At 36.6% G+C, this 140,691-nt stretch overlaps 12 protein-coding genes across 12 annotated transcripts in view; all 12 read left to right on the top strand.

Moving 5' to 3' along the window:
• The first annotated feature begins 2,528 nt into the window (after positions 1-2,528).
• On the top strand, positions 2,529-3,467 carry LOC100522543 (olfactory receptor 140-like). Its single transcript, XM_003124201.1, has one exon. The coding sequence runs from the start codon at positions 2,529-2,531 to the stop codon at positions 3,465-3,467; it is 939 nt and encodes a 312-aa protein (XP_003124249.1).
• A 12,324-nt stretch (positions 3,468-15,791) lies between these two features.
• On the top strand, positions 15,792-16,730 carry LOC100522729 (olfactory receptor 140-like). Its single transcript, XM_003124202.1, has one exon. The coding sequence runs from the start codon at positions 15,792-15,794 to the stop codon at positions 16,728-16,730; it is 939 nt and encodes a 312-aa protein (XP_003124250.1).
• Positions 16,731-28,875: 12,145 nt separating this feature from the next.
• LOC100522923 (olfactory receptor 140-like) lies at positions 28,876-29,820 on the top strand. Its single transcript, XM_003124203.1, has one exon. The coding sequence runs from the start codon at positions 28,876-28,878 to the stop codon at positions 29,818-29,820; it is 945 nt and encodes a 314-aa protein (XP_003124251.1).
• A 14,011-nt stretch (positions 29,821-43,831) lies between these two features.
• Positions 43,832-44,776, top strand: LOC100523117 (olfactory receptor 140-like). Its single transcript, XM_013987261.1, has one exon. The coding sequence runs from the start codon at positions 43,832-43,834 to the stop codon at positions 44,774-44,776; it is 945 nt and encodes a 314-aa protein (XP_013842715.1).
• A 6,302-nt stretch (positions 44,777-51,078) lies between these two features.
• LOC100517394 (olfactory receptor 140-like) lies at positions 51,079-52,005 on the top strand. Its single transcript, XM_003124179.1, has one exon. The coding sequence runs from the start codon at positions 51,079-51,081 to the stop codon at positions 52,003-52,005; it is 927 nt and encodes a 308-aa protein (XP_003124227.1).
• A 15,802-nt stretch (positions 52,006-67,807) lies between these two features.
• Positions 67,808-68,752, top strand: LOC100523306 (olfactory receptor 140-like). The gene has a single exon (XM_003124205.1). The coding sequence runs from the start codon at positions 67,808-67,810 to the stop codon at positions 68,750-68,752; it is 945 nt and encodes a 314-aa protein (XP_003124253.1).
• A 1,691-nt stretch (positions 68,753-70,443) lies between these two features.
• Positions 70,444-77,235, top strand: LOC110259075 (olfactory receptor 140-like). Its single transcript, XM_021082369.1, has 2 exons — positions 70,444-70,552; positions 76,292-77,235. The coding sequence occupies exons 1-2, from the start codon at positions 70,444-70,446 to the stop codon at positions 77,233-77,235; spliced, it is 1,053 nt and encodes a 350-aa protein (XP_020938028.1).
• A 1,705-nt stretch (positions 77,236-78,940) lies between these two features.
• On the top strand, positions 78,941-85,778 carry LOC100523488 (olfactory receptor 140-like). The gene is made up of 2 exons (XM_003124206.4): positions 78,941-79,049; positions 84,835-85,778. Exons 1-2 carry the CDS (start codon positions 78,941-78,943, stop codon positions 85,776-85,778), a joined length of 1,053 nt encoding a protein of 350 aa, XP_003124254.4.
• A 4,502-nt stretch (positions 85,779-90,280) lies between these two features.
• LOC110259074 (olfactory receptor 140-like) lies at positions 90,281-93,918 on the top strand. Its single transcript, XM_021082368.1, has 2 exons — positions 90,281-90,299; positions 92,975-93,918. Exons 1-2 carry the CDS (start codon positions 90,281-90,283, stop codon positions 93,916-93,918), a joined length of 963 nt encoding a protein of 320 aa, XP_020938027.1.
• Positions 93,919-118,803: 24,885 nt separating this feature from the next.
• LOC110259081 (olfactory receptor 4C15-like) lies at positions 118,804-119,754 on the top strand. Its single transcript, XM_021082377.1, has one exon. It carries the CDS (start codon positions 118,819-118,821, stop codon positions 119,752-119,754), a length of 936 nt encoding a protein of 311 aa, XP_020938036.1. The 5' UTR covers positions 118,804-118,818.
• Positions 119,755-128,558: 8,804 nt separating this feature from the next.
• Positions 128,559-131,305, top strand: LOC110259078 (olfactory receptor 4C11-like). The gene has a single exon (XM_021082373.1). It carries the CDS (start codon positions 128,803-128,805, stop codon positions 129,715-129,717), a length of 915 nt encoding a protein of 304 aa, XP_020938032.1. The 5' UTR covers positions 128,559-128,802; the 3' UTR covers positions 129,718-131,305.
• Positions 131,306-139,920: 8,615 nt separating this feature from the next.
• The window catches only part of LOC110259068 (olfactory receptor 4C11-like), a 915-nt gene continuing 144 nt past the window's right edge, over positions 139,921-140,691 (top strand). Inside the window, exon 1 of the mRNA XM_021082359.1 lies at positions 139,921-140,691. This exon is cut by the window's right edge and continues 144 nt beyond it. Coding sequence (XP_020938018.1) covers positions 139,921-140,691 — 771 coding nt within the window.

The raw sequence follows: 140,691 nt of genomic DNA, 5'->3' as shown, positions 1-140,691 counted from the left end.
GGAACTAACAGCTGCCAGGTGCCCTCTCCCTGGAGCTCTGTCAGAAAATTCATAGGTGATATTTTTTTTTTTCCAGCAAATCATATTCAAAGGCTCTTGGGTTTAGCCATGGATCTTACAAATGTGTATAATCCCTTCACATGCTCACTAATCTGAGCTTTAAATCCCTTATCCAGCATGCAAGACATGAAGAACGGTAGACTCAAGTATTTATATTATGAATTTAGAGGCAAAAATATTTGGAGTAGTTTTCTCAGTGATATGTATTTAAATTATTTAGAAAAAGTAATACAGTGAGACTTAAATTATGTAGCGTAATTATACAATTCAAATTTGCATCCGAAATGTTCTCCAATTCACATTGCACTTTAAGAATATTCCTAGATATTGCATGAGATTTGAAAACACTTCTGTTTAAAAGTACATATTGATCAAAGAAATGCACTCTATTTTAATAATTCATTTCTCCAATATTGATCATTCCATGTCTTTCTAAATTTTCCATAGCTCTTAACAATTGTATCAAAACACACACACACACACATATATAGTGATTTATATATTTACACATTGTATTGACACACACACATATATAAAATCAATATATATGTATATATAATGATTTTTCTCCTTTAGAAATGTTTTCCTTTTAGGTTTGTTCCTAGAAAGAGTATTGTGGAGCCAAAGAAAAAAGCAGCAGTGATTTTTATTTCTTCACAGTTATTTCTAAATAACTTTCAGCAATTATATCTAATTCTTGTTTTATTAATGCGATACACTTCTCTGAAATGTTGAGGGAGTCCATCTCAGAATAAAGGAACGCAATGAAGTTGCCGCACTTTGTTTCCACGTATGTATAAAATTTCATCTCAGAAAATTTAAAAAATAAAGGTAATTACTCAATTATCTTTGAAAGAAAAAAACGTGCTTTTCAAAGGAATGCATTAATTATGTTCATATTTTTCTTCCCTCCTCATTGGGTAATCTATGTCCCCCAAAATTTCTCAGTCAATTAGTAACTCAGCCACCTACAACCAGGAATGATGGCGGATGGATGCTCTAGGAAGATGGGAGAAATAGGCAGGAGAATGCATGTGGCAGAAATATAAAGGGGTGGGATGGTCATTTATATCCTGGATGGATGACTTGCTGTTATTCGGTAATGAAATTTCAGGCAATAAGGGCATTTAACAGGGAGATGATTCATAACTTTTTGTGAACAAACATACATTCATATGTATAGCTAGCATGCAATAAATATTTGTATGATGAGGGAGCTTTTAGCAGGTGTTTATAGTAAGTAAAAGTCTTTATATGTGTTTGTGTATGCATGTATATGTTTATATATGTATAGTGCAATACAGACGTGACCTAGTAATCTATTTCTTTTTGCTTTTCATGTTAAGTTTCTATTCTTAGAACTTTGAAAATAAGGATTTCCTTTGCTCGATAGATCCTTGCATATTGAACACCTATGCAAGAATTTTGTTTTGTTTTTATCCTAATCTATGGAAACAATAACTTTATGGACTATTACAATGTTAAATTGTTTGTGGCACAGAATTTAAAATGTAATAAACATATTGACTACTAAATATTATAATATCTTATAAATAAAAAGACCCAGTAACACCCTCTCCCTAAAAGCAAGTGGTGTTTTCACACTTACAATATATAATGTGTAAGAAAAACCTGAAATGCCGCTTCCTTTCAAATATTTATTTCTGTTTTTCATAAGACAGAGAGTAATGTTAAACAGAGTAGAAGGACGGAAAACTTGAATTCCTTCTGGGTTTATGGTCTAGAGAAGCATGCATATTCTCACCCATGGAGAATGGCAATTCATAAGTATTTTCTTAACATCTCACAAGTTTCAGACACTGTAGGCATTATTCCAGGCACTACGGTAATTGAGGAAACAGTTGAATAGAGCATATGTGTTTGGGTAGGTACCATGGAGAGTGTTGCCAACAACATATACATCTCCCTCAACTGGCTGTTTATGGCAGATATTTACTGACTGTGCCTTTCTTTCCACATTTTAGAGCTGAGGGTTCAGTTTTTAATTCTCGTGTAAGAGACAAAAACTCTTAGCTGTATGAGGGACCTCTCACTTTACAAGATACATATGAGAATTACAGTGCATAAGTTCACAAATGCACAAGAGGGCTCAGAATCATGGGACACTGAGATGATATAATATGTCACCTGGAGTTTGAACCAAGAGGAAAACCTAGATCTCACAAAGATTGCACAGTGTTTCCTCAATACATTACACACTCAATGTTGCCCCATAGATGTTTCACAGGTGACAGGTACTAGGTGTCTGAAGACATATAAATCATTGTGGAGAAAGTAAGAAAAAATTGAAACAAGGACTGGGACAAGTCTGCCAAGAACATGCTCCTGACTGATGGTGACTATTTTACTTCTCAAAAATTGAGATTGCAATTCCTTCCTAATTAATAGTTGTCATCCTTTAATCCTTTGTAGATAATTTAGGTCTCAGGAAGGTGTTCCCTTGTCAAATGGATCTCCCCACATCTCCCAACAATGTGACTGAATTTGTTCTCTTGGGATTCACACAGAATCCACACTTGCAGAAAATACTCTTCACGGTATTTTTGTTCATATTCCTGGTTACCTTGCTGGCAAATCTGTTCATTGTCATTATCATTTCCCTCAGCCCCACACTCTCAACTCCCATGTACTTCTTTCTCACTTACTTGGCTGTCATAGATGCCTCCTTCTCCTCCGTCACCACCCCCAAAATTGACCTGCTCTATCAGAGGACAACCATCTCCTGGGGTGGCTGCATGACTCAGCTCTTTTTGGAACACTTCCTGGGAGGATCAGAAATCATTGTTCTCATTGCCATGGCTTATGACCGCTATGTGGCCATCTGCAAGCCTCTGCACTACACAACCATCATGCGCCATGGGCTCTGCCAGCTCCTGGTTGTGGTGGCCTGGATTAGTGGGATACTCCATGCCACTGTGCAGATTCACTTTGTGCTTGACTTGCCCTTCTGTGGTCCCAAAGTCATTGACCACTTCATGTGTGAATTCTTCTCACTGTTGGAACTTGCCTGCACTGACACTTACTGGCGTGGAATAGTGATATCGGTTAACACTGGGGGCATGTGCTTGCTCTTTTTTTTCTTGCTAATCATCTCCTACATGGTCATTCTGAACTCTCTGAAATCCCATGCCTCTGAAGGAAGACGCAAAGCCCTCTCCACCTGTGGCTCCCACTTTACAGTAATGGTACTCTTTTTCGTCCCTTGTATATTCATCTACATACGTCCTGTGGCCACCTATCCTGTGGATAAGTTGGTGAGTTTGTTCTATGGAACCTTCACTCCCTTGTTAAATCCTATCATTTATATAGTGAGAAACACAGAGGTGAAAAATGCCATGAAGTGTCTGTTAAAGAGGAGAGTAACTTGGGTTTTGCCTAATGCCTAGAAATTGATAATTATGTACATAGGTTGATATCTGTTGTGAACTGTGAAAGAAAACTAAGAAATCTTGTAGATCATTGACAGAAAAAAAGGTCAAAACTAATATTGTTGATAATTTAATAGGAGCTAGGCATTCATTAGGCATTTTCATTACATTTAATGAAATGTTTAATTCATATTCTTAGCAAGGCTGCAATGTTCATGTTCACAGGTTCAGAACAGACAGGGGAAAAACAACTATATAACCCTAGTTTTATTAGCACAGAGTATGTTTTACTGCAGAGTCTTATACTACTTTACTAAACTCTTGTGTTACTTGGATGAGATTGGCTTTTCCAGGGCACCTTGGTCTCAGAACTTCTTCCATTCTTGCTAAACCTGTGTTGAAGCAAAGAAGCAATAGAAATTCTTAGTAGTTCATAAGAAAGAACAGTTTCAAAAAGGAATCATAGTGGATTTTTTCTAATGTGATTCTACCAAAAGCAAAAAGAGAGTCACTCTTAAAAGGTGAAAATAATAATTCATAATCAAGTTGTATACATGGCATAAAATATAAGCCAGAAAATTTGAAATTATTCTAAATTTGCTCTATGTACTTAAATACCTTATGGCTCACAGCTTTGAACATAAAAGAAATATTTTCATTTTCCATACCATGACATGAGACATTTGAGATAAGATTAAGCATCTTTTATTAAATTTGAACATGAAAGGCATTTGAGTAGTATCCAGAGCTATTGTTCTGTATGTTTCATACATATATTTATATTAAATTAATGCTATATTGACCATCAGGCATAATCACATCAGTTGATTTACCCCTATAAAAACTGGTATTTCCATTACAAGTATCCCCATTTTACACAAAGAGCAAATTACAGCCAAAAGTGTTTTACTAATTTGCTTGCCTTTCACATGACCCATGCTTCCTCCATAAATTATGCTAGGAAATGTGACACTAGAATGCAGCTTCTTTTCAATGTTTTAGCTACAACCTTCCAATCCAAGTCTTTAAAACTCAAAACTACTTTCTTTCTAATGAAATATGATTATCTGTGTTATGTTTAAGTTTATAAACAAAAAAGCTAACTGCAGTCATAATACTTAATTCACTTTGAACTTCAAGGAAATAGCATCCATAAGATGTAGACTTTCTCACATGTAGCAATATATTTCATCACTGTAATTATTGTCCTCTCTTTGAACATTCAAGCTACACCACTTCACTTTCACAAAAGACCAGCACTAGTATGGTAACTATTTTGTTATGTTGTTGTTATTTTGGGATTTTTTGGGGGGAGGTTATGTAAAAGCAAAAATCCCCTTCAGATTTCTTTCTCATAAGTGAAAAAATGCACTAACATGGACCTTCATAAAGTCAAAATGGCTGAGTTGAACCTTCAGAAAGTGGGAGATACTTGCAATGTGCTTCTCACCATCTGGAAAATACCAGGAAATTCCAAGTTATTACATCTCTGTTCATCCAAGCCTCTCTGCCTCCAACACTCCAACTCACGTTACTTCTCACAAAATCACTGTCTCCAAGTCAGTGGTTATCCTGAGCTCTTTCTTCCATCCTCTGACCATACCTTAATGCCCCAGAATGGCACTGGGGAGAACATGTTTATGAGGTTGTGCATGGCGTTCTCCAAAGACGCAAGAATATACAATAGAGAAAAGAGAGTCTCTTCAACAAGGGGCGCTAGTTTCAACCCCAAAAGTGTACAAGCTAACATTGGAGAGTTATGCTGTATTTGGTGGGTATTCTGAGAACTCAAGCCTGTGAGAGTGCATCTCAGATAATGCAGAGCAACTGTTTTGAAGAGGCAAGGGGAGGAGCCAGGATATATGGGAGGTTTTGCAACAAAAGATCAGGAAGTCAGAATACTAAAATCGCTATTAACAAATGAAAGCTTTGCAAATCGATTTGAGGAACTTAGAGCTTTTCCGTGTAGGGGAAGGTGCACCAGTCTTGGCTCACTGAAATCATTCCTTGGACAGGCACCTCAGGTCTCTGCGTCAGTGTCCTGTGCTTTCTCATCCTGAATCTCTTCATGGGGCACCATCCAGAATCTCTGCAGCAGGTGGCTGCTAAATGGCTGGTCCTTTTTGTTTCCATCCTGAGTTCCCTCAGGGCTTACCATCAAAGTGGCTATAATGTGGTGGCTTGATGGCTGCCACATCCTTTGTTTACTCACATGGCCTGCAACATTCTAGTCCACAGTCCCTTCCTTTGCCCCCCAACATTCAGCTAATATCTGAACAACTTCTGTCCTATGTCACTAGGAATTTCATCCCAAATCAGATGAAATATATACTGTTGATGTGCCACTGCTGGTGATAATTTATGGATTAGGCCATGTTGAGAAGTTAAGATTCTCTGAATCCTCTATCTTACCAGTCTAATATGATCCAGGAAATGTTTTTCCTTCTTTCTCTTTATCATACCTAGAATCACATGCTTACAAATTATTCTCTGAGTCATAAATATGGTCTTTTTCTTCAAGATGTTCAGATGTGCTCAATTTTATTTAAGTCTTAGATACACACTTGTTTATGTAGTAGAAACATCTTATAAAACAGATAGGATATAAGTCATGCAGCTGGTAACATGGACAAATTCATAGCACAGTGGGGAGACACAAAGCAAAATAATTTGGAAACAAATACAATACAATTAATGTAATGAGTTGTAATCTGGGAAATCCATAGGAGACCTAGTTGAGAGAAGCCACATTCTGGAGAGATCAGCTAGAGAGAATAAGATGGTCCGTCTTTGTACACCTAGGTTTACTTTATCAACTTGTTTTGGGACATAGCATGAAATGAAAACTTTTTCTGGAAATCAAAGATCAAAGTCCAGCATATTTCCCCCCAAATACCATGAAGTTATTATTGATACCTATGAATTCCTGTTGGCTTTAAAGAAGTCAAGTCAGCATCCACAACAACTCTCAGCCCAGACTCTTCTTGAATAAATTCATAAATATGATCTGGATGAACTCTTCAGGTTTTCCATTAGAGTTTTGCCTTTTGTTATTAAGTTCAGTGATGTTGTCCAAATAAAGACCACCAGAACCTTGAATTTTTCAAAACAAACCTTTTATGAATTTTCTGGAAGACCTTCATTTTATGAAAGCCTTAATGTAAAATAAAGATTGCTCATAAAGGACAAAACTTAAAATGGCATGGTTAAACATTTGAAAACAATGTAATTTTCAGGAAACTGGGAGATTTCCGTGATGTATAACATTGTAAGAGAGTAACAAGGATTATGACTGATGTATATATATTCCATTGGGACATGTCAAATTTTAGGAATCGCATATGCATTTCGGAATATCTGTAATAAACACATTTATCTATACACTACAACCAAAAGTTTATCTCTAGTCACTTGACAATGTTCCTCATGTAATTTAACAAACCAAAAAAGCCTAATTAAAGTTCCTGTCTGAGATGTCTCAGGGTTCCTTTGAAAGATCCCAGAGTTAGCTGGAAGCTAAAAGAATTTTGCTTAGATTTTGTAATTTGAGAAAATTGTAAAAATATCCAAAAGTCTTAAAACAAATAAGATCACATGTCACTGTGAAACAAAATTTATTTATTGCACCAAAATCACAAGATTAAAATAAAAAAGCAAATACAGATCATTTAAGGACACAGAAATCCATATAATGTCTTATCAATGGCAGTGCTCAAAGAAAACTTTATTCTCTTAATAGAGATAGAAAATTAAAGTCTTTTGTTAGCTTCCTTTTTTTATATTTTTTTAAAATAAAATTTATGGCCCAACCAAGTACATATAAAAGTTCCCAGGCCAGGGATTGAATCCAAGCCACATCTGCACCCTAAACAGCAACTGTGGAAATTTAACCCATTAAATGAGGGCAGGGATTGAACCCATATCCTCACAGAGATGACATTGTGTCCTTAAACAGCTGAGCCACAATGAGACATCTAATGAGATATATATCAACAGTGATTCAAACCAATAGAACACAAGAGGCTTCCCCGTAAGAGAATGGGGAGGATGCCACGAAACAAGATCCTGAAAATTTACAAGTGTACTCCTCAAAATAGTATGACAGAGGTCAAGTTTTCAACACACGCAAACACACAGAAGGGCGCACACACACACACACACACCACACTCTAAAAAGATCAGGTAGAACATTTAGAACTCAAAAACACAGGAAGAGAAATATGTTTCCCCGAAAAGGCTTTTGGTTGAGGTCAGAAGCCTGTAAAAATATTTTTATCAAGTCAACATCTTTATTTAGCTGCATACCATTCCACCCAAACAAAATCAACCCAAATTGTCCCTTCAGTGCTGAGATCTCTTTTAGTATAATTTAGGTATTTATAAGAGTGAGCTCTGTAAATATTGTACATGGATGGATCTGGATATTTGGAGGTTGGCTTTTTTTTTTTTTTTTTTTTTTGTCTTTTGTCTTTTTTGTTGTTGTTGTTGTTGCTATTTCTTGGGCCGCTCCCGCGGCATATGGAGGTTCCCAGGCTAGGGGTCAAATCGGAGCTGTAGCCACCAGCCTATGCCAGAGCCACAGCAACGCGGGATCCGAGCCGCGTCTGCAACCTACACCACAGCTCACGACAACGCCGGATTGTTAACTCACTGAGCAAGGGCAGGGACCGAACCTGGAACCTCATGGTTCCTAGTCGGATTCGTTAACCACTGCGCCACGACGGGAACTCCTGGAGGTTGGCTTTAAAGCGGTCAGGTCAGCATCCACAACAAATCTCAGTCCAGACTGTTCAGATTTTTAGCATATCCAGGCTCCACTAATACCTTTCATTCCGGAGCATTTTTCTCCCAGGTTTTTCTCAACCATTCTCCAATGATATCTTTAAATTGGGGTGGGGCACTTCCCAATGTCTTTCAACTAGGGGTCCAGGTACCTGTTAAACACTGTCAAATAAACTCAGGATCATCCACAAATACTAGGAAAATCCAAAAACCAAGAGAACTTTGCAAAAATATTTTGGAGAAGGATGAGCACAAGAGGACTCTGCTGGTACCAGGGCTCCAGACACTCACAGAGATCAGGCGTAGGAGAAATGACGTTCTCATTCCCTTTGTAATTGGTCATCAAAACTGTCAATTGTAGAAAAAAAAAATCACACCTAAAAGGTGAGGGTTATGTTTTATTTGGTGGGCAAAACTGAGGACTTATGTATGGGACAGTATCTCATATAATTCTGAGAGACTACATGGATGAGGGAAATGCGTAGGAGGGCAGAATATATGGGACTTTTTTCAACAAAATACCAGGTATTTGGAATCAAAACATTATTGTTAATTAAAGAAAACTCAGTATCTCAAGTTAAGGAATTAATCCCTTTGCTATGTATGGGAAGATGCAGCATCTGAGCTCCTTGTACTCATTCCTTTGGTAGCTCTCTAGGGCCAGTATTCCATGTTCCCTCATCCTGTGTCTCCTCAGGGTGCAGCATTGGGGGCTGGCTGCAGTGGTGGGCATTGTTTCCATCTTGAGTTCCCTCAAAGCTCACTGTCCAGGTACCTGTAATGTAATGCTTGATGGCTGCCACTTCCTTTGTTTACTGCTGTGGCAGGTAATATTTCTCATTCACCAGTCTAAAGGAAAATGCAATGTGCCACTCTTAATGTTTTTAAATCAGAGATGAGTAATAAACTTACAAATAAATAAAAAACTGGCTTTGTTGGCCTTGTTCAGGGAAATCAATCTTTCAGTAGATGGGTGTCCTTGCAGTCATAGCCTGTGATCACTAGGTGGCGATCTGCCACGTGTGACCCTCATGAACCAAGACGCATGCTGCCTCCTGGTGGAAGTGGGTTTTCTTCTCTTGACTGTGCAGACCTTGTCACTTTCTGGCTTCCATGCTGTGGTCCAGACATCATGGATCACTTATGTGTGACATTTTCCCCTAATACCGATGCCAGCATTGACTCTCCTTGTTCATCTGTTGGTTGCTGCAGTGGTGGGGTAAATATGTGATCACATTTGTAATGTGGTTGGTATCCAGTGTGTTCATCCTGTGTGCCTTGGAGACTCACAGCTCTGCAGGCAGGAAAAAGTCCTGTCTACAAGTAGCTCCTTCATCACCATTTTGTCTTTTTTTTTTTTTTTTTTTGTCTGTCTTTTTTTGGAGGGCTGCACCCACAGCATATGGGGAATCCCAGGCTAGGGGTCTAATCGGAGTTGTTGCTGCTGGCCTATGCCAGAGCCCAAGCAATGCCAGATCCCAGCCGCAACTGCGACCTCCACCACAGCTGATGGCAATGCCAGACCTTTAACTCACTGAGCAAGGCCAGGGATCCAACCCACAACATCAAGGTTCCTAGTCAGATTCGTTTCTGCTAAGTCATGAAGGGAAACTTCTGTCTTGTTCTTTGTGTCTGTACTTTCACGATTCTGAGACCAGTAGCTCCTTTTCCCATGGAGAAATCCATAGCAGTATTCACTAGTATTGTTACTCCCATGTAAAACCCTCTTCCTTACACAGTAAAAACACAGAGATCAAAAGTGCAACTGAAATGATATTAAACAGATATGCCATTTCAGATAGTAAATGACCCCAAATGAAAATTTTATGTCTCTCATGATCTTTACATTTTCATATTTTATTGCTCTAAATTTCTTCCCATACCTCTCACTTGACACTAAAAGCACCTAAATGATATGATGATTATCCCCATTCCACCCGCGACAAACAGTGAATTTCAAAGAAGTTCAATAACCCACCCACTAGCAGAGACAGAGCTAGTATTCAGATCTCCATTCTTCTAAAAGCAAAGTTGATACTCTTTCCATAGTTTCAGTGCTGTCAGAGACAAGACCTTTCCTTCAGACCCTCTCTCATTTTGTAGCAGTGTAAAATTTCCTTTCAGGAAGTTCCCATTGTGGGTCAGTGGGGTATGCATGGGACTAAGATCAATGAGGTCGTGGGTTCCATCCCTGTCTTTGCTCAGTGGGTTAAGTATCCAGCATTGCCATGAACAATGTGGGTATGGAGGTCATAGACCCGGGTCAGGTCTTGCCGTGCTGTGGCTGTGGCATAGTTGGCAGCGGCAACTCCAATTCGACCCCTTGCCTGGGAACTTCTATATGCCACAGAGGCAGCCCTTAAAAGCAAAAACAGTCATAAAAAATTTGTTCTAATATACTGTGCCTACATAAAAAAAATCAGCGGGTTCTCAAAAGCTGTATGACCTACTGGTATCTAGGATGAAGTGGGATATGAAATAGAAAGAAGATACTTGTCAGTACTCTCTTGACACATAACTGATACAACTATCCAAAGGTCATTGGAGTCCTTCTTCTGAAGAGTTCTCAGTGAATATAAAATTTAATGGCACACTATTTAAACGGATGTGAAACTTATGAAGTGTTCTGAAATGGTTACAACAATGTTATCAAATTAAAATTTTGTGTTCTTAATTTATAGAATTAAATGGAATATCAGAAAGTTGAATTAGATCATAGGATCTGTAAGTCCATTTGAGCCTATACACACTTCCTCTATATCCTTTGATCTTTACATTGCATAGAAAGTTTTGGTGCTGGAGTTCCTGTCGTGGCGCAGAGGTTAACGAATCCGACTAGGAACCATGAGGTTGCAGGTTCAATCCCTGCCCTTGCTCAGTGGGTTAAGGATCTGGTGTTGCCGTGAGCTGTGGTGTAGGTTGCAGATGTGGCCGGGATCTGGCATTTCTGTGGCTGTGGTGTAGGCCGGCAGCTACAGCTCCGAGTAGACCCCTAACCTGGGAGCCTCCATATGCCACAGTGCAGCCCTAGAAAAGACAAAAAAAAGGGGGGGGGAGTTTTGGTGCTTATATTTGATTATATTTTGGTATATAGAGATATTTGTGAGTATATACCATAGGCAGTGATAATTTTTAGATTAACCTTTATCACTAGCAGTTAAGTGCGGATACTTTTCAAAAGCACACAGTAAAATGTATCTATAAAATAATTTCACCATTATACATTTGGCTTTTCACTTAGTTCCTTGAATCTGGAATCCTCTTTGAAAACTGAGGAGAGGAGTAGATAATCTCAAATCCTCATTCTAACTGTCTTTGTTTTCCACCATCACAAATACTCTTTTGGCACTAAAATATTGGAGTGTTTAATCACACTGGGCTGAGTCCTGTGGCTTCAGCTTTCTCTACCTATTTTCCTTCATGACACTTGCTGCTCACAGTGACTACATTCTCTGGAGCCCATCCAGAGTTACGTACAATTTATTTTTCTTCTTCTTCATGCAAGCATGTTGGAATATGGTGAGTGAGTGAATTTCTATATAGGAATATTCCCGAGGTGAATTGAATTATATTTATTTACACAATAATTTCAAATATTGGTATTTATTTATTCAATATACTATTGTTGTAGGCCTTCTAATCGGTGGCAATGTAAGAGTATCCTGACACTTTTGTCATCAACCAACAATTTGAAGATGAGGAAACTGGCCCAGGATTTAGTGATCCAGCTTCTAATTTCCTCTTGGAAAATGGTGCTCTTATCCCATGTGTTGTGTTTTCTACCTATAAATTGTGTATATCATTGCCTAATATTTCTTTTCCATAGGCATACATTGAGATTAAATTTAAATGACAAATAAAGGCATTTTACCATCTTTGAAACTAATTTAAAAAAGGAAAAATTTCCATCATCGCCTTGTATATCTAACTCCAGAATTGGCATAAGAAATAAGTATTTTGAAGATGTAGTGTAGTTTTTACTTGGTGACAGTATTACAATAGGGTTCATGATGATCACCTACTGTTCATCAAAAAATGACATTTAAATATTATGATGAGCACGAGTGGTAGGAAATTAAAAATAAAGTATTGGAATTCCTGTGGTGGCTCAGCGAGTTAAGAATCCAACATAGGAGCTCCCACCATGGCGCAGCAGAAAAGAATCCGACTAGGAACCATGAGGTTGTGGGTTCGATCCCTGGCCTTGCTCTATGGGTTAAGGAACCGGCATTGCTGTGAGCTGTGGTGTAGGTCGCAGATGTGGCTCGGATCTTGCATTGGCATGGCTGTGGTGTAGGCCAGCAGCTGTGGCTTTCATTGGACCCCTAGCCTAGGAACCTCCATATGCCTTGGGTGCAGCCCTGAAAAGCAGAATAAAATAAAATGAAATAAAATAGAGAAAAAATAAAGAACCCAACATAGTATCTGTGAGGTTGCAGGTTTGAGCCTTTGCATTGCTTAGAGGGTTAAGGGTCTGGCATGGCTGTGGCTGTGGCATAGACCAGCTGCTGCTGTTCTGATTTGACCCCTGGCCCAGAACTTCCATATGCTAAGGGTGTGACCGTTAAAAGAAGGAAAAAAAATGTAGAGTGAAAAAATTTAAATCAGATAGTTACCTACACAAGTGTTTAATGTATACATTAGTCAATATTCAGACTCCACACTATGCACACTTCTCATGAAATACCAGATTTCAGAGGTGATTCACTTGCTGTTTGTTTTTTTTTTTTTCTCATCATATTATTTTGTACTTATGTAGAGCTAAGGAATAATTCAAAATTAGATATGAAAAGAGTGAAAGTTCTTTGCATTTTTGTAATGTGAAATAATTGGGTTGTTGTCATGATCTGCTAAGGGTGATGAAACAGCCCTGAGGTCCAATTAGCCACAGTTTAGAAACTTCTCAGCATTTTCTTAAAAAGAGAACATAGGGTAGCCCTTTGAAGGCTCAAGAGAAAGCCCTCGTGCAAAGGTACTATTTATTAATCAACAAAGACACTTATTGTAGATGAGCTAGTTGGCATGTTTAATCTTACAACCTCTTTCTTGGGGAACTAACAGCTGCCAGGTGCCCTCTCCCTGGAGCTCTGTCAGAAAATTCATAGGTGAGATTTTTTTTTTTTTCCAGCAAATCATATTCAAAGGCTCTTGGGTTTAGCCATGGATCTTACAAATGTGTATAATCCCTTCACATGCTCACTAATCTGAGCTTTAAATCCCTTATCCAGCATGCAAGACATGAAGAATGGTAGACTCAAGTATTTATATTATGAATTTAGAGGCAAAAATATTTGGAGTAGTTTTCTCAGTGATATGTATTTAAATTAGTTAGAAAAAGTAATACAGTGAGACTTAAATTATGTAGCATAATTATACAATTCAAATTTGCATCCGAAATGTTCTCCAATTCACATTGCACATTAAGAATATTCCTAGATACTGCATGAGATTTGAAAACACTTCTGTTTAAAAGTACATATTGATCAAAGAAATGCACTCTATTTTAATAATCCATTTCTCCAATATTGATCATTCCATGTCTTTCTAAATTTTCCATAGCTCTTAACAATTGTATCACAACACACACACACACACATATATAGTGATTTATATATTTACACATTGTATTGACACACACACATATATAAAATCAATATATATGTATATATAATGATTTTTCTCCTTTAGGTTTGTTCCTAGAAAGAGTATTGTGGAGCCAAAGAAAAAAGCAGCACTGATTTTTATTTCTTCAGTTATTTCTAAATAACTTTCAGCAATTATATCTAATTCTTGTTTTATTAATGCGATACACTTCTCTGAAATGTTGAGGGAGTCCATCTCAGAATAAAGGAACGCAATGAAGTTGCTGCACTTTGTTTCCACGTATGTATAAAATTTCATCTCAGAAAATTTAAAAAATAAAGGTAATTACTCAATTATCTTTGAAAGAAAAAAACGTGCTTTTCAAAGGAATGCATTAATTTTGTTCATATTTTTCTTCCCTCCTCATTGGGTGATCTATGTCCCCCAAATTTCTCAGTCAATTAGTAACTCAGTCACCTACAACCAGGAATGATGGCGGATGGATGCTCTGGGAAGATGGGAGAAATAGGCAGGAGAATGCATGTGGCAGAAATATAAAGGGGTGGGATGGTCATTTATATCCTGGATGGATGACTTGCTGTTATTCGGTAATGAAATTTCAGGCAATAAGGACATTTAACAGGGAGATGATTCATAACTTTTTGTGAACAAACATACATTCATATGTATAGCTAGCATGCAATAAATATTTGTATGATGAGGGAGCTTTTAGCAGGTGTTTATAGTAAGTAAAAGTCTTTATATGTGTTTGTGTATGCATGTATATGTTTATATATGTATAGTGCAATACAGACGTGACCTAGTAATCTATTTCTTTTTGCTTTTCATGTTAAGTTTCTATTCTTAGAACTTTGAAAATAAGGATTTCCTTTGCTCGATAGATCCTTGCATATTGAACACCTATGCAAGAATTTTGTTTTGTTTTTATCCTAATCTATGGAAACAATAACTTTATGGACTATTACAATGTTAAATTGTTTGTGGCACAGAATTTAAAATGTAATAAACATATTGACTACTAAATATTATAATATCTTATAAATAAAAAGACCCAGTAACACCCTCTCCCTAAAAGCAAGTGGTGTTTTCACACTTACAATATATAATGTGTAAGAAAAACCTGAAATGCCGCTTCCTTTCAAATATTTATTTCTGTTTTTCATAAGACAGAGAGTAATGTTAAACAGAGTAGAAGGACGGAAAACTTGAATTCCTTCTGGGTTTATGGTCTAGAGAAGCATGCATATTCTCACCCATGGAGAATGGCAATTCATAAGTATTTTCTTAACATCTCACAAGTTTCAGACACTGTAGGCATTATTCCAGGCACTACGGTAATTGAGGAAACAGTTGAATAGAGCATATGTGTTTGGGTAGGTACCATGGAGAGTGTTGCCAACAACATATACATCTCCCTCAACTGGCTGTTTATGGCAGATATTTACTGACTGTGCCTTTCTTTCCACATTTTAGAGCTGAGGGTTCAGTTTTTAATTCTCATGTAAGAGACAAAAACTCTTAGCTGTATGAGGGACCTCTCACTTTACAAGATACATATGAGAATTACAATGCATAAGTTCACAAATGCACAAGAGGGCTCAGAATAATGGGACACTGAGATGACATAATATGTCACCTGGAGTTTGAACCAAGAGGAAAACCTAGATCTCACAAAGATTGCACAGTGTTTCCTCAATACATTACACACTCAATGTTGCCCCATAGATGTTTCACAGGTGACAGGTACTAGGTGTCTGAAGACATATAAATCATTGTGGAGAAAGTAAGAAAAAATTGAAACAAGGACTGGGACAAGTCTGCCAAGAACATGCTCCTGACTGATGGTGACTATTTTACTTCTCAAAAATTGAGATTGCAATTCCTTCCTAATTAATAGTTGTCATCCTTTAATCCTTTGTAGATAATTTGGGTCTCAGGAAGGTGTTCCCTTGTCAGATGGATCTCCCCACATCTCCCAACAATGTGACTGAATTTGTTCTCTTGGGATTCACACAGAATCCACACTTGCGGAAAATACTCTTCATGGTCTTTTTGTTCATATTCCTGGTTACCTTGCTGGCAAATCTGTTCATTGTCATTACCATTTCCCTCAGCCCCACACTCTCAACTCCCATGTACTTCTTTCTCACTTACTTGGCTGTCATAGATGCCTCCTTCTCCTCCGTCACCACCCCCAAAATTGACCTGCTCTATCAGAGGACAACCATCTCCTGGGGTGGCTGCATGACTCAGCTCTTTTTGGAACACTTCCTGGGAGGATCAGAGACCATTGTTCTCATTGCCATGGCTTATGACCGCTATGTGGCCATCTGCAAGCCTCTGCACTACACAACCATCATGCGCCATGGGCTCTGCCAGCTCCTGGTTGTGGTGGCCTGGATTAGTGGGATACTCCATGCCACTGTGCAGATTCACTTTGTGCTTGACTTGCCCTTCTGTGGTCCCAAAGTCATTGACCACTTCATGTGTGAATTCTTCTCACTGTTGGAACTTGCCTGCACTGACACTTACTGGCGTGGAATAGTGATATCGGTTAACACTGGGGGCATGTGCTTGCTCATTTTTTTCATGCTCCTCATCTCCTACATGGTCATTCTGAGATCCCTGAAATCCCATGGCTCTGAAGGAAGACGCAAAGCCCTCTCCACCTGTGGCTCCCACTTTACAGTAGTGGTGCTCTGTTTTGTCCCTTGTATATTCATTTACATACGTCCTGTGGCCACCTATCCTGTGGATAAGTTGGTGAGCTTGTTCTATGGAACCTTCACTCCCTTCTTAAATCCTATCATTTATACAGTGAGAAACACAGAGGTGAAGAATGCCATGAGGAGTTTGTTGAAGAGGAGGGTAACTTGGGTTGTCCATGATGCCTAGAAATTGATAATTTATATACACAGGGAGTTGTGAATTCTGAAAGAAAACTAAGAAATCATGAACATCATTGACAGAAACAAAGGCCAATTCTAATATTTGTGGATTATGTAAATGTGTCTAGGCCTTGATAAGGAATTTTGACAACATTTAACATTTTTAGCAAGCCTTTAATATTCATGTTCATAGCTTCAGAATTGACAATGGGAAAAAACCTATGTAACCCTAGTTTTATGAGTATAGAGTATGTTTTACCTCAGAGTCTTCCATGACTTTACTAAACTCTTTACTTGTGTTACTTGGATGGAATTGGCTCTTCCAGAGCACCGTGGTCTCAGAACTTCTTCCATTTTTGCCAAGCCTGCATTAAAGCAAAGAGGCTATGGATATTCTTAGTAGGTGCCTAGGAAGGGGACAGTTGCAAGAAGGAATCATAGTAGACTTTTTCTAATGTGGTTTTACCAAAAGCAAAAAGAGAGTCACTCATCAAAAGATAACTCATAATGCATTTGCATACTTGGCATAAAATATAAGCCATAAAATTTGAAATTACTCTAAATTTGCTCTGTATGCTTAAGTATCTTATGGCTCATGGCTTTGAATATAAAAGAAATGTTTTCATTTTCCATACCACCACATGAGTCATTTGAAACAAGATTAAGCACCTGGAATTCCCATGTGGCTCAATGGTTAACGAATCTGACTAGGAACCATGAGGTTGCAAGTTCGATCCCTGGCATTGCTCGGTGGGTTAAGGATCCGGCATTGCTGTGAGCTGTGGTGTAGGTTGCAGATGCAGATCCCAAGTTGCTGTGGCTCTGGCATAGGCCAGCGGCTACAGCTCTGATTGAACGCCTACCCTGGAACCTCCATATGCTGCGGGTGCAGCCCTAGAAAAGACCAAAAAACAAAAACAAAAAAAAAGTTTAAGCATCTTTTATCAAAGGTGAACATTTAAGACATATGAATAGGATCCAAAACTATCTATGTCTGATATTTATATTTACATCAAATTAATGTTTTATTGACTATCAGGCATATTCACATCAGTTGATTTACCCATATGAAAACTGGTATTTCCATTATAAGTATCCCCATTTTACAAAGAGCAAATTAAAGCTAAAAGTGTTTTTCTAATTTGCTTGCCTTTCACATGACCCATGCTTCCTCCATAAATTATGCTAGGAAATGTGACACTAGAATGCAGCTTCTTTTCAATGTTTTAGCTACAACCTTCCAATCCAAGTCTTTAAAACTCAAAACTACTTTCTTTCTAATGAAATATGATTATCTGTGTTATGTTTAAGTTTATAAACAAAAAAGCTAACTGCAGTCATAATACTTAATTCACTTTGAACTTCAAGGAAATAGCATCCATAAGATGTAGACTTTCTCACATGTAGCAATCTATTTCATCACTGTAATTATTGTCCTCTCTTTGAACATTCAAGCTACACCACTTCACTTTCACAAAAGACCAGCACTAGTATGGTAACTATTTTGTTATGTTGTTGTTATTTTGGGATTTTTTGGGGGGAGGTTATGTAAAAGCAAAAATCCCCTTCAGATTTCTTTCTCATAAGTGAAAAAATGCACTAACATGGACCTTCATAAAGTCAAAATGGCTGAGTTGAACCTTCAGAAAGTGGGAGATACTTGCAATGTGCTTCTCACCATCTGGAAAATACCAGGAAATTCCAAGTTATTACATCTCTGTTCATCCAAGCCTCTCTGCCTCCAACACTCCAACTCACATTACTTCTCACAAAATCACTGTCTCCAAGTCAGTGGTTAACCTGAGCTCTTTCTTCCATCCTCTGACCATACCTTAATGCCCCAGAATGGCACTGGGGAGAACATGTTTATGAGGTTGTGCATGGCGTTCTCCAAAGACGCAAGAATATACAATAGAGAAAAGAGAGTCTCTTCAACAAGGGGCGCTAGTTTCAACCCCAAAAGTCTACAACCTAACATTGGAGAGTTATGCTGTATTTGGTGGGTATTCTGAGAACTCAAGCCCGTAAGAGTGCATCTCAGATAATGCAGAGCAACTGTTCTGAAGAGGCAAGGGGAGGAGCCAGGATATATGGGAGGTTTTGCAACAAAAGATCAGGAAGTAAGAGCACCAAGATTACTATTAATAAAGGAGAACTTCATGAATAGAGGTAAGGAGCTTTTCCATGTACAGGAAGTTGTGAGGTCTGGGCTCCCCGAGATCATTCCCTGGTTAGGCACCTCAGCTCTCTGGGTCAGTGTCCTGTGCTTTCTCATCCTCAGTCTCCTCAGGGTGCCCCATCTGGGATCTCTGCAGCAGGTGGCTGCTAAATGGCTGGTCCTTTTTGTTTCCATCCTGAGTTCCCTCAGGGCTTAGCTTCAAGGTGGCTGTAATGTGGTGGCTTGATGGCTGCCATATCCTTTGTTTACTCACATGGCCTGCAACATTGTAGTCCACAGTCCCTTCCTTTGCCTCCAAATTTCAACCAATATCTGAACAAGTTATGTCCTATGTCACTAGGAATTTCATCTCAGATCAGGCGAGATATATACTGTTGATGTGCCACTCCTGGTGGTACTTTATGGAGTAGGCCCTGTTGAGATTGTAAATTCTCCAGATCCTCTATCTTACTAGCCAAATATGATCAAAGAAATATTTTCCTTTCTTCCTCCTTCTCATACCTAGAATCACACTTAGGATTGTGGTATAAGAGTCAGAAATATGGTCTTTTTCCTCAAGATGTTCTGCTGTGCTCAATTTTATTGGACTCTTGGATACACATTTGTTTGTATAAGAGGAACATCTTATAAAACAGACTGGATATAAGTCATGCAGCTGGTTACATTAACTATGTCATAGCACAATAGGGAGACACAAAGCAAAACATTTGGAAAACAATAAAATGAAATTAATGTAATGAGTTTTAATCTGGTTGCAGTGAACCATTAAATCCACAAGAGACCTCGCTGGAGAAGCCTCATTTTGGACAGATCATCTCGAGAGAATAAGATGGCTCATCTTTGTTCTCATATGTACACTTTATCAACCTGTTGGTGGACAGAGTACAAAGGGAACATTTTTTTTCTGGAAAACAAAGATCAAAGGCCAGGGTATTTCAAAAAAATATAAAGTTATAAATGATATTTGTGACTTCCTTCAGTCCCCTTCAGTATTTAAGGAATGCTGATCTGGATGAACTCTTCAGGTTTTCCATCAGAGTTTTGCCATTTGTTACTCAGTTCAGTGATGTTCTCTAAATACAGCCCACCAGAACCTTGGATTTCTCAAAATGTTCCTTTTAAGAAAGCTGTTATATAAAATAAAGATTGCCCATGAAGGATAAAACTTAAAATGGCATGGTTAAACTTTTGAATACAATGTAATCGGTAGGAATGAGGGAGACTTCTGTGATATACAACACTGTAAGAGAATAAAAAGAATTATGACTGATATATATATATATTCTATTGGGGCATGTCAAATTTTAGGAATCGCATATGCATTTCGGAATATCTATAATAAACACATTTATCTATACACTACAACCCAAAGTTTATTTCCAATCCCTTGATAGTGTTTCTCATTGTAATTTAGCAAACCAAAAAAGCCTAATTAGTTTAAAATTCCTCTCTGAGATGTCTCAGGGTTCCTTTGAAGGGACCCAGTGTTACCTGGAAAATAAAAGAACTTCAGTTATATTTTGAGATTTGAGAAATTTGTAAAAATATCCAAAAGTCTTAAAACAAACAAGATCACATGTCACTGAGAAACAACACTTGTTTATTCGACCAAGCTTGCAAGATTAAAATAAAAAAGCAAATACAGACCATTTAAGGGCACAGAAATCCACATAATATCTTATCAATGGCAGTGCTCAAAGAAAACTTTGTTCTCTTAATTCTAATCTTGTGTTAGCTTCCTTTTTCAAATTGTTTAAAAAATGAAACGTATGGCCATTCCAAGGGCATGTGGAAGTTCCAGGCCAGAGATTGAATCCAAGCCACATCTGCGACCTACAGAGTAGCTGTGGAAATTTACCCATTAAACACACATCCTCACAGAGCCAATATTGGGTCCTTAACCAGCTGAGCCACAATGAGAAGTCCAACAAGATATTTATTAACAGTGATTCAAACCAATAGAACACAAGAGGCTTCCCCGTAACAGAATGGGGAGGACGCCATGAAACAATACCCTGAAAGTTTACCGGTTTACTCCCCAAATATATGACAGACGTCAAGATTTCAAAACACACACACATACACACACACACACACACACACACACACACACACACACACACAGAAAGAGAGAGAGAGAGAGAGAGAGAGAGAAACACTCTAGAATCAGGTAGAACATTTAGATCTCAAAAATATGGGAAGAGAAATGTAAGTTCCCCCTACAAGGCTTTCGGTTGAGGTCAGAAGTCTGTAAAATAATTTTATCAAGTCAGTGTTTTTATTTAAATGTGTAAAAATCAGCCCACGTTGGCCCTTCAGGGCTGAGATCTCCTTTAATATAATTTAGGTACTTACAAGAGTGAGCTCTGTAATTATTGCACAAGGACGGATCTAGTGTGATTTTTGGAAGGTGGCTTTAAAGAGGTCAGGTCAGCATCTACTACAACACTCAGCAGAGACTGTTCAGTTTATTAGCACATCGCAGGTGCTGCTACTATCATCTTTCAATCAGGGTCACTTTCTCCCAGTTTTTTTCTCAACCATTCTCCAATGATATCTTTAAATTGGGGTGGGGCACTTCCCAATGTCTTTCAACTGGGGATCCAGGTACTTCTTAGACAATGCCAAATAAACTCAGGATCATCAACAAATACTGGGAAAATCCAAACACCAGGAGAACCTTGGCCAAAATATTTTGGACTCTCCAAGGAGATGGATGAGCACAAGAGGACTCTGCTGGTACCAGGGCTCCAGACACTCACAGAGATCAGGTGTAGGAGAAAAAACTGCTCTGAGTCCCTTTGTAATTTGTCTCCAAAACTGTCAATTGTAGAAAAAAAATTCACACCTAAAAGTTGAGGGTTATGTTTTATTTGGTGAGCAAAACTGAGGACTTAATCAAGGACATGACATCTCATATAATTCTGAGAGACTACACAGACGAGGGAAGTGTGGTAGATGGGCAGAATATATGGGACTTTTTTCAACAAAAGACCAGGTATTTGGAATCAAAACATTATTGTTAATTAAAGAAAACTCAGTATCTCAAGTTAAGGAATTAATCCCTTTGCTATGTATGGGAAGATGCAGCATCTGAGCTCCTTGTACTCATTCCTTTGGTAGGCACCTCCGCTCTCTAGGGCCAGTATTCCATGTTCCCTCATCCTGTGTCTCCTCAGGGTGCAGCATTGGGGGCTGGCTGCAGTGGTGGGCATTGTTTCCATCTTGAGTTCCCTCAAAGCTCACTGTCCAGGTACCTGTAATGTAATGCTAATGGCTGCCACATCCTTTGTTTACTGCTGTGGCAGGTAATATTTCTCATTCACCCGTCTAAAAGAAAATTCAATGTGAGACTCTTAAAGTTGTTCAATCAGGGATGCATAATGAATTTACAAATCCCAACAAAACTGGCTTTGTCTGCAATGGTCTGGGATATAAATCCATCTTTCAGCAGATGGATGTCCTTGTAGTCACGGCCTGTGATCGCTAGGTGGCGATCTGCCCTCATGAACCAAGACATATGCTGCCTCCTGGTGGAAGTGGGTTTTCTTCGCTTGATTGGACAGACCTTGTCACTTTCTGGCTTCCATGCTGTGGTCCAGACATCATGGATCACTTATGTGTGACATTTTCCCCTAATACCGATGCCAGCATTGACTCTTTCCTTGTTCATCTGTTGGTTGCTGCAGTGGTGGGGTAATCCATGTGATCACATTTGTAATGTGGTTGGTATCCAGTGTGTTCATCCTGTGTGCCTTGGAGACTCACAGCTCTGCAGGCAGGAAAAAGTCCTGTCTACCTGTAGCTCCCTCATCACCATTTTGTCTTGTTTTTTGTTTGTTTGTTTGTTTTGTTTTTGTCTTTTTTTGGAGGGCTGCACCCACAGCATATGGAGATTCCCAGGCTAGGGGTCTAATCAGAGTTGTTGCTGCTGACCTATGCCAGAGCCACAGCAATGCCAGATCCCAGCCACGTCTGCGACCTCCACCACAGCTCACGGCAACGCCAGACCTTTAACCCACTGAGTGAGGCCAGGGATCAAACCCGTAACCTCATGGTTCCTAGTCGAATTCGATTCTGCTAAGTCACGAAGGGAAACTTCTGTCTTGTTCTTTGTGTCTGTACTTTCATGATTCTGAGACCAGTAGCTCCTTTTCCCATGGAGAAATCTATAGCAGTATTCACTAGTATTGTTACTCCCACGTAAAACCCTCTTCCTTACACAGTAAAAACACAGAGATCAAAAGTGCAACTAAAATGATATTAAACAGATATGCCATTTCAAATACTAAATGACCCCAAATGAAAATTTTATGTCTCTCGTGATCTTTACATTTTCATATTTTATTGCTCTAAATTTCTTCCCATACCTCTCACTTGACACTAAAAGCACCTAAATGATATGATGATTATCCCCATTCCACCCACGACAAACAGTGAATTTCAAAGAAGTTCAATAACCCACCCACTAGCAGAGACGGAGCTAGTATTCAGATCTCCATTCTTCTAAAACCAAAGTTGATACTCTTTCCATAGTTTCAGTGCTGTCAGAGACAAGGCCTTTCCTTCAGACCCTCTCTCATTTTGTAGCAGTGTAAAATTTCCTTTCAGGAAGTTCCCATTGTGGGTCAGTGGGGTATGCATGGGACTAAGATCAATGAGGTCGTGGGTTCCATCCCTGTCTTTGCTCAGTGGGTTAAGTATCCAGCATTGCCATGAACAATGTGAGTATGGAGGTCATAGACCCGGGTCAGGTCTTGCCGTGCTGTGGCTGTGGCATAGTTGGCAGCGGCAACTCCAATTCGACCCCTTGCCTGGGAACTTCTATATGCCACAGAGGCAGCCCTTAAAAGCAAAAACAGTCATAAAAAATTTGTTCTAATATACTGTGCCTACATAAAAAAAATCAGCGGGTTCTCAAAAGCTGTATGACCTACTGGTATCTAGGATGAAGTGGGATATGAAATAGAAAGAAGATACTTGTCAGTACTCTCTTGACACATAACTGATACAACTATCCAAAGGTCATTGGAGTCCTTCTTCTGAAGAGTTCTCAGTGAATATAAAATTTAATGGCACACTATTTAAACGGATGTGAAACTTATGAAGTGTTCTGAAATGGTTACAACAATGTTATCAAATTAAAATTTTGTGTTCTTAATTTATAGAATTAAATGGAATATCAGAAAGTTGAATTAGATCATAGGATCTGTAAGTCCATTTGAGCCTATACACACTTCCTCTATATCCTTTGATCTTTACATTGCATAGAAAGTTTTGGTGCTGGAGTTCCTGTCGTGGCGCAGAGGTTAACGAATCCGACTAGGAACCATGAGGTTGCAGGTTCAATCCCTGCCCTTGCTCAGTGGGTTAAGGATCTGGTGTTGCCGTGAGCTGTGGTGTAGGTTGCAGATGTGGCCGGGATCTGGCATTTCTGTGGCTGTGGTGTAGGCCGGCAGCTACAGCTCCGAGTAGACCCCTAACCTGGGAGCCTCCATATGCCACAGTGCAGCCCTAGAAAAGAGAAAAAAAAAAGGGGGGGGGAGTTTTGGTGCTTATATTTGATTATATTTTGGTATATAGAGATATTTGTGAGTATATACCATAGGCAGTGATAATTTTTAGATTAACCTTTATCACTAGCAGTTAAGTGCGGATACTTTTCAAAAGCACACAGTAAAATGTATCTATAAAATAATTTCACCATTATACATTTGGCTTTTCACTTAGTTCCTTGAATCTGGAATCCTCTTTGAAAACTGAGGAGAGGAGTAGATAATCTCAAATCCTCATTCTAACTGTCTTTTTTTTCCACCATCACAAATACTCTTTTGGCACTAAAATACTGGAGTGTTTAATCACACTGGGTTGAGTCCTGTGGCTTCAGCTTTCTCTACCTATTTTCCTTCACGACACTTGCTGCTCACAGTGGCTACATTCTCTGGAGCCCATCCAGAGTTACGTACAATTTATTTTTCTTCTTCTTCATGCAAGCATGTTGGAATATGGTGAGTGAGTGAATTTCTATATAGGAATATTCCCGAGGTGAATTGAATTATATTTATTTACACAATAATTTCAAATATTGGTATTTATTTATTCAATATACTATTGTTGTAGGCCTTCTAATCGGTGGCAATGTAAGAGTATCCTGACACTTTTGTCATCAACCAACAATTTGAAGATGAGGAAACTAGCCCAGGATTTAGTGATCCAGCTTCTAATTTCCTCTTGGAAAATGGTGCTCTTATCCCATGTGTTGTATTTTCTACCTATAAATTCTGTATATCATTGCCTAATATTTCCTTTCCATAGGCATACATTGAGATTAAATTTAAATGACAAATAAAGGCATTTTACCATCTTTGAATCTAATTTAAAAAAGGAAAAATTTCCATCATCGCCTTGTATATCTAACTCCAGAATTGGCATAAGAAATAAGTATTTTGAAGATGTAGTGTAGTTTTTACTTGGTGTGAAGTGACAGTATTACAATAGGGTTCATAATGATCACCTACTGTTCATCAAAAAATGACATTTAAATATTATGATGAGCACGAGTGGTAGGAAATTAAAAATAAAGTATTGGAATTCCTGTGGTGGCTCAGCGAGTTAAGAATCCAACATAGGAGCTCCCACCATGGCGCAGCAGAAAAGAATCCAACTAGGAACCATGAGGTTGTGGGTTCGATCCCTGGCCTTGCTCTATGGGTTAAGGAACCGGCATTGCCGTGAGCTGTGGTGTAGGTCGCAGATGTGGCTCGGATCTTGCATTGGCATGGCTGTGGTGTAGGCCAGCAGCTGTGGCTCTCATTGGACCCCTAGCCTAGGAACCTCCGTATGCCACGGGTGCAGCCCTAAAAAGCAGAATAAAATAAAATGAAATAAAATAGATAAAAAATAAAAAAGAACCCAACATAGTATCTGTGAGGTTGTAGGTTTGAGCCTTTGCATTGCTTAGAGGGTTAAGGGTCTGGCGTGGCTGTGGCTGTGGCATAGACCAGCTGCTGCTGTTCTGATTTGACCCCTGGCCCAGAACTTCCATATGCTAAGGGTGTGACCGTTAAAAGAAGGAAAAAAAATGTAGAGTGAAAAAATTTAAATCAGATAGTTACCTACACAAGTGTTTAATGTATACATTAGTCAATATTCAGACTCCACACTATGCACACTTCTCATGAAATACCAGATTTCAGAGGTGATTCACTTGCTGTTTGTTTTTTTTTTTCTCCTCATATTATTTTGTACTTATGTAGAGCTAAGGAATAATTCAAAATTAGATATGAAAAGAGTGAAAGTTCTTTGCATTTTTGTAATGTGAAATAATTGGGTTGTTGTCATGATCTGCTAAGGGTGATGAAACAGCCCTGAGGTCCAATTAGCCACAGGGACCTTAGAAACTTCTCAGCATTTTCTTAAAAAGAGAACATAGGGTAGCCCTTTGAAGGCTCAAGAGAAAGCCCTCGTGCAAAGGTACTATTTATTAATCAACAAAGACACTTATTGTAGATGAGCTAGTTGGCATGTTTAATCTTACAACCTCTTTCTTGGGGAACTAACAGCAGCCAGGTGCCCTCTCCCTGGAGCTCTGTCAGAAAATTCATAGGTGAGATTTTTTTTTTCCAGCAAATCATATTCAAAGGCTCTTGGGTTTAGCCATGGATCTTACAAATGTGTATAATCCCTTCCCATGCTCACTAATCTGAGCTTTAAATCCCTTATCCAGCATGCACGACATGAAGAACGATAGACTTAAGTATTTATATTATGAATTTAGAGGCAAAAATATTTGGAGTAGTTTTCTCAGTGATATGTATTTAAATTAGTTAGAAAAAGTAATACAGTGAGACTTAAATTATGTAGCATAATTATACAATTCAAATTTGCATCCGAAATGTTCTCCAATTCACATTGCACTTTAAGAATATTCCTAGATATTGCATGAGTTTTTGAAAAACACTTCTGTTTAAAAGTACATATTGATCAAAGAAATGCACTCTATTTTAATAATCCATTTCTCCAATATTGAATATTCTATGTCATTACTAAATTTTCCATAGCTCTTAACAGTTGTATCAACACACATACTTATATGTAATTTATTTATTTATATAATGTATTGACACACACACTATTATATACATATGTATATAATCAATATATATAGTGACTTTTCTCCTTTAGAGATATTTTCCTTTAGGGTTTTTACCTAGAAAGAGTATTTTGGGGAAAAAGAAAAAAGAAGCTGTGATTTTTACTTCTTCATAGTTATTTCTAAATGACTTTCGGTATAAAGGAATGGAAAGAAGTTGCTGCACTTTGTTTCCACATATGTATAAAATTTCATCTCAGAAAATTAAAAAAATAAAGATAATTAATTATTTTTGAAGGAAAAAACAGGCTCTTCCCAGGAATACATTTTTATGTTCATATTTTTCTTCCCTCCTCTTTGGGAAATCTATGTACCCCAAATTTCTCAATCTATTAGCAAAACAGTAACCTATAACCAGGAATGATGAAGGAAGGATGCTAAGGAAAGATGGGAGAAGTAGGCATGAGAATGAAGGTAGCAGAAATATAAAGGGAAGGGGAGGTCATTCATATCATGCATAGATGACTTGCTGCTATTTGGTAGTGAAATTTCAGACATTAAGGGCATTTAACATGGAGATCTTTGAGGCTTTTTGTGAACATACCTTCATATACATAGAGGCCCATAAATATTTGTATGATGAGTGAACTTTTAGTAGGTATTTATAGTAAGTAAAAGGCTTTATATGCTTTTGTGTATGCATGTTATGTTTATATATGTAGAGTGCATTACCTATGATACCTAGTAATCTATTCCTTTTTGCTTTTCATGTTAATTTTCTATTTTTAGAACTTTGAAAATAAGGATTTCCTTTGTTTGATACATCCTTGCATATTGAACACCTATGAAAGGGATTTGTTTTGTTTATGTCCGAATCTACAAAGCAGTAAGTTTACTGAATGTGACAATGTTTGTGTTGCACAGAATTTTTAAAAAATAAACATATTGTTTACCAAATATTACAATATCTTTTAATTTAAAGATCCAGTAAGGGTCTCTCCCAAGAGTCAAATAGTATTTTCACACTTACCATATAAAATGTGTCAGAAAAAACTGGAATGCCTCTTCTTTTCAAATATTTATTTCTGATTTTTATAATGTGGAGAGGAATGCTAAACAGAGCAGGAGGATGTAAACACTTGAATTCCTCCTCCTTATGGTATGGAGAAGCATGGTCTCACCCATGGAGAATGGCAATTCATAAGTATTTTCTTAACATCTTACAAGTTTAAGACTCTGTAGACATTATTCCATGCACTATGGTAAGTGAGGATAGAGTTGAATAGCATATGTGTTTGGGTAGGTATCAGGGAGGGTGTTGCCAACAACATATGCATCTCCCTAAACTTGCTGTTTATGGCAGATAATTATTGACAGTGTCTTTCTTTCCACATTTTAGAGCTGAGGGTAAGTTGTCATTCTCATGGAATAAGAGAGAATAACTCTTACCTATATGAGGACCTCTCAGCTTACACAATATATCTGAGAATTAAAATACGTAATTTAACAAACTCAGAAGAGGGCTCAGAAATAGGAGACACTGAAGTGACATACAACATCACTTGGTGATGGAACCAAGAGAAAAACCCAGATCTCTCAAAGATAGCACAGTGTTTTCTCAGTAAATTACACATCTGGTGTTGCCCTATAGATGTTTCACAGGTGAGAGGTACTCGGTGTCTGAAGATGTATAAATCATCATGGAGAAATCAAGAAAGAATTAAAACAAGGACTGGGGCAAGATGGCCAACAACATGCTCCTGACTGATGGTGACTATTTTACTTCTCAAAAATTGAGACTACATTTCATCCCTGATTAATACGTATCACCTTTGTACCTTTGTAGATAATTCAGGTCTCAGAAAGGTATTCCTTTCCTGAATGGATCTCCCCTTGCCTCCCAACAATGTGACTGAATTTGTTCTCTTGGGATTCACACAGAATCCACACTTGCGGAAAATACTCTTCATGGTCTTTTTGTTCATTTTCCTGTTTACCCTGCTGTCAAATCTGTTCATTATCATTACCATTTCCCTCAGCCCCACACTCTCAACTCCCATGTACTTCTTTCTCGCTAACTTAGCTGTCATAGATGCCGCCTTCTCCTCTGTCACCACCCCCAAAATTACCATTGACCTGCTCTATCAGAGGACAACCATCTCCTGGAGTGGCTGCATGACTCAGCTCTTTTTGGAACACATCCTGGGGGGATCAGAAATCATCATTCTCATTGCGATGTCTTATGACCGCTATGTGGCCATCTGCAAGCCTCTGCACTACACAACCATCATGCAACATGGGCTCTGCCGGCTCCTGGTGGTGATGGCCTGGATTGGAGGGATACTCCACGGCATTGTGCAGATTCACTTTGTGCTTGACTTGCCCTTCTGTGGTCCCAATGTCATTGACCACTTCATGTGTGAATTCTTCTCACTATTTGAACTTGCCTGCACTGACACCTACTGGCGTGGAATAGTGGTATCAGCTAACAGTGGGGGCATGTGCTTGCTCTTTTTTTTCATGCTCCTCATCTCCTACATGGTCATTCTGAGATCCCTGAAATCCCATGGCTCTGAAGGAAGACGCAAAGCCCTCTCCACCTGTGGCTCCCACTTTACAGTAGTGGTGCTCTTTTTCGTCCCTTGTGAATTCATCTATATACGTCCTGTGGCCACCTATCCTGTGGATAAGTTGGTGAGTTTGTTCTATGGAACCTTCACTCCCTTGTTAAATCCTATCATTTATACAGTGAGAAACACAGAGGTGAAGAATGCCATGAAGTGTCTGTTGAAGAGGAGAGTAACTTGGGTTGTGCATGATGCCTAGAGATTGATAATTTATATACACAGGGAGTTGTGAATTCTGAAAGCAAACTAAGAAATCATGAAGATCATTGACAGAAACAAAGGCCAATTCTAATATTTGTGGATTATGTAAATGTGTCTAGGCCTTGATAAGGAATTTTGACAACATTTAACATTTTTAGCAAGCCTTTGATATTCATGTTCACAGCTTCAGAATTGACAATGGGAAAAAACCTATGTAACCCTAGTTTTATGAGTATAGAGTATGTTTTACCTCAGAGTCTTCCATGACTTTACTAAATTCTTGTGTTACTTGGATGGAATTGGCTCTTCCAGAGCACCTTGGTCTCAGAACTTCTTCCATTTTTGCCAAGCCTGCATTAAAGCAAAGAGGCTATGGATATTCTTAGTAGGTGCCTAGGAAGGGGACGGTTGCAAGAAGGAATCATAGTAGACTTTTTCTAATGTGGTTTTACCAAAAGCAAAAAGAGAGTCACTCATAAAAGGATAACTCATAATGCATTTGCATACTTGGCATAAAATATAAGCCATAAAATTTGAAATTACTCTAAATTTGCTCTGTATACTTAAGTATCTTACGGCTCTCGGCTTTGAATATAAAAGAAATGTTTTCATTTTCCATACCACCACATGAGACATTTGAAACAAGATTGAGCATGTTTTATCAAATTTGAACATGAAAGACATACGAGTAAGATATAAAGCTATTGCTCTGTATGTCTGATACATACATTTATACTAAGTTAACACCGTATTGACTATCAGGCATAATCACATCTCTTGATTTACCCTATAAAAACCTGTAGTTCCATTACAAGTATTATTACAAATACAAAAAAAGTAAATTAAAGCCTAATGTGTTTTACTAATTTATTGCCTTTCACATCACCCATGTTTCCTCCATAAATTATGCTAGGAAATGTGACACTAGAATGCAGCTTCTTTTCAATGTTTTAGCTACAACCTTCCAATCCAAGTCTTTAAAACTCAAAACTACTGTCTTTCTAATGAAATATGATTGTCTGTGTTATGTTTAAGTTTATAAACAAAAAAGCTAACTGCAGTCATAATAATTAATTCACTTTGAACTTCAAGGAAATAGCATCCATAAGATGTAGACTTTCTCACATGTAGCAATCTATTTCATCACTGTAATTATTGTCCTCTCTTTGAACATTCAAGCTACACCACTTCACTTTCACAAAAGACCAGCACTAGTATGGTAACTGTGTGTGTGTGTGTGTGTGTGCAAAAGCAAAAATCCCCTTCAGATTTCTTTCTCATAAGTGAAAAAATGCACTAACATGGACCTTCATAAAATCAAAATGGCTGAGTTGAACCTTCAGAAAGTGGGAGATACTTGCAATGGGCTTCTCACCATCTGGAAAACACCAGGAAATTCCAAGTTATTACATCTCTGTTCATCCAAGCCTCTCTGCCTCCAACACTCCAACTCACGTTACTTCTCACAAAATCACTGTCTCCAAGTCAGTGGTTAACCTGAGCTCTTTCTTCCATCCTCTGACCATACCTTAATGCCCCAGAATGGCACTGGGGAGAACATGTTTATGAGGTTGTGCATGGCGTTCTCCAAAGACGCAAGAATATACAATAGAGAAAAGAGATCTCCTCAACAAGGGGCACTAGTTTCAACCCCAAAAGTGTACAAGCTAACATTGGAGAGTTATGCTGTATTTGGTGGGTATTCTGAGAACTCAAGCCTGTGAGAGTGCATCTCAGATAATGCAGAGCAACTGTTTTGAAGAGGCAAGGGGAGGAGCCAGGATATATGGGAGGTTTTGCAACAAAAGATCAGGAAGTCAGAACACCAAGATTACTATTAGCAGGCCCCACTGAGAAGTTAAAATTCTCAAGAGCCTCTGTCTTACCATACTGATATGATCCAGGAAATATTTTCCTTTCTTCCTCCTTCTCATACCTAGAATCACACTATTAGAATTATTCTTTGTTATAAATGCATTTGATTTATTCATGATGTTCAGACACATTCAATTTTACTGGAGTCTTGGATACACATTGGTTTATGTAAGAGAAAACATCTTACAAATCAGACAGGATATAAGTCATACAGTTGCTAACATTGAAAATGGCATAGCAGAATAGGGAGACACAAAGCAAAACAATATGAAAACATTAAAATTAAATTAATGCAATGAGTTTTAATCTGGCCGCAATGAACCATCAAATCCACAGGAGATCTAGCTGGAGAATTCACATTTGCAAAGATCAGCTAGAGTGATTAGGATGGTTCATCTTTGATCACATAGGTATAACTTATCAGTCTGTTGGGGGGCATAGCACAAAAGGAAACCATTTTCTGGAAAATAAAGTTCAAAGACCACTGTATTTCAAAAAATATCATCGAGTTATAAATGATATTTATGACTTCCTTCAGTCCCCCATATTTAATTTATGTTGGTGTGGATAAACTCTTCAGGTTTTCTATCGCCATTTGTTTCTCAGTTCAGTGATGTTCTTTAAATAAAGGCCACAGAACCTGGAATTTGTCAAAATGTTCCTTTTATGAATTTTCATGAAGATCTTCATTTTATGAAAGCCTTAATGTAACATAAAGATTGCCCATAAAGATAAAACTTAAAATGGCATTGTCAAACATTTGAATACAATGTAATCAGTAAGAAAGGGGGAGATTTCCGTGATATATAACATTGTAAGAGAGTAACAAGAATTATGACTGATGTATATATGTTCCATTGGGACATGTCAAATTTTAGGAATCTCATATACATTTTTGAATATCTATAATAAATACATTTATCTTTCTTCTATAACCAAGAGTTTATCTCCAATCACTTGACAATGTTTCTCATGTAATTTAACAAAACAAAAAAAAGCTTAATTAGTTTAAAGTTCCTCTCTGCAATGTTTCAGTGTTCTTTTGAAGGATCCCAGATTTAGCTGAATGCTAAAAGAACTTCAGTTAGATTTTGCAATTTGAGAAATTTGTAAAAATATCCAAAAGTCTTAAAACAAACAAGATCACATGTCTTTGTGTGAAACAATATTTCTTTCTTTCTTCCTTTCTTTCTTCCTTTCTTTCTTCCTTTCTTTCTTCCTTCCTTTCTTTCTTTCTTTCTTTCTTTCTTTCTTTCTTTCTTTCTTTCTTTCTTTCTTTCTTTCTTTCTTTCTTTTGCCATTCAGAATCTTTTATTGTTCACATTTGGAAGATTTAGGGATTCATTACTATTCTATTGAACAAAAATTCAGGAGATAAAATAGTCTGTTATGTTTGACAAATGAATGCATAAAACCATACATTACCCTAGTATAAGCACCTACTATTTAAAAGTATTTTTTGCAGTTATTATTAGTTGAGATCCTCAGAACAATCTTGTACAATAAGCACTGCAGGAATCATTATTCCCCTGTCTTGTATCTAGATGTTTTAGACATTGAGAAATTAAATGGCTTTCATGATAATATTTATTTATTGAAGCAAAATCACAAGATTAAAATAAAAAAGCAAATACAGATCACTTAAGGGCACAGAAATCCACATAGTATCTTATTAATGGCAGTGCTCAAAGAAAATTTGTTCTCTTAATAGAGATAGAAAATTAAATCTAGTCTTGTGTTAGCTTCTTTTTTAATCATTTAAAAATAAAATGCATGGCCATTCCAAGGGTATATGGAAGTTCCCAGGCCAGAGATTGAATCCAAGCCACATCTGTGACCTACAGACTAGTTGTAGAAATTAATGCATTAAATGAGGGCAGGAATTGAACATGCACCCTCACAGAGACAAACAACATTGGGTCCTTAACCATCTGAGCCACAATGAGAAATCCCATGAGATATATATTAACAGTGATTCAAACCAATAGAACACAAGAGGCTTTCTATAGAGAATGGGGAAGATGCCACGAAATGAGATCTTGAAAATTTATGTTTACTCCCCAAAATAGTATGACAGAGTTCAAGTTTTCAAAACACACACACTCACAGAGAACACTCTAAGAACACCAGAGAACATTTAGATCTCAAAAACACAGGAAGAGAAAAATACGTTCCCCCATACAAGGCATTTGTTTGAGGTCAGAAGTTTGTAAGAGTATTTTTTAAGTCAGTGTTTTTATTTAACTGCCTACAACACCCCCAAAGCAAAAATCAGCCCCAGTTGGCCCTTTAGTGCAGAGATGTCTTTTAGTATAATTTAGGTATTTATAAGAGCGAGCTCTGTAAATATTGTACATGGATGGATCTAGAGTGATATTTGGACGTTGGCTTTAAAGAAGTCATATCAGCATCCACAACACTCAGCCCAGACTGTTCAGTTTTTTAGCATATCCAGGCTCCACCAATATCTTTCATTCAGGGACATTTTTCTCCCAGGTTTTTTCAACAATTCTCCAATGATACCTTTAAATTGGAGTGGGGCACCCCCCAATATCTTTCAACTGGGGATCCAGTTACCTGTTAGACACTGCCAAATAAACTCAGGATCATCAACAAATACTAGGAAAATCCAAAAACTAGGAGAACCTTGACCAAAATATTTTAGACTCGCCAAGGAGAAGGATGACCACAAGAGCCCTTGGCTGGTACCACGGCTGCAGACTCTCACAGAGATCAGGTGTAGGAGAAAAGACTGCTCTGGTTCCCTTTGTAATTGGTCACAAAAACTGTCAAATGTAAAAAAAAATAAAAATCACTCCTATAGTTCTGAGTTATATTTTATTTGGTGGACAAAACTGAGAATGTAAGTTGGAGACACAGCATCTCATATATTTCTGAAAGACTATTTGGAAGAGGCAAGAGGGGTAGGTGGGAAGAATATACAGGGGTATTTTTCAACTAAAGACCAGGTATTTGGAATCAAAAGATTATTGTTAATTAAAGAAAATTCAATATCTCATGTTAAGGAATGAATCCCTTTTCTATGTTTGGGAAGATGCAGCATCTGAGCTCACTATACTCACTCCTCGTGTATGTACCTCAGCTCTCTAGGGCCAGTATGCTGCATTCCCTCATCCTGTGTCTCCTCAGGTTGTGCCATTGGGGCTGGCTGCAGGGGTGGGCATTGTTTCCATCTTGAGTTCCTTCAAAGCGCACTGTCCAGGTATCTGTAATGCAATGTTTGATGGCTGCCACATCCTTTGTTTTCTGATATGGCAGGTAATATTTCTCATTCACCAGTCTAAAGGAAAATGCCATGCACCACTCAAAGTTTTTTATTCAGAGATGCATAATAAATTTACAAATAAATACAAAACTGGCTTTGTCTGCAATGGTCAGGGAAATCAATCTAACTTACAGTGGATGGTTCTCCTTGTGGCCATGCCCTGTGACAACTATGTGGCCATCTGTCAACCTCTGCATGGTATGACTATCATGAATCATGACACATGATGCCTCCTGGTGAAGTGGGTTTTCTTTGCTTGATTGAGATCCTTGTCACTTTCTAGCTTCCATGCTGTGGTCCAGACATCATGGATCACTTCGTGTGTGACATTTTCCCCCTGATACTATTGCCTACACTGGCTCCTTGGTGGTCTCTTGGTGGTTGCAATGGTGGGGTAATCCATGTGATCGGTTTTACAATGTTGTTGGTATTCAGTGTGTTCATCCTGTGTGCCTTGGGGACTCAGAGCTTTGCAGAGTCTTTCTATCTGTAGGTCCCTCATCACAGTTTTACCTTATTCTTTGTGCCTGTAATTTTATGTGTTCGTGTCCAGTAGCTACATTCTCATGGATAAAGCCATCGCAGTATTCACTATTATTCTTACTCCCATGAAAACCCCTGTTCCTTACACAGTAAAAATACAGAGGTCAAAAATGCAACTAAGATGTTATTAAACAGGAATGGAATACAGACAATAAATGACCCAAAGTGTAAATTTTTTTTTGTCTTTTGCCTTTTCTAGGGCTGCTCTATGGAAGTTCCCAGGCTAGGGGTCCAGTTGGAGCTATAGCACCAGCCTACACCAGAGCCACAGCAATGAGGGATCCGAGCCATGTCTGCAACCTACACCACAGCTCATGGCAACGCTGGATCCTTAACCCACTGAGCAAGGCCAGGGATCAAACCCGCAACCTCATGGTTCCTAGTTGGATTAATTAACCACTGCTCCATGACGGGAACTCCACAAAATGTAAATTTTGTTTCTACCATGATCTTTACATTTTCATATTTTATTACTCTAAATTTCTTCCTTACATCTCACCTGACTCTAAAAACACCTAAAAGACATTATGATTATTCCTATCCCACACATGAAGAACATGCCTTTCAAAGAAGTTAAATAACCCACCCAGTATCAGAGACAGGACTAGTATTCATATGTCCATTCTTCTGAAAACAAATTTGATTCTTTTTCAATAGTTTCGATGCTGTCACAAAAGAGACCATTTCCTCAGAACCTCTCTTATTTTGTAATAATGGAAAATTTTCCTTTCAGGGAGTTCCCATTATGGGTCAGTGTGTTACAGACCGGACTAGGATACATGAGTTGCAGGTTCCATCCCTGGCTTTGCTCAGTGGGTTCAGTATCCAGCATTGCTATGAATGGTATGTAAGTCACAGATGTGGCTCTGATCCTGCCTTGCTGTGGCTGTGGCATAGGCTGGCAGCTGCAGCTCCAATTTGACCCCTAGCCTGTGAATTTATGTATGCTGCAGGTTCAGCCCTGAAAATAAAAACAAACTAAAATATTCTTTCTCATTATGTAGTTATATACTGTACCTACATACAAAATCAGCGGGCTCTCAGAAATCTGTATGGCTACTGGTACCTAGGATTCTGTGAGATATGAAATGGAAAGAAGACACTTGCCAGTACTCTTTTGACACATAACTGGTAAAACTATCCAAAGGTTATTGGAGTTCTGATTCTGTGGGATGAGTTGTCAGTGATTATAAAATTTAATGGCACACTATTTAAACTGATGTGAAAATTTTGAGGTGTTCTGAAATGATCACAGCATTATAAAGTTAAAATATTGTGTTCTTAATTTACAGAAATAAAAGGAGTATAAGAAAGTTAAATTAGATCATAGGATCTGTAAGTCAGTTTGAGCCTAAATACTCTTCCTCTGCATCCTGTGATCTTTACATTGCACAGAATGGTTTGGTGTTTGTATTTGATTATATTTTGTTATATAAAGATTTTTTATTTGTCTTTTTAGGGCTGTACCTGTGGCAGATGGAGGTTGCCAGGCTAGGGGTCTAATTGGAGCTGTTACTGCTGGCATATGCCATAGCCACAGCAATGCCAGATCTGAGCTGTATCTGCAACCTACACCACAGCTCACCACAACACCAGATCCTTAACCCACTGAGCAAGGCCAGGGATAGAACCCTCAACCTCATGGTTCCTAGTCAGATTCATTTCCCCTGTGCCACGATGGGAACTCCCAATATATTTTTGATTATATGCTATAGGAAGTGAACTTTTGTTTGCTTGGTTTTTACCTTTTCTTTTTTTTTTTTTTCAACTGTACAGCATGGTGACCCAGTTGCACATACATGTATACATTCTTTTTTCTCACATTATCCTGTTACATCATAACTGATTAGACATAGTTCCCAGAGCTACAAAGCAGGATCTCATTGCTAATCCATTCTGAAGGCAATAGCCTGCATCTATTAGATTAAGAGTTATTAGTAGCAATTATGTTTGGGTGCTTTTCAAAAGTACCCAGTAAAACATATCAGTGAAATAATATCACTATTTTACACATTTGGATTTCCACTTATTTCCTTGAATCTGGAATCCTCTTAGAAAACTGAGGAGATGAGTTATAAGAAATATGTATATTAAAAAACACCAAAAAAAAACAGGAATCATTACTCCACAGTTGACCAAGTAAAGAATTTCTCAACAAATACCTAACTTATAAAAGTTTTTTTGTGAATTAATCGAGGCTCTTTTCATAAATGAAGTCTGCTTCTAAAATAAAAATGAGTACAAATGTGTGTATATATCGTAGATGTGTGCAAGTTTCCTCTTTTGACATGAAGATGCAGCTCCCATTTCCTGGCCTCTGTATGCTGTGCTGAAGAAATCAATGGACTCTGGATGGAGCAATGCTTAGCAAGTGTAAGGTGGTCAGGAGAACATGATGAAGAACAGCTTCGGGATCAGGAGACATGGGACTTATTTCACACTATGCCATCACCTCTGTTTTATCCTTTAAAAACTTGCCCTATTTCTACAAGTCATTTACTTCGGTAAATTAGAAGGAGTTTCTAAGTTCTGAGATTCTGCCCAGGCCATTGTGTTTATTGCCATAAAATTGGTCTATTTGCTTTTGCTTCAATTACAAGCAAAATTTGAAGAGTTCTGAGACCTCATTCCACCTCTCATTCCTGGCAAACAGTTTAGGGGATGTCCTTATGGGATGGAAGACTTTTAGAATAAATTAAAACAGTGTGAGCTCGGCGCTCGAGCACTTTGTTATTATGAGATTGATTCTCTGCCTATTGAAATGTATGAAACTGCCCCTAAGAACAATGTAACAGGTACCTGATTTTTATGAATTAGCCTCTGAATCTACCAAATATCATACCATTCCTCAGTTAGTTTCTGATATACAGTTCTGGGATCCATATACAATTTCTCCTGCTTCTTTCTGGTTTACCCTTCAAGTTTGAGATCCTGTGTTGCTGTCTCTTTAAGGTTATAAACCACTCTATCCCTGGATTTATATTCTGGAAACACTCTTTTCTGGTATTTCTCTAGGAACTCATCTTATGAAAACAGTGTTTTCATGGACACTGATTTAGATCTAAACATGACTGTTTTCCATTCCATGCCACTCTAGGGCTTAGGGCCAGACTGGATGAGTGTAAGGGTTCTAAAGCAATCTCTATACCCAGCCATGTGGCTATTTAAGTAGAGACTGGATCACCATTTAAGGAATGGATTTCAATCTTTCATGAGGTTGGGAATGATGACTTTTTTGGTACATGCAAAGTCTTTGAACTGTGGCTCTCATTCCAGAGTTAAGAGGCAAGTTCAAGATATTTCCAGGATGACACTAAGTTAAATCCACATTCCTTATAATTTATTAGATAATCTCAAATCCTCATTCAAGCTATCTTTGTCATCTACCATCTAAAATAGTATTTTGGAACTAAAATATTGGAGCATTTAATCACACCAGGTTGAATCCCATGGCTTCGCTTTCTTAAAGTATTTTCCTTCATGACACGAGATGCTCACAATGACCACATTCTCTGGAGCCCATCCAGAATTGCTACACCTGTGGCATATGGAGGTTCCCAGGCTAAGGATCGAATTGGTACTGTAGCCACCGGCCTACACCACAGCCACAGCAACACAGGATCCTTAACCCACTGAGTGAACCCAGAGATCAAACCCACATCCTCATGGATGCTAGGCAGATCCATTTCCACTGAGACATGATGGGAACTCTCAATTTATTTCTCTTCTTATTAATGCAAGCATATTTAAATAAGGTGAATGAGTGAGCTTCTTATATATAAGAATATTCCTGAGTTGAATTGAATTATATTTATTTACAAAATAAATAAATATCCATGAGCTACCACATACCAGTCAGAATGGCCATCATTAATAAGTCCACAAATAACAAATGCTGGAGGGGTGTGGAGAAAAGGGAACCCTCTTGCACTGTTGGTGGGAATGTAAGCTGGTACAACCACTATGGAGAACATTATGGAGGTACCTTAGAAAATTATACATAGAACTACTTTATGACCCAGCAATCTCACTCTTGGACATATATCCACACAAAACTCTAGTTAGAAAAGACTTGTGGTTGCCATGGGGGAAGGGGAGGGACTGGGAGCTTGGGGTAAATAGATGCAGAATGTTGCCTTTGGGATGAATTCGCAATGGGATCCTGCTGTGTAGCACTGGGAACTCTGTCTAGTCAATTATGATGGAACATGTAATGTGAGAAAAAAGAATGTATACATGTATGTGTAACTGGGTCACCATGTTGTGCAGTATAAAAAATACATATATGTAAAGAAATAATAAATAAATAAATAAATAAAAAATAAATAAGCCCAGGGTCTAACCCCTGAAAAAAATAATTTCAAATATTGATATTTATATATTTAACACAGAATTGTTTTAGGCCTTACAGTTGGTGGCACTTTAAGAGTACTGTGACTCTTTAGTGGTAAAACAACATTTGAAGTTAAGAAATGAGACGTGGGTTTTGGTCTCAGAACTCTTCCAATTTTACTTACATTTGAAGTAAAAGCAAGGCTCAAGATTTAGTGAACTACCTTCTTATTTCCCCTTGGAAAATGGTGCTCTTATGCCCTGAGTTGTTTTTTCTACTTATAAATTGTAAATATTACTGCCTAATTTTTCTTTTCCATAGGTATCCTTTGAGATTAAATTTAAATGACAAAGGCCTTTTACCATCTTTGAATATAATTTAAAAATGGAATTCTTTCTATCATTATCTTATATATCTAATTCCAGAACTGGCACTGGAAATAATTACTTTGAAGAGGTACTCTAATTTTTACTTGGTGTGAAGTGCCAATATTATAATAGGGTTCATAATGTAATCGATACTGTACATCAGAAAATGATGTTTAAATGTTATGATGATCATGAATGTTAGGAAAATAAGAATAAAATATTTGAATTCCTGTTGTGGCTCAGCAGGCTAAGAATCCAACATTGTATCTGTGAGGATGTTAGGTTTGACCGCTAGCCTTGAATACAGGGTTAAGGGCCTGGCATTGCTGTGGATGTGGCATAGGCCAGTAGCTGCTGCTCTGATTTAACCCCTGGCTTGGAATTTCCATATGCCACAGGTATGACCATTAAAAGAAGAAAAAAATGTATAATGAAAAAAAATTTAAATCAGATAGTTACCTACATGTTTAATTTATTCAAAAGTCAATATTCAGATTCTAAATTATGCACATTTCTTTTCAAATACCAGATTTCAGATATGATTCACTTGCTGTTTTTTTTTTTTTTTCTCATCTGTTTTCTTGTGCTTATGTAAACCTAAGGAATAAATCAAAATTAAAAATGACTAGAATAAAAGAACTCTGCATTTAAGTTATGTGAAGTAATTGGATTGTTGGCATGATCTGCTAATGGTGAAGTTGCCCTGAGGTCCAATTAGCCACAGTTTAGAAACTTCTCAGAGTTCGCTTACAAAGAGAATATATGGGAGCACTTTTAAGGCTCAAGAGAAAGGCCTTAGGCAAAACACTATTTAAAAATCAACAAAGAAACTTATTGTAGCTGAGTTAGTTGGCATTTTTAATCTTAGAACCTCTTTCTTGGTGAACTAACAGCTGCCAGGTGCCATTTCCACGGAGCTATGTCAGACAAATTCATAGGTGAGATATTTTTTTTCCCAGAAAATCATATTCATAGACACTTGGGTTTAAATGGATCTTACAAATTTATATAATCACTTCTCATCCTCACTAGTCTGAGCTTTATATCCCTTTCCCAGAATGAACATGAAGAAAGATAGACTCAAGTATAATACTATGAATTTGAGAAGTAAAAATATTTGAAGTACTTTTCTCAGGGATATGTATTTAAATTATTTAGAATAATAAAAAGAGAATTATATTAGGTAGAATAATTATGCAATTTAAATTTGCATCCAAATTTTCTCCACATCATATTACAACTTAAGAATATTCCTAGATATTGCACAATCTTTTTTTTTTTTTTTGTCTTTTTGCCATTTTATTGGGCCGCTCCCACAGCACATGGAGGTTCCCAGGCTAGGGGTCGAATAGGAGCTGTAGCAGCCAGCCTACGACAGAGCCACAGCAGCATGGGATCCAAGCCACGTCTACAACCTACATGAGAGCTCATGGCAATGCCAGATCCTTAACCCACTGAGCAAGGCCAGGGATCCATTCCAAAACCTCATAGTTCCTAGTCGGATTTGTTAACCACTGAGACAAGAACTCCAGTACAATCTTTTGAAAGACACTTCTGTTGTAAAGTACACATTACTCAAAGAAATGCACTGTATTTTAATTATTCCATTTCTCCAATGTTGAACACGCCATGTCATTCCTAAATTTTCCACAACCCTTAGCAATTGTATAGACATATATGTAAATTATGATTTTTTCTTCTTTAAAAATATTTTCCTTTAGGATTTATTCCTAGAAAGAGTATTGTGGAGCCAAAGAAAAACGAAGTAGTAATTTTTATTTCTTCATAGTTTTCTCTAAATCACTTTCAGTAATTATATATAATTTTTATTTTATTAACACTGTACTTTTCTCTGAGTTGCTTGGGGGGATTCCAACTCAGAATAAAGGAATTCAGTGAAGTGGATGCACTTTGTTTCCACTCATGTAGACCATTTTCATCTTAGAAAATTAAAAAAATATAGATTTTTATTCAGTTATCTTTGAAAGAAAAAAATACATGCTTTTTGGAGGAATACATTTTATTATATTCATATTCTTTCTTCACTTTTCATTGAGAAATCTATGTCCCCAAAATTTCCCAATCACTTTCTTAATCAACACAGTAGCCTGTTACCAGGAAAGATGGAGGGAGGATGCTGTGGGAAGATGGGAGCAGTCGGCATGAGAATGCACGTAGCAGAAATACAAAGGAGTGGGAAGGTCTTTCATATCATGGATGGATGACTTGCTGCTCGTTGGTAATGAAATTTCAGGCATTAAGTGCATTTAACAGGGACAATCTTCACAATTTGTGTGATCAAATATACATTCATATCCCTACTTGAGTCCAATAAATATTTGTATAATAAGTGAACATTTAGTAGGTATTTGTATTAAGTAAAGGGATTATAAATGTTTACATAAATGTACACATGCATATATATGTAGAGTGCATTTCCTATTTTACCAAGTAGAATATATCTTTTGGCTTTTCATATTAAATTTCTATTTTTAAACTTTGAAAATAAGGATTTTCTTTGCTTGATAGATCCTTGCATATTGAATAACTACGCAATAATTTTGTTGTGTTTTTATCCACATCTATGGAGCAGTAGGTTTATTGAATATGGCTACGTTAAGTGGCATGTGGCACAGAATTTTAAAGAATAAACATTGATTAATAAATACAATAATATCTTGTAAGTAAAAAGACCCAGTATCATTATCTTACCTAGAAGCAATTATTATTATCACACTTACAATATTAAATGCGTCATAAAAAATCTGGAATGTCACTTCCTTTCAAATGTTTATATCTATTTTTCATAAAGTAGAGAGTAATGCTAAGCAGAGCAGGAAGATTAAAACACTTGAATTCCTCCTAGGTTTATGGTCTGGAGAAGCATGCATGTTCTCACCCATGGAGAATGGCAATTCATAAGCATTTAATTAACATCTAACCGGTTTCAGACCCTGTAGACATTATTGCAGGAACTATGGTAAGTGAGGATACAGTTGAATTGCATATGTGTTTGGGTAGGTACCAGGGAGGGTGTCACCAACAACATGTACATCTCCCTAAACTGGCTGTTTATGGCAGATAATTATTGACAGTGCCTTTCTTTCTACATTTAGGAGCGGAGGGTTCAGCTGTCAATTCTCATGGAAGAGACAATAACTCTTACCCGTGTGAGGGACCTCTCAGCTCACCTGATACATCTGAGAATCACAGTGTGTAAGTTTGCAAACACAAAGGAGGGCCCAGAATCATGGGACCCTGAGATGACTTACAAAGTCACCTAGAGATGGAACCAAGAGGAAAAGCCAGATCTCTCAAAGATAGCACAGGTTTTCTCAGTAAAATACACATCCAATATTTTCCTGTAGTTGTTTCACAGGTGACAGGTACTAGGTGTCTGAAGAGATGTAAATCATCATGATGAAAGTAAGAAAGAAAGGAAACAAGGGCTGGGACTAGTCTCTCAAGAACATGCTCCCAACTGACAGTGACTACTCTATTATAGTTCTAAGGTATTGAAACTAAAATTCCTTTCTGATTAATAGGTATCATTCTTTCTTCCATTGTAGACAATTCAGAAACCTGGAAGGTGGTACTTAGCTGAATGGATCTCCTCATGCCTCCCAACAATGTGACTGAATTCATTCTCTTGGGATTCACACAGAATCCACATTTGCGGAAAATACTCTCCATGGTCTTTTTGTTCATGTTCCTATTTACCTTGCTGGCCAATCTGTTCATTGTCATTACCATCTCCCTCAGCCCCACACTTTTAGCCCCCATGTACTTCTTTCTCACTTACTTGGCTGTCATAGATGCCGCCTTCTCCTCTGTCACCACCCCCAAAATTACCATTGACCTGCTCTACCAGAGGACAACCATCTCCTGGGGTGGCTGCATGACTCAACTCTTTTTGGAACACTTCATGGGGGGATCAGAAATCATCGTCCTCATTGCCATGGCTTATGACCGCTATGTGGCCATCTGCAAGCCGCTGCACTACACGACCATCATGAGACATGGGGTCTGCCAGCTTCTAGTGATGGTGGCCTGGGTTGGTGGGATACTCCATGGCATTGTGCAGATTCACTTTGTGCTTGACTTGCCCTTCTGTGGTCCCAATGTCATCAACCACTTCATGTGTGATTTCTTTGCACTGTTTGAACTTGCCTGCAGTGACACTTACTGGCGTGGAATGGTGGTATCTGCTAACAGTGGGGGCATATGTTTGCTCATTTTTTTCATGCTCCTCATCTCCTACATAGTCATTCTGACCTCCCTGAAATCCCATGGCTCTGAAGGAAGACGCAAAGCCCTCTCCACCTGTGGCTCCCACTTTACAGTAGTGGTGTTCTTTTTCATCCCTTGTATATTCACCTACGTACGTCCTGTGGCCACCTATCCTGTGGACAAGTTGGTGAGTTTGTTCTGTGGAACCTTCACTCCCATGTTAAATCCTATCATTTATACAGTGAGAAACACAGAAGTGAAAAATGCCATGAAGTGTTTATTGAAGAGGAGAGTAACTTGGTTTGTACATGATGTATAGAAATTAATAATTTACATAAATATGGAGGTTTATATCTGTTGTGAACTGTGAAAGAAAACTAAGAAATCTTACTGATCATTGACAGAAAAAAAGGCCACACAGATATTTGTTAATTCTTTACTAGGGGCTAGGTATTTATCAGGCATTTTCATAACATTTTATATTCTTAGCAATAGTCATAGAATATTTGATATTCTTCAATAGTCATGTTCATAGCTTCAGAATAGACAGTAAAAAAATAACTATATTCCATAGTTTTATGAGCATAGACTATGTTTCATTCCAGAGTCTCATACTATTTTACTAAATTCTTTTTTCTTTTCTTTTTTTTTTTTTGTCTTTTTGCTATTTCTTGGGCTGCTCTTGCGGCATATGGAGGTTCCCAAGCTAGGGGTCGAATCGGAGCTGTAGCCACCAGCCTACACCAGAGCCACAGCAAGGTGGGATCCAAGCCATGTCTGCAGCCCATACCACAACTCACAGGAAAGCCAGATCCCCAACCTGCTAAGCAAGGCCAGGGATCAAACCCGCGACCCCATGGTCCTAATCGAATTCATTAACCACTGCACCACGATGGGAACTCTGGAAAAGAAAATTAAAGCCAAAAGAGTTTTACTAATTTACCTGCCTCTCACAACACACATGCATCCTCCATAAAGTATGCTAGGAAATATTACACTGGAATGCAGTTGATTTCAAAGTTTCAGCTACAAAGCCATCAAAATTCAAACCTACTTTCTTTATAATGAAATATGATTACCTGTGGTATGTTTAAGTCTGTAGACAACAACATTATTTGCTTTCTTAATAATTCACTTTGAACAACATGAGATATCATCCATGTGTTGTAGAATTAATCTCACATAGAGCAATATATTTCAGCACCGTAAGTATTTTTCTTTCTTTGAAAGTTCAAGTTATGCCAGTCCACATTTACAAAAGACCAACACTAGGATGGCAACAGGTTTATGTGTGTGTGCATGTGTGTGTGTGTAAAAGCAAAAATACCCTTCAGATGTTTTTCTCACAAGTGAAAATATGCACTAACATAGACCTTCATAAAATCAAAATAGCAAATGTGAACCTTCAGAAAGTGGGAGATGCCTGCAATGTGTTTCTAAGTGTGTGGAGAATACTGGGTGAGTCTACGTTATTACATCTCTGCCTACAACATTCCACCTCATGTGACTTCTCTCAGAATCACTTTCTCCAAGTCAGTGGTCAATCTGAGCCATTTCTTCCATAATTTGAACATACATTAATGCCCCAGGATGGTATGGGGGAGAACGTGTTTACTAGGTTGTGCATGGCGTTCTTCAAGGATGCAAGAATATACAATAGATAAAAGAGACTCCTATGATAGATAAAAGAGACTCCTCCTAATAAGTGGTGGGTCTACAAAGTATCAACCAAAAAAAAAATAAAATTTGAGAATTATGTTTTATTTGGTGGATATTTTGAGGACTCAAGCCTGGTATAGAGTATCTCAGATAATGGAGAGAAACTGTTATGAACAGGCATGGGTAGGAGGACAGATACATGGGAGTTTTTGCAAAAACAAGAGCGGGAAGTCATAACATCAAGATTACTATTAATAAAAGAAACCCCCCTATCTTGAGTTAAGAAACTTAGAGCTTTTCCATGCATGGGAAGATGCAGGGTCTGGGCTCACTGCAATCATTCCCTGGTTAGGCACCTCAGCTCTCTGGGTCAGTGTCCTGTGCTTTCTCATCCTCAGTCTCCTCAGGGTGCCCCATCTGGGATCTCTGCAGCAGGTGGCTGCTAAATGGCTGGTACATTTTGTTTCCATCCTGAGTTCCCTCAGGGCTTAGCTTCAAGATGGCTGTAATGTGGTGGCCTGATAGCTGCAGCAACATTTGTTTATTCACATGGCCTGCAATATCTTAGTTCACAGCCCCTCCCTTTGTTCCAAAAGTCAACCAATATCCATCACACATTTCATGAACAATTTTTGTCCTATGGCACTTGGAAATTTATCCCAAATAGGGTGAAATACATACTGTTGGCATGCCACTCCCAATGATAATTTATGTATTAAGCCCTGTTGAAAATGTAACTTCTTGGGATCCTCTGTCTTACAAGTCTTATTGATCCAAGAAATATTTTCCCTTCCTCCTTCCTATACCTAGAATCACACCATTACAATTATCTTCTAAGAGTCATCTTAGGCAGCTAGACTAAATATGTAAGGGTTTTATCCTTATTCTCTACCCAGCACTGTAACTCTTTAACTAGAAGCTGGATGACCATTTAATGAAAAATTGTGAATGGATTTCAATCCTTCATAAGGTTGGGAATGATGACTCTATACATTCTTATTCTCTGATTTGACTCTGGCTTTCATTTCAGAGTAGAAACGCAAGTTCAAGGCATTTTCAACATGACACTTCAGCTAAATCCATATTCCTTATAATTCTTTAGATAGTTCCAAATCCTCATTCACACTGTCTTTGGCATCAGCTGTCACTAATATTATTTCAGCACTATAGTATTGACGTGTCCAGTAAAACTAGGTTCAGTCCTGTGGTTTCAGATTTCTTCAGCTCTTTTCCTTCATGACTCATGTTGCTCACTAGTGGGCTCCACATTCTCTGGAGCCCATCCAGAGTGATGAACAGTTTATTTTTCTTCTTCTTAATGCAAACATATTTGAATATGATTAAAGTGCATCTATACAGGGAAGTTTATGAGTCAAATTAAATTTATTTACAAACTATTTCAAATTTTGGAATTTATTTCTTTTACTAGGTAGGTATAATTGGCCTTAATAGTTGGTAGCATTATAAATATGTCATGCAAATTTAGTTGTAAAACAATACTTTTAAAGATGAAAATCCTGGCCCAGAATTTCATGGCCTGGTTTCTTTTTTGCCTCTGGCAAGTGACATTCTTATTCCCTGTCTTATATTAATTTATTATAAATTGTGAATATTATCACCAATTCTCTCTTCTATTTGTATATTGTACAATTACTGTTAAAGGAATGAAATAAATGCAACATCATCTCTAAGTATAATTGAAAAATAAAATGATTTTACTCATTATCATGATAATTTAATTTCAGAATTGGCACAAGAAATAACACTTTGAAGAAGTGCTGTAAACTTTCCCTCATGTGAAGTGCCAATATTTTAATAGAGTTCATAATTATCACTTAATTTATACTTGAAATCCATATTTAAAAATTATGATGCATGAGTTGTAGATCAATTTAAAATGTTATTGTAATAACATTTAAAAATCAGGTAGTTGCCACCCTAAATGCTTAGTTTGCACAATACTAAATATCCAGACTCCATAATAAGTCCATATGTTTGCAAATACCTAAATTAATTAAGGGTCAACTTTTTTGTTTTTCTTACACCATTTTTGTGTTCATGTAAACTCAAGGATGCATTTGAAACTAAAGAGGAATGCTATAAAAGTTCTCCTCTGCTGTTTGCTTATCTTATATGAAATGATTGGGTTGTCAGCAAGGTCTGCTAATGGTGGTAAAATACCCCTGAGGTCCCATTAGCCACAGCTAAGAAACTTTAGAGAATTTATCTGCAAAAAGTATATGCAGTTGCTCTTTTAAGGCTTATCCAAAGATATCATTTATAAATTAACAAAGAATCATGTAGCTGAGTTGTAGTTGGCATTTGTAATCTTACACCATCTTTCCTGGTGAACGAATACCTTTCTGGGGCCCTGGCCATGGAGTTATGCCAGACAAGTTTATAGGTAAGATTTTTTTCTAGGAAGTTGAATAATTATAGACTCTCAGGTTTACATGGATCTTACAAATCATAATATTACCATTCATCCTCAACCATCTCATGGCAAAATCTCTTTTCAGCACACAAAACATCATGATAAAAATACTCAAGTATAATACTACCAACTTAGAAATAAAAATATTTTGGGATTTTTTTCTTATTGATATAAATTTAAAATAGAATAATAACAAAAGTAATTAGGTTTAAATTGGAATAATTCTACAATTCAAATTTGCATCCAAAATGTTCACCACTTAAGAATAAAACATAAATGTTTTCTTACAATATTGCACAATTTTTAAACACCTCTGTTAACAACTAAACATTAATCAAAGAGACACACTATGTTTTAATTATCCATTTCTCCAATGCTGAAATTTTCACTAGCTCTTAATAATTGCATTGACATATATGGAAATAATGATTTTTCTCCTTGAAAAAATGTCCCTTTGGGGTTTATTCTTAGATGATGTATTATGGAGCCAAAGAAAAATGAAAAAAATGATTTATATTTCTTCATAGTTTTTTCTAAAACACTTTTCTTAATTATGTCGAACAGTTATTTTATGTACACTGTATTCTTTTCTGATCTGTTAGGGGAGCCAACCTTAGAATAAGAGATTGCAATGGAGCTGCTACACTTTGTTTCCACATATGTATAGAATTTTCATACTCATTTATCTTTGAAATAAAATAGTTTTGTTGAATATATTTTATTACATTTATCTCTTCTCTTTTCTTAGGAAATTAATGTTCCCACATTTATCATTCTATTAGTAATGCAGTAACTTGTAACCAGGAATGATGGAGGAAGGATATATTGATGATGGGAGAAGAATGCATGAGAATGCATGTAGCAGAAATATGAAGGTGTGGGAAGGTCATTCATATCATGGATGGATGCCTTGCTGCTCTCTGGTAAAGAAATTTCAGCCATTTAGGGTATTTAACAGGCAGACTCTCCAAGGCTTTCTGTGAACACATTCATATACAAAGCAAGTGTCCAATAAATATTTTTTGAATGAGTAGACTTTAGTAGGTATTTATACTAAAGAGTAGATCTTATATGTGTTTGTGTTAATCTGCGCATATATGTATAGTACATTATCTATCTCATTATTTACCTATCAGACTAATTCTCTCTGTTCTCCACATTTAATTTTTATTTCTAAAACTTTGAAAGTAAAGATTTCTTTGCTCCAGAGATCCTTCAGTAAAGAACACCTATGCAAGAGGTTTTTGTTTGTTTTAATTTATATGTCTGTACCACAGCACATGGAAATTCACAGGTTAGGGATTGAACCCAAGTCACAGCTGTAACCTGTGACCCAGCAGTAGCAATGCTTGATCTTTAACCCAGTGTGCTGAGCTAGGAATTGAATCTCCTGATTGATCTGAACTGCTGACACATGATCAGAACTTAACCTAGTTTGCCAGAGTGGGAACTCCAGCAAGAGTTTTGTTTTGTTTGTTTTATTTTGTTTTGTTTTAAGCAAGTATACAGAAGTTGTACATGTACTGAATATGACTATTTAAAATTGTATGTTGAACATAATTTTGAAGAATAAAAAATAATTAACACACTAATTATCTAAAGTAAATGATTCAGTAGTGTAGTTTTTCCCACTGGCAATTAAATATTTTCATATTACCCCATAAAGTGTATCAGAAACTATTAAACTGGAGAGCAGCTTCCACACAGTGTTCATTTATGTAACTCATAATGTAAAGAGTAATGATAAACAGAGCAGGAGAACTAGAGCACTTGAATTCTCCCCGGGTTTACTGTCTGGAGAAGCAGTCTTATTCTTACACATGGAGAATGGGAATCCACTAAGCATTTACTCATCACCTAATAGGTTGCAGACACTGCAGACACCCAGAATTACTCTATGTGAGAAAACACACTTGAGTAAGTTATATGTTCTTGGGGGGTACCAGGGAGAGTGTGTCACTGATGACTTATATATATTTCTAGTAATACTCTGCTTATGATAGATGTTTACTGATGGTGTATTTCTTTGCACATTTAGAGCTGAGAGATCAAATGTCAATTAACATTGAAGAGGGAATAATTCTTAAATCCTGGGGCAACTCTCAGCCTATAAGACACATTTGAGAATTACAATGTGTAAGTTCACACACACACACACAGAGGCTCAGGAGTATGGGGCACTGAGATGACTTGGAAAAGTCATTTGGATTTAGAATCAGGAGGGGAAACCTGATCTCTTGTAGACAGCACAGTGTTTTCTCAGTAAATTGCACATCCAATGTTCCCCTATAGAAATTTCTGCAGTGACCGGTAGTATATTTCTGAAGAGATGTAAATCATCATGAAGAAAGTAAGAAAAATAGGGGAAAAAAAAGTGCTGGGGAAAAAGGCCAAAGACATTTGGCACAGTGGTTACTGTAGTTAATTTCTCAGAAATGCATGCTACATCTTTTCATAATTAAGAAATGTCATTTTCTTTTATTCTGTTATAGGTAATTCAGGCCTCTCAGGAAGGTGTTACTTCCTAAATGGATTTCCTCACACTTCCCAACAATGTGACTGAATTTGTTCTCTTGGGACTCACACAGAATCCACACTTGCGGAAAATACTCTTCATGGTCTTTTTGTCCATTTTCCTATTTACCTTGCTGGCCAATCTGTTCATTGTCATTACCATCTCCCTCAGCCCCACACTTTCGGCCCCCATGTACTTCTTTCTCACTTACTTGGCCTTCATTGATGCCTCCTTCTCCTCTGTCACCACCCCCAAAATGATTTTTGACCTGCTCTATCAGAGGACAACCATCTCCTGGGGTGGCTGCCTGACTCAGCTCTTTTTGGAACACTTCCTGGGAGGATCAGAGATGATTGTCCTCATTGCCATGGCTTATGACCGCTATGTGGCCATCTGCAAGCCTCTGCACTACACGACCATCATGAGACATGGGTTCTGCCAGCTCCTGGTTGTGGTGGCCTGGGTTGGGGGGATCCTGCATGCCACTGTGCAGATTATTTTCACATGTGAGTTGACCTTCTGTGGTCCCAATGTCATTGACCACTTCATGTGTGAGTTCTTCTCACTGTTGGAACTTGCCTGCAGCAATACCTACAGGCTTGGAATTGTGGTGGCAACTAACACTGGGGGCATGTGCTTGCTCATTTTTTCCATACTGATTGTCTCCTACATTGTCATCCTGAGCTCCCTGAAATCCCATGGCTCTGAAGGAAGATACAAAGCCCTCTCTACCTGTGGCTCCCACTTTACAGTAGTGCTACTCTTCTTTGTCCCTTCTTTCTTCATCTACATACGTCCTGTGGCCACTTACCATGCAGACAAGTTGGTGTGTTTGTTTTATGCAACCTTCACTCCCATGTTAAATCCAATCATTTATACAGTGAGAAACCAAGAGGTGAAAATTGCCATGAAGAGATTATTGAAGAGAAGAGTAACTTAAGATGTTTATGATACCAAGAATTTGATGTTTTATGTACATAGGGAGGATTATATCTACTTTAAATTATAAAGGAACACTAGGAAATTTTACAGATTAGTTAGAGAAAAAAAAGCCCCAAACTATCATTTCTTGATTACTTAATAGTGGCTAGGCATTATTAGGCATTTTGATAAATTTTACTGTACTTTACCAAGGCTTCCATGTTCATGTTCATAGCTTCAGAACAGACAATGGAAAGAACAACTATAAAACCCTAGTTTGATGATGATAGAGAATGTTTTTCTCCTGTCCTACTTCTACTTTTCTAAATTCTTCATATATGTTACTTGGATAAAATTGGCTTTTCCGTAGGATCTTAATCTCAGAACTTCTTTTAATTTTGCTTAGCTTGTGTTCAAGCAAATTGGCATAAAAATTCTTAAGTAGGTACATAATGAAGTTGCATGAAGGAATCACTGCTGATTTTTTTTTTTTTTTGTAATGTGAATTTACCAGAAACAAAAGGGAGGCACTTAGAAAAAGGGATAAGAGTAATTCAGAATCAAATATTTTCTTGGCACAAAAAATAATCCAATAATTGTGAAATTACTCTTAATTTGCTCTATTTTCTTAAAAATTCTTACGTCTCAGTTTTTCTTGCATATAAAGGACACATTTTCATTTTCCATACCAGACTTTGAAGAGACATTTGAGGTAAGCATAAGCAACTTTTATCAAGTTTTGGCAATTGGTATATGACTAGGTTCCAAAACTATTGCTCTGTTGGTCTTATACACACACACACACACACACACACACACACACACACACACACAAAACTAAATCCTTACCATCAGGCATAGTCACTTCAGTTGAATTATCCACATAATAAAATGATGGTTCCATTATCATTATCCCCATTTTACAGAAAAGCAAATTGAAGACACGAGGGTTTAATTTACTTGCCTCACATCACGTGTGGTTTTCTTATAAATTGTGTCAGGATAATTAGAATGCAGCTTCCTTTTGAAAGTTTTAGCTACAAACTTTCAGTTCAGGTCTTTAAAATGCAGTCTTACTTTCTGCAATTGAAACATAGTTGTCTGTGATATGTTGAGGTCTAGAGATAAGAAAATTACCTGCAGTCTTAATGCTTTGTTTGTCATTTAAGGAGATGGTGTTAATATGTGGTACCCTTGTCTCATGTGTAGCAATATACTTCAGCAATATTGTTTTTTTTCCTCTTTTTGCAAGTTCGAGTTATGCCACTTCACTTTTACAGAAGACTAACACTAGTATAGTAACAAGTTTTTTGTTGTTGTTGTATTTTTTGCGGGGTTTTTTTGTTTTTTGTTTTTTGTTTTGTTTTGTTTTGTTTTTTGTAAAAGCAAAAATCCCCTTCAGATTTCTTTTGTTAGAGAAAACAAGTACTAATATTATTATTCATAAAACCAAGTGGCTAAAGTGAACTTTCAGAAATTGTGGAATACTTACAATGCTGCTCTGTGCATGTGGAGAATATCAGGTCATCATACCTCATCACATAACTATTTATAGATCAAAGATTCTCTGACTGCAACACTCCAACTCATGTTACTTCCACAAATATCACTTTCTCCAACTCAGTGGTCAGCAAGAGCTCTTTCTGCCATAATTTAACCAGATATTTAATGCCCCAACCATGGTATTAATGTGACTATGTTTACTCAGTTGTGCCTGGCTGACTCCAAGGAGGTAAGAACATACCATGGAGAAAAGAGTGCCAGCTAGCTCAATAAGTAATAATGGGTCAATTGGACAGCTACAAGTAAAGAATGAAATTTGAACATTCTCTAACATCATAACATCTTAATCTCACATGAAAAATAAAGACAAAGTGGATTAAAGACCTAAATGTAACCCTGATAGATAAAACTCAGCATAAAACATATGCAGAATACTTTGACTTAAATTGCAGCAGTACTTTTTTGATCCACCTCCAAGAGTAATAGGAAAAAAAAAACAGAAATAAACAAAAGGAATCTAATTAAACTTAGAAGGTTTTGCACAGCAAAGGAAACCATAAACAAGAAGAAAATACAACCTATTAGAATGGGAGACAATCTTTGCAAATGATGCTACCAAAAAGGAATTAATTTCCAAAATACATAATCAGGTCATACAGCTCGAATAAATAATTTTTTTTAAAAAAATCAGGATTTCCCATAGTGGCTCAGGGGAAATGAATCTGGCTAGTATCCATGAGGTCACAGGTTTGATTCCTGACCTCTCTCAGTGGGTTAAGGATCCAGTGTTTCTGTGAGCTGTGGTGTAGGTCATAGATGAGGCTCAGATCTTGCATTGCTGTGGCTATGGTGTAGGCCAATGGCTACAGCTCCAATTTGACCCCTAGCCTGGGAACCTCCACATGCTGCAGGTGCAGCCCTAAAAAGACAAAAAATAAAATAAAATAAAATATAAAAATATAAATAATAAGCAGAAGGAGGACATTCCAAGGAAGACATTCAGATAGGCACATCAAAAATCCTCAATATATCTAAATAGTAGAGAATGCAAATCAAAATTAATATGAGGTACCACCTCGGACTTGTCAGAATGACTACCATCATAAAGTTACAAATAATAAATGCTGGAGAGGGTATGGAGAAAAGGGAACCCTCCTTCACTCTTGGTGGGGATGGACATTGGTATAACCACTATGGAGAAAAGTGTGGAGGTTCCTTAAAAAACTAATCATAGACCCACCATATGACCCAGCAATCCCACTCCTGGGCACATATCCAGAGAAAACCATAATTTGAAAAAACACACACACCAAGTATTTATTGCAGCACTATTTACTATAACCAAAACATGGAAGTAATCAAAATGTCCATTGAGAGAGGAATGGATAAAGAAGATGTGGTAGCTATATATAGTGGAATATTATTCATCCATAAAAAGAAAAAAATAATGCCATTTGCAGCAATAGGAAGGGAGCTTGAGATTATACTAAGTGAAGTAAATTATACAGAAAAGGACAAACATCATACAATACCACATATATGGAATATAATAAAAATTATACAAAAAACTTATTTATGAAACAGAAACAAATTCACAGAGTTTGTAATCAAACTTATGTTACTATAAGGGAAACTGTGGTTGGGGAGGGATAAATTGGGAGGATGGGAATACCATACTGCTGTATATAAAATAGATATTTAACAAGGACCTACTGTATAGCACAGCAAATTTACTCAATAGTGTTTAATAATCTACATGGGAAAAAAGAATGGGTATAAGAATATGTATAACTGAGTTATTTCAATGTACACCTGTAACTAATACAAATTATAAATCACCTATGCTCCAATAAAATTAAAAAATAAAAAATTATATTCATAGTTATTTCCAGAAGTCATCCATTTGAGCATCTATTCACATTTTTTAAATGATTTGTATTCCTTTCCCATTAATTGCTTATAAATAAATCTTAGTTGCTTCTGTTTTGTGTGTGTGTGTGTGTGTGTGTGTGTTTTAAGGGCTGCACCAGTGGCATATGGAAATTACCAGGCAACAGGATGAATTCGAGTTGTAGCTGCTGGCCTAAGCCACAGCCACAGCAATGCCAGACCTGAGCCACATCTGTGACATACATTGCAGTTCATGGCAATGCAGGATCCTTTGATCCACTGAGTGAGGCAGAGATTGAGTCTGCATTCTCACATACACAAGTCAGGTTCATTACCACTGAGCCACAATGGGAACTCCCAAATCTTACTTGTTTTGATTGCTGATATTTTCTATACTGTTTTGAATTGTATTGCCATTTTCACAATATTTAGTCTTCCAATTCATGAACATGGGCTATCTTTCCATTTATTTGTGTCTTTAATTTTTTTCATCAATATTATATATTTTCATCAATGACGTATATTTTTCAGTGTACAATATTTCAATTCTTTATTAAATTTATTCCTAATTATTTTTATGATACTGAAAATAGGATTATTTTCTTAATTATTTTTTTGATCAGTTCATTGTTAATATAGACAAATGCAACTCATTTTTGTATGTTTTAGCATCCTGCAACATTTTTTGATTTTTTTTTGTTAGGTCTACCTGTTCAGGGTACAAATTTTTGCATTTTCTATATATAAGATCATGTCTGCTATGCAGTTTTTAAGTCTGGCTTCTTGCCCTTATTATCTTGTATTTGAAGTTTTTGCATATCAATAAGTCTATTAGTGGTCTATTTGTTATTGCAGAGTAATATTCCATTGTGTGGATATATCACAGTTTTTTCCCTCAACTAATAGATATTTTAGTTGTTTTTAGCTAATTGAAATTATGACTAAGACTGCTATAATATACATGTATTGTTTTTGAAAAATAAGCAAACCAGAACAAATATGTAATAATTATTTCAAAGGTACTAAATGTCAGAAACGACTGACAGTGATCACTGCAAGACGGGAAACAAGTTGAGCTCTAGGATTTTTACAGCTTGTTACCTTTAAAAATTTTCCATGTTGTGGTACAGAGAAGGATATTTTAAAAGGTTTCCTGATAGAATCCCTGAATTGAAGAGATAAAGATGAGGCTCTGAGGAGACCAAGGCAGCTAGAATTCTGAGAGTATAATTTTGTAGAGGATAGATGTCTGGACCAGGGGTGGGGGCAAGGGGCTGCAGAGGAGAAGAGAGAAAGAGAAAAGGACTGAGATTGCAAAAGCTTGGGAACAAAAGAGGATCCCTCTCCACTGCTCATCAGAGTGCTGAAACATGAATGCATTTGAGGAAATTACCTGAAGCTGGGGAAAGATTTACCCAGATGGATTAAAAAGAAGAGTGCTTGGTGCTCACACTGGACCAGGAATCGTGCCTATCCTCACCAGTTGTAAACCTCATAGTTTTCAGGACCAGTGCTTGAAGTGATTACTTAGAAAGTTTTTACTTCTGTAGTAGGACATAAGTATCCTTAGACTGGACTTTTCTCAAGAACAGACTCAAAAACAATATCAGGAAAAAAAAAAAAAGGAAAAGAAGAAAAAAGAAAGAAAAGAAAAGGAGAAAAAGAAAATATCCAAAATAATCAAACTAAATATCATGTATAGAATGTAGTGTTTTTGTTAATATGAGGTGTTAATCTAATTACTTTCCTTGTTATTGCCTTGTTCTATGCTTGTATAAGGTTTATGCTGAGTCCACTAAATATATCAGGAATTATATTAATTGCCTCCCATTTTTGAAAGTGTTTATGTTAGATTGGTATAATTTCTTGATAAGTTGTTATATAAAATTCATTTGATCAAAGTTGTTTGGTGTGAAATTTTGACAGGATAGTATCATTCTAAATAATTTATTTAGTTAGTTATTAGGTAATTCCAGTTTTTTATGATTTTTCTGAATATGTTTAGAAAGTTGTGTTTTTTCATTGCAGTAGTCTATAATGTTTTAATTGGCATTATAATCTCCTAAATTCATTGACCATATCATTTTATTATCATTTTTATTGATATTAAACTACAATCATATTATTTTATTAGCATACCTTCATCATTTAGAAGGCATTTATAGAATTCTATTAAATTCTCTTGCATTTTAAAATCAGAGAATATATCCACTGAAATTAGCTTGTGACACCTTCTTTCTTGCTTTTTTATTTTTACTTTTTAACTTTTGTGGGAGTATAGTAGACTTACAATCTTGTGTCACTTTCAGGTGTAAAGCAAGGTGAATTAAACATAAATATGTATTCATTCCTTTTGAGATTTTTTTCCCATATAGGTTATTACAGAGTATTGAGTAGATCTTTCTTTACTGTACAATGGACCTTTGTTACTTATATATTTTATGTACAGTATGTATATGTTAAGCCCAACCTCCTAATTTATCCCTCCTCTTAATGTTTCTCCTTTGGTAACCATAAGCCTCATTTCAAAATATTTGAGTCTGTTTTTTTTTTTTTTGCAAATAATCCTCTCGTATCATTTTTATTAGATTCTACATATAAGTTATATGATATTTGAGGAGCTATACTATAGTTAATATTGTGAATCTATATTAGTTAGTGTAAAATTTTCTCATGTTTCTATATCAAATAACATAATCTCTTTTTTAGAACTAATAGGACTCTACATATTTCAGAAAAACCAAACATGAAATAAGACACAAAAACTTGGCTCACTCCTTCCTAACCAAAGACAGCCCAGATTAATATTTGAAATATATATCTTATTTTTTATCTGCAAGGTATCTTACATGTATTATTTGTTTATAAGCTTAGCATGTTAAGGTGGGAGTAGAATGTTTCAGAGTTGTAATTGTAATCATAAGGAGGCTAAGTTTATAAAAGTATCTGAATGAACAAGGTGTATATGCAGAAAATTACCAAATCTTAATTATTTTAGAAATGTTCCTTTCCTTCCCCAGGTCTCAGTTTCTTATGATGCAAAATAAAGAAAATGAATTAGATACTGTCCCATAACCTGTTCATTTCTCAATGCCTAGGATCTGATTGTTTATTTATTTGTAGATCAAATGCTGAGCTCCCTGTCATTAAATTCTCAGAAAGCTCATTTATAATATTATATAAAAAACAGGATAGTTCTTCCACTTATTGTGAAACATGGCCAACACGTTGCAGAGATTTCTGATTTTGGAGATCTCTTAAATTAGGATGCTAAGAGCTTAGAACTCAAACAAGAGAATCAACCTTTTAGTTTTACATCTTACTGGTTACATAATCTTGGACAAGAGAAATAAAGTAATCTAAGCCTCAGCCTTTCTCTCTATATATTGGAGATAATGTATTCATACCTCAAAGTTAAGATGAGATTAAATGTGAAAGGGGACTGCAAAGAACAAGAGCTCGGTGCATGATACTTCCTTTCAATAGCAAATTTAGGGCAGATTAGAAATGAACAGGGTGAGTAATGGGTTATTAACTGACCTAACAGAGTAAAGAAAATATCTATCTTATTCTAAATTCCCCTAAGAAAATCATGGACATGGAGGAGAGACTTGTGGTTGCCAAGGGGGAGGGGCACAGAGTGGGATGGATTGGGAATCTGGGGTTAATAGATGCAAGCTATTGCCTTTGGAATGGAAAAGCAATGAGATCCTGCTGTATAGCACTGGAAACTATGTCTAGTCTCTTATGATGGAGCATGATAATGTGAGAAAAATGAACGTATACATGTATGTGTAACTGGGTCACTTTGCTATACAGTAGAAAATTGACAGAACACTGTAAACCAGCTCTAATGGAAAAAATAAAAATCATTATAAATTATAAAATAAATAAATAAATAAATTCTCTTAAGAGAGGAGATGGAGGAGCATTCTGAGGGAAAAACTGGACATCTTTCAAATTCCCAAGTGTTTTTTGAGTCCATTCTAATGCCTCAGGATGAGAACTAGTCTTATGATCACCTTGTTGATAAATGGATGTTAAAGAAGCCTCTTTACATTTTTGCTTGGGAGGTAATATGGGGCCAAGATCAAGATCAACACTTGAGGTTGGAGAGTCTTTATTATAACTTGAGGTCTCTTCCTCATTAACTGTATATCTTGGTGTACAAGGCTTAACTTCTTGATGTCTCAATTTTCCTGTCTTCCAACCACATATAGCTCTTTTTAAAAAATATTAAATGAGATAATTTGTTTAAAATTCTTTGCACAATGCCTAGTATATATGTAGCAGTCATTATTAATTTTTGAACATCACTCATCATAATAATCTGACCTTCAAAAAGGATTTCATCAATTCCCAAATTTCAAAAGGTAAGTAGGCTTACTTTCCTTAGTCCTTACCCATCTCAGAACTTGTAATAATGCAGACACCACAAAAATGGAGAGATGAAAAAGTGCTATTTGAACCTTTGACTTCAAAGCAAGATTTAAATTAATAAAACAGAAAACCCATGGCGAAATAACACACATGGTAAGCATATATAGATTTTTTTGTGAGTTATAGTTTATCTCTAAAATTATCTTTATATTAATATCAAAAGAAAAAAGACTTTTTAAAAAAGGGAAATCATGACATACAAATATAAAATGGACACATGAAAAGGATTTTATTTAGCTCATTGATTGATGAGGGAACTAGTAGTATGTTATAATCAGACTAAAGGGGAACCCAGTATACTACGCTTACATTGTTCAGTCAGGAATGTGTAATGAGCTTACAAATAAATGTGACACTGTCTTTTTCTATAATGATCAGCATTATCAAGCAAACTTTCACCAGACAATTTAGTTTTCTATGGACAAGAATTATTTGCATTTTATCAGTTTTCTACAACTTAATGATTTAAAAAACAGCTAAAAGGCAGTAAAAATATGTACTGCATAGAATCATCTACCAACAAAAGTCAATCAGTCAATCTAAGAAAGAATTGGAAAACATTATTAGAACCAAAGTTAAAGATTGTAACTTGAGAGCAGCATCTTAGAAGACTGAGAGCTGTTTTTGCCCAATAGAAATCAAGGTAAAGTTATGTAATGTACAGAAGGTTGTACATCAAATGATATATTATGGGCAGTTGCATAATCCAGATCTAAGTGGCATCGTAGTGGGTCATGTGACCCCTACAAGATGAAGAAAGCAGGCTATCTTTTAAGGAATTGTCTTTTCGATGCCCAGAAGAATGTTGTTCTTTACTGTGGAACAGTATTCCTGCCAACGGGGGAGGTTTGGTGGATGTATAATGCAGATACACAATGCAGAGTGGCAGGGGCAGCAGGAGGCCAAAGGACAGAGAAGAATTTCTGTGTTTAAACTTTTCTTGTTTTGTCATAAAATACGAATTTTTTCATACATACAACTCCAAATCGAGCATTACAGATAATACACAGATTTCCACAGAAGGCACCCAGTAATCTTTATATTACATTTCACTGTTTCATAATAGGCTTTCCTGATAAAAGTTAATTTTATTTAGCAGATAAGCATCATGTACACACTGGTTACTTCGGAGTTCCCGTCGTGGCGCAGTGGTTAACGAATCCGACTAGGAACCTTGAGGTTGCGGGTTCGGTCCCTGCCCTTGCTCAGTGGGTTAACGATCCGGCGTTGTCGTGAGCTGTGGTGTAGGTTGCAGACGTGTCTCGGATCCTGCATTGCTGCGGCTCTGGTGTAGGCCGGCGGCTACAGCTCCGATTTGACCCCTGGCCTGGGAACCTCCATATGCAGTGGGAGCGGCCCAAGAAATAGCAACAACAACAAAAAAAGACAAAAAGACAAAAAAAAACTCCACACTGGTTACTTCATTGGTGGAGTAATCCCTGTAATCACATATATCATATTATTAGTAACCAGTGTGTTCATCCTGTGCCCCTTGAGGACTCACAGCTCTGCAAGTAGGAAAAGCCCTGTCTACCGTAGCTCCCTCATCACAATTTTGTCTTATTCTTTGTGCCTGTATTTTTAAGTATCTGCAACATGTAACTACTTTTCCTGTGGACAAACCCACAGCAATATTCCATACTATTGTTACTTCCATGTTAAACCCCATTCCTTACACATTAAGGAATACAGAGGTCACAAAATGTCACTAAAAGGTTATTAAACAGAAATCAATTTTCAGATAATAATGACCCAAAATAATAATTTTATTTCTATCACAATATTTACATTTTTGTATTTATTACTATAAGCTTATTCCATACCTCACACCTGACAATAACAGCACCTCTGCTACATAGGTTTTATTATGTTCATTCCCCTTCTACATTTGAAGAACAATGAAGTTCAAAAAAGTTAAATAATCCACCCAATATCACAGGCAGAGCTAGCATTTGGATCTGCATTGTTCTAAAACCAAATTTGATTCTCTTTCTATCTTTTCAGTGCTGTCAGAGAAATGACAGCATTTCATCAGAACCTCTCCTGTTTGTAGTAATCAAAAACATTTCCTTTATAATTATAGAGCTATATACTGTGCCTACATATAAAACCAGTGGGTTCTCAGAAAGCTATATGGCCCTCTGGTATCTAGGATGCAATGGAATATGAAATAGAAGATACTTGTCAGTACTCTCTCGGCACATAACTGATACACCAATCCAAAGGTTATTGGATTAATTATTCTGTTGGCATAAATTGTCAGTGATTATAAAAATTAACTCTACTGTCTTTAACCCGATGTCAACATTTTGAAGTGTTCTCAAATGACCATGACAACACGATAAAGTTTAGCATCCTAATTTTACAGAAAACAAAGGTGGATCAGAAAGCTTAAATAATTAGGCCATATGACCTGTAAGTTGTCTTTGAGGACAAATACTATTCCTTTACTTTCTGTGATCTTCGCATAATGTAGAAGGTTTTGGTAGTAATATTTGATTATAGTTTAGTAAATAAAAATCTTTTTGATTATATGCCAAGGAAAGTGATAATTTTTAGATGAACAACTATTACTAGCAATTAAAGGCAGGTGCTTTTCAAAAACACACAGTAAATTATAGGCATAAAATAATTACACTATTAGAAAGTTGGCTTTACACTTTATTCCTTGTTTCTGAAATCCTCTTTAATCCATTAGATTATTGACTAGGGATATATATATATATATCCCCAGTATTATTCCCCAGCTGATCAAAATTTCTTAACTAACTAACACTTAATTTTGTTGTGAATTAGTTTTGGCTGTTTTCAAAAATGAAGTTGGCTACCAAAATGCAAATTTGTGTGAATGCCATAGGTGTGTTTGGAGTTTCCTGTTTGACAGAAAGATCCAGCTCCCTCTTCATGGCTACCATATGTTCCATTGAAGAAATCAGTGGACTAAGTGAAAATAATTAGCAAGCCTATTGTGGTTATAAAAACAATGGAAAGTAAGAGCACTAGCTTCAGGATCAGGAGACATGAGTTTTCCTTCACACTATGTCATCATCTCCTTTTTTAACCTTCAACAACCTGCTCTATTTCTACAAGTATTTTATTTAGGAACATTGGAAGCTGTTTCCACAATCTGTGATTCTACCCAAGCCAATGTTTTTACTCCCAACAATATTGTTATATTAGCTTCTACTTCAATTTGAAGTAAACGTGCAAGACTAATGAGACTGAATTCCACCTCTCATTCCTGCTAAACAACTTAGGGGATGTCCTTATGGGAGAAAAAGCTTTGGGAGTGGACTAATGCCATGTGAGTCTGCTCTTGAGTGCTTTGTTATTTGGAGAACATGGTCCTCTACCTACTGAAATGCCCGAAGCTGTCCATAAGGACAATTTGACAGATACATGGTTTTGGTGAAATTAGTCCCTGAAAGTGTCAATGGTCAAGCCACACCTCAACCAGCTTCTGATTGACTGCAATATGATCCACACACAATTTCTCTTTCTTTCCTTCTGCTGAGGCTTCCTTTTGAGAATTTATGTTGCTGTCTCTCCAGGAACTCCTCTTTGAAAAATTATGTTCATGGAAAACTTTCGCAGATTTAGACATGACTCTGCTCTCTTCCATTCCAGGCTTCTCTAGGCCTTAGGGAGCTAGATTAGACAGGTGTAAGGGTTCTACCTTTGTTCTCTGCTAGAGCTGTAGCTCTTCAATAGAAGCTGGATGACCATTTAATGAACCATTGTGAATGGATTCAAATCCTTCCTGAGGTTGGAAAAGATGACTTTGTCATCACATTCTAATTCTTTGATTTGACTCTGGCTTTCATTTCAGTATAAACACAAGTCCAAGAAGTTTTCAATGTGACACTTCAGCTAAATCCATATTACTTATAATTCTTTATTTCAAATCCTCATTCAGACTTTATTTTCTATCTGCCCTTGCAAATATTATTTCAGCACTATAACATTGAGACATCCATTCAAACTAAATTTGGTCATGTGGTTTCACTTTTCTTCAACTCTTTTCCTTCGTGACATGTGTTGCACAGTGACCACATTCTCTGGAGCATATCCAGAGTTAAGAACAATTTATTTTTCTTATTAATGCAAGCCTGTTTGAATATGATTAGTGTATTTCCATACATGAATATTTATGAGTAGAATTAAATTTATTTACAAAATAATTTCAAATACTGATTAATTATAATTGGCTTTAGGAGTTGGTAGAAACATATATGTGTCATGTGATTTAGTTGTAAAACAATACTTTAAAATGAAAATCCTGGCAAATGATGTTCTTATTCTCTGTCTTATACTAATTTGTTCTAAATTGTGAATATCATTGCCTATTTTTCTCTTCCATTGAGATATTTTACAATTACAATTAAATGACTGAAATCTATGAATTTTATAATCTCTAAGAATAATTGAAGAACAGAATTATTTGCATTGTTATCATGTTAATTTAAGGCCAGAATTGGCACAATAAACACTACTATAAAGAAACACTATAAACTTTACCTGATGTGAAGTGCCAATATTTTAATAGGCTTCATAATTATCACTTAATTTATATTTGAAAACAATATTTAAAATTATGATGCCTGAGTGGTAGATCAGTTAAAAAACAAATTATTATAACATTTAAAAATCAGGTAGTTACCCTCCTAAATGCTTAATTTGCATAATACTAAATATTCAGACTCTATAATAAGTCCATATGTTAGTAAATACCTAAATTAATTAGGGGTCAACTTTTTTGCTTGCTTTTTTTTTTGTCATATTGTTTTTGTGTTTATGTAAACTCAAGGGGCATTCAAAATTAAAGGTGAGTGCTATAAAAGTTCTCTGCTGTTCACTTATATGAAATAATTAGGTTGTTAGCAAGATCTGCTAATAGTGGTAAAATACCCCAAGGTCCAATTAGCCACAGTTAAGAAACTTTATAGAATTTGCCTGCAAAAAGGGTATGTGGTAGCACTTTTAAAGCTTATCCAATGATATCATTTATAAATTAACAAAGAAACATGGAAGCTGAGTTGTAGTTGGTGTTTTTAATCTTACAACCTGTCTCGGTGAACTAACAGCTGCCTGGGACCCTGGACATGGAGTTATGTCAGACAAGTTTATAGGTAAGATTTTGTTTCAGGAAGTTGAGTAATTACAGACTCTCAGGTTTAAATGGATTTTACACATCATGAAATCACCCTTCATCCTCACCCCTCTCATAGTTAAATCCATTTTTCAGCAAACTAAACATCGGGAAATATATATTCAAGTACAATACCACAAATTTCGAGGTAAAAATATTTTGGAATATTTTTTCTTATTGATATAAATTTAAAATAGAATAATAATAAAATTAGGTATAATTAAGTTAATAGGAAAAATACTACAATTCACATTTGCATCCAAAATTTTTTCTCATATAAGAATACAAACAAGACTTTTCCTATGATATTGGACAATTTTTAAAACCTGTTAAAAACTGTGCCTTAATTAAAGAGAAACACTATGTTTTAATTATCCATTTCTCCAGTGTTGAACAGTCGATGTTGTTTCTAAATTTTCACCAGCTCTTTATGATTGTGTTGACATATATGTAAATAGTAATTTTTCTCCTTTAAAAATTGTTCCTTTAGGGTTTATTCCTAGACAGTATATTGTAGAGCCAAAGAAAAATTAAAAAGTGATTTATATTTCTTCATAGTTACTTCTGAAACACTTTTTTTTTTTTTTTTTGTCTTTTTACTATTTCTTTGGGCCGCTCCCGCGGCATATGGAGGTTCCCAGGCTAGGGGTCCAATCGGAGCTGTAGCCACTGGCCTACGCCAGAGCCACAGCAACGCAGGATCCGAGCCGCGTCTGCGACCTACACCACAGCTCACGGCAACGCCGGATCGTTAACCCACTGAGCAAGGGCAGGGACTGAACCCGCAACCTCATGGTTTCTAGTCGGATTCATTAACCACTGCGCCACGACGGGAACTCCTGAAACACTTTCTTAATTATGTCTAACACTTACTTTTTGTACAATATACTCTTTTCCTATCTGTTAGGCAAGTAAGCCCACCTCAGAATAAGGGAATGCAATGGAGTTTCTGCACTTTGTTTCCACATATGCATAATTTTAAATTTGGATAATTAAAAAATAAAGCTCTTTACTCATATATCTTTCAAAGAAAAGATGTATTTTTGTAGAATACATTGTATTATATTTATGTCTCCTCTTTCCCTTTTCTTAGGAAATTATCATTCACAAATTTCTTATCCTCTTGATAACGCATTAACCTGTAAGCAGAAGCGATGGAGGATGGATGCTATGGGAAGATGGGAAAAGAAGTCATGGGAATGCATGTAGCTGAACTTTAAAGGAGTGGGACTATCATTAATGTGATGGATGGAGGCCTTGCTGCTGTTTGGTAATGAAATTTCAAGCATTCAGGGCATTTAATAGACACACTCCAGGGATTTTTATGAACACATTCATATACATATTAAGTGTCCAATAATTATTTATTGAATGGCTGACCATTAGTAGGTATTTACAGTATGTAATCAATTTTATGTATGTTTTTGTTAGTCTGTGTATATATGTATAGCACATTATCTATCTCTCTATCTGATCTAGAAGACAAAAATCTCTGCTCTCCACATTTAATTATTATTTTTAAAACTTTGAAAATAAGTATTTACTTTGCTTCATAGATCTCTCAGTAATGAACACTTATGCACATTTTTTCCTTTTCTTTTCCTTTTTTTTTTTTTTAATTTGTGTGGCTGCACTCACAGCATATGGAAGTTCCTGGGCCAGGGACTGAATCTGAGACACAGCTGTGACCTACACCACAATGGCAGTAAAGTTTGATCATTTAACTTACTGCCCTGAGCTGGGGTATGAACCCACACCTCCTGAGTGATCTGAGCTGATGCAGTTAGATCTTAACCTAGTTTGACACAGCAGGAACTACAGGAAGTTTGTTTTGTTTTTTTTTAACAAGTCTACAGAAGCTATATATTTATTGAATATGTCTATTTCAAATTGCATGTGGTAAATAACTTTGAAGAATAAAAAATATCAATTAAAAACACACTAATTATCTAGAGTAAAATGTACTTAGTTTTTCCAAGTGGCAATTAAATATTTTCATAAAGTGTAATAGAAACTATTAAAGGGTGGGTGGCTTCCTTTCAGTGTCCATTTATGTTTCTCATAATGTAGAGAGTAATGGTAAAAGATCAGGAGAACAAGAGCACTTGAATTCCCCCCCAGGTTTATAGTCTGGAAAAGCAGTCTTACACTTACCCATGGAGAATGGCAATCCACTAAGCACTTACTCATCACCTAATAGGTTTTAGGCACTGCAAAATCATGCCCATCACTATTGTATGTGAGGAAACACACTGGAATAATTATGTGTTCTGGTGGGTACCACGGAGAGTGAGTCACTGATGACTTATATATACTTCTAGTAATATGATAGATATTTATTTATGGTGTATTTCTTTGCACATGTAGAGCTGAGGGTTCAAATATCAATTTTCATGGCAGAGGGAATAATTCTTAAGTCTGTGGGGCAACTCTTAGTTTATAAGATACATTTGAAGATTACAATGTGTAAGCTCACAGACACAGGAAATTTTCAGAAGCATGGGACACTGAGACTACTTAGCAAAGTCCCTTGGGCTTGTAAGCAGGGGGAGAAACCTGATCTTATGTAGATAACATAGCATTTTATCAGTAAGTTACACATCAAAATTTAGCCTGTAGGAAATTCTCTGGTGACAGGTACCATGTGTCTGAAGAGATAGAAAAAATCATAGAGAAATTAAGAAAGAATTGGAACAATTACTGGAACAAGACTGCCAAGGACATGCTCCTCAGAGTAACAAGTTCTAAGAAACTGAGACTACAATCCTTTCCTGATTAAGAGCTGTAATTCTTTTTTTCTTTGTAGATAATTCAGAACCCAGGAAAGTGTTACTTCCTAATGGATCTCCACATGCCTCCCAACAATGTGACTGAATTCGTTCTCTTGGGATTCACACAGAATCCACACTTGCAGAAAATGCTCTTCATGGTCTTTTTGTTCATTTTCCTGTTTACCTTGATGGCCAATCTGTTCATTGTCATTACCATCTCCCTCAGCCCCACACTTTCGGCCCCCATGTACTTCTTTCTCACTCACTTGTCTTTCATAGATGCATCTTTCACCTCCGTCACTACCCCCAAAATTACCATTGACCTGCTCTACCAGAGGACAACCATCTCCTGGGGTGGCTGCATCACTCAGCTCTTTTTGGAACACTTCCTGGGAGGATCAGAAATCATTGTCCTCATTGCCATGGCTTATGACCGCTATGTGGCCATCTGCAAGCCTCTGCACTACACGACCATCATGCGACATGGACTCTGCCAGCTCCTGATTGGGGTGGCCTGGATTGGAGGGATAATACACGCTACTGTGCAGATTCTCTTTGTCCTTGACTTGCCCTTCTGTGGTCTCAATGTCATAGACAACTTCATGTGTGATTTCTTCTCACTGTTGGAACTTGCCTGCAGTGACACCTACTGGCGTGGAATAGTGATATCAGCTAACACTGGGGGCATGTGCTTGCTCATTTTTTTCATGCTCCTCATCTCCTACATAGTCATTCTGAGCTCTCTGAAGTCCCATGGCTCTGAAGGAAGATACAAAGCCCTCTCTACATGTGGCTCCCACTTTACAGTAGTGGTGCTCTTTTTTTTCCCTTGTATATTTACACACGTACGTCCTGTAGCCACCTATCCTGTGGACAAGTTGGTGACTTTGTTCTATGCCACCTTCACTCCCATGTTAAATCCTATCATTTATACAGTGAGAAACACAGAGGTGAAAATTGCCATGAAGACTTTGTTGAAGAGGAGAGTAAGTGAGACTGCTCATGATTCTTAGAAACTGATAATTTATATATAGGGAGAATTATTCTTGGGTAATTGTAAAAGAAAACTAAAACGTTTTACAGATCATTGACAGAAAAAAGATGCAAAACTAGTGTTTGAGTTTCTGTAGAATATTAAATAGTGGCTAGGGATTTATTAGGCATTTTGATAACTTTTAATAAACTTTGTCATTGCATTTTTCATGTTCCTAACTTCAGAATAGAAAATGTAAAAGCAACTATAAAGTCCTAGTTTGATCATTGTAGAGCATGTTTTTCTTCTGAGTTTTACTGTCACTTTACTAAATACTTCGTTTGTTTTACTTGTGTGAAAATGTGTTTTCCTAAGGACCTTGGTCTCAGAAATTCTATTTTTGCTTAACATGCAGGAAAGCAAATAGGGATAAAAATTCTTAAATAGATTCATAAGGAAGATGCAGTGCTGAAGGAATCACAGTTGAATTTTTTTGTACTACAAATTTACCAAAAGAAGAGAGAGAGCCATACAAGGAGCATACAATATTTCACAATTTAAGTCTTTACCTGCCACAAAATACATCAGAAATTTTGAAATTATTCTAAATCTACTCTCTTTTCTTTTCTTTTCTTTTTTTTACTGTTTATGTTTAGTTCTACTTTTATTCCTTCACTTTTTTTTTTCCCACTGTACAGTACTCTCTTTTCTTAAATGTCCTTATGCCTCACTGTCTTGAATATAAAATAAATGTTTTCATTTTCCAAACTATGACTTGAGGAGTCATTTGAAAAAGGATATGCACCTTTTATCAAATTTGAAAGAACGGGAATAGGATTAGATTCCAAAGCTCTTGCTCTGTGAGTCTGATACACATATTTACATTAAACTGACACTTTATTTACTATCAGGCATATTCACTTTGTTGATTTACCCAAGTTTAAATTTGTTGTTCGACCATTAACATGCCCATTTTACAGAAATGCAAATTAAAGCCTAGGATTTTAGTAATTTCTCTGTCTCACATCACACACGCTTACTCCATAAAGTGTGCTTATTATTAAGAAATCCTGCTTCCTTTCAAAAGTTTCAGCTACAAACTTCCAACCCACATCTTTCACACTCAACCTTACTTTCTTTTAATGAATCACAGTTACCTGTGTTATGTTTATAGATAAGAACACTTTCTGCTGTCTTAACAATTCATTTGGAACTTTAAGGAGATATGGTCTATATGCTGTAGACTTGCCTCATGAGTAGCAATATACTTTGGCACTGTATTTTCTTCTCCTTGAATGTTCAAGTTTTACACCACTTCATGTTACAAATGACCAGCACTGGTATATGGAATTATAAATGCATATATATAATACCCTATATGTAATATGTACATATTTATAAAATCAAAAATCTCTTTGTATTTCTTTCCCATTAATGAAAATATATACTAATATAGGACTTCCTAATATGGGAGTGGCTAAGTTGAACCTTTAGAAAAGGGGGGATACCTGCAAAGCTCTTTCATGCATATGGAGATTACCAGGTGATTCTACATTATTACATCACTCGTTGTTAATCCAAGTCTCTCTGACTACAACACTCCCATCATGCTACCTCTCATAAAATCACTTTCTCCAAGTCAATGGTCAACCTGAGCTATTTCTTCCATAATTTGACCATACCCTAACTCCAGAGAATGGTGCTGGGGAGAATGTGCTTACTAGGTTGTGCATGGCTACCGCCAAGGAGGCAAGAAGATACAATGGAGAAAAGAGTGTCTCTAACAAGTGGTGCAATTTGTCAAAAAGTTCCTTTTATGAAGATTTTGAAGATCTTCATTGTATGAAAGGATTAATGTAAAATAAAGATGGCCCATAAGAACAAAACTTAAAGAGGCATGTTAAACATTTGATTATAAATTAATTGGCAAGAAACTTGCATATTTCTGTGATATACAACATTTAAAGATAATAACAAGGATTATGATTGATCACATTATATCAAGATATTCCAATTTTAGGAATCCCTTATTCCTTTTGGAATATCTATAATAAGCACCTTGATCTATACACTGTAAACGACAGTCCATCTGCAGTCACTTGGCAATGTTTCTCAAATAATTTAGCAAGCCTAATTAGCTTGATGTTCTTCTCTGAGAGGAATTGGGGCTCCTTTGAAGTGTCCCAGAAATAGCTGGAGGCTAAAAGAATTTTACTTAAATTTTGATATTTGATAAGTGTGTTAAAAATATCAAAAAAATTTGAAAAAACAAAAAAATCATATGTCACTCTGAAAAAATACTTACTCATTGAACCCAAAACACAAGATTTCAAAAAAAAAAAAACAACTACAGATTATTTAAGGGCACAGAAAGCCACACAATGTCTTATTAATGGCAGGCAGCACTTGAAGAAAACTTTCTTCTCCTAATAGGGAATGAAAAGTAAGTCTAGACTCATACCATTTTTCTTTTTTAATTTTTTTAAAACTTTTATGGCTGCACCAATGGCATGTGGAAGTTCCCAGGCCAGGGACTGAATCCAAGCTGCAGCTGCAACCTACGCTTCAGCTGTGGAAACTTCACCCACTAAATGAGGTGAGGGATTGAACCCACATCATCACAGAGACAACATCAGGTCCTTAAACAGCTGAGCCACAATAGGAAGCCCAATGAGATGTATATTAATAGCGATTCAACACAAGGCCAGATACCATAAATCTGGCCATAAATCTTTGCAAAGGAAGTGACTGACAAGGAATTAATCTCCAAAATATACAAATACCTCATACAGCTTTACATAAAAAAAAAACCCAACCATTCCAATCAAAGAAATGGTCAGAAGATCTCAATAGACATTTCTCCAAAGACAGACAAATGGCCAAAATACACATAAAACATGCTCAACATCACAAATTGTTAGAGAAAGGCATATCAAAACTGCAATGACGGAGTTCCCGTCGTGGCGCAGTGGTTAACGAATCCGCCTAGGAACTATGAGGTTGCGGGTTCGGTCCTTGCCCTTGCTCAATGGGTTAACCATCTGGCATTGCTGTGAGCTGTGGTGTAGGTTGCAGATGCGGCTCGGATCCCGCGTTGCTGTGGCTCTGGCATAGGCTGGCGGCTGCAGCTTCCATTCGACCTTTGGCCTGGGAACCTCCATATGCCGGGGGAGCGGCCCAAGAAATAGCAATAACAACATCAACAACAACAAAAAGACCAAAAACAAAAACAAAAACAAAAAAACTGCAATGAGATATCACATCACATCAGTCATAATGACCATCACCAGAAAGTCTACAAATAATAAATGGGAAGTGGTGTGGGTTGGGAGAAAAGAGAAACCTCCTTCACTGATTGTGAGAATGTAAGTTGGTATAACCACTACAGAGAGAAGGGTGGAACCTTAAAAAACTAAATATAAAACTGCTATACAATCTAGCAATCCCATGCCTACCCAGAGAAAAGCATAACTGGAAATGATATATGCATCCCACTGGTCACTGTAGCACTACTTACAGTAGCCCAAACACAGCAGCCACCAAAATGCCCATCAGCAGAGGACTGGATAGAGACGGTGTGGTATATATATACAATGGAATGTTACTTGGACATAAAAAAAATTAATAATGCCATTTGCTACAACACGGATGGACCTAGAGATTCTCATACTAGTGAAGTAACTTAGAGAAAGGCACATATCATGAGATAGATTTTATGGGCTAAGAATGATACAAGAGAATTGATTCAAAAAACAGAAACAGACTCAAAGATTTCAAAACCAAACTTATAGTTACTAAATGGAAAATGTGGGGAGGGATGGACTGGGTGTTTGGTATTGGCATGTACGCACTGCTATATAGGGAATCAATTGGTTACGAGGACTACAATATAGAATGGGGAAATCTATTCAATATTATGTGATGGCCTATATGGAGAAAGAATCTGAAAAATAGTAAAGGTATATGTATCTGCATGGTTGATTCACTTTGTTTTACACCGGAAACTAACACAACATTGTAAATCACCTACCATCCAATAAAAATTTAAAAAACATATAAGAGGGTTGGCCCAGGATTTAGTGCCCTAGCTTCTTATTTCCTCTTGGTATATATATATATGGCATTCTTACTGCCGGTCTTATATTTTCTTGTGGTAAATTTGAATATTATTGCCTATTTTTTTCTATTCCATTTGGATATTATACAATTACAATTAAATGATTGAAATAAATTCCACTCACCATCTCTCACTATAACTGAAGAATAGAATTATGTTCATCATTATCATGGTAATCTAACTCCAGAATTGTCATGGGAAAGAACTCCTTTGAAGAGGCGCTGTAAATTTTACCTTGTGTTAAATGCTGTATTATAATAGGATTCATGATTATCACCTAATGTTCATCTGAAAATAACATTTAAAAATTATGATTTGCATAAATTCTAGTAACTTTAATATAATACAATTAAAAATAAGATTTTTACATTCCTAAATGTTTAATTTGCACAATACTAAATATTGAGAGTCCACAATCAGCTCATATGTTATCAAAACTTAAATTCATAAATATTTAAGTGAGAATCAACTTTTTTTTTTTTTTTTGTCTTGTCATAGTACTTTGTCTTCATGTAGACTCAGGGAGAGGTTCAAAATTAATGATGAATGCAAGAAAAGTTCAGCTCTGCTATTCAGTTAACTTACATGACATAATTAATTAGGTTGTGGCCAAGGTCTGCTAATAGTACGGAAATACCCCTGAGGTCCAATTAGCCACAGCTAAGAAACTTCATAGAATTCACTTGAAAACAGAATATGTTGCAGTACTTTTAAGGTTTACCATAGGTACTTTTATAAATTAACAAAGACACTGATAGCTTAGCTAGTTGAGGTTTTTAAATCTTACAATTCTACTTTTTCCTTGGTAAACTAACAGCTGCTTGAGGCCCTGAGCCTGGAGTTATGGTGGAGAAGTTAAAAGGTAAGATTTTTTTTTTTCCACGAAATCATTTGATCATAGACTTTCAGATCTTACAAATCATAATTTCCTTTCATCTATGCCAATCTGCATACAAAATGCCATGAAAGATAGACTCAAGTACAATACTACCAATGTAGAAGTAAAAATAGTGTGGGCTCTTTTTTTTCTTATTGATAAATCTTTAAAATATGTAAAATAATAACAAATATAGTTAGAATTAAATTAGAATAATTATACAATTCTAATTTTCATCAAACATGTTCTTCAATTTATAAGAATACTCCTATGATACTGCCTAATTTTTAAAAACGTCTTGTGAAAGCTGTACATCAGAGACACACTCTTTCAATTATCCATTTTTCTGAGGTTGAACATTCAATGCCATTTCTAAATATTTCACAGCTCAGTAATTGCGTTGAACATGTAAGTAAATAATAGTTTTTCTCCTTTAAAAATATAAATATATCTAGTCACTTATTATGGAACATAATGTAGGATAATGTGAGAAAAATAATGTATATAAGTATGTGTGTGTGTGTGTGTGTGTGTGTGTGTGTGAGTGTGTGTAACTGGGTCTGTAGAAAATTGACAGAACACTGCAAACCAATCTATAATGTAAAAATAAAAAGCATTAAATTGAAAAAATTTCCCTTAGGGTTTATTCCTAGAAAGAGTATTGTGGTGCCAAAGGGGAGAAAAAACTGATTTCTATTTCTTCATAGTTATTTTTAAAGCACTTTTGTTAATTATGTCTGACACTTAATTTATGTACACACTATATTTCTCCGATCTGTTAGGGGAGCCCAACTTAGAATAAGGGAATGCAATGGAGCTGCTGCACTTTGTCTCCACATATGTGTAGAATTTGCATTATGGATAATTAAAAAATAAAGTTCTTTAGCCATTTATCTTTGAAAGAAAAGACGTGTTTGTTTGTTTGTTTGTTTGTTTTTTGTAGAATCCATTTTATATATTCATTTATTCTCTTCTCTTCCCTTAGGAAATTTAAGTCCCCAAATTTCTCATTCTATTAGTAACTCAGTATCCTGTAACTAGGAATGATGGAAGATGGTCAGTATGGGAAGATGGGAGAAGGCATGAGAATGCACTTAATAGAACCATAAAGGAGTAAGAAGAAAAAATATATCATGAGTGGGTTCTCGCTGCTGTTTGTTCATGAATTTCAGGCATTAAGGGCATTTAACAGGCAGACCCTTCAGGACTTTGTGTGAACACATTCATATACATAGGAAGTATCCAGTAGATATTTGTTGAATCTGTGAACTTTGGTAGGTATTTATAAAAAGTAATAAATTTTATATCTGTTTGTATTGGTCTGTGTATATATGTGTAGTGCATTATCTTTCTGTCTTACCGAGCAGACTATTTCTTTTCTTCTCCACATTTAATTTTGATTTTTAGAACTTATTTTTTAAAACTATAAAAAGATTTTAAAATAAAACTTATTTAAACTGTAAATAAATTCAAACTTATGTTTAAACCCTTATTTTTTGGAAAAAAAAGAGAGTTTCTTTTGCTTGATATATCTTGTAATAAATACTAATGCAAGAATATTTATTTTTATCCAATCAACAGAAGCTGTACTTGGACTGAATATGACTATTTTAAATTGTATGTAGAACATAACTTTAAAGAATAAAAATATCAATTAACAAGCCCACCAATTGTCTAAAGTAAAATGAACCATTAACATAGTTTTTCCCAGTGGTAGTTTAAAATTATACCACATAAAATGTGGCAGAAACTATTAAACTGGAGGGCAGCTTCCTTTCAGTGTCCATTTGTGTTTCTCACATTGTAGAGAGAAATGATAAACAGAGCAGGAGAACAAGAACACTAGAACTCCCCCCAGGTTTCTGATCTGGGGAAGCAGTCTTATTCTTACCCATGGAGAATGGCAACTCACTAAGCATCTACTCATCACCTAAGAGGTTTCAGACACTGCAGACACCATGCCTGGCACTACTGCATGTGAGGAAGCACATTCAAATAACTTATGTGCTCGGATGTGTACCAGGGAGAGGGTGTCAAGAATTATATATATATATATATATTTCTGGTTACACTCTGCTTGTGATAGATATTCACTGATGGTGTATTTCTCTGTACATTTACAGCTGAGAGTTCAAATGTGAATTATCAGTGAAGAGGGAATAATTTTTAAATCTGTGGGCCAACTCTCCATTTATAAGATACATCTGAGAATTGCAATGTGTAAGTTCTCAGCCACAGAGGAGGGCTCGGTAGCATGAAACACTGAACTGACTTACAAAGTCACTTGGAGTTGGAAGCAGGAGGAGAAACCTGACCTTGTTTAAATAGCATACTATTTATGCACCCAATGTTGCACCATGGATATTTAACAGGTGACAGGTGCTAGGTCTGAAGAGATGTAAATTGTGGAGAAAGAAAGGAAGAATTGAAACAAGAACTGGGGCAGGTCTGCCAAGAACATGCTCTTCACTGAAAATGACAACTCTAGTTTTAAGAAAGTGAGACCATAATACTTTCCTGATTAAGACCTGTTATTTTTTATTTTTGTAGATATTTCAGGACCCAGGAAGGTGTTCCTTCGTAAGTGGATCTCCACATGTCTCCCAACAATGTGACTGAATTTGTTCTCTTGGGACTCACACAGAATCCACATTTGCAAAAAATACTCTTCATGGTTTTTTTGTTCATATTCCTGGTTACCTTGCTGGCCAATCTGTTCATTGTCATAACCATCTCCCTCAGCCCCACACTTTCGGCCCCCATGTACTTCTTTCTCACTCACTTGTCCTTCATAGATGCCTCCTTCTCCTCTGTCACCACCCCCAAAATTACCATTGACCTGCTCTACCAGAGGACAACCATCTCCTGGGGTGGCTGCATGACTCAGCTCTTTTTGGAACACTTCCTAGGGGGATCAGAGACCATTGTGCTCATTGCCATGGCTTATGACCGCTATGTGGCCATCTGCAAGCCTCTGCACTACACGACTATCATGAGACATGGGCTCTGCCAGCTGCTGGTTGTGGTGGCCTGGATTGGGGGGATCCTGCACTCCACTGTCCAGATTTTTTTCACACATGAGTTGACCTTCTGTGGTCCCAATGTCATTGACCACTTCATGTGTGACTTCTTCTCACTGTTGGAACTTGCCTGCAGTGATACCTACTGGCGTGGAATAGTGATATCAGCTAACACTGGCGGCATGTGCTTGCTCATTTTTTTCATGCTCCTCACTTCCTACATAGTCATTCTGAGCTCTCTGAAGTCCCATGGCTCTGAAGGAAGATACAAAGCCCTCTCTACATGTGGCTCCCACTTTACAGTAGTGGTGCTCTTTTTTGTCCCTTGTATATTTACACACGTACGTCCTGTGGCCACCTATCCTGTGGACAAGTTGGTGACTTTGTTCTACGCCACCTTCACTCCCATGTTAAATCCTATCATTTATACAGTGAGAAACACAGAGGTGAAAATTGCCATGAAGACTTTGTTGAAGAGGAGAGTAAGTGAGACTGTTCATGGTTCTTAGAAACTGATAATTTATATATAGGGAGAATTATTCTTGGGTAATTGTAAAAGAAAACTAAAACGTTTTACAGATCATTGACAGAAAAAAGATGCAAAACTAGTGTTTGAGTTTCTGTAGAATATTAAATAGTGGCTAGGGATTTATTAGGCATTTTGATAACTTTTAATAAACTTTGTCATTGCATTTTTCATGTTCCTAACTTCAGAATAGAAAATGTAAAAGCAACTATAAAGTCCTAGTTTGATCATTGTAGAGCATGTTTTTCTTCTGAGTTTTACTGTCACTTTACTAAATACTGCATTTGTTTTACTTGCATGAAATTGTCTTCTCCTAAGGACCTTGGTCTCAGAAAGTCTATTTTTGCTTAACATGTGGGAAAGTACATAGGGATAAAAATTCTTAAATAGATTCATAAGGAAGATGCAGTGCATGAAGGAATCACAGTTGAATTTTTTTTTTTTTTTTTGGTACTACAAATTTACCAAAAGAAGAGAGAGAGCCATACAAGGAGCATACAATATTTCACAATTTAAGTCTTTACCTGCCACAAAATACATCAGAAATTTTGAAATTATTCTAAATCTACTCTCTTTTCTTTTCTTTTCTTTTTTTTACTGTTTATGTTTAGTTCTACTTTTATTCCTTCACTTTTTTTTATTTTCCCACTGTACAGTACTCTCTTTTCTTAAATGTCCTTATGCCTCACTGTCTTGAATATAAAATAAATGTTTTCATTTTCCAAACTATGACTTGAGGAGTCATTTGAAAAAGGATATGCACCTTTTATCAAATTTGAAAGAACGGGAATAGGATTAGATTCCAAAGCTCTTGCTCTGTGAGTCTGATACACATATTTACATTAAACTGACACTTTATTTACTATCAGGCATATTCACTTTGTTGATTTACCCAAGTTTAAATTTGTTGTTCGACCATTAACATGCCCATTTTACAGAAATGCAAATTAAAGCCTAGGATTTTAGTAATTTCTCTGTCTCACATCACACACGCTTACTCCATAAAGTGTGCTTATTATAACAAATCCTGCTTCCTTTCAAAAGTTTCAGCTACAAACTTCCAACCCACATCTTTCACACTCAACCTTACTTTCTTTTAATGAATCACAGTTACCTGTGTTATGTTTATAGATAAGAACACTTTCTGCTGTCTTAACAATTCATTTGGAACTTTAAGGAGATATGGTCTATATGCTGTAGACTTGCCTCATGAGTAGCAATATACTTTGGCACTGTATTTTCTTCTCCTTGAATGTTCAAGTTTTACACCACTTCATGTTACAAATGACCAGCACTGGTATATGGAATTATAAATACATATATATAATACCCTATATGTAATATGTACATATTTATAAAATCAAAAATCTCTTTGTATTTCTTTCCCATTAATGAAAATATATACTAATATAGGACTTCCTAATATGGGAGTGGTTAAGTTGAACCTTTAGAAAAGGGGGGATACCTGCAAAGCTCTTTCATGCATATGGAGATTACCAGGTGATTCTACATTATTACATCACTCGTTGTTAATCCAAGTCTCTCTGACTACAACACTCCCATCATGCTACCTCTCATAAAATCACTTTCTCCAAGTCAATGGTCAACCTGAGCTATTTCTTCCATAATTTGACCATACCCTAACTCCAGAGAATGGTGCTGGGGAGAATGTGCTTACTAGGTTGTGCATGGCTACCGCCAAGGAGGCAAGAAGATACAATGGAGAAAAGAGTGTCTCTAACAAGTGGTGCAATTTGTCAAAAAGTTCCTTTTATGAAGATTTTGAAGATCTTCATTGTATGAAAGGACTAATGTAAAATAAAGATGGCCCATAAGAACAAAACTTAAAGAGGCATGTTAAACATTTGATTATAAATTAATTGGCAAGAAACTTGGATATTTCTGTGATATACAACATTTAAAGATAATAACAAGGATTATGATTGATTACATTATATCAAGATATTCCAATTTTAGGAATCCCTTATTCCTTTTGGAATATCTATAATAAGCACCTTGATCTATACACTGTAAACGACAGTCCATCTGCAGTCACTTGGCAATGTTTCTCAAATAATTTAGCAAGCCTAATTAGCTTGATGTTCTTCTCTGAGAGGAATTGGGGCTCCTTTGAAGTGTCCCAGAAATAGCTGGAGGCTAAAAGAATTTTACTTAAATTTTGATATTTGATAAGTGTGTTAAAAATATCAAAAACATTTGAAAAAACAAAAAAATCATATGTCACTCTGAAAAAATACTTACTCATTGAACCCAAAACACAAGATTTCAAAAAAAAAAAAACAACTACAGATTATTTAAGGGCACAGAAAGCCACACAATGTCTTATTAATGGCAGGCAGCACTTGAAGAAAACTTTCTTCTCCTAATAGGGAATGAAAAGTAAGTCTAGACTCATACCATTTTTCTTTTTTAATTTTTTTAAAACTTTTATGGCTGCACCAATGGCATGTGGAAGTTCCCAGGCCAGGGACTGAATCCAAGCTGCAGCTGCAACCTACGCTTCAGCTGTGGAAACTTCACCCACTAAATGAGGTGAGGGATTGAACCCACATCATCACAGAGACAACATCAGGTCCTTAAACAGCTGAGCCACAATAGGAAGTCCAATGAGATTCAACACAAGGCCAGATACCATAAATAGCGATTCAACACAAGGCCAGATACCATAAATCTGGCCATAAATCTTTGCAAAGGAAGTGACTGACAAGGAATTAACCTCCAAAATATACAAATATCTCATACAGCTTTACATTAAAAAAAACCCAACCATCCCAATCAAAGAAATGGTCAGAAGATCTCAATAGACATTTCGCCAAAGACAGACAAATGGCCAAAATACACATAAAACATGCTCAACATCACAAATTGTTAGAGAAAGGCGTATCAAAACTGCAATGATGGAGTTCCCGTCGTGGCGCAGTGGTTAACGAATCCGACTAGGAACTACGAGGTTGCGGGTTCGGTCCTTGCCCTTGCTCAATGGGTTAACCATCCGGCGTTGCAGTGAGCTGTGGTGTAGGTTGCAGATGCGGCTCGGATCCCGCGTTGCTGTGGCTCTGGCATAGGCTGGAGGCTACAGCTGCGATTCAACCCCTAGCCTGGGAACCTCCATATGCCTCGGGAGCGGCCCAAGAAATAGCAACAACAACAACAACAACAAAAAGACCAAAAACAAAAACAAAAAAACTGCAATGAGATATCACATCACATCAGTCATAATGACCATCATCAGAAAGTCTAAAAATAATAAATGGGAAGTGGTGTGGGTTGGGAGAAAAGAGAAACCTCCTTCACTGATTGTGAGAATGTAAGTTGGTATAACCACTACAGAGAGAAGGGTGGAACCTTAAAAAACTAAATATAAAACTGCTATACAATCTAGCAATCCCATGCCTACCCAGAGAAAAGCATAACTGGAAATGATATATGCATCCCACTGGTCACTGTAGCACTACTTACAGTAGCCCAAACACAGCAGCCACCAAAATGCCCAGCAGCAGAGGACTGGATAGAGACGGTGTGGTGTATATATATACAATGGAATGTTACTTGGACATAACAAATAATAATAATGCCATTTGCTACAACACGGATGGACCTAGAGATTCTCATACTAGTGAAGTAACTTAGAGAAAGGCAAATATCATGAGATCGATTTTATGGGCTAAGAATGATACAAGAGAATTGATTCAAAAAACAGAAACAGACTCAAAGATTTCAAAACCAAACTTATAGTTACTAAATGGAAAATGTGGGGAGGGATGGACTGGGTGTTTGGTATTGGCATGTACGCACTGCTATATAGGGAATCGATTGGTTACGAGGACTACAATATAGAATGGGGAAATCTATTCAATATTATGTGATGGCCTATATGGAGAAAGAATCTGAAAAATAGTAAAGGTATATGTGTATGCATGGTTGATTCACTTTGTTTTACACCTGAAACAAACACAACATTGTAAATCACCTACCATCCAATAAAAATTTAAAAAACATATAAGAGGGTTGGCCCAGGATTTAGTGCCCTAGCTTCTTATTTCCTCTTGGTATATATACATGGCATTCTTACTGCCGGTCTTATATTTTCTTGTGGTAAATTTGAATATTATTGCCTACTTTTTCTATTCCATTTGGATATTATACAATTACAATTAAATGATTGAAATAAATTCCACTCACCATCTCTAACTATAACTGAAGAATAGAATTATGTTCATCATTATCATGGTAATCTAACTCCAGAATTGTCATGGGAAAGAACTCCTTTGAAGAGGCGCTGTAAATTTTACCTTGTGTTAAATGCTGTATTATAATAGGATTCATGATTATCACCTAATGTTCATCCGAAAATAACATTTAAAAAGTATGATTTGCATAAATTCTAGTAACTTAAAATTAATATAATACAATTAAAAATAAGATTTTTACATTCCTAAATGTTTAATTTGCACAATACTAAATATTGAGAGTCCAGAATCAGCTCATATGTTATCAAAACTTAAATTCATAAATATTTAAAAAATATTTTTTTTTTTTTTTGTCTTGTCATAGTACTTTGTCTTCATGTAGACTCAGGGAGAGGGTCAAAATTAATGATGAATGCAAGAAAAGTTCAGCTCGGCTATTCAGTTAACTTACATGACACAATTAATTAGGTTGTGGCCAAGGTCTGCTAATGGTACGGAAATACCCCTGAGGTCCAATTAGCCACAGCTAAGAAACTTCATAGAATTCACTTGAAAACAGAATATGTTGCAGTACTTTTAAGGTTTACCATAGGTACCTTTATAAATCAACAAAGACACTGATAGCTTAGCTAGTTGAGGTTTTTAAATCTTACAATTCTACTTTTTCCTTGGTAAACTAACAGCTGCTTGAGGCCCTGAGCCTGGAGTTATGGTGGAGAAGTTAAAAGGTAAGATTTTTTTTTTTCCAGGAAATCATTTGATCATAGACCTTCAGATCTTACAAATCATAATTTCCTTTCATCTATGCCAATCTGCATACAAAATGCCATGAAAGATAGACTCAAGTACAATACTACCAATGTAGAAGTAAAAATAGTGTGGGCTCTTTTTTTCTTATTGATAAATATTTAAAATATGTAAAATAATAACAAATATAGTTAGAATTAAATTAGAATAATTATACAATTCTAATTTTCATCAAACATTTTCTTCAATTTATATAAGTTAAGAATACTCCTATGATACTGCCTAATTTTTAAAAACGTCTTGTGAAAGCTGTACATCAGAGACACACTCTTTCAATTATCCATTTTTCTGAGGTTGAACATTCAATGCCATTTCTAAATATTTCACAGCTCAGTAATTGCGTTGAACATGTAAGTAAATAATAGTTTTTCTCCTTTAAAAATATAAATATATCTAGTCACTTATTATGGAACATAATGTAGGATAATGTGAGAAAAACAATGTATATAAGTATGTGTGTGTGTGTGTGTGTGTGTGTGTGTGTGTGTGTGTGTAACTTGGTCATTTACTGTACAGTAGAAAATTGACCGAACACTGTAAACCAATCTATAATGTAAAAATAAAAAGCATTGAATTGAAAAAATTTCCCTTAGGGTTTATTCCTAGAAAGAGTATTGTGGTGCCAAAGGGGAGAAAAAAACTAATTTCTATTTCTTCATAGTTATTTTTAAAGCACTTTTGTTAATTAGGTCTAACACTTAATTTATGTACACACTATATTTCTCTGATCTGTTAGGGGAGCCCAACTTAGAATAAGGGAATGCAGTGGAGCTGCTGCACTTTGTCTCCACATATGTATGGAATTTGCATTATGGATAATTAAAAAATAAAGTTCTTTAGTCATTTATCTTTGAAAGAAAAGACGTGTTTGTTTGTTTGTTTGTTTGTTTTTGTAGAATCCATTTTATTATATTCATTTATTCTCTTCACTTTCCTTAGGAAATTTATGTCCCCAAATTTCTCATTCTATTAGTAACTCAGTATCTTGGAACCAGGAATGATGGAAGATGGTCAGTATGGGAAGATGGGAGAAGGCATGAGAATGCACTTAATAGAACCATAAAGGAGTAAGAAGAAAAAATATATCATGAGTGGCTTCTCGCTGCTGTTTGTTAATGAATTTCAGGCATTAAGGGCATTTAACAGGCAGACCCTTCAGGACTTTGTGTGAACACATTCATATACATAGGAAGTATCCAGTAAATATTTGTTGAATCTGTGAACTTTGGTAGGTATTTATAAAAAGTAATAAATTTTATATCTGTTTGTATTGGTCTGTGTATATATGTATAGTGCATTATCTTTCCGTCTTACCGAGCAGACTATTTCTTTTCTTCTCCACATTTAATTTTGATTTTTAGAACTTATTTTTTAAAACTATAAAAAGTTTTTAAAATAAAACTTATTTAAACTGTAAATAAATTTAAACTTATGTTTAAACCCTTATTTTTTGGAAAAAAAAGAGAGTTTCTTCTGCTTGGTATATCTTGTAATAAATACTAATGCAAGAATATTTATTTTTATCCAATCAACAGAAGCTGTACTTGGACTGAATAAGACCATTTTAAATTGTATGTAGAACATAATTTTAAAGAATAAAAATATCAATTAACAAGCCCACTAATTGTCTAAAGTAAAATGAACCATTAACATAGTTTTTCCCAGTGGTAATTTAAAATTATACCACATAAAATGTGGCAGAAACTATTAAACTGGAGGGCAGCTTCCTTTCAGTGTCCATTTGTGTTTCTCACATTGTAGAGAGAAATGATAAACAGAGCAGGAGAACAAGAACACTAGAACTCCCCCCAGGTTTCTGATCTGGGGAAGCAGTCTTATTCTTACCCATGGAGAATGGCAACTCACTAAGCATCTACTCATCACCTAAGAGGTTTCAGACACTGCAGACACCATGCCTGGCACTACTGCATGTGAGGAAGCACATTCAAATAACTTATGTGCTCGGATGTGTACCAGGGAGAGGGTGTCACCAATTATACATATATATATATATATATACATATATATATTTTTTTTTTTTGGTTACACTCTGCTTGTGATAGATAGTCACTGATGGTGTATTTCTCTGTACATTTACAGCTGAGAGTTCAAATGTGAATTATCAGTGAAGAGGGAATAATTTTTAAATCTGTGGGCCAACTCTCCATTTATAAGATACATCTGAGAATTGCAATGTGTAAAAGTTGTCAGCCACAGAGGAGGGCTCAGTAGCATGAAACACTGAACTGACTTACAAAGTCACTTGCAGTTGGAAGCAGGAGGACAAACCTGATCTTGTTTAAATAGCATACTGTTTATGCATCCAGTGTTGCACCATGGATATTTAACAGGTGACAGGTGCTAGGTCTGAAGAGATGTAAATTGTGGAGAAAGAAAGGAAGAATTGAAACAAGAACTGGGGCAGGTCTGCCAAGAACATGCTCTTCGCTGAACATGACAATTCTAGTTTTAAGAAAGTGAGACCATAATACTTTCCTGATTAAGACCTGTTATTTTTTATTTTTGTAGATATTTCAGGACCCAGGAAGGTGTTCCTTCGTAAGTGGATCTCCACATGTCTCCCAACAATGTGACTGAGTTCGTTCTCTTGGGATTCACACAGAATCCACATTTGCAAAAAATACTCTTCATGGTCTTTTTGTTCATTTTCCTAGTTACCTTGCTGGCCAATCTGTTCATTGTCATTACCATCTCCCTCAGCCCCACACTTTCGGCCCCCATGTACTTCTTTCTCACTCACTTGTCCTTCATAGATGCCTCCTTCACGTCTGTTGCTACCCCCAAGATTACCATTGACCTCCTCTACCAGAGGACAACAATCTCCTGGGGTGGCTGCATGACTCAACTCTATTTAGAACATTTCCTTGCAGCATCAGAGATCATTGTCCTCATTGCCATGGCTTATGACCGCTACGTGGCCATCTGCAAGCCTCTGCACTACACAACCATCATGCGCCATGGACTCTGCCAGCTCCTAGTGGTGGTGGCCTGGGTTGGGGGGATAATCCATGCTACTGTACAGATTCTCTTTGTGATTGACTTGCCCTTCTGTGGTCCCAATGTCATTGACCACTTCATGTGTGACTTCTTCTCACTGTTTGAACTTGCCTGCACTGACACCTACTGGCGTGGAATAGTGATATCAGCTAACACTGGGGGCATGTGCTTGCTCATTTTTTTCATGCTCCTCATCTCCTACATGGTCATTCTGAGCTCCCTGAAATCCCATGGCTCTGAAGGAAGACGCAAAGCCCTCTCCACCTGTGGCTCCCATTTTATGGTAGTGGTACTCTTTTTTGTCCCTTGTATATTCACCTTTGTACGTCCTGTGGCCACCTATCCGGTGGACAAGTTGGTGACTTTGTTCTATGGAACCCTCACTCCCATGTTAAATCCTATCATTTATACAGTGAGAAACACAGAGGTGAAGAATGCCATGAAGGGTTTACTGAAGAGGAGAGTAACTTGGGTTGTACATGATGCCTAGAAAGTAATAATTTATGTACATAGGGAGGTGGATATCTGTTGTAAATTGTGAAAGAAAACTAAGAATTCTTGCAGATTATTGACAGAAGAAAGGCAAGAACTAATATTTGTTGATTATTTAATAGTGGCTAGGCATTTATTAGTCGTCTTGATAACCTTCAATATTCTTAGCAAGGCTTCAATATTCATGTTCATAACTTCAGAATAGACAACAGAAAAACAACTATATAACCCTAGTTTTATGAATATGGAGTATGTTTTACCCCGGATTCTTATACTGTTTTACTAAATTGTGCTACTTGGATGAAATTGGCTTCTCCACCTTGGTCTCAGAGTGTCTTCCATTTTGGTTAAACCTGTATTAAAGCAAATAAGGGATAGAAATTCTTAGTAGATGCATAGAAAAGGGACAGTTGCAAGAAGGAATTACAGCAGGGTTTTTTGTTTTTGCTATTGTTTTTGTTTTGTAACATGAATTTGCCGAAAGCAAGGAGAGAGTCACTTATAAAAGGGGAAAAGATTAATTCACAATCTATTTCTTTACTTGGTACAGGGAAAATCTGAAATTACTCTGAATTTGCTCTATTTTCTTAAAATCCTATGGCCAACAGCGTTGAATATAAAAGAAATGTTTTCATTTTCCATAACATGACTTGAGTCATTTGAAACAAAGTTAAGTATCTTTTATCAAATTTGAATGAATAGCCATATGATTAGGTTCCAAAGCTATGGTTCTGTAATTCTGATACATACATTTACCATAAATTAATGCTTTATTGACTCTTTAGTGTATTCACTTCATTGATTTACCCATGTAAGAACTGGTGTTTCCATTATTAGCATCCCCACTTTACAGAAAAGCAAATTAAATCCAAAAGAGTTTCACTAAGTTACTTGCCTCTTACATCATGCATGCTTCCTCCATAAAGTGTGCTAGGAAATGTTACACTGGAAGGCAGTTTCTTTTCAAAGTTTCAGCTACAGCTTCCAACCCAAGTCTTTAAAACTCAACCTACTTTCTTTCTAATGAAATATGATTATCTCTGGTATAAGTCTACAGACAACAACATTATCTGCAATCTTAATAATTAATGCACTGAACATCGTGGAGATACCATCCATATACTGTAGGATTGTCTCACATGTAGCAGTGTATTTCATCACTATATTTTCCTCTCTTTGAAAGTTCAAGTGATGCCACTTCACTTTTTAAAAAGATCAACACTAGTATGGTAACTTTTTTTTTTGGTAAAGGTAAAAACTCCCCTTCAGATTTCATTCTCATAAGTGAAAAATGCACTAACATAGAACTTCAAAAAATCAAAATGGCTAAGGTGAACCTTCAGAAAGTAGGACATACTAGCAATGTGCCTCTAAATATGTGGAGATTACCAGGTGATTCTACATTATTACATCACTCTGTGTTAATCCAAATCTCTCTGACTACAACACTCCAATCATGCTACCTCTCATAAAATCACTTTCTCCAAGTCAATGGTCAACCTGAGCTATTTCTTCCATAATTTGACCATACCCTAACTCCAGAGAATGGTGCTGGGGAGAATGTGCTTACTAGGTTGTGCATAGCTACCGCCAAGGAGGCAAGAAGATACAATGGAGAAAAGAGTGTCTCTAACAAGTGGTGCAATTTGTCAAAAAGTTCCTTTTATGAAGATTTTGAAGATCTTCATTGTATGAAAGGACTAATGTAAAATAAAGATGGCCCATAAGAACAAAACTTAAAGAGGCATGTTAAACATTTGATTATAAATTAATTGGCAAGAAACTTGGATATTTCTGTGATATTCAACATTTAAAGATAATAACAAGGATTATGATTGATCACATTATATCAAGATATTCCAATTTTAGGAATCCCTTATTCCTTTTGGAATATCTATAATAAGCACCTTGATCTATACACTGTAAACGACAGTCCATCTGCAGTCACTTGGCAATGTTTCTCAAATAATTTAGCAAGCCTAATTAGCTTGATGTTCTTCTCTGAGAGGAATTGGGGCTCCTTTGAAGTGTCCCAGAAATAGCTGGAGGCTAAAAGAATTTTACTTAAATTTTGATATTTGATAAGTGTGTTAAAAATATCAAAAACATTTGAAAACACAAAAAAATCATGTCACTCTGAAAAAATACTTACTCATTGAACCCAAAACACAAGATTTCAAAAAAAAAACAACTACAGATTATTTAAGGGCACAGAAAGCCACACAATGTCTTATTAATGGCAGGCAGCACTTGAAGAAAATTTTCTTCTCCTAATAGGGAATGAAAATTAAGTCTAGACTCATACCATTTTTCTTTTTTAATTTTTTTAAAACTTTTATGGCTGCACCAATGGCATGTGGAAGTTCCCAGGCCAGGGACTGAATCCAAGCTGCAGCTGCAACCTACGCTTCAGCTGTGAAAACTTAACCCACTAAGTGTGGTGAGGGATTGAACCCACATCATCACAGAGACAACATCAGGTCCTTAAACAGCTGAGCCACAATAGGAAGCCCAATGAAATGTATATTAATAGCGATTCAACACAAGGCCAGATACCATAAATCTGGCCATAAATCTTTGCAAAGGAAGTGACTGACAAGGAATTAATCTCCAAAATATACAAATATCTCATACAGATTTACATTAAAAAAAACCCCAACCATCCCAATCAAAGAAATGGTCAGAAGATCTCAATAGACATTTCTCCAAAGACAGACAAATGGCCAAAATACACATAAAACATGCTCAACATCACAAATTGTTAGAGAAAGGCATATCAAAACTGCAGTGAGATATCACATCACATCAGTCATAATGACCATCACCAGAAAGTCTACAAATAATAAATGGGAAGTGGTGTGGGTTGGGAGAAAAGAGAAACCTCCTTCACTGATTGTGAGAATGTGAGTTGGTATAACCACTACAGAGAGAAGTGTGGAACTTTAAAAAACTAAATATAAAACTGCTATACAATCTAGCAATCCCATGCCTACCCAGAGAAAAGCATAACTGGAAATGATATATGCATCCCACTGGTCACTGTAGCACTACTTACAGTAGCCCAAACACAGCAGCCACCAAAATGCCCAGCAGCAGAGGACTGGATAGAGACGGTGTGGTGTATATATATACAATGGAATGTTACTTGGACATAACAAATAATAATAATGCCATTTGCTACAACACGGATGGACCTAGAGATTCTCATACTAGTGAAGTAACTTAGAGAAAGGCAAATATCATGAGATCGATTTTATGGGCTAAGAATGATACAAGAGAATTGATTCAAAAAACAGAAACAGACTCAAAGATTTCAAAACCAAACTTATAGTTACTAAATGGAAAATGTGGGGAGGGATGGACTGGGTGTTTGGTATTGGCATGTACGCACTGCTATATAGGGAATCGATTGGTTACGAGGACTACAATATAGAATGGGGAAATCTATTCAATATTATGTGATGGCCTATATGGAGAAAGAATCTGAAAAATAGTAAAGGTATATGTGTATGCATGGTTGATTCACTTTGTTTTACACCTGAAACAAACACAACATTGTAAATCACCTACCATCCAATAAAAATTTAAAAAACATATAAGAGGGTTGGCCCAGGATTTAGTGCCCTAGCTTCTTATTTCCTCTTGGTATATATACATGGCATTCTTACTGCCGGTCTTATATTTTCTTGTGGTAAATTTGAATATTATTGCCTACTTTTTCTATTCCATTTGGATATTATACAATTACAATTAAATGATTGAAATAAATTCCACTCACCATCTCTAACTATAACTGAAGAATAGAATTATGTTCATCATTATCATGGTAATCTAACTCCAGAATTGTCATGGGAAAGAACTCCTTTGAAGAGGCGCTGTAAATTTTACCTTGTGTTAAATGCTGTATTATAATAGGATTCATGATTATCACCTAATGTTCATCCGAAAATAACATTTAAAAAGTATGATTTGCATAAATTCTAGTAACTTAAAATTAATATAATACAATTAAAAATAAGATTTTTACATTCCTAAATGTTTAATTTGCACAATACTAAATATTGAGAGTCCAGAATCAGCTCATATGTTATCAAAACTTAAATTCATAAATATTTAAGTGAGAATCAACTTTTTTTTTTTTTTGTCTTGTCATAGTACTTTGTCTTCATGTAGACTCAGGGAGAGGTTCAAAAGTAATGATGAATGCAAGAAAAGTTCAGCTCGGCTATTCAGTTAACTTACATGACATAATTAATTAGGATGTGGCCAAGGTCTGCTAATGGTACGGAAATGCCCCTGAGGTCCAATTAGCCACAGCTAAGAAACTTCATAGAATTCACTTGAAAACAGAATATGTTGCAGTACTTTTAAGGTTTACCATAGGTACCTTTATAAATCAACAAAGACACTGATAGCTTAGCTAGTTGAGGTTTTTAAATCTTACAATTCTACTTTTTCCTTGGTAAACTAACAGCTGCTTGAGGCCCTGAGCCTGGAGTTATGGTGGAGAAGTTAAAAGGTAAGATTTTTTTTTTTCCAGGAAATCATTTGATCATAGACCTTCAGATCTTACAAATCACAATTTCCTTTCATCTATGCCAATCTGCATACAAAATGCCATGAAAGATAGACTCAAGTACAATACTACCAATGTAGAAGTAAAAATAGTGTGGGCTCTTTTTCTTCTTATTGATAAATCTTTAAAATATGTAAAATAATAACAAATATAGTTAGAATTAAATTAGAATAATTATACAATTCTAATTTTCATCAAACATTTTCTTCAATTTATATAAGTTAAGAATACTCCTATGATACTGCCTCATTTTTAAAAACATCTTGTGAAAGCTATACATCAGAGACACACTCTTTCAATTATCCATTTTTCTGAGGTTGAACATTCAATGCCATTTCTAAATATTTCACAGCTCAGTAATTGTGTTGAACATGTAAGTAAATAATAGTTTTTCTCCTTTAAAAATATAAATATATCTAGTCACTTATTATGGAACATAATGTAGGATAATGTGAGAAAAACAATGTATATAAGTATGTGTGTGTGTGTGTGTGTGTGTGTGTGTGTAACTTGGTCATTTACTGTACAGTAGAAAATTGACCGAACACTGTAAACCAATCTATAATGTAAAAATAAAAAGCATTAAATTGAAAAAATTTCCCTTAGGGTTTATTCCTAGAAAGAGTATTGTGGTGCCAAAGGGGAGAAAAAACTGATTTCTATTTTTTCATAGTTATTTTTAAAGCACTTTTGTTAATTAGGTCTAACACTCAATTTATGTACACACTATATTTCTCTGATCTGTTAGGGGAGCCCAACTTAGAATAAGGGAATGCAATGGAGCTGCTGCACTTTATCTCCACATATGTATGGAATTTGCATTATGGATAATTAAAAAATAAAGTTCTTTAGCCATTTAACTTTGAAAGAAAAGACGTGTTTGTTTGTTTGTTTGTTTGTTTGTTTGTTTGTTTTTGTAGAATCCATTTTATTATATTCATTTATTCTCTTCACTTTCCTTAGGAAATTTATGTCCCCAAATTTCTCATTCTATTAGTAACTCAGTATCTTGGAACCAGGAATGATGGAAGATGGTCAGTATGGGAAGATGGGAGAAGGCATGAGAATGCACTTAATAGAACCATAAAGGAGTAAGAAGAAAAAATATATCATGAGTGGGTTCTCGCTGCTGTTTGTTAATGAATTTCAGGCATTAAGGGCATTTAACAGGCAGACCTTTCAGGACTTTGTGTGAACACATTCATATACATAGGAAGTATCCAGTAGATATTTGTTGAATCTGTGAACTTTGGTAGGTATTTATAAAAAGTAATAAATTTTATATCTGTTTGTATTGGTCTGTGTATATATGTGTAGTGCATTATCTTTCCGTCTTACCGAGCAGACTATTTCTTTTCTTCTCCACATTTAATTTTGATTTTTAGAACTTATTTTTTAAAACTATAAAAAGTTTTTAAAATAAAACTTATTTAAACTGTAAATAAATTTAAACTTATTTTTAAACCCTTATTTTTTGGAAAAAAAAAAAGAGAGTTTCTATGGCTTGATATATCTTGTAATAAATACTAATGCAAGAATATTTATTTTTATCCAATCAACAGAAGCTGTACTTGGACTGAATAAGACCATTTTAAATTGTATGTAGAACATAATTTTAAAGAATAAAAATATCAATTAACAAGCCCACCAATTGTCTAAAGTAAAATGAACCATTAACATAGTTTTTCCCAGTGGTAATTTAAAATTACACCACATAAAATGTGGCAGAAACTATTAAACTGGAGGGCAGCTTCCTTTCAGTGTCCATTTGTGTTTCTCACATTGTAGAGAGAAATGATAAACAGAGCAGGAGAACAAGAACACTAGAACTCCCCCCAGGTTTCTGATCTGGGGAAGCAGTCTTATTCTTACCCATGGAGAATGGCAACTCACTAAGCATCTACTCATCACCTAAGAGGTTTCAGACACTGCAGACACCATGCCTGGCACTACTGCATGTGAGGAAGCACATTCAAATAACTTATGTGCTCGGATGTGTACCAGGGAGAGGGTGTCACCAATTATACATATATATATATATATATACATATACATATATATATATATATATATATGTATGTATGTATGTATTTTTTGTTACACTCTGCTTGTGATAGATAGTCACTGATGGTGTATTTCTCTGTACATTTACAGCTGAGAGTTCAAATGTGAATTATCAGTGAAGAGGGAATAATTCTTAAATCTGTGGGCCAACTCTCCATTTATAAGATACATCTGAGAATTGCAATGTGTAAAAGTTGTCAGCCACAGAGGAGGGCTCAGTAGCATGAAACACTGAACTGACTTACAAAGTCACTTGGAGTTGGAAGCAGGAGGAGAAACCTGATCTTGTTTAAATAGCATACTGTTTATGCATCCAGTGTTGCACCATGGATATTTAACAGGTGACAGGTGCTAGGTCTGAAGAGATGTAAATTGTGGAGAAAGAAAGGAAGAATAGAAACAAGAACTGGGGCAGGTCTGCCAAGAACATGCTCTTCACTGAAAATGACAATTCTAGTTTTAAGAAAGTGAGACCATAATACTTTCCTGATTAAGACCTGTTATTTTTTATTTTTGTAGATATTTCAGGACCCAGGAAGGTGTTCCTTCGTAAGTGGATCTCCACATGTCTCCCAACAATGTGACTGAATTCGTTCTCTTGGGATTCACACAGAATCCACATTTGCAAAAAATACTCTTCATGGTCTTTTTGTTCACTTTCCTATTTACCTTGATGGCCAATCTGTCCATTGTCATTACCATCTCCCTCAGCCCCACACTTTCGGCCCCCATGTACTTCTTTCTCACTCACTTGTCCTTCATAGATGCCTCCTTCACGTCTGTTGCTACCCCCAAGATTACCATTGACCTCCTCTACCAGAAGACAACCATCTCCTGGGGTGGCTGCATGACTCAACTCTATTTAGAACATTTCCTTGCAGCATCAGAGATCATTGTCCTCATTGCCATGGCTTATGACCGCTACGTGGCCATCTGCAAGCCTCTGCACTACACAACCATCATGCGCCATGGACTCTGCCAGCTCCTAGTGGTGGTGGCCTGGGTTGGGGGGATAATCCATGCTACTGTACAGATTCTCTTTGTGATTGACTTGCCCTTCTGTGGTCCCAATGTCATTGACCACTTCATGTGTGACTTCTTCTCACTGTTTGAACTTGCCTGCACTGACACCTACTGGCGTGGAATAGTGATATCAGCTAACACTGGGGGCATGTGCTTGCTCATTTTTTTCATGCTCCTCATCTCCTACATGGTCATTCTGAGCTCCCTGAAATCCCATGGCTCTGAAGGAAGACGCAAAGCCCTCTCTACCTGTCTATCCCACTTTACAGTAGTGGTACTCTGTTTTGTCCCTGGTATATTCGTCTACGTACGTCCTGTGGCCACCTATCCTGTGGACAAGTTGGTGACTTTGTTCTATGGAACCCTCACTCCCATGTTAAATCCTATCATTTATACAGTGAGAAACACAGAGGTGAAGAATGCCATGAAGGGTTTACTGAAGAGGAGAGTAACTTGGGTTGTACATGATGCCTAGAAAGTAATAATTTATGTACATAGGGAGGTGGATATCTGTTGTAAATTGTGAAAGAAAACTAAGAATTCTTGCAGATTATTGACAGAAGAAAGGCAAGACTAATATTTGTTGATTATTTAATAGTGGCTAGGCATTTATTAGTCATCTTGATAACCTTTAATATTCTTAGCAAGGCTTCAATATTCATGTTCATAACTTCAGAATAGACAATGGAAAAACAACTATATAACCCTAGTTTTATGAATATGGAGTATGTTTTACCCCGGATTCTTATACTGTTTTACTAAATTGTGCTACTTGGATGAAATTGGCTTCTCCACCTTGGTCTCAGAGTGTCTTCCATTTTGGTTAAACCTGTATTAAAGCAAATAAGGGATAGAAATTCTTAGTAGATGCATAGAAAAGGGACAGTTGCAAGAAGGAATTACAGCAGGGTTTTTTGTTTTTGCTATTGTTTTTGTTTTGTAACATGAATTTGCCGAAAGCAAGGAGAGAGTCACTTATAAAAGGGGAAAAGATTAATTCACAATCTATTTCTTTACTTGGTACAGGGAAAATCTGAAATTACTCTGAATTTGCTCTATTTTCTTAAAATCCTATGGCCAACAGCGTTGAATATAAAAGAAATGTTTTCATTTTCCATAACATGACTTGAGTCATTTGAAACAAAGTTAAGTATCTTTTATCAAATTTGAATGAATAGCCATATGATTAGGTTCCAAAGCTATGGTTCTGTAATTCTGATACATACATTTACCATAAATTAATGCTTTATTGACTCTTTAGTGTATTCACTTCATTGATTTACCCATGTAAGAACTGGTGTTTCCATTATTAGCATCCCCACTTTACAGAAAAGCAAATTAAATCCAAAAGAGTTTCACTAAGTTACTTGCCTCTTACATCATGCATGCTTCCTCCATAAAGTGTGCTAGGAAATGTTACACTGGAAGGCAGTTTCTTTTCAAAGTTTCAGCTACAGCTTCCAACCCAAGTCTTTAAAACTCAACCTACTTTCTTTCTAATGAAATATGATTATCTCTGGTATAAGTCTACAGACAACAACATTATCTGCAATCTTAATAATTAATGCACTGAACATCGTGGAGATACCATCCATATACTGTAGGATTGTCTCACATGTAGCAGTGTATTTCATCACTATATTTTCCTCTCTTTGAAAGTTCAAGTGATGCCACTTCACTTTTTAAAAAGATCAACACTAGTATGGTAACTTTTTTTTTTGGTAAAGGTAAAAACTCCCCTTCAGATTTCATTCTCATAAGTGAAAATATGCACTAACATAGAACTTCAAAAAATCAAAATGGCTAAGGTGAACCTTCAGGAAGTAGGACACACTAGCAATGTGCCTCTAAATATGTGGAGAATAACAGGTGATTCTACATTATTACATCTTGTTAATCCAAGCCTCTCTGACTACAGCATTCCAACTCATTTTACTTCTCAGAAAATCCAAATCCGTGTTCAACCTGAACTATTTCTTCCATAAATTGACCATACATTAATGCCCCAGAACTGTACTGGGGAGAACATGTTTACTAAGTTGTGCTTGGATGTCTCCAGGGAGGCAAAAATATACAACAGAGAAAAGAGAGTCTCTTCAACAAGTGGTGCCGGTATTGACAAAAAAAAAAAAAGCACAACCTAAAATTTGAGAATTATGTTTTATTTGGTGGATGTTCTGAAGACTTGGGCATGGGATAGATCATCTCAGATAATACAGAGAAACTGTTTTGAAGATGCAAAAGGAGGAGCCAGGATATATGAGCAGGTAGTCAGAACACCAAGGTTACTATTAATGAAAAAGAAAAACTCACATCTCAAGTTAAGGAACTTAGAGCTTTTCCATGCATGGGAAGATGCAGGGTCTGGGCTCACTGCAATCATTCCTTGGATAGGCATCTCAGCTCTCTGGGTCAGTGTCCTGTGCTTTCTCATCCTCAGTCTCCTCAGGGTGCCCCATCCGGAATCTTTGGAGCAGGTGGCTGCTAAATGGCTGGTACTTTTTTTCCCATCCTGTGTTCCCTCAGGGCTTACCATCAAGGTGGCTGTAGTATGGTGGCTTGATGGCTGCCACACCCTTTTCTTACTCACATGGCAGGCAATATTTTAGTTCACAGTCCATATCTTTGGTCTGAAAGTCAAACAATATCTGGCAGACATTTCATGAACAATTTATATCCTATGACACTAGGAAATTCATCCTCAATCAGGTGAAATATATACTGCTGATGTGCCACACCTAATGATAATCTATGTATTAGGCCCTATTGAGAATTTAAAATTCTCTGGATCCTTGTATTACCAGCCTAATATAATCCAGAAAATATTTTCCCTTCTTTCTCCTTCTCATATCAAGAATCACACTATTATAATTATTCTCTAGGTGTCATTAATGTGATCTATTTCCTCAAGATGTTGGCTGTGCTCATTTTTATTGAGGTCTTGGATACATATTGGTTTAGGTAAGAGAAAAAAACTTATAAATAGACAGGATATAAGTCATACAGCTAGTATCATTGACAAAGTCATAGCACAGCAAGGAGACACAAAGCAAAACACTTTGTAAGCCATAAAATTAAATTAATGGTTAATATAATGAGTTAGTTATAATCTGGTTGCAATAAGCCATAAAATCTGCAGGAGACCTAGCTGGAAAAGCCGCATTATGGACAGAACAGATAGAATAAGATGGTCCATCTTTGTTCACATAGGTATATTTATCAACTCGTTGTTGGTCATAGCACAAAGGGAAACTTCTTCTGGAAAACAAAGATAAAAGGCCCAGTCTATTAACCCCAAAATGTCATAAAGTTATAAATGATATGTACGAGTTCCTTCAGTACCACGTAATTAATTAATGTTGAACTGGATGAAGTCTTCAGATTTTCCATTAGAGTTTTGCCATTTGTTACTCAGTTCAGTGATATTATCTAAATAAAGGCCACCAGAACAATGTAATTGGCAGGAAAGTGGGATATTTATGTGGTAACTTATGATATTTTAAGAAAGTAGCAAGGATTATTACTGAAAACATTATATTAGAGCATGTTAAATTTTATGAATTTCATATACAGTTTGGAAAATATATAATAAACACATTTATCTATACACTATAACCAAAAGCTTATCTCCAATCACTTGACAATATTTCTCAAGTAATTTAACATACCAAAGAAGCTTAATTAGTTTAAAGTTCCTCTCTGAAATGTCTCAGTTTTTCTTTGAAGGATCCCAGCTTTAGCTGGGGCTTAAAAGAACTTAAGTTAGCTTTTGATATTTGAGAAATTTGTTCAAAAAACTGAAAGTTTTTTTAAAAAAACAAGATCACACGTCACTGTGAAGCAATATTTATTGAACCAAAATCACAAGATTTAAATTAAAAAGCAAATACAGATCACTTAAGGGCCCTGAAACCCACATAATGTCTATCAATAGTAGTGCTCGAAGAAAACTTTAATAGTGGAAAAAAATTAAATCTAGTCTTGTACTAGCTTCCTTTTTAAATTTTTTTTTTAAATTATGGCCACACCCAGGGCATATGGAAGTTCCCAGGCCAGGGACTGAATCCAAGCCACATCTGCAACCTACAATGCAGCTGTGGAAACTTAACCCACTGGATAAGGTCAGGAATTGAAGAGACATCCTCCAGGGACAACATCAGGTCCCTAACCAGCTGAGCCACAATGAGACATCCAATGAGATATATATTAACAGTGATTTAAACCAACAGAACACAAGAGGCTTCCCCATAAGAGAATGTGGGGGATGCCACTAAATGAAACCCTGAAAGTTTTTTAAGTTTACTCCCCAAAATAGTATGGCAGAGGTCAAAATACACACGCATAGACACACACACACACACACACACACACACACACACAGAACATTCTAAGAAGATCAGGTAGAATATTCAGATCTCAAAGACCAAGGAGGGGAAATGTAAGTTCCCCCTACAAGGCATTTGTTTGAGGTAAGAAGCCTGTAAAAATATTTTTATAAAGTCAGTGTTTTTACTTAACCGTATACTACCACCCCCCCAACAAACAAAATTAGCCCATTTTGGCCATTTAGGACTGAGATGTCTTTTAGTATAATTTAGGAACTCTCAAGAGTGAGCTCTGTAAGTATGGTACGTGGATGGAGCTAGAGGGAAAATTGTAGGTTGCCTTTAAAGAGGGCAGATCAGCCTCCTCCCCAAACTCTCAGCTCGGACTGTTTAGTTTCTTTAGCACATCTCAGGCTCCACTAATATCTTTCAATCAGGGACATTTTTCCCCGTTTATTATTATTATTATTATTATACCAGGCACCCATGATAAATTTAAATTAAGGAGGATTACTCCCCAATATCTTTCAACCAGGGATCCAGGATCCAGGTGTCTGCTAGACACTGCCATCTAAAAATCAAGATCATCAACAAATGCTAGGAAAGTCCAAAAACCAGGAGAAAATTGGCCAAAATATTTTGGCCTCTCCAAGAATGTGGATGGGCAAAAGAGGCCTCTGCTTGTACAAAGGCTCCAGACTCTCACATAATTCATGCATACTAGAGAAGTCTGCCCTGAGTCTCTTTGTTACTGATCACCCAAACTGACAACTGAAAAAAAAAAAAAAAAAAAAAAAAAAACACCCATAAAAGTTGGGAATATATTTTATCTGGTAAACAAAACTCAGGACTTAAGCCCGGGACACAGTATTTCAATTTCAGATAATTCTGAGACAATTCTCTGAAGAGGCAAGTGGAGTGTGAAGGCAGGACATACAGGAGTTTTTGCAAAAAAAGACCAGCTAGTTGGAACCAAAAGATTATTATTAATTAAAGAAAACTCAGTATCTCAAGTTAAGGAATTAATCCCTTTTCCATAGATGGGAAGATACAGTGTCTTAGCTCATTGTAATCATTCCTTAGGGATGCACCTCCGCTCTCTAGGGCCAGTATGCTGTGTTCTCTCACCCTGTGTCTCCTCAGGGTGCAGCATTGGGGCTGGCTGCAGTGGTAGGCATTGTTTCCATCTTGAGTTTCCCTCAAAGCTCACTGTCCAGGTATCTGTAATGTAATGCTTGATGGCTGTCACATCCTTTGTTTACTGATATGGCAGGTGATATTTCTTATTCATCAGTCTAAGGGAAAATGCAATGGACCACTCTTAAAGTTGTTCAATCAGGGATGCATAATAAATTTACAAATACCTACAAAACTGGCTTTGTCTGCAATGGTCAGGGAAATCAATTAAATCGTTAATAGATGGTTCTTCATGCGGTCGTGGCCTCTGACTGCTACGTGGCCACCTGTTGACCTCTGCACTATGGGACCATGATGAACCAACACACAAGCTGCCTCCTGGTGGAAGTGGGTTTTCTTTGATTGATTGGACAGATCCTTGTCACTTTCTGGATCCCATTCTGTGGTTCAGACATCATGGATCACTTCATGTGTGAGCTTTTCCCCTGAGTTGCCTGCATTGACTCTTTCCTCGATGGTTCCTGAAGTGGTGCGGTAGTCCCTGTGATCACTGTTGTAATGTTGTTGGTATCCAGTGTGTTCATCCAGAGGACTCAGTTCTGCAGGGAGGAAGAAGTCCTGTCTAATGGTAGCTCCATCATCACAGTTTTGCCTTGTTCTTAGTGCCTGTATTTTTGTGATTCTATGACCAGTAGCTACTTTTTCCCGTGGGTAAAGCCATAGCAGTATTCACTATTATTGTTACTCCCATGTTAAATGCTATTCCTTATACAGTAAAAATACAGAGATCAAAAAGGCAACTAAAATGATATTAAACAAGTATACAAATTCAGATAATGAATGACCCAAAATGAGCCTTTTTTTTCTATCATGATCTTTACATTTTCATATTTTATTACTCTAAATTACTTTCCATACCTCTCACTTGACTCTAAAAGCACCTACAAGAAGTTATGCTTACCCCATTCCACACCTGAAGAACAATGAAATTCAAAGAACTTAAATAATCCACCCACGATCAGAAACAGAGCTAGTATTCAGATCTCCATTCTTCTAAAACCAATTTTGATTTTCTTTCAATAGTTTCAGTGGTGTCAGAGAAAAGACCATTCCCTTAGAACCTCCCTTATTTTGTAGTAGTATAAAATTTTCCTTTCAGGAAGTTCCTATTCTGGATCAACAGGTTATGCATAGGACTAGGATCCAGAGGCTGTGAGTTCCATCCCTGGCTTTGCTCAGTGGGTTAGGGATCCAGTGTTGCCATGAATGGTGTGTAGGTCCAGACCCAGCTCAGATTCTGCCTTTCTGTGGCTATGGCATAGGCTGTCAGCTCTAGCTCCAACTAGGCCTCCAGCCTGGGAACTTCCACATGCCACAAGTGGGGTCCTAAAAGGCAAAAACAAATGAAAATTTTTTTCTCATTATGTAGTTATATACTGTGCCTATATAAAAAATCAGTGGGTTTGCAGAAAGCTGTATGGCCTACTGGTACCTAGGATGCTATGGGATATGAAATAGAAAGAAGATACTTACCAGTACACTCTTGACAAATAACTGATACAACTTTCCAAAGGTTATTGGAGTTCTTATTTATTCTGTCAGGAAGAGTTGTCAGTGATTAAAAAATTTATTGGCAAACTATTTAAAGTGATGTGAAAATTATGAAATGTTTTGAAATGGTTATAACAATGTTATAAAATTAAAATTTTGTGTTATTAATTTACAGAAATTAATGGAATATCAGAAAGTTTAATTAGATCATAGGGCATGTAAGTCATCTTTGAGCCTAATACTCATCTTCTACATCCTCTTATCTTTTTTACATAGAATGTTTTGGTGCATGTGTTTGATTATATTTGGGTATATAGAGGTATTTTTGACTATATGCCATAGGCAGTGATAATTTTTAGATTAATGGTTATTGCTGGCAATTAACTGCCTGTGCTTTTCAAAAGCACACAGTAAAATAAATCTGTAAAATAATTTCACTATTAGATATTTGGTTTTCCACTTAGTTCATTGAATCTGGAATCCTCTTTGAAAACTGACTAGATGAGTTATAAGGAATATGTATATTAAAAAAAAAGGAATCATTACTCCACAGTTGACCAAAGAAAGGATTTCTCAACTAAACAAATACCTAACTTATAAGACTTTGTTGTGAATTAGTTGTGGCTCTTTTCATAAATGAAGTCTGCTTCTAAAATAAAAATAAATACAAATGTGCATGTATGTCATAGATGTATTTATAGTTTCCTCTTTTGACAGAAAGATCCAGCTCCCATTTCATGGTTATCATATGCTGTGCTGAAGAAATCAGTGAACCATGGATAGAGCAATATTTACCAAGCATATCGTAGTTATGAAAACATGATGGAGAATAAGAACACTAGCTTCAGAATGAGAAGACATGAATTTCCTTTTACACTATGCCATCTTCTTCTATATTAACCTTAAACAACTTACCCTATTTCTACAAGTAATTTGTTTAGGTAAATCGGAAGTTTTTTCTAAGTTCCGTGATTCTGCCCAAGCCAATTGTTAATTGCCATAAATATTGTCCTATATGATTTTCTTCAATTATAAGTAAAATTAGAAGAGTTCTGAGACCACATTCCACCTCTCATTCCTGGTAAACAACTTAGAGAATGTCCTTATGGGATGAAAGGCTTTTGCAATGGATTAATACCATGGGAGCTCTGCTCTTGAGTGCTTTGTTATTTTGAGACTGTTTCTCTACCCATAAAAATGCATTAATCTGCCCGTAAGAACAATGTAGCAGGTACCAGGTTTTTGTTAATTGGTCTCTGAACCTACCAAATATCAAACCATACCTCAGTTAGTGTGTGATCATCTGTGCCAAGATACATAAACAATTCCTCCTGCTTTCATTCTGGTTTACCCTTCAAGTTTGAGATCCTGTGTGGCTGTCCTTTTAAGGTTTTAAACTACTCCATTCTTGCATTTATATTCTGGAAACAGCTTTTTCAGGTATTACTCCAGGAACTTATCTTATGAAAATGGTTTTCATGGGCAAATGTCACTGATTTAGATCTAAACTTTACTCATTTTCCATTCTTGCTACTATAGGTCTTAGGGCTAGACTAGATGCATGTAAGGTTCTAAAACAAACTTTATATCCAGCACTATAGCTATTTAAGTAGATACTGGATCACCACTTAAAGAATGAATTTCGATGTCTGATTTCAGTACATGCTAAGTCTCTGAACTATGACTTTCATTCCAGAATTGAGAGGCAAGTTCAATATATTTCCAGGATGACACTAAGTTAAATCCACAATCCTTATTTATTAGATAATCTCAAATCCTCGTTTAAGCTGTCTTTGCTGTCTACCATCACAAATACTATTTTGGCACTAAAATACTGGAGTATATAATCACACTGGGCTGAGTCCTGTGGCTTCAGCTTTCTTAACCTATTTTCCTTCATGGCACATGCTGCTCACAGTGACGACATTCTCTGCAGTGCATTCGGAGTTATGTAAAATTTATTTTTTTTCTTATTAGGGCAAGCATATTAGAATGTGGTGAGTGAGTGAACTTCTGTATAGGAATATTCCTGAGTTGAACTGAATTATATTTATTTACAAAATAATTTCAAGTATTGATATATATTTCTTTAATATAGAAGTGCTTTAGACCTTACAACTGGTGGCACTATAAGAGTATCATGACACTTTAGTTGTAAACCAACAATTCGAAGATAAGAAACCTGGCCCAGAATTCAGTGACCTAACTTCTTATTTTCCCTTTGAAAATGGTGCTCTTATTCCCTGTGTTGTATTTTCTACTCGTAAATTGTGAATGTTATTGACTAATTTTTTCTTTTCGGTAGCTATACTTTGAGATTAAATTTAAATGATGAATAAAGGCATTTTACCATTTTTTTTTTTTTTTTTTTTTTTTTTTTATCGTTTTGTCTTTTGTTGTTGTTGTTGTTGCTATTTCTTGGGCCGCTCCCGCGGCATATGGAGGTTCCCAGGCTAGGGGTTGAATCGGAGCTGTAGCCGCTGGCCTACACCAGAGCCACAGCAACATGGGATCCGAGCCGCGTCTGCAACCTACACCACAGCTCACGGCAACGCCAGATTGTTAACCCACTGAGCAAGGGCAGGGACCGAACCCGCAACCTCATGGTTCCTAGTCGGATTCGTTAACCACTGCGCCACGACGGGAACTCCGGCATTTTACCATTTTTGAAAATCATTTGTAAATGCAGTTATTTCCATCATTGTCTTATTCATCTAATTCCAGAATTGGCACAGGAAACAACTGATTTGAAGATGTACTGTAATTTTACTTGGTGTGAAGTGCCAGTATCATAGCAGGGTTCAGAATGATCACCTACAGTACATCAGAAAATGATATTTAAATATTATGATGAGTGTGAATGATAGATCACCTATAAATAAAGTATTTGAATTCCTTTTGTGGCTCAGAGGGTTAAGAACCCAAAATATTGTCTGTGAGGATGCAGTTTTGATTCCTGGTCTTGCTTAGTGGGTTAAGGATCTGGTGTTGCCACAAGCTGTGGCATAGATAGCCACTATGTGGGTCCGTGTGCCATTGCTATGGCTGTGGCATAAGCCAGCAGCTACAGCTCTGATTTAACCCTTGGCTCAGGAACTTCCATATGCCATGGTTGAGGTTGTAAAAAGCAAGTAAATTGTAAAGAAAAAAATTTAAATCAGATAGCTACCTAAGTGTTTTTTTAAAATACAGTAGTCAATATTCAGACTCCATATAATGCTCATTTGTTAACAAACACCAGATTTCAGATGTGATCCACTTGCTGTTTTTTTTGTTGTTGTTGTTTTGTTTTTTTCCTCATCATGGTATTTTGTCCTCATGAAACCCTAAGGGAAAGTTCTAAATTAAAGTGAATAAAATAAATGTTCTCCTCTGCTTTTCAGTTATGTGAAATAATTGCGGTGTTGGCATGATCTGCTAATGGTGGTGAAATAGCCTTAATGTCCAGTTAGTCACAGTTTAAATCTTCACAGCATTTGCCTACAAAGAGAATATGTGGTAGCACTTTTAAGGCTCAAGCAAAAGGCCTTATGCAAAGGTAATATTTATAAATCAACAAAGTTACTTATTTCTTGGTGAACCAACAGCTACTGGGGGCCCTTTCCATGGAGCTGTGTAAGACAAATTCATGGGTGAGATTTTTTCTTTTCCTGGAAATCCTACAATCATAGACTCTCAGGTTTAAATTGATCATACAAATTTATATAATCTCTTATCCTCAAACACACATTCATATACATAGAGTCCAATAAATATTTGTATAATGAGTGAACCTGCAGCAGGTATAGTCAGTGAAAAGCTTTATGTCTGTGTGTGTATGTGTATGTACGTATATATGCATATTGCATTATCTATATTACCTAGTAGATTATTTATTTTTGCTTTTCGTATTAAATTTCCATTTTTAGAATTTTGAAAATAAGGATTCCTTTGCTTGATAGAACCTTGCATACTGAACACCTATGCAATGGTTTGGTTTTGTTTTTATCCAAATCTCTGGAAGCGATAGGTTTACGGGATATGACTATGTTAAGCTATGTGTTGCACAGAATTTTAAAGAATAAGCATATTGAATAATAAATATTCTAATATCTTGAAAGTAAAAAGACCCAATAATACTCTCTTACCCAGAGGCAATTAGTATTTTCACACTTATCCTATAAATTAGTCAGAAAAACCTGGAATGCCACTTGGTTTTCAAATGTTTATTTCTGTTTTTCATAGAGAGTAATGCTAAACAACATGGTAGGATGAAAACACTTGAATTCCTCCTAGGTTTACAGTCTGGAAAATCATGCATATGCTCGCCCATAAAGAGTGGCAATTCATAAGCATTTACTTAACATGTAACAGGTTTCAGACACTGCAGACATTATGCCAGGCACAATGGTAAGTGAGAAAACAGCTGAATAGCATATAAGTTTTCTTCTTTTTTTTAATTGTTATTTCCCCAATACGATTTTTTTTTCCTGCTGTACAGCATGGTGACCCAGTTACACATACACGTACACATTCTATTTTCTCACATTATCATGCTTCATCATAAGTGATTAGACATAGTTCCCAAAGCTATACAACAGGATCTCATTGCTAATCCATTCCAAAGGCAATAGTTTGCATCTATTGTTTTGGTAGTAATAATATATGTATTTCCCTAAACTGGCTTGTTTATGGCAGATATTTACTGACAGGGTCTTTCTTTCATTTTATTTTTATCTTTATTTGTTTGTTTATTTATTTATTTTAGGGCTGTACCAGTGGCATATGGAGGTTCCCAGACTAGAAGTCAAATCAGAGCTGTAGCCACTGGCCAATACCACAGCCAAAGCCATGCCAGATCCGAGCTGCACCTGTGACGTACACCACAGCTCATGGCAACACAGGATCCTTAACCCACTGAGCAAGGCCAGGGATCAAACCTGCATCCTCATGGATACTAGTCAGATTCGTCTCCACCAAGCTACAATGGGAATTCCCTCTTTCCACATTTGAGAGCTGAGGGTTCAGTTGTGAATTCTCATGGAAGAGAGAGTAACTCTTACCTGTATAACAGAACTCTCAGCTCACAAGATATATCTGAGAATTACAATGTGTAAGTTCACAAACACAGAGGAGGGCTCAGAATCATGGGACACTGAGGTGACTTACAAAGTCACTTGGAGTTGGAGCCAAGAGGAAAACCCAGATCTCACGCAGATGGCACAGTGTTTTCTCAGTAAATTACACACCCAATTTTGCCCTATAGATGTTTCACAAGTGACAGGTACTGGGTATCTGAAGAGATGTAAATCATTATGGAGAAAGTAAGAGAGAATTGAAACAAAGACTTAGGCAAGACTGCCAAGAACATGCTCCTCAATAACAGTGACCATTTTATTTTTAAAAAAAAAAAATTGAGACTATAATTCTTTCCTCATTAATAGTTACCATTCTTTATTCCATCGCAGACAGTTCAGGCCTCAAGAAGGTGTCCCTTTGCTGAATGGATCTCCACATGCCTCCCAACAATGTGACTGAGTTCATTCTCTTGGGATTCACACAGAATCCACACTTGCGGAAAATACTCTTCATGGTCTTTTGTTCATTTTTCTATTTACCTTGCTGGTTGTGGTGGCCTGGATTGGGGGGATCCTGCACTCCACTGTCCAGATTTTTTTCACACATGAGTTGACCTTCTGTGGTCCCAATGTCATTGACCACTTCATGTGTGACTTCTTCTCACTGTTGGAACTTGCCTGCAGCGATACCTACACACTTGGAATTGTGGTGGCTACTAACAGTGGGGGCATGTGCTTGCTCATTTTTTTCATGCTGCTCATCTCCTACATTGTCATTCTGAGCTCCCTGAAATCCCATGGCTCTGAAGGAAGACGCAAAGCCCTTTCTACATGTGGCTCCCACTTTACAGTAGTGGTGCTCTTCTTTGTCCCATGTATCTTCACCTACATGCGTCCTGTGGCCACTTACCCTGCAGACAAGTTGGTAACTATGTTCTTTGCAATCCTCACTCCCATGTTAAACCCTCTCATTTATACAGTGAGGAACACAGAGGTGAAAACAGCCATGAGGATTTTGCTGAAGAGGAGAGTAACTCCGGCTGCTCATGATGCCTAGAAAGTGATGATTTCTATACATACACAAAATTATACTTGTAAATTGTGAAAGAAAGTTTAGAAATTTTGCATCTCATTGATTGGGAAAAAAAATGACTAGAACCTAACATTTGTTGAATCTTGAATAATAATGGCTAGTTATTTAATAGGTACTTTGACAACTTTTAATCTACTTTACTAAGGCTTCAATATTCATATTCATAGCTTCAGAATAGACAATGGAAAGAACTTCTTTAAACGCCTAGTTCAATGATTGTAGAATATGTTTTTCTCAACTGTCTTACTCCTTCTTTACCAAACTCTTTGTATATGTTACTTGAATGAAATTGGCTTTACTATAGACCTTCATTTGCGCATACTTGATTTGCTTAACTTGTGGTAAACCAGATAATGGGTAAAAACTCTTTGATAGGTACCCAAGGAAGGGAAGGAACAGTTGGGGAGTGAAAGTATCACTTTTGATTTTTGTTTTTTTATTTTTTTTGCTGCACTATGAATTTACCAAAAGTGAAAAGGGAGACATTCACAAAATAAGGAAAAGAATATTCATAATCTAGTTACTTTCATGACTCAAAAATTAAGCCAGACATTTTGATATACTTTTTTCTTAAAGCTAAATTTAGTTGATTAAAAATACTATTCTTTATTATATTCTGTACTTCTGATTTTATAATATTAAAAAGTATCCTTTCTTTTATGAAAAAATAGTGAGAGTACATGATGGTTGGTGTCTTATGAATTTTATTTCTTAATGAAAACTTATTTTCAAAGTTGTTTGTATATGTGAAATTACAAACTCTGGAAAGCACCTCCCTGCATTATCTGCCTCCTGTTAGGAGTTCTAGGAGACCTGTGATGATTGCATGATTCCTCTGCATGATACGGCTCCTGGAATGAGGGGATGAAGAGGTAGAGAAAGACTAAAGTTTACTTTATTTGTTTTACTTTATTTTATTATTAAAGTATAGTTGATTTACAATGCCATGCCATAATTTGCTCTTGTTACTTCAATAGCCTTATGGCACACTTTTTTTTTTCTTGAATATAAAGAAAATGTTTTCTTTTTCCATACTAATACTTGAGGAGCCATTAGAAACAAGAAGGGTAACAATATTTCATCAAATTTCAACAGAAAGGCATATGGTCAGGTTCCAAAGCTATTACCCAGTTGTACTCAGTTGGTCTGATACATTCATTTACATAAAACAAACCCTTTACCATCTATCAAGCATTGTTCTTTCAACTGATTTACTCAAATACTAAACTGGTATTTTCATTTTGTTATCCTTTTTTTTTTCTTCAGAAAAACAAACTGAAACCAAGAGAGGTTTACTAATTTACTTGCCTTACATCATATGTGCTTACTCCATAATATGTGTGAGGAAAACCAGAATGAAACTTCCTTTCAAAATTTCAGCTACAAACTTCCAACTCAGGTCAACAAAACAGTCTTTCCTTCAAAGGAAACATAGTTTCCTGCTTTATGTTTAGGTCTAGAGATAAGAAAATTATCTGTTATCTTAAAGATTCACTTTATCCTTCTAGAAGATGCTGTTAAATTTGTTGTATCCTTGTTTCACAGGAAGTAGTACATTTTAGTACTACAATTTTTTTCCTCTCTTTGAATATTTGAATTATGACACCTCACATTTACGAAAGACTAACATTAGTATGGTTATATATATATTTATTTATATATATATATATATATATATATATATATATACACAAAAATCCCCTTGAATTTCTTTCTATTAGTGAAAACAAGTACTAACATTGGTCTTAAAGGCAAAATGGATGACGTCAATGGGGGATACCTGAGATGCTCCTGTATACATATGGAGAATATCAAATCATTCTACATTATTTACATCTTTTTTTTAATAAATCAAATCTTCTCTGACAGCAATACTCCAACTCATTACTTCTCACAAATGTCCCTTTCTCAACTCACTGTACATCTGGGGCTATTTCTTCTATAACTTGAACAAACAGTAATTTCCAAGCATGGTACTGGGGTGACTCTGTTTACTAAGTTTTGCATGGCTGTCTCCACTTCCTAAGAAACAGAACTTTTTGGAGTTCCCATTGTGGTGCAGTGGTTAATGAATCCGACTAGGAACCAGGAGGTTGTGGGTTCGATCCCTGGCCTTGCTCAGTGGGTTAAGGACCAGGCATTGCTGTGAGCTGTGGTGAAGGTTGCAGATGCTGCTCGGATCCCACGTTGCTGTGGCTCTGGTGTAAGCCGGCGGCTGCAGCTCCGATTACACCCCTAGCCTGAGAACCTCCATATGCCCCATGGGAGTGGCCCTAGAAAAGGCAAAAAGACAAAAAAAAAAAAAAAAAAAGAAAGAAAGAGAACTTTTCCCCACAAGGTCAAGTCATGGAAGATGATATAATCCATACTTCATCTATTAAAATGATCAAGTTTGCAACTGTTCATGAGAACAAAACATTTCAACAGAACCTAGACTGAATGATATATGGCTCATTTTGTTTTATGACTGTTAGGGGACACAGCAGCCAATGGCATCTTTTAATCAGGCAAATCAGGGTTAGAGATTACAAAGCTGTCACTGCCCATGTCTCCAGTACATTTCCTTCCCCTTCCTTCTTTTCACAGGACTATAGCTGGTCTCTCTCTCTGTCTCTTTATCTCTCTCACTTTTTACCCTGTATTTTGAATAATTCAAGCCTTTCTCAGTTCAAGGTTTTTATATTATTCTGCTCACTGCTAAAATTCCCTTTTCCAGAATTTCAGCTTGGCTGGATCCACTCCATTTTATCTACTTTCAGATGAACTCCCACCTCCTTAGACAAGTTTTCTCTGTTAACTTTTTTTTACTTTTCTTGAGTTATTCTCTAATCCATCTGGTTATACCCTTAATATGAAGGGTCACAAGCTAGACTTTAAAAATTATGTCTTGGAGTTCCCATCGTGGCACAGTGGAAATGAATCCAACTAGGAACCATGAGGTTGCAGGTTTGATCCCTAGCCTCACTAAGTGGGTGAAGGATCCAGCATTGTCATGAGCTGTGGTGTAGGTTGCAGAAGCAACTTCAGATCCCGGGTTGCTGTGGCTGTGGTGTAGGACCGTGGCTACAGCTCTGATTTGATACCTGACCGGGGAACCTCCATATGCTGTGGGTGCGGCCCTAAAAATAAACTATAAAATAAAATAAACCAAATAAAAATTATGTCTTGACTTTTATTTTCTCTGTGTTCTCCACAAGTTTGTACTCCCTGTAAGGCCAGGTATTATGTTTATTTGTTCATGCTGAGGGTAGAACACTGCCAGTCACCTTGTAGGAGCATAATAAGTATTACTGAGTAACTCTAAGTCTAAAAGTAACTTAGTTCTTTTTGATATTTTCAAATTCATAGATCTGGTAAAAAGAAGGGCAGAACAAATAAATATAAGTGATAGAGGAGTTAGAATTATCCAGTTTTCATGCCTCCAAATGTCTTTTTTTGGAAGCAAGTACGATCTCACATTAGCAGTTGACTATTCTATGTAGAAGACAACACTGCAAAACTCTCTACTACCAGTTTTCCTTGCTTAGAGAAACAGAATGAGAATCACTCATTCTGGAATTAACATACTTCAGAATCTAGGGTCTCTGTCTATATCTAAATATAGTGTCTATATCTACACCCTTTATGAGAAAAGAGCAAGTCTATAGACCTGTATTTTTTAACTATGGGATAAAGATTCTTTTTTTTTTTTTTCTTTTTTTTTTGGCCACACCCAGGGCTTATTGAAGTTCCAGGGCAGGGGATGGAACCCCCTGGAACTCAGCAGAGACCCAAGCCACTACAGAAACAAGTGGGATCCTTAACCTGCTCTGCCACTGCCAGAACTCCAGGATAAAAATTTTTGCTGTTACAACCTAGAGTTGGGTTTCTAAATCCAAAGGATGTTTATTTTCTCCAAAGTCTTACTTTGTCTGTCACTAGAGAGACTCTGACACTGATCAGAGTCTGACTTCAATCTGCTTCTTTCCTTGGGGTGTGAATACACACAAAAATAGGAGGGACAAACACCTTGGTATGGACTCTCTCTGAAGGGAACTCATGAGCTAAGTCCAGATTTTCCCTAATCTTCAATCCCAATGCTTCATTCCTTTAGAGTAAACAGACCTGTCATCCCTTCTTTTCCAAAAAAAATGAAAAAATCCTTTAATCTCTAGAAATTGTGCTCTTAATTTTAAAGATATGGCATATCAAGCTCAGGTTCCAAGAGGAGAAAAGCACATTTGGTATGAATGCATACATGTTTGCATATTTATACATAAAATTTGTTATTCTTTAATAAATATGGACTGCTGCTCTAGTACCCAAACTGTACACTTCTTTATAGACTGATGCTGTGCCTTACCCCAGAACTATTTTTTTTCCATTTAATAAATACACAGGTATTTCACCCCAATTCTGCAAAGGCACTGTGTGTCATCCCAGTATACACCATTTTCTATTTCTGAATATGAAAGGAAACAAAAGCATGTTCCAACAGAAGTTCAGAAGACGTTTAAAAAAAAAAAAAAGGAAGAAAGAAAGAAAGAACTCTAATTGGTTAGGGACATAAAATTTTTACAAACAGTTGAGCAAGTCAAACTGTGTTTTGGAAAATTGTAATGATGGGAAATTTCCAAACCCTAAGGAGAACTGAGAAGCTATTCTGCAGGTTCATGACCTCTCAGGGAAACCTCTTTAAATTCCAGTTTGAGGTCACGCTGGAAACTTTTGCTCCTTTACTTTTTCCTTGAGATCATGTTGAAGATAGTGCTTGAGAAACAGTGGGGGAAATTATCTTTCTCATCTGCCAGAGTGTTCTTTTTCTCTCTCTTAAATGCAGAAGTAAGCCTGGGAACCCTACTTCATATTTTGGCCATCTGTTGAATGGACTTTTCTCCGTAGAGAATAGAAGATTGCCATTACCAGAATTTTCAAGGAACAGACGTGGTGAGATTAATAATTCATATTTTTGCATTTTTGGAGGATTTTAAATTGGGATGTAGTACTTAAAACACAGATATTGTGATTAGGCTACCAAGTGTAAGGCAAGCTAGGCTCTATCACTTACCCTGTTATACTCAGGACAGTTACATATAAATTTTTGCCCTAAGAATGTTCATTTTTAATGGGATCCTATGTTAGCAAGGTCAAAGGATTTGGAAAAAAAAAAAAATAATACACCTCGAGTTAACCAGACAGAACTTGACACAATTTAAGTGCTCAGTAAATAGCAGCTGTCTGACTGCAAACTTTTTTTTTTTTTATTTTGGTGAGATAGGAGGACCTATTCAATTCTAATGAAATTAGACCAGAGTTCAGTTTTTCATCTTTAAGTCCAAATAACTGAAATACAATAAGTGAAGATTCCTGTCATAGCTACTCAATAGCATTTTATGTATTTGTTCTTAATATTTTTGCACTTAACATTCACCCTCTAAATCTGTCCTTCATCCTGGTGTTTTAGATTAAAACAAATGGAATTTTTTTGAGGCGACACAAATAATACCAATATAGAAGCAATGTTATTCAATTCTGTTTGTCATTTAGGGAGTTATTGATATGTAAATGTAGCACTTAATATTCCCACAACAAAACGTTAAGGAATGGCCCCGGGGAAGGACATGAAAAGTAGGAAAAAGTCTCTTGCTCAAGTCACAGAGTATAGTCTTTCGATTTTAAATTTGCTCATTTATTTTTTTCTACATGTACTTGTCATAAATAGCATTTGATTTCTGCTTCTAACTGTTTCAGAATATTTAAATGGCTGAAGCTCTGGACTGGCTTAGTGCTAGTGGTTGTGGCTCATCTCACTCTTAAAAGGAGCTAAATTGCTGAGATAACAAGTAGAAAGAAGTCTCAGGCATCCATCAGGAGGAACGCGGGTGGAAACATAGAAAACTTATTTTTTTCCAAATTCCAGAAATAGTAAGAGTAGAAAGGTTGAGACATTTAAAGAAGTCAGCAGAGAATATTGAGAGGAGAGAAAAGGTTTGAAATCTGAAGAGAACACATTTTTCAACCTGTAAAGGAAAGGAATATGCTTAGCTAGATAGACAAAGAATAAATCTTTTTTTTTTTTTTATCTTTTTGCCTTTTCTAGGGCCGACCGCTTGGCACATGGAGGTTCCCAGGCTAGGGGTCTAACCGGAGCTGTTGCTGCTGGCCTACGACAGAGCCATTGCAATGCAGGATCCTAGCTGCATCTGCAACCTACACCACAGCTCTCGGCAATGCTGGATCCTTAACCCACTGAGCAAGGCCAGGGATTGAACCCACAACCTCATGATTCCTAGTCAGATTTGTTAACCATACACCACCAAGGGAACTCCTTTTTTATTTTTTTGACAAAGAATAAATCTTTTATTGCTGAAGTAAATAATAATAATGGATCAAAAATTCAAGGAAATTAAGTGAGGGTAATGAGAATGAGGTTTCAATTTATTTAATATTAAAATATAATCAGGAGCTCCCATCATGGCTCAGGGGTAATGAACCAGACTAGCATCCATGAGGATGTGGGTTCGATCCCTGGCCTTTCTCAGAGGGTTAAGGATCTGGCGTTGCTGTGAGCTGTGTAGGTCGCAAACATGGCTCGGATCCCATGTTGCTATGGCATAGCCCAGCAGATGCAACTCCAATTCAGCCCCTAGCCTGGGAAATTCCATACGCCACAGGTGTGGCCTTACAATGCAAATATATAAATAAATAATAAAGAAAGGAAAGATCATGGAAAACTTCTATGAGCAATATAAACAGAATAAGATATTTCCTCTAGGACTATATGCAACGAAAAGTGATATTAGAGTGAATACATAGGATAGGGAGGGCTGGGCCCCTGGTTTGGCTATTTGTGGATGGTTTATAGCAGATTCATTTTTTTTGTCTTTTTGCCATCTCTTGGGCTCTTCCCAAGGCATATGGAGGTTCCCAGGCTAGGGGTCGAATTGGAGCTGCTGGCCTACGCCAGAGCCACAGCAATGCAGGATCCGAGCCGTGTCTGCAAACTACACCACAGCTGGTGGCAAGGCCAGATCCTTAACCCACTGAGCAAGGCCAGGGATCGAACCCTCAACTTCATGGTTCCTAGTCGGATTCGTTTACCACTGAGCCATGGAGGGAACTGCTACAGCAAATACTTTTAATATGATACTCTGTGTTATGTTAGCACGTTGGTTCCATCTAGGCAAATTAGTTACACTGGCTAGATAATAAAATTTTCTTCAAACCTCATCTTTTTTTGAACAAATATATTAGGTGATGCGTAATATGGTTTTGTGGGTATTAAAGTTGATTTGTAATATTAGATTTTCTTGTATATATATATTAAAACACATATTGAAAATAAAAAGTCTCTACCACTTTCATATATTCCTTTCTTGATATTAAAATTATATTAAAATGTCTGTATAAATGAGCAAAGTTGTTACAATACTTTTTGTGTTTTTCTCATTTAACATATTGTAAAAATTCTTCACTTCTATGTCTTTGTATTTTAATTAGTGTTTATGCCTAACACACTTGGCTATTAATTAATGTATTAATTAATGTGTTATTAATAATATTAATGTATTATTATTCAACAATTACTACTTCTGAATTTTCACTATATGACACAGCATCATCTATTATAAAATTTATACCACCTCATTTTACCTACAGAATAATTTTTAAGGTTGGAGTTACTAGTATAAAGAATACAAACATATTTAGGATTCTGGAAATATTTGATAAAACATTTCCCAATAAGATTACATGAATGAAGCCGTTTCATTGCAATTTAGAATTTAGAATTAAAAAAAAAACATGATTTAGCAACATTTTATTATTTTGATAGATTCAATTCTCCAGTTCACCTCGTGCATACAGATACTATTTAAAAATAATGCTTATGAAGTTCCCATTGTGGTGCAGTGGTTAACAAATCCGACTAAGAATCATGAGGATTCAGGTTTGATCCCTGGCCTTGCTCAGTGGGTTAAGGATCAGGCATTGCCCCGAGCTGTGGTGTAGGTTGCAGACGCGGCTTGGATCCTGCATGCATTGTTGTGGCTCTGGCGTAGGCCTGTGGCTACAGCTCCGATTCGACCCCTAGCCTGGGAATCTCCATGTGCCGCAGGAGCGGCCCAAGAAATGGCAAAAAGGCAAAAAAAATAATAATAATAAAAAAATGTTTATATCAATATTTCACATCTTTCTCTTGAATTATACATTACAAGGTATGTTCATAAATACTGCCTTATTTGACTCTGAGAGGCCAGCAGCTTGAACAAGTGTTACTCTATCTGTTTCATGGGAGAGAACTCCAAGGATTGTGTTTTATTCAATAACACAAGGTTATGAAGCTGTAATAGCCAGATTTTTGATATCAGGGACTGAACGATTATTATATTACTTTAATTAACTTCTATTTTGGAATAATTTTAAATTAATAAAACAGTTCTCAGAGTTCCCATCGTGGCGCAGCGGAAACGAATCTGACTAGGAACCATGAGGTTACGGGTTCTATCCCCGGCTTCAATCAGGGGGTTAAGGATCTGGTGTTGCCATGAGCTGTGGTGTAGGTCGCAGACTCAACTCGGATCTGGTGTTACTGTGGCTGTGGTGTAGGCCAGCAGCTGTAGCTCTGATTCGAACCCTAGCCTAGGAACCTCCATATGCTGCTGGTGCGGCCCTAAGAAGGACAAAAAGACAAAAAAAATTCCCAAGATATTACAGAGTTCCTGTCTACTGCTCAGTTATTTTTCCCTGATAATTATTATATAATATTTCCAGGAGTATATCTGTCAAAATTGTGAAGTGAACCTTGATATATGGCTCCTAAAAAAACACCAGATTTTTTTCACATTTCACGAATTTCCCCGCTATTTTTTCTTTTATTTTCTGGGATTAAAACCAGGACAAAAAATGCATTAGGACCATTCCCTTTTAAGTGATTTCAAATCAGAAACCTTGTGATCACAAGCTCCAAAGAACTATAGTCTCCATTGCCAAAGTTTTAACAATGATTTGGAAATTTCTTTTGTCTTAAAAAAAAGAGGACCAATTTGTTTATATTTAATGAGTATTTTTATTTTAAAATGGTATTTCCCTTAGAAACTCCCCAGATCAGGGAGTTAGAGAGCCTAAGAATTATTTAATTGTTAGATTAACATAGAGCCTTATTCTTTCTCGCCACACTTTGCCCAATTTTTTTTTTTCTGCTGTACAGCATGGGGACCAAGTTACACATATATGTATACATACTTTTTCCTCCCGTTGTTGTGTTATGATGTAAGTATCTAGACATAGTTCTCAGTGCTACATAGCAGGATCTCATTGTAAATCCATTCCAAGAGCAATAGTTTGCATCCGTTTGCCCTATTTGATCTTACTTGATCAATGAGGGTAACTGAAGAAGAAATAGACACAAGAGGATCTGAGGGACACAGTAGTTTATTCAGGGCTTATTAAAGACATTTAAAAGTGTTCTGCATTTAAACAATAGCTTATCTTCTCTGTGACCATAAAATATTTTATATTTGTGAATATATAAAAGGATGAGTGAAGATATTTATCAGCCTTGGTCATGGTAAAGCAGAAATTAGAAGTAAAACATTGCCATTTCTGCTGTGTGTCAAAGGCCCTGAGAGCTTACTTTCATTGTTTATCATAATTTTTTCCAGTGCATCTAAGTGCATAAATGGTTTTATGAGTATTACCTTATCTGATTTTCACAAGACTCTATCAAGAGGCATTGTGATTATATGCAGTTATAGGATAGAATCTGAGTCCTTGAGAGTTTTAAGTAACCTTTCTCATCACATGACTTAGTAGAAAGCTTGGATTTAAACTTAGGTATCTAAGAATCCGTGAAGCTGATGTGCTTATTCATTTCATTTCATTGTCTCTCTTGCTTTGATCCCAAGATAAGCTGACAACTGCTGGATCATATATTGATATTCTTTATTTTTTAGTAGATGGTCAGTGACTGATCCAATGACCTTATAGGATTTTCATTATGCCCTTGTTTTCTTGATGAGAGGCTGTAACTGAATATGAAGTTCAGAGTGCGGACACTGTTTAGGAATGCCTGTAACCCTAAAAATACAATGGAAATAGTTATTTTAGAGTAAATAAAATGGCAAATATTAGTACACACACTTGTATATTTAGTTTTACTAACATTTCAATTATTTTTTGTTAGCTGTCAGTGTTGTTCAAATTTTTTTTTTTTTTTTTCTCGCTGCTCTCACAACATGTGGGCCAGGGATTGAAACCGCACTGCAGCTGCAACTGAGCCATAGCAGTGACAATGCTGAATCCTTAACCTGCACTACCAGGGAAGTCCCAAAATAGACTTATTTGTAATGCTTACAGGAAACCTAATTATTCTAATCATGGCTCAGCAGTAACGAAATCAACTAGCATCCATGAGGACAAGGATTTGATTCCTGGCCTTGCCCAGTGGGTTATGGATCCGGCATTGCCATGAGCTGTGGTGTAGGTCACAGAAATGGCTCCCACCTCACATTGCTGTGGCTATAGCATAAGCCAGCAACTACAGCTTTGATTCAACCCCTAGCTTGGGAATTTTCATGTGCAGCACTAAAAAGACAAAAAAAAAAAAAAAAGCATTGATTATACATATAGGTACACACACAAACATACATGCCATTTGGGTGATAATTTTACATATGCAGATGTGGACACAATTATTCTTCAAAGCTTGCTATGGAATGAAATCAAAAGTTGGAGTAATGGTCTGGATGGCCCATGGAATAGCTTTCTGTGTGGGTAAGGTGTCTGGTTTTGTAAGGGAGAGAAGAGTAACTAAAATTGGTAAGGGCATTTTACCATAAGGAACATTTTCAAGTTTTCCAATTTGATCCTCATTATAATCCTTAAGAGTAGCGAGGTGGTATATGAACATCCCTGTATTACAATAAATCATAAATTTGACACAGATACACATTGGTGAGAAGTACTTGATCTGACTTGGTCATGTTGTATAAATAATTTTCAAATAATTAATAAAGCATTAAGACTCTGGCTGTATTCAACATATTATTTTTCTTCCTGACTTGTGTGATTGTTGCCAATTTTTATCTGCAAGTAGTTGAGCTGTTACCTTTGATTCTATATCATTTGCTCTGTGTCCTTTATCAAAAGGAATCATTCAAATAGGATCAAAGGAATCAGATTTTAACCTCTACAGTGAATGGAGACTCTTGAAAGGTTATCCCTACTCTGAAGTTCTTGCTAGAAAAGAAAAATTTTAACTTCTTTCCCCGTAGAATCAGTGGGAAGGACTTGGGATTTGGACTCACGGGTTCTGGGTTAAAATTCCAGACTCAGCACCTGTTATTTGTTTGATTTTATCTCTTTAGGCATGAATTTCCTACCAATAAAAAAAGGAGTAATATGATCTAATATGGATTGTTTCCAATTCAGGAGGCTCTGAAAAGTTGCTTCCTTGCATTATGTCTTAGTCGTCACAATAATACTCATTAGAAGGTGATATTATTTATTATAGACTTAGGTTCTTATTGTTTAATGAAGAGAATAGACAATTCAACACATGTATACTAGTTGTGCCTTGGTCTACTGCAGGGCATATTCTGATTGATCTTTTTCTTTTATAAAGAATGAGTTAATTAATCTAAAATTCTCAGTTCATTTCAGTCTTTTAAGGAAATAACTGGGGGAACTGCCGTGATCTCCAAGCACCTCTTCAACTGGGTATTATGTCTTCTCCTTGTAGATAAGGAAGTTTCCTGGTCAGGGGTGGCATGCAAGTCATCTTTGCTCCCTTTTCACGCACATGGAGAGTGTGATCAATAAACTGCCACCCTCCTTTCCTCAGAACTTGGATGTGGCTTCAGAATCCGTCTCACAATTCACTCCAGGAAACCACTACTAGGTGATTAGAGTTGGCAATCGAGATGAAAAATCTTTCTTATCCCTACCACACATCCCTATCCTTCCCCTTCAATGAAGGTTGGGCTTCGAGTATTTAATAATCTATCTGTACCTCAATTCTTCTTAATATTCTGCTACCACCCTAAAAAATAGTTTCTGATTTCATGTTCTCCATGAGCAGAGAAGCATAAGCATGTAAAATATTTTTTTTATGTGAATGCACCAACTGGATGACTATGATAATATCACAAACTCAGCTGCGACAGATTTTTTTTTCACATAATTGTAAATTCTACCTGCTCATCCTGGCAGCTTTCCCCTTTTGCTTGGAAAATATGCAGAACCAAAGCTTCGTAACTGAGTTTTTCCTCCTGGGGCTTTCCCAGAATCCAAGTGTTCAGAAGATAATAGTTGTCGTATTTTTGTTTATTTACATTGCAACTGTTGTGGGCAACTTACTGATTGTGGTGACCATCAGCAGCAGCCCAGCCCTCCTGGGCTCCCCCATGTACTTCTTTTTGGCTTTTCTGTCCTTCTTGGATGCATGTTTCTCCTCCGTCATTGCCCCAAAGATGATCGTAGACTCTCTCTATGAGAGGAAAACCATCTCCTTTGAAGGCTGCATGACCCAGCTCTTTGCCGAACACTTCTTTGCTGGAGTGGAGGTGATTGTCCTCACTGCCATGGCCTATGACCGCTATGTGGCCATCTGCAGACCCTTGCACTACGCATCTGTCATGAACCGGAGGCTCTGTGGCATTCTAATGGGTGTAGCCTGGGCAGGGGGCTTCCTGCATTCGACGATACAAATTCTCTTCACTGTCCAGCTGCCCTTCTGTGGCCCCAATGTCATTGATCATTTCATGTGTGACTTGTACCCATTACTGGAGCTTGCCTGCACTGACAGCCGTTTCTTTGGGCTTTTGGTGGTCACCAACAGTGGATTAATCTGCATCCTAATCTTCTCCTTGTTGCTTGTCTCCTATGGGGTCATCTTGCTGTCTCTGAGAACCCGCAGTACTGAGGGGCAGCAGAAAGCCCTCTCCACCTGCGGCGCCCATGTTGCTGTTGTGGTTGCGTTCTTTGTCCCCTGCATGTTTGTGTATGCACGACCTCCCTCTGCTTTCCCCTTTGACAAGGTGGTAGCCTTATTTTACACCATCCTGACTCCTTTGCTCAATCCTTTGATTTACACGTTCAGGAACAAGGAAGTGAAAAGTGCTATGAAGAAAGTGTGGCACAGAATAATGGTGGTTTCTAATGAGAAATAAAACACTCAAGTTTGAGGAAAAAAGTAAAAAAAGTTGAATTTTCATGTTAGACAAAAACTTTATGCAGATGGGCCTGGTTGGGCAGGTGGTAAAGTAAGGTAGTATAAAAAGCATGAACAAAAGGGTCAGGACATGATGTTTCAACTTTAGATTAGTTATGAACTCCGACTTGACAACTCAGTATCCTCATACGAAAATTAAAAGGATTGAATTTTATGCTCATTAGGAATCTGAAAGTCAAAAAACAATGAACAGACATTAACTATCAGACCTCTTTCCACTCATTTGACACTTTGGAAAACCTTTGTGGAGGGAAGACAAAACTATCTTAGAGATTAAAAGTGGAGATAATTTTAACATTAAAAATTATATTTAGAATGCGATTTCAGCAACAGATGGAAAAAAATCATGATTCAGGAATGGAAGGGCTTAGAATATTCACAGAAGCTCCCCTGCACCTTGTATCATATGGCTACGTATTTTAAAACAGCAATTCACACCTTGGATTTCATAAACCCTCTCCCCAGCTACACTTTATTTTTAGAGAGACCTCACCACTTGCTGATATACTGCATAATTTGTTGACATTATTATTGGTGTTGTCTGCCTTCTCTCATAGAATGCAAGGGAGGACGTGGGATGTTATTTTTTCTTTTGTTTATTGATGTGTCATTAACGTCCAGAACAGCCTGGTGTAGGAGCTCAGTAAAGATCTGCTGAACAAATGAATAAATGAAATACCTTCCCATATCCAAAATCAAACATTATCTTTAACAATAACAGTAATATTTCAATTTTGTCAAAGTAGTAAAATTATTGTTGATATTAGTCCTTTGATTCTGATGATACCTCTAAGTCATGCTTTGATATAACACAGATCAGAGTATTTAAAATACATTCTGTATTCTAGTTAATTTCCCTCCCCAAATTCTAAATATAATATGCACAAATTCAAATAGAAAATGAAACCATTTTTTCTCTATACACTCTTTCTCTCTCTCTCTCTCTCTTTTTTTTTTTTTTTTTTTTGGCTTTTTAGGGCCACACCTGTGGCATATGGAAGTTTCCAGGCTAGGGGTCTAATCGGAGCTACAGCTGCCGCCCTATGCCACAGCCACAGCCACAGTAGCACCATATCTGAACTGCATCTGCGACCTACACCACAGTTCACCAGCAATGCCAGATCCCTAACCCACTGAGCAAGGCTAGGGATCAAACACACAACCTCATGGTTCCTAGTTGGATTTGTTTCTGCTGCACCATAACGGGAACTCCTCTTTTTCTCATTCTTTATTCTCAAATTTTCCTTCCACTCCCTACAAAATTAAATATTACTTTCAGTGATCTGACTTTTATTCTGAAAGTATTTCTGATTCCAATAAAATTTTCTATGACCACAAGCTTGAATTTTATAGCGGGTTTAATCTGGCCAGAGTATCTGTATATTCACTGGGCACCTTACCTTAGTAAGATACGACTTTAACTGAACAGAGTTTAAACTAGAGCCCGAGTTCATCCTAAGACTGAATGTGAGACAGTGATAAACTCAGAAATGATAGAAACCTCAGTGGTCCTCTACCCCTACTTCCACAGTTTCCATGAGGAAATAACCATTGTCAGCTGCCTTCAGTAAGACCTTGGCCTTGGTATAACAAAACTAGGATTCCAGTTGGGTAATCCAATCATTCAGTTTACAATTAATTTTAATAAACTCAGAATCGGTAGACTCAAACATTGAAGGAAGTTCCAGAGATCACTGACTCACCTTTTGCCTTTGTCCAGTTCAATGGTCTCCTTTGAAATTGCTCTTTGCAATTTTCCTTCCCACAAGAACTAAAGAGCTTACATAATCCTTCAAAGGCAGGGTGTTAATTTAGGGCTGTGTGACTGGGAAGTTTAATGCAGTTTAACTCTTTTGTTGCTATTCTTGTTTTCTAGGTTAGGAAATCTTATGACATTACTGTGAATATCATATTAAAATTAAAGAGATTTAGATTCATAATAGTAGTTAAGAGGTTTGGAGTCTAAACTCAGTTCTGCTTTTTTGTTTTGTTTTGTTTTTTTCTTTCTTTTGTCTTTTTTGTCTTTTAGGGCTGCACCCAAGGCATATGGAGGTTCCTAGGCTAGGGGTCAAATCGGAGCTACAGCTGCCCGCCTACACCACAGCCACAGCAACGCCAGATCTGAGTCACATCTGTGACCTACACCACAGCTCTTGGCAAACGCCGGATCCTTAATCCACTGAGTGAGGCCAGGGATCGAACCCACAACCTTGTGGTTCCCAGTCGGATTCATTTCCGCTGCACCACGATGGGAACTCAATAGACTCAGTTCTGTTTTTAACTAGCCAAGTAACCTTAGTGAGTTAATTCACTTTCTCTGTCTCTAATGTCTAAGGAAGATTTTAAAAAAATGCATAAATATGTCTTCCGTACTTTCTCTGAGATAGGGATTCTTTCTTTTCATATGTTATATATCTTAATATTTTGGGGAAGGTTTAAAAGGTAAGTCTTTATATTCCCATTTAATTGATGGGGGAGCTGAGGCTCAAAGACTTTAAATGACACACCAAAAACCTTCCTCAGAGCCTTCCAGTTCACTTGTAATGAAAAAAACCAGGTGTTGGGGTATGTTTTTCTCTACAGATTTTCTCAGTGATGCTTGGGCTTGCTGGTTGCCACTAGACCTTCAGCAAAAGTGGGAAGTGTGGTGCAATCTTTTCATGGCATTCTCCCACTGCAATTTCTCTCTTGCCCTCTCTCCTTTCATCTCTACCTTGGACCTCTCATTTCGCCCTCACTGAAGGTACCTAGCAAGGAATGTCATACCTTGCAAGAAACTCTTAAACCAGAGTGTGGTCATAAGATGTTCTCCCAGGTAGAAAAGTACTTTCGTAATGCAATCTACCACTTCTTTAATAGCTTGCAACCATTCAAAACCTTTCCTATAAGTGGAAGGACATATATGTTTGAAAAGATAAAGAAAGAGTTCCCACTGTGGCATAGTGAGTTAAGAATCCAGTTGCAGCGGGTCTGGTCTCTGCAGAGGCATAGTTTTTTAAAGGATCCATCTTTGCCATAGCTGTGGCATAGGTCACAGATGCAGCTTAGATTCATCCCCTGGCCTGGGAACTTCCATATGCCTTAGGTGTGGCCATGAAAGAAAGAAGGAAGGAAGGAAGGGAGGAAGGGAAAGAAAGAAAGGAAGGAAGGAAGGAAGGAAGGATGGAAGGAAGGAAAGAAGGAAGAAGACAGGTATTCAATAATTCCTTTCATTTTCCTTCCTTCCTGTCTTCCTATCTACATTGATTAAAAACTGAATATTAACAACGCTAAACTAAATATATATTTAATTACTACTTGACATTTAACAAAGAGAAAATAGGAAAATCAAGATGTTGAGAAACTATATAAATTCATATAGTAGAAAAGTGGTGAGGCCAGGATTAGTTTACTATACATATTTCATTAACTGGCTTCAAAGACTCCCAGGCCTGCAGAAGAGATGGGCTTAAGGAAATCTTACAGAGAAGGGAACGGTTTCTTCACACCAAGTCACGTGAGTTGAAATTTAACTAATCAGCCCCAAGATTTGCTTTTGCCCTTGGACTGTTTGAGCACGGTAGCTCATGGCACATCTTCTGGGATTGGTTTGGGAGAACTAGTTTCCTGGAAACGCCTGAGGCTGAAGGCCAACCTTAGTCATTTGCAACCTTTTGTGGAAATTACTATAAATATCCAATGCAGTAAAAAGAAAACACTTACTTCATGATGTTCCAAAAGAGGTACTGTAGGAAGAGAGCTAGCTTCAGAGGCATTTCTGTCTTAGAATGCAGAAGTGATTTTCTCCATAATGTTTCCAAGAACTGAATTAAGAAATAAGCTCCAAATACCCTCCTCTCTGCTCCTATACAGACCTCACTGTTTTGTCTAATTCAGTACTTCTGGGGAGGAACTGTGAGAAGTATGACCACATGCATAGTTCCTTTTCCCCATAAAACCTGACCTTCTATAACCTCTTGTGATAGAAATTACTGATCAATCTCAATGAAGTGTATGTGGTGTGTTTTATTCAGGCTTCATTCATATAATTCCCCTTCTAAGTAAATGAAAGGTTATGATGGGAAAAATCTACTCTATTGGAAGTCATCTATTTGATCGTAAGAGGTAAGTGTTGCAGTCTGTCTGAAATGTGTTCTTCTAATTGCCTCTTCAAGATTGATCTAATGGAAACTGTACTCGGTGTTTATTCTAGCAAGCTTGGAGCTCCTGGTGAGTACATCCACCAGTGAAGAGTCAAGGTGCTCCAGGGTTCCTAAGCCTTCCCTGAGCCCAGCCCAAAGCTGGGCTTTCTCTCAAATGCATCGCTGCACGCAGAGGATGCATAAATGGCACCGAGGCCAGCTTGCCATAAGTTTTTATCTCAGGGATGCCCTCCTTTGATGTTTTAGGTCAGTGGTAATATTTCTGGGACAGAGTATAAAAAAGGCTGCACCTTCTACACACCAAGACCCTTCACCACCCTTGACCTATGGCCCCCTCCCTCCCACAGTCCCTCTCAGGTTTAGGGGGCAAGTGTTGGTGTGGTGGGGCAGGAAGAAAGAAGCTGAACTCTGTGATAAAATCTTGGGTAAAACCACCCTCTAACATTTTTTGTTTACCTTCCTGGATCCTGTCCTGGACGCCTTCCCTGGTATCTATTCACTTTCACTCCCTCCTGCTCTGACTTCATTTCATCTCTGCTTCTTTCCTCCTCTTCCCTAATAACTCATTTAGGCAGCTGTTTTTCTGCTTTGCCATTAATCTCAACATGCAGTTTAAATAACTTGATTTTGGAGTCAGGATTGAAATTTAAGGTATCAATTGTCATCCTCCTATGATTGTTCAGGTTTTCTCTTTTCTGAGATACAATCTACCTGGTAATTTGGATGTGATGTTTTATATGACAAGGAGAGTGAATGCTAGAGGGAGAAGCTATCTAGTTGAATCCTTCTCTAGTTCTAACTTAGCTGTCTTAGGTAAAACTTTCTGTATCACAGGTCAAACCTTGTACCTAGAAAAGAACAGAACTGTACCTAGAAAAGAACAAAGCAAATAGCTACATATACCTTGTCAAAAAAAAAAAAATGCATGGGTCAAGTGAAATAACACAGGTGAAAATTTGTTTGAATAAGATTATTGTACAAGAATAATATTTTTCCTATATATATATATATAAAATCACATAGTAATAGGGGTAGATACAGATGTTAGATGTCTCTCTGGGGAGAAAATTAGAAGACTTTTGTTACCAATATATTTGAATTGGTTGAAATTTCTTCAGGTGAAAACAAAACTTAAGGGTTAAGGAAGGGAAAATATCTTCCTCAACTACCGCGATGTCCTCCTAAATCAAAGAGGTAAGAATAATTAAATAATAGAAATAATTAGAAATAATGGCTGAATTCCATGATAAAATTCTGAGGTGGTGTTGATCTGACCTAAGGCATACTACTTGTCAAGTGCTGCTTTTCTGTCTTTGTATCTCCAAATCTTCTCTTGCCTTATTTAAAAAAAAACAAAATAGCATTACCTGATTCTGGATTTTGTGGTTGTCCATTTCCTGTGCACAAACTTACCTCTTAAAATTTTTTTTTTTTTGCTTTTTAGGGCCGAACCCACAGCCTATGGAGGTCCCTTTGCTAGGGGTCAAATTGGAGCTACAGCTGCCACCCAATGCTACAGCCACAGCAACACAGAATCCAAGCTCCGTCTGTGACCTACACCGCAGCTCACAGCAATGCTGGATCCTTGACCCACTGAGTGAGGCCAGAGATTGAACCCACATCCTCAGGGATACTAGTTGGATTCGTTGCCCCTGTGCCACAATGGGAACTCCCTCTTACAACTTTTTTATTTAACAAGCATGTAGTTTAGTTTTTTTATGAAGAGGATGTCTATTTTATTTGAAGAAACACATGCTGTTCCCCTTAGAAAAGTATTTAATCACTTTTCTCACCAAATTGCTCCTCTTGTCCCCAAAATCTCCCTCCATTTTGCCTTTATTCCTTATTGGAAACCTAATGTATTAAAGTTAAATGATCGTTATTTTCTTTTTTATAGTCACTAGAAATAATTGGAACTGCCAAGCATAACTTGTAGTGATTATAATATTTCTAATTTCTCACACTGAACTAACATTATTTTAATTTGACTGCAAGGAAGTAACTTTATTGGAGGTAAATGGACGATTTGACTTACTGATACTGAAATATTTATTCTGCTTAAGGAAACTCAGTATAAGCTTATTGAATACTTGAGTTTTAGAAAACCTTGTTGGAAATTTCTGTTTAACACATTTAAATCCATAATTCCGCTTCTTTCTCATGTTTGAACTTCACAGTCCAATCGATTTATTCTCTAGGAATTCTTCAACTATTGGAATCAAAATTCATTTGGTATTATCGCATAGAGTTGTATGTAATTTTTATATAGTTAATGATCTTACCTAGTTATATGTTACCCCCCCAACTTGGTTTTAAAGAGGCTGAGGGCATCTTTCCATGCCCTATCAGTTGACTCCAGATATAACTACGTTCTTAGTACACGTATGATGACAGAGTTGATGGTGTTATTGATTGGTTATTAATTGATTGGTGACTAATCAGATTAGGAAATGTATTTCACAACTCATTAAAATAAATTCTAAGTCATTTGACATTAAATTTAAAAGGCATAGAAATACTATAAGAAAATAAATATGATATCTCCCAGGAGTTCCTTCCTGGTCTAGTGGTTAAGGATTAGGATGTTGTCACAGCAGCGACTTGGATTTGATCCCTGTCTGGAAACTTCTTCAGTTCATGAGCATGGCAAAAAAAAAAAAAATTTAAATATTTAATTTACCAAATTTAAATAGTAAACTAAAATCTAAAATGAAAACAGGAGAGAAAATTGATAGTTTTTTTTTTTTTTTTTTGGTCTTTTGTATTTTGTCCTTTTAGGGCCATATCCACAGCATATGAAGGTTCCCAGGCTAGGGGTCGAATCAGAGCTACAGCCACCGGCCTACACCACAGCCACAGCAGCGCAGGATTTGAGCCACATCTGCAACCCACACCACAGCTCACAGCAATGCCAGAGCCCTAACCCACTGAGCAAGGCCAGGAATCGAACCTGCAACTTCATGGTTCCCAGTCATATTTGTTTCCACTGCACCATGACGGGAACTCCCCAAAATTGATAGGTTTTATTGTATAAAATTGAAAAAAACAAAAAAAGTGCTCAAAACTTAAAGATGTCAAAATTTTAACTTACAAGAGATATACATAATTCAAAATAGATGAAATATAAGAAATCAAAATAACAAAAATGTTCTATTACTAATCAAAAAGCATATATCCTAAGTTTAATTCTGTTAAGTAAATAAAATTCCCCAAGTTAGATTTTTATTTGTAATTTGTGCCATATGGCTATAGTTTTAGAAACAATGGAAAATTATTCAATTTGCACATAAAAATAAATATTTATATATTTTATAAATAGTTTTCATACAGAATGTGTAAGGAAATGATATTTACCTCTAGGCTATGGGATCAGTTAATTATGAATTTTTGAAACGTACTTTTCTCATCTATAATCTACTTCAAACTGCAGACATTTTAGTATGTGAATATACTCATTCTATAATTATTTTTCCCAATAAATATTGAAACAAACAAACTGGAAGGTTATTTGAGAATAGTTGTTAATAATTATGAAAATATCAACATTTATGTTAGTAATTCCCTGGACATAAATTTTAATGAAATTATTAACATAAGCAAAAGGCTGTTATTGAAAGTATTTTTATTAAGACAAATACCTGAAAAAAAAACAAATAAAAATAAATGGTAGAATTTATGTTATTTTTCTATGTTAATTTATAATTGTTAAATAGATACATTATACAGTCAAATGCTCTACCACTGAGCTATACCCACTAAATAGATACATTATGGATATAATTAACTACATGGAAAAGGCTTTTAAAAATTAAAAAGGAAAATAAGAAACTATAATCATAGAGGTTGATTGAAATTATATGTATTATAATTCGATGTGTTACATATGCAAAGAATGAAGTAGAACAGTGAGAAGTATTTGTATGTTGAAATTCTGAAATACCTTTTTAAAATTATGTTTTAGAAAGATGAAATTTGGAAGAAGGTGAACCTCTGGATGATGGTGGTAGGCGAATCAGATATAAGAGGGAACATTACACAGGTTGTCCAAATATTAGAAGTGGAACAATAGGTCAGATCCAAAGGATGTGAAACTTCATACCATGCTTCCAACATAGTTATGGATTATTTCAAATATATAGCAAATTTCCTCAATTTTTCTAGCTTCAATGATTTACTCAAATATATCATATGCTTTAACTGACAATGAAGGTAAAATTACAGCTTTAATGAACCTAAAGATGGAAAATAAATTTTTCCTTAAAGCATAATCTAACCAAGATACTGAAGAGGTCAGGAATAATGGGTGCAAATTGAAGTCCAAATTAAGAAATGTCCTTCCTCAAGAAAAACCTGCAAAGGTATTATTTCTAAATTATATAGGGATATCATTTGTCAATAACTGAGATGCCTACACATTATATATGCATTTATATCATATACATATGCTTGATAAAGTATCTATTAGAATCTCTAATCATCATATGAAGAAAAATCTTCAAGGCATTAAAGTTACTTGCTCAAGATCATAAAGCAAAGTCACTAGTTCTCAGACCTTGGCCTGGAGCACAATCTCTTGAGGGCTTCCTCTCTCCCCCCCAGATTTTTGTCCCCATAGGAATACCTTGAAAGGATGTCTACGGTTAAAGATAAATGTCACTGTTTTTTAAAAAAGTCTTCCAAGTGAATGTAATACATGAAAAAAAAATTAGTAACACTGAGTTATATGTGTTGATGGAATTAGAAATTTAAAAATTGTAATTCAAAGCCACTGCCAAGTCACAATTTCCCCATTTTTCTTTACAGATGAACCGCTTAGCTGTATCTGTTCTACATTCACCATAACCATGCAGGTGAACAGCAGTGTGAATGAGTTCATTCTGTCTGGACTGACACAGGATGTACTAATGGGGAAAGTAATATTTGCGACCTTCTTGTTTCTATACTTCATGACTCTCTTGGCAAACTTCCTTATTGTGATGACCATAAGATATAGCCAGACACTTGGGAGCCCCATGTACTTCTTCCTTTTCTATTTATCATTTGCTGATGCCTGTTTTTCAACAACCACTGCTCCTAGATTGATAGCAGATTCCATATCTGAAAAGAAAGTCATCTCCTACAATGAATGCATGAGCCAGATCTTTGCAGTTCACTTCTTTGGGTGCATGGAGACCTTGGTGCTCATCCTTATGTCCTTTGATCGCTATGTGGCCATTTGTAAGCCCCTGCGGTACACAACCATCATGAGCCAACGTGTCTGTGTTATACTGGTGAATCTGGCCTGGGTGGGGTCTTGCATCCATTCTTCAGCACAGATTTTCTTGGCTTTGAGATTACCCTTCTGTGGCCCCAATGTTATCGATCACTATTTCTGTGATATGCAACCTTTGTTGAAACTTGCCTGCATGGATACATATGTCATCAACCTACTCATTGTGTTTAACAGTGGGGCCATATGCATGATGAGTTTCATAATGCTGCTTATCTCCTATGCTTTTGTTTTACATTCTCTGAGTAATCAGAGTGCAGAAGGAAGGTGGAAAGCCCTTTCCACCTGCACCTCCCACATTATTGTTATCATTTTATTCTTTGTACCATGTATATTCACATATACTCGCCCTTTAACTCTATTTCCAGTGGATAAGTTGGTGGCTGTGTTTTACACTATTGTGACACCTTTGCTCAACCCTCTGATTTACACTCTGAGGAATGCAGAAGTCAAAAATGCCATGAGAAAGTTATGGTGCAACAAACTCTGACTCAACATGGCAAAGAGCAGAAGATGCTAATTGTTAATTCTGTCATTCATTAAATAAAATTGGATAGATGCAAAAGAGAAAATGTTCTACTTCCAGTGTAGACAATATAATCCTCTTCCAGGAGATGTTTGAGGGGATAGGTAGACTATATAGATGACAGATCTGAATTATTTGAAGCCAGTGTCACACAGAATGAGAGAATATGAAATACCACCATATTTGTGGCAGCACAAGCCCATTCCTCACTCTCATTCTGCATTGAGACCTTTGTTCTTTTGAGGCTTGTGAGCCAGAGCCTGCTGTTTCTGTAAGTTTCCGGTTTTGTACATTATTATTTTTTCATGCTTCTTATCCATGTTTTGTACTTTGTTTCTGATTTCCATCATCCGTGTTGTTAGCAAATCAGCCCTGGTGCTACTGAGTCTGTATCATGTCTTTTCTGGCGCAAGAGTCAATAACATCAAGTCTCTCCCAGAAACATATGCTCCACAAGGAGCATAGATATCAACTAGTAAAGCCCCTATTTGAAGCTTATCTACCCTTTGTAACACCCTTAAAAATTGGCCTTTCATTTGCCTGCCTATGTACAGGGAAATAACGTCACTTTCTATTCCAATAGGACAATTCTAGTTGTAAAAAATATATTCATTGTAATGATCCATAATTTATCTTTATGTATATTAATATATTTTTACTTTTCATGTCCATCATTATTTTTGTATTACTTAGTTTTACATATGTACCTACTTTTGTAATTCAAGTTCATGGGTCCTTCCCTAATCTTTGGTGGTTGAATTAGTGGCAATTTTATAAAATTGTGAGAGTCATAAAAACTAGCACCTCATGGATGAGATCATAATATAAAGGCAACAACCACATATAAAACAGAGCTAATGCCATAACAACCCATCCAAAGAGACGATGTCCACAGTGAGATTCCCAGCTTGGGAACACAGAACAAAATACATCAAAGAAGCTAAATGTCTCATTAGATATAATCCATAGTCCTATTGCATGGAAGTGTTTTACTGACTAGTGGATTGGACTGGCCAGTTGCCTAACATGTACACTTCTGACTAAGGAGAGACTTTTCAGTCTACAGATATTGCAATTGTACATTGATCAAGCAAACTTTGTCTAGTAATTGGGCTTCCTATACAAGCCCTGCCTGGAAAGGAAGATATTGATCAGTGACTGGGGTAAGTATTTTGGTGTTTTAATTTCTATTTTTTCATAAATCGTTAAACTTATATTCTGGTTCAGGTACTGTTAACTAATAAGTATAGACAATAGGAGCCATTTATGAAGAGTGGGCATGGATCCTCTCTCTGAGAATAAATATAAAGATTATTTTCCTTCATATCTGAAGATTAGACCATAATATGTGGCAGATGATGCCATGTAATGCCATTTTGAGATGTTTTCATGACCTTGCCTTCTTGGGAATATGTCACTGATGGACTTTAAAACTCTGATAATAAAGTTTGGAAGATCTGATTATATTCCCATTTGTAACAACTTCAGATGTTAACTGGTCTTATTGGTTGATCTTTCATTATGTATAAAAGTATTGAATTACAATTTTGTATACCTGAAACTAATGTGATATTGTATGATAATTATAATTCAATAAAAAAAAGTTTGGAAGATTTATTTATTTATTTATTTATTTATTGCTTTTTAGGGATGCACTCAAGGCATATGGAAGTTTCCAGGCTAGGGGTCAAATTGGAGCTGTAGCCACCATTCCTACGCCACAGCCACAGCAATGTCAGATCTGAGCTGTGTCTGCAACTTATACCATAGCTCACTGCAATGCCAGATCCTTAACCCACTGAATGAGGCCAGGGATTGAACCTGCAAACTCATTGTTCCTAGTCAGATTCATTTCCACTGAGCCATGACAGGAACTCCTGGAAGATATATTTAAAACTCAAATTCTTTCCTAGAAAACTTTTCGAGTACAAATTCTATAGATTATGAGGCAGGGATTTCTTAATTTGTAACATAAGCATTGATAGGAATCAACTGTAAGAAAAAAAAAACTGCAAAAACACAATCATATGGAGATTAAACAATTTGGTACTACACAGCAAATGGATCAATGAAAGAAAATAAAAAAAGAAACTGAAAAGTACCTGAAGACAAATGAAAACAAAAACACAAAGATCCAAATTCCATGGGATATAGCAAAAGCAGTTCTAAGGGTTAGGTTTTTTGTTTGTTTGTTTGTTTGTTTGTTTTTTCCTTTTCAGGGCTGCATCTCTGACATGTAGAAGTTCCCAGACTAGAGATCAAATTGGAGCTGCAGCTGCTGGCCACAACCACAGCCACAGCAATGACAGATCAAAGCTGCATCTGTGACCTGCACCACAGCTCATGGCAATACCAGATCCTTAACCCACTGGGCAAGGCCAGGGATTGAACCCACCTCCTCATGGATACTAGTTGGGTTCTTAACCTTCTGAGCCATGACAGGAACTCCTAAGAATGATATTTTCAGTAAAACTAGCATACCTGAAGGAACAAACAAGATCTAAACAAACAACCTAATCTTACACCTAAAATATCTCCAAAAAGAACAAAACTCAAATTTAGTAGAAGGAAAGAAATAGTACAGATCAAAGAAGGAACACAATGAAATAAGGAATGAAACAAACAATAGAAAAAAATCATGGAAACTGAAGGCTGGACCTTTAAGAAGATAAAAAAATATGTATATATATATATATATATATATGACAGACCTTTAGACAAACTCATCAAGGAAAAAGAGAAAGGGTCCAATAAAATCAGAAATAAAAAGGAAGTTACAACCAACAAAATAGAAACACAAAGGCACATAAGAAATTACTATGAACAATTATATGCCAAAAAAATGGACAAATTCCTAGCAATGTGTAATTTCCCCAAACTGAAACTGGAATAAATAAAAAATATGAACAGACTAATTACCAGTAATGAAGCTGAATTAGTAATTAAAAGAATCTCCCAACAAACAAAAGTCCAGGACCAGATGATTTCACAGGTGATTATATGAAACATTTAGTCAATAATTGACACCTGTCCTTCTAAACTATTCCAAAATAATTGCAGAGAAAGGAACACTTCCAAACACATGGTATGAGGCCATCATCATCGTGATACCAACAGCAAAGATATCACAAAAAAGGAAAATTATAGGCTAATATCTCTGATGGACATAGATGCAAAAATACTCAACAAAATAATAGCAAACCAATTTCACCAATACATTAAAAGGATCATAAACCACAATCAAGTGAGATTTATCCCAGGGATGCAAGTATGGTTCAGTGTCTGTAAATCAATCAATGTGATATACCACATGAACAAATTGAACAAGAAAAATCATATGGTCGTCTCAATAGATACAGAAAAAGATTTTTACAAAATTCAACATCCATTTATGATAAGTTATTCCCAAAAGAGGCATAGAGGGAATATACCTCAATGTAATAAAATCCATATGTAATAATCCCACAGCTAACACCATACAGTGAAAAGCTAAAACCATTTTCTCTAAGAAAAAATAAGACGGGGATGCCCACTATTGCCACTTTTGCTCAACAAAGTATTGGAGGTCATGGCACAGCATTCAGACAAGAAAAAGAAGTAAAAGGAATCTAAATTGGAAAGGAAGAAATAAAACTGTCATTGCAGTTGACATGATAATATAAACAGAAAATCCTAAAAATACCGACAAGAAACCTCTAAAGCTTATCAATGAATTTGGTAGTTTCAGGATACAAAATTAATATACAGAAATCTGTTGCATTTCTATATGTTAACAATGGTCTATTAGAAAGAGTAATGAAGAAAACAATCCCATTTACAATTTCATCAAAAATAATAACATATCTGTGAATAACTAAAGTGGATCCTAAAAAATAAAATGAATGAAAGAATATAACAAAATTTAATAAAAATGAACAGATTCAGAGTTATAGTAGTTACCAAAGGGAAGTGGAGAAGGGAAAAAATATGGGTAGGGAATTAAAAGGTGCAAACTACTGTGTGTATAAATAAATGCATACATAAATACATAAACTACTTGCTTTGGCAGCTTTTCCACAAGTTTAGCATTGCTATCTAATACAGTTTAGCACTGACATGTAAACAGGGAAAAAGAGATAAGGAGAAGCAATATCATATAGAGATGAGCTCATGGAGGGGAGAGTGCATTTTGCTTCAAGTTTTAGGAGTATTTTCTGGGGAAAGTGTTTATTAAAGGTCAGTTATGATCAGGAAGATTTATTTTTTTTGAATTATGATTAGCTGAAATTTCTCTGAAAATGCATGTGTTTAGGGTACCAAAGTTAAGGGAGAAGTTTTATTTCATATGTTTTACTAAAACACTAAAATAAAATTAAGTTCTTGTGACTTTAAATTCCATCTCTATGCTAATGGACCTCATTTATATCTATACATTTATATCTCTACTCCAGACCTCTCCCTTGAATATTGGAGTTGTATACTCAACAGCTTGCTTGATATATTCCTTTATAAATCTGATAGGAATATTCATATTTAATGACTGATTGTTCTTACCCAAAACATAAGCTAGCTGTAACTGTCCCCAGGAATTTCTATCCTTCTAGTTTCCAGGCAGAAATTATGGAGTCAAAAACATTGATTATATCACAGCTCTACACCTAATTTGTTAAACAAATAAAATGATGTACCTATAATATATGCAGAATATAATAATGTTTCCACTAATTCTACTACCTTCTTGGTTGGAGCTGTCGTTATCTCTTACTTAGATCACAGCCAAAAGCTCTAAAATTCTTCCTCCTTCTACTCTTCTTCTGCTAAGTCCATTTTTAGCACAGCAGCTGGAACAACTTTTGAAACTATAGTCAAATAAAAACATTTCTCTGCTTAGAACCCTGAAATTGCTCCATTTCACTTGGGATAAAAGACAAAATCCTTACAATGATCTGAACTTCCGTTGCCTCTTTGGCCTCTTCTAATGTGTACATGCTTTCTCCTTTGGCTCCAGCCACACTGACTTCCTTATAATTCCTTGACCACAGGATTTCATATTGTGATCTTTGCTTCAGCTAAGAAATTCTCTTCCAGGAGATCCTTGGCTAATATCCTCCTCTCCTTAAGGCATTATTCTAATCTCTCTTCCATAAAGCCTGCCTTAGGCCATATTTAATACAGCATTCCTGATCCTCTTATCTTACTCCATTTTTCCCTCTTTTTACACAGCAATTTTCATCTTCCAACATTTTATAATATTTATTGTTTCTTGTCTATTCTTACTAGAATGTAAGCTCCAAAAATGTGTGGGTTTTTGTCTACTTGTTCAGGAATATATATCAACTCATGTGTAGAGTGTTTTATAAAAACAGTTTAATAAAACACTGTATTCCTAAAGAATCATAAGTTGAATTTGACCCTCGGAGTTTTACATGCACATTAAAGTTTGAGAAACATTGCCACAGGGCACTTGCATCTAAGGCTGCAACACCATCAACTTGGTTTCAGACTTCAAGAAGGGAAAATCAATTTGGGAAATACACATTCACTGTTTTAGATTCCAGCTTGGAGGTGAATGTGTATCCCTTCTCGGTAAATCCAACTGTCGGGAAATTAGTCACAGAATTACACTTAGATGCAAATGGGTCCTGGAATGCAGGCTGTGCTCAGGTGGTTGTGAATGCTGGTAGCCCTCTCTTACTGCAGAGCAAGGGGAAAATAGATTCTAGTAGATAAATAGCATTCTCTGCCCCTAATGCCAAGCCCCTGGAACATCCACAGAAACATTTTTCATTCAAATTAAATTTGTGTCTTTAAAAGAATTATTGTTAAATCTCCAGTGCCTAGAATAACTCTGGTCAATAAATACTTATTGCATTAATAAATAAAAGATTACAGAAATATAAAAACCATCAGAAGTTGGAAAATGGCATGGAAAAGATGCTCCTTCATATAAAACCATATAGCAATACCAAATAATAAAGAGCAAAAGGAAAAAAATAGAATGTAAATATGAAGAAAACACACAAAAAGCCAAAATCTGATTCTTTGACTAGAATAAAATTAATAATCTCCTACCATGTGGTGGTATTTATAGGAGTGTATACATCTGTCAGAAGTCATCTACTGTATGTTTAAAAATGGTGCTATTACATGTAAATTATACTTTAAGAAGTTGATATAAAAATACTTCATTTACATTTCTCTCTTTCTCTAAAGTGACCAACTGACCTCAAAATATTAAAAAAATTGTAGAAATTTTAATTAGGAAAGTTTCATTGTCCCTATTTATATTTTACAAGTATAATTAGGATTTATAAGAATTATTATATCTAACAGTAATGTTTTCTAGAATATGCAGTAGGAGAAATTAAGAAACTTGCTTAAAGTCACAGAAACATAAATCATGAGGCTAGAATTCAATTAGATACCATTTATTTGAATCTTTACCTGGGCTCAGAGCTTTGTCTGCCTTAAAAAAGATCTGACTCAAAAGACAGAAACTTTGGTGACATTTAGTGTTCCATACCTCAATAAACTTTGAAAGTGTGTTTTTTCTTGGAATAGGGTGAACGGGTGGAGGCTTTGGTAATTGAAAGGGAAGCATCTGTCCCTTAGGAATGAAGAGGAGGGACGAGGGCTCTGTGGACAGAATCTGCCTGTTGGCAGCCTTGTCTGGGACTAATTATCCCTACATTTGCTATGATTCTGGATTAACTGAACTAAGTAGCTCATTTAGCAAATCCTTCAGGGTTGGGTGGGAAGGGTGGACTCCTTGTTCCTCCAAAGACTGGACATTTGTGAACTTTTTATGAAATTCCTATAAATATCTGATGGAGGAAGTAGGAATGTTTAATTCACTTGCTCTGCCAGGGAATGATTTGGGATAATAGAAGTGGCTATTTAGAGAGGTTCCTAACACAGTATAGTGGGGATATTTCCTATTCATTCTAGAAATTTCTAAAAACAGAAGAAACTTTCTGCCAGTGTTACGGACCCTTTTAAAGAGTCTAACAAGGCCTTCTAGGAAGGGCTGGCTGTGTATGGAGTATCCTCTCTCCCCATAGATCCTGCAGCAGAAAACAGAGTGGATCCTTTTGAAGTACAGTTTACACACTGCAAACCCTGCACAGGATTCATCTTCAGAGTAAATCTGAATTGAAAGAATAAAAGCTGTGAGCTCCCACTTGGAGGTCATTTCTTTTATAAAGAGAAAAGGTAAGTTTTCTAGCCCAACTGAACCATTTCCATTTTCTTGCTTTTCATTCAAGACTGGGTTTTTAGGACAGTTGCTTTTATCCAGTTCTGTCTCCTGAGAAAGATGAAGTTCAAGAAAAATGTTTCCTTCCATGATAAAATTCTGAAGTTTCAAGGTTCCCCAGCTGCTACTGGTCTCTTCTTGATACAGCACTGGCTCCAGCCTATTTTTATTGGGGAAAAAAAGGGGGTATATTGAATAAAGCAGAGGTATGTTATTCTGTACCTGCAGATGTCTTGTTTGCAAAGCACAATGACAGGAAAAGGATGGGGTGCATGTTGATGATATGCAATGAGTATGCATTGACACTGCTGACACAGTGAGTCTTTGGTACTCTGATACTGACTTTCCTGATCTTATCTTACTTACATTCAGTGTCCGGGACCCACCATCATCCCTCCTCACAGCCTCGGATTACCTTCTCTTTCTGAGACTGGGGTAAGGGATAAAAAGAGGAGTGGGAGAGAAGGAAACAAACTCACTAATGAAATCCTAGGGCAAACTCCTCTCTATCCCTAACATGGGTCTTTGCTCACTTTGGCATTGGGTGTTTTTCACTGTTTCATCCCCTGATTCTTCTTCCTTCTCAGGCTTTTTTCCACAATCATATTTTTCCCTTTTTCTCTGATCCCTGCCATATTTCACATATCTCTATATTGCCTCTTCTTTCCCTACTATTTTTCAAATATACATAAAAAATGATGATCTCGGAGTTCCCGTTGTGACGCAGTGGTTAACGAATCCGACTAGGAACCATGAGGTTGCGGGTTCGGTCCCTGCCCTTGCTCAGTGGGTTAACGATCTGGCGTTGCCGTGAGCTGTGGTGTAGGTTGCAGACGCGGCTCAGATCCTACGTTGCTGTGGCTCTGGCGTAGGCCGGTGGCTATGGCTCCGATTCGACCCCTAGCCTGGGAACCTCCATATGCCACAGGGGTGGCCCAAGAAATAGCAAAAAGACAAAAAAAAAAAAAAATGATGATCTCTTTGTTTGACCCAACCTGATGTTTGCATACATCTGAGAGTCAAGACATACATGGAATGTGTCAGGGGTTTTCTTCTTTGCCGGCTTATGACTTCCAGGCTGTATGCTGACTCCCTCCTGATGGTTGGAGCCTAGTGCTTTGTAAGGGAGTGTAGGGTGGCATGTTAGAGAGAGATTGCCATGAGCACAAAGGTTTGAGTTCTGGTCCTGGTTCCTCTGTAATTACTCTCTGTTAAACCCTGCCTCCAAGCTTAGCCTAAACTGCATGAAAAAGAATAAAATGAACTTGCATTAGGAAATGGCAAAATCAAATAAAGAGATAGTAAAGAAAAATGAGATAAGGCTATAATTAGGGATTGCATAATTCAGTAAACATGTACACATATGCAACACCTATCCACCCACACGCACACACACTTTAAATTGGTTGGCCATTAGCGAGTTATTCGACGGTGTTAACTTGGTTAGGACAAGCATCAACAGACACCGTGGGAAGAAACATGGAAAACAAGGTGATGGCATGGAGTTAGAGGACTTTGAGGGCCACAGCGAGGTTTCTGGCCATTGCATTTGAAAACCTTATTAGCCCTTGCATTATATTTATGATTCAACATAGTTTATTCCTTTGCAAGAGATAGCAAGGAGGTAAAACAAGAAGGGTGGAAAGAATGAGGAGAAGAGGAAATATCTGAAACTGGGTCTTTTTCTTTCTCTTTAGAAACATAGACTAGGCCTGCGAGGGCCCATCTAAACAACTCTACTATTGGCCATTTGTAATACCGATGTTTATGGAATGTCAGCCTGACATGGTAGTAGGTTTCAGCTAATAATTCTCACGATGTGAACCCAAAGAAATATCTTTCTCGAAGTGTTCTTTTTCTTTGGATAAGTGTGTGAGACATTTTATTTAGAATCTAATGAGTAGTAAATAATGCTTGAAGGGAAATATTCTGTTCTATGTTTTGGGGATATAAATGTAATCCCTCTTTAAGGCACTGGAATTACTCTCTATGATATTAAAATAATAGATTCAAGCCATTGTACTTTTATCCAAACCCATGGAATACACATCACCAAGTGTGAGATTTAAGGTAAACTATGGACTTTGGGTGATTGTGATCTGAGTGTAGGATCATCAGTTAGAAGAAACACACTCTGCTGGGAGATGTTGATAATGTGTCAGAGGTTATACCTGTGTGAGGAAGGGACTATGTGGGAAATCTCTGTACCTTCCTCTTACTTTTGCCATAAACCTAAACTGCCATAAAAGTATTAAAAATAATAACAAAGGCAACAAATAATCCTATTAAATCTGAGGGGAGATATTTAAAACATCCAAGATCCAGATAGGATCAGAGATAAAAGACAGAAAAATGAATAAACTGAACTGAGAATATTTTCTTCAAGAGTGTTTCTCCAATAATATCCATGTTTAATCATATTGGAATAGTGCTATTATTATTTCTAAAAACACAGAAATGTTGCATAATACTTGAAATATATGTGGATAGATAGATATAAAATATTTTTATATTTTAATTTTTTTCCTAAAAATTTTTTAGGAAAACTCAGACTAAGATAAGGCAAGTATTAGCACTCCATTTATTATATGAAGGCTAAATTTTAAAGTGTTTAAGTCATTTGATCAAGGGAAATATTCTTTATGTAGTTCTCAATCTCCATTGTAATAAACATTTTTAAAGGAATTTACCTTTTGTTCTCAAAATACAAAGACCTTGATCCCAGGCAACTGGTTTCTGAACCAACAGATGGATCTGGGAGGAGCTTGGACATCTGCAAATTTCCAAAGATTCATAGGAGATTAAAGGTGGCTGGAGGTAACAGTGCATGAAACACAAGGAATACAGTGCAACCCACTGATCTTCCCAAGATGTCACTTTTCCTCTCGGCAGATTAAGCCTTTGTCAATGGCATCTTACCTACAACCATTGGCATGTCAATGAATAACAGTGTGACCGAATTCATTCTTTTTGGATTGACACAGGATGCAGGACAGCAGAAAGCAATATTTGGAGTCTTTTTGATTCTGTACCTTGCAACACTGTTGGGGAACTTTCTCATTGTAGTGACTATTAAGACCAGCCAGACACTTGAGAGTCCCATGTACTTCTTCCTATTCTATCTGGCCTTTGCTGATGCCTGCTTCTCTACAACCACAGCCCCCAGGTTAATTGTGGATGCCCTTTCTCAGAAGAAGACCATTTCCTACAATGAGTGCATGACCCAGGTCTTTGCAAGCCATTTTTTTGGCTGCATGGAAATCTTTGTGCTCATCCTCATGGCCTTTGATCGCTACGTAGCCATTTGTAAGCCCCTGCGATACACAACCATCATGAGCCGGCAAGTCTGTGGTGCGTTGGTGAAACTGGCCTGGGTGGGATCTTGTATCCACTCTTCAGCACAGATTTTCCTGGCTTTGAGATTGACCTTCTGTGGCCCCAATGTGATTGACCACTATTTCTGTGACTTGCAGCCCTTGTTGAAACTTGCCTGCATGGACACATACGTGATAAATTTGTTAGTTGTTTCTAATAGTGGAGCCATATGCATGGTGAGTTTCATAATCTTGCTTATCTCCTATGTTGTCATCTTGCGCTCACTGAGAAACCACACTGCAGAAGGAAGGCGGAAAGCCCTTTCCACATGCACCTCCCACTTTATTGTGGTTGTCATATTTTTTGGCCCATGTATATTCATATACACA

This window comes from Sus scrofa, unplaced genomic scaffold (assembly GCF_000003025.6).
Source record: "Sus scrofa isolate TJ Tabasco breed Duroc unplaced genomic scaffold, Sscrofa11.1 Contig74, whole genome shotgun sequence".
Classification (NCBI taxonomy): Eukaryota; Metazoa; Chordata; class Mammalia; order Artiodactyla; family Suidae; genus Sus; species Sus scrofa.
The sequence above is the reverse complement of the archived record's forward strand: the minus strand, read 5'-3'. Positions and strand labels throughout refer to the sequence as shown.

Bases quoted from the DNA above. Each gene is read 5' to 3' on its own strand.
- LOC100523306 (XM_003124205.1), top strand. From the start codon at position 67,808: ATGGATCTCCACATGCCTCCCAACAATGTGACTGAATTCGTTCTCTTG.
- LOC100517394 (XM_003124179.1), top strand. From the start codon at position 51,079: ATGGATTTCCTCACACTTCCCAACAATGTGACTGAATTTGTTCTCTTG.
- LOC100523117 (XM_013987261.1), top strand. From the start codon at position 43,832: ATGGATCTCCTCATGCCTCCCAACAATGTGACTGAATTCATTCTCTTG.
- LOC100522729 (XM_003124202.1), top strand. From the start codon at position 15,792: ATGGATCTCCCCACATCTCCCAACAATGTGACTGAATTTGTTCTCTTG.
- LOC110259078 (XM_021082373.1), top strand. From the start codon at position 128,803: ATGCAGGTGAACAGCAGTGTGAATGAGTTCATTCTGTCTGGACTGACA.
- LOC100522923 (XM_003124203.1), top strand. From the start codon at position 28,876: ATGGATCTCCCCTTGCCTCCCAACAATGTGACTGAATTTGTTCTCTTG.
- LOC110259081 (XM_021082377.1), top strand. From the start codon at position 118,819: ATGCAGAACCAAAGCTTCGTAACTGAGTTTTTCCTCCTGGGGCTTTCC.
- LOC100523488 (XM_003124206.4), top strand. From the start codon at position 78,941: ATGGCTACCGCCAAGGAGGCAAGAAGATACAATGGAGAAAAGAGTGTC. The intron at 79,050-84,834 runs GTATGAAAGGAC...TTCCTTCGTAAG, and splicing joins AGATTTTGAAGATCTTCATT to TGGATCTCCACATGTCTCCC.
- LOC110259075 (XM_021082369.1), top strand. From the start codon at position 70,444: ATGGCTACCGCCAAGGAGGCAAGAAGATACAATGGAGAAAAGAGTGTC. The intron at 70,553-76,291 runs GTATGAAAGGAT...TTCCTTCGTAAG, and splicing joins AGATTTTGAAGATCTTCATT to TGGATCTCCACATGTCTCCC.
- LOC100522543 (XM_003124201.1), top strand. From the start codon at position 2,529: ATGGATCTCCCCACATCTCCCAACAATGTGACTGAATTTGTTCTCTTG.